Below are 138,594 nucleotides of genomic sequence, written 5' to 3' on the forward strand. Positions count from 1 at the left end.
CCCTGTCTGAACTTGGCAAACAGCCAGCTCCCTTGGTCTCAGTTTCCCCACTTTTTATTGTGATGATTCTCCAATTGTTATTAAGTTTCTGGAAGTGTTGGTGGGTCCACGGCTGCCAGAGGACAATTCCACACAAAGGCTGACCCAGGCTTGTGCCTTTTTCTTGAGAAAATGCAAAAAGTTTCTTCAGATTCTGCAGGCATCTTATTTATTTACTATTGATAAGACAGCAAGAGGGGTGTCAAATGCAGGGAGCGGGGTAACTGGGGCTCCTCTGAGGTGAGAACATTTGAGAACAGGTGTCTGGCATCGCCACAAAACCAAGAATCCTCCAAGCCAGGTTTGGGATCTGGTGTTTTCCCCAGTTGGCCCCCCAGAGGACAGGTGGCCTGGTGAGGTGGTGAGCACCTTGTCCTAGGAGGTAATCAACAAAGTCCCCCCAGACATGGGGCTTCATGGTGCTGTGTGGCATCAGGAGTTCACCAGACTGGATCCCTGTGGGTCTCGGGCTCCCCCAAGGCCACACCCCAGGAGGGTTCAGTGGGGACAGAGGGTCAGCAGGTCTTGCCGGGTGCAGCCACTGAGGCAGCAGTGACGGACAGGGTTGGTGGCAGCTGCCCGGCGGCGGCGGTGGCGGTGATGACGAGAGGCCTGGGGCAGGGGCTGTGAGGCGAGTACCAGCACGGGGTCCCCACTGGCCATCAGCCCATGGAAGAGATGTTGTCCTTCCAGCCACTGTAGCAGCTCATCTGGGGACAGGGAGGAATTCAGCATAGAGGGGGGACCCCAGAGGACCCCACTCACACTGCACAAACAGCCTCCACTCATCATGCACAGAAACAGAAAGTAAGCATTTATTGAGTGCCCAGTGTATACCAGGCACAGATTGAATCCCCCATCTGGACGTGTGCAGCCTCGACCCACACCACAGTCAAGTCCCCAGCTGTGCACACTCCCACGTGTCACCTATGGTAGGAAGGCACAGGCACTTCACAGAGCAGATGACAGAAGGGGTGATATACGACGTATACATGTACACACAGACGCAGGCGCACACCCTCATAGCCCCTCCCACTTCCCTGCACACCCATGTGTACCCGTGTCACACACACAGGACACACACGCATGTGACAGACGTGGTACACAAAGCTGTTTGGTACTCCCTGCACCAGGGCCGGGACTAGGGTGAAGAGAGCCAGGCGCGGGCCTGAGTGCACAATTTTAAGGGGGTGCCAAAAAACCTCAACAACCAAGATCAAACATATTGTAACGCAATATTTTAAAATTAAAATGAATGCAGAAATTCCTGAAGATCAAAATATTGAAACTGTAAATAAAGACAAGATCTGATACGGCTACGCACTTGTTCAGACTCGCTCGCCTAGCTCGCCGCGCACTGATTCCCGCGCCTGGCAGGGGGCGCATCCCCCGTGGACTTGCACACACCCGCGCAGCCGGCAGGTGGACCCCAGAACATGCATGCAAACTCGTCTGCATGCACCTGCCCCACGCCCGGCCCCAGAGACCCCACAGCACAGTCCTCGCCCGCCCCTACTCACGGTCGCCGCCAGCCACAGGTCGCCCATCCTCGGGGGACCAGCGCGGGCCCCCGCACAGCCGCACCAGCGCGCGCACGAAGTGGTGGCCGCACAGCTTCTCGGGTGCTTCCTGGGCGGGGGCCGGGCCTAGGGCGAGCGCCAAGGCCGGGCCCAGCAGCACCAGCGCCCAGGTGAGCCGACGGGGGTCCATGACGGCTGGAGGCACCGGGCCCCAGCGGGGATCCCCCTTATAGGCGCTGGCCCGCCCCAGCTGGGAGCCTTGGAGGGGGGACAGAGCATTCCTTCAGGACGGTCCAGGGAGAAGGTCAAGGGCAGGGTCAGGGCAAGCATACTGGAACCCCTGATAGTTGGGTTTCCTTTTTTTTTTATGATATGAGTGCCTGACAACCTTTGATTGCCGAGACATCGGCTTCACAGATGGCTCCCCAATAAATGTGACCCGGCCACCTCCGCCCACTGAGGCATCTTTGTTTTACACATCTCGGCTGATTTCAGTCACCACTTGGGCCACTTGGTTGCTTGTTTTGTTTTCTCTTCTTATGCTTTAAATTCCAACCTATGTTAAATTCACCAATAAAGAGTGAGCCCACAAACTCTTAGGCTCCCACCCTTGACCCCAATAAAAGCAGGACCCCAGACCCACACTGCTCTCTCTACCCAGGACCTTGCTCTGTGGCCCTGGGAGTGCTGTGTAATTTATAAGTAATAAAGCTTTATTTTCTCAAAGTTTCCTGATGGTTGTTGCTGAATGGCATCTTTCAATCATAATAAGAACTCAAGGGCCGGTCCAGCCACAACATTGATTTTTTTTAAATTAATTAATTTATTTATTTTTATTTTATTTTATTTTTTGGCTGCGTTGGGTCTCCGTTGCTGCACGTGGACTTTCTCTAGTTGCGGTGAGCGGCAGCTTTCTCTTCATTGCGGTGCATGGGCTTCTCATTGCAGTGGCTTCTCTTGTTGCAGAGCACGGGCTCTAGGCGCACAGGCTTCAGTAGTTGTGGCGCGTGGACTCAGTAGTTTTGGCTCACGGGCTGTAGAGCACAGGCTCAGTAGTTGTGGCGCTCGGGCTTAGTTGCTCCGCGGCACGTGGGATCTTCCCCCACCAGGGCTCGAACCCGTGTCCCCTGCATTGGCAGGCGGATTCTTAACCACTGTGCCACCAGGGAAGCCCAACATTGATTATTGATTATTGATAGGCCGAGATCCATACAAAACAGCCATGGCCTCTCTCCCTGGGCCAGGGCCTTGGGTGTATCTCTCCAAGGGGGACCACTGGTTGAGGAGTCTTTATTTTTTAACCATTTTAAAGAGGAGAACTAGATAAACTGAGAAATAATAATTCCATGGGATGGTGGCAGTGGGCATCCAGCCAACTGAGACCAGGGCCATTCAGAATCTTGTTGTCCTTATTACTGGACAAATAAGGAAACTAGGGCTCAGAGAAGGGACCCCCCACACTTGCCCAAGGTCACAAGAGGCTGGGCCCTGGGGCTGCGAGTCTTGATCGGTTCTGCCTCTCCCACATCAAGGTCTCCTTGGGTTGGGCAGGGGATGGACGGCCTCTACCCGGTTCCCGTCTGGGTTGGCACCCAGTTTTTTTTTTTTTTTTTTTTTTTTTTTTGTGGTAGGCGGGCCTCTCACTGTTGTGGTCTCTCCCCTTGCGGAGCACAGGCTCCGGACGCGCAGGCTCAGCAGCCATGGCTCACGGGCCCAGCCGCTCCACGGCATGTGGGATCTTCCCGGACCGGGGCACGAACCCGTGACCCCTGCATCGGCAGGCGGACTCTCAACCACTGCGCCACCAGGGAAGCCCGGCACCCAGTTTTAACAAGGAGGGAAACGAAGGCAGAGAGGGAGGTTACTCAACCCAGTGCAGGTGAGACCCTGAGCTGAAAACCCTGTCTTGCAGCCCCTCCTCCTTTTCACCAAAGCAGGCTACGACAGTAGGCACAGAGATCTCTGTCTCTGTCTCTCCCCTGCTCCCTCTGTCTCTTTCTGAGTCTCTCTTGGCCTTTCTCTCTCTGTCTCTGTCACTCTCCAAATCTTTCCAGCGGTCCTGAGGAGCAAACGAGGGACTGGTTTGGCCCCCGCTAATGTTGGACCCCCTCCCCATAGCCTAACCCTCCCGACTAGGCCTTGCCCTCTGGACCCCAATAGAGCAGCCTGTTCTCTCCACCCACCAAGAGCCTGTAATCAGCTCCCCAGGACAGTGCCAAGGCCAGCAGCTGGGGCTGGGGGGAGGGCTTCTGTCCTCGAAGGCCCCATCCTCCTATCCTTCCTCCCCCAGCCTGCCCTGAGGCTCCCATTGTGGCCCCCAGGGGTCTCTATCCCCCAGCCCTAAGCACATTCTTCCCCGGCTCACACACCCCCAAGGATCCCCATTGCCCAAGTCCAGCAACAAACCATCCTTTTCACTGAACTTCTTTATTCATTCAACAAACACTCCCAGAGTCCCCTCTGTGCCCAGCCCAGCCCCCAAGGAGATGCCACGTCAGAAGAGACAGAGCTGGATGCAGACACCAGCCCAGCCCTAGGGTCAGAAGTACAGGGCTGACTGGGAGTTGTGGGAGAACCCTAGGGAACACTGCAAAGAGGTGATAGCTGGGGTTCTGTGAGATGAATAAGAGTTTTCCAGGGAGGCAAAAAGTGGCAGAAAAACCTTGCAGGCTGGTGTGAAGGAGTGGTGGGGTAAGCTTAACCTGCACAAGATGCCTTCTCACAAGCCTCCAGAAGTTGATTCTGTCCCAGAGAGAGGAAGCAACTCTCCCACCATCACACAGCAAATAAGTGGCAGAACCATGGGCTCCAACACCTGTGCTCTTAACCTCTGTACTCTGAGCCTCCTCCTTTCACCATGCTGTTCCCTCTGCGAAGAATGCCTTTCCTTCCTTCACCCACTGAAAAGCTCCTGTTAGGCTCCATTGTCATCAGTTGTGTGATCCTCTGGTCCAGACAGAAAGGGACCCAGCGTACAGGGAGGAAAACTGAAGCCCTGGGACACTCAGGTTCAGTTAGGGTGGACTGGGACCTCAGCTTCTCCTGGTCTCTTACACGATTCTAAACAGTCACACAGGCTCCCCCAAAAAAGTGAATTTTCAGCCAGGGCAGCTCTCTTGTCCTTGGCTTCCTCCAGCTAAAGAGGAAGGGGGGAAAAGAAGCCTGAGATCACATATTTAAAGCTATATAATGTCTCCTCTGGAAATGAGACAGGAAGCTCCAGGCCAGGCCCTGAGAGGTTGGGAAGATGGGGGAGACTTAACTCTGGTCCCTCAGTTCTGGTGGGGGTGCTCAGTAGACCCCACAATTGCATCTGTCTTGGATCTTTACAAGTTCCCAATGCTACGAGGCTGCTGTTGCTCTACAAGCCAGGGGGTGCTCGCCCAAGTGCAATGTCATTTGCCCCATGAGGGGGTCTCTGAAGCGGGAGGCCCAGAGAGGGGTAGGTCCCTGATCAAGGTCACACAGCCAGTCCATGGAGACCAGAACCCAGAGGTCTGTGTGCAGGAGACATAAAAAAGACAGAGAATGGGGTCCTCTCTCTAGACAAGCAGGTGAGGGTCTCGTGCCTCTGGACACTACCCCTGGCTTCCACTCCACAGTGCATCCAGCTGGGGGCCCAGGGTGCTGAATGGTGGCCGGTCTTGTGGGCTAGGGGCCCAGCACAGCTTCATGAGCTCATGAACCTGAGGGGGTGGGAAGAGACAACAGGGTCGCATGTGAGTGGTAGGAAGGACATGACTCCTGTTCACAGTTTTAAAATATAAATGAGACTCCATCCCTCCCTTGCTCCAAAGCCTCCCATGGCTCCCTATGGATCTTAGAACAAAATTTCGTCTCCTCCCCTGCCTCCCTCCCTCTACCATCACCTCCATCACCTCCTCTCTTGTCCCATGCAGCCACATCTGCCCCCATCTCATTTTGTAAATACACCAAACTCATTCCCACCTCAGGGCCTTTGCACCTGCTGTGTGCTCCACTGAGAATGCCCTCTCTCAGCTTTACCCATGGGTGAGATCCTCTTCCTCCTTCACCCCCTCTAAGAGGCCATCCCTGAGCACACACCCCCATCTCTTTCCAGACATTGATCACCACCAGAATGTTCTTGTTAGCTTCTGCCGGTTACAGGGAGGAAGGGTAGTATCTCTTCTGTCCCCTGCTGGGTCCCCAGCACCCAGCACAGAGCCAGCACACAGTCAGCACTCAATAAATGTTTGTGGCCTGAACAGATTAATTTGTGAATAACCAGCCACATGTCAGACACTTCCACAAAAGCTGTGATGAGAAACTGTAAGAGTCACCGTCATTTATTGAGCACCGACTGTATGCCAGGCTCAGAGCTGAGCAACGGAGAAATGTTAGCTAATCTGATCCTCTCCCACCCTATAAGGCATTGTTATTCCCATTTTGGAGACAGGTAAACTGAGGCTCTGAAAGTGTTTGTGACTTGCCATACAGTGAGAGAGCAGCAAAGTAGAGGCCAGAAATCCCCTTCAGCCTCATGCTCTGATCCCTGCTCTCAATCAAGAGATGTCTGTGGTGGAGAGACCCAGAGGGACCAGCAGGCTTGCCCAGGCCCCCTGGTGAATCTACAAAGTGGGAAGCTGAGGCAGGCCCTCCAGTGCTCACCTCACCAGGACAGGCAGGAGGTGCAGGCAGCCTCTGGCCGTCGGCCAGCAGCTCCAGGAGGCGGCAGAGGGCTGGCACATCTCTCGCACATCCCATCATCCGCAGGAACTCCTGGAGCCAAGGGGGAGGGCCCGAGGTGGGGAAGGAGCTATCCATGATGGAAGGGGGAGTGGCCACCCGTGATGTGGGGGTCAGCCACAGTGAAGGGAGGAAGGGAATCACCCACCCGTGGTGGGGGAAGGGGCCCTCCTTAATGGAGGAGGAGGAATTGTCTGTGATGCATGGGGGAGGGGCTGCCTGTGGTGGTGTGGGAGGTGGGGGGTCAGCCACAGTGAAAAGGGATCCTACTGGAGCCTCTAATGCTGGGACCAGGGGACCCTGAGCAAGAGAGGGACGCGGGCATAAACAGGACGGGTGTTGGCCAGGAAGGGGTTGTGGGGGAGGAGGGTCTTGGGGATCCAGGGGTGCCGACTCACGGCTGAGGGGCTACAGCTCTTGTCACTGTAGGTGAAGAGCTCGTACAGGACGACCCCGAAGCTCCAGACATCTGACTGGCGCGAGAAGATATTGTCCGAGAGGGACTCTGGGGCGTACCTGGAGGGGAACAGGGAGGCCTTGTGGGGCGACAGTAAGGCAGAGGACGGGAAAGGACGCAGCCTTGGGCTGGGGTAGCTTGTCACGGTAGGTGGGAGTTATGAGAAAGTCTCCAACCCTGTGGTGCGCCAGGGCGGGGCCTGGGCGGGGTCAGGGAGGAGCCAGAACAAGAAAAGGAGCGTGGTCGGGAAGGGGCCCGGGCCGTGGGGGCGTGGCCAGGGAGGGCCCCCGACCCTGGGGAGGAGGGGCGGGGCCAGGAAGTGGGAGCAGGGGAGGGGCCTGGGTAGTGGGGAGGAAGGGTGGGGCAGGGGCGAGGCCTCTACCAGAAGATGGGGCTCTGGCCTGGCTCGCGGACCACGTAGTAGTCTTTGTCGAGCGGCAGCAGCTTGGCGAGGCCGAAGTCAGCGATTTTGACATGCGTCTCGCTCTCCACCAGGATGTTACGGGCTGCCAGGTCGCGGTGCACGCAGCGGCGGGAGCCCAGGTACTCCATGCCCTGCGGGAGGGCATGGAGTATGGACCCCAGGATGACTCCGCAGGGGCCCCAGTCTGACATGGAATCCAACACCAGCCCCAACCCAGACCCCAAGCCTAACCCTACCCCTGACCCATCCTGCACTCCAGCCCTGACCTTAGCCCTAACTCAACCCCACTTCCAACCTGACCTGGACCCGAAACTTCAACCCTCAGCCTTCCTGGCGAACCCACGCAGACCTTGCTCAGGTCGAGCCAGGTCAGTTCCCGCAGGTCTGACGGGCGCCCCGCCCTCTTCCGACCCGCACCTTGCAGATTTGCGAGGCGTAGAGGAGCAGGCGGCCAGCGTCAAGGCGCGCGCGGTGCCGCTGCAGGAAGTCGCGCAGGCAGCCGCTGGGCAGGTACTCCATGACCAGCCGCAGGCTCAGGCGGCCTAGGGGAGGCGGGGGAGGCAGGAAGGAGTCACCACAGGGCCTAACTTTGTCTACTCCCCCTCCCCATTCTCCTTCCCGGTTCAGAGTGGGACCTCGTGTCCCTCCCGGCCTCAATATTGCTTTCTGTAAAATGGGAACGGCAACAGTGACGCTTATCGCTAATGTCTTTTTGAGTACTTTCTACAATATTCATTGATTCTTTTAAACCTCATAATGACCCATTTTTTTTCCAGTGGGGAAATTGTCGATCCCAAGGCAGTCTAGATCAGTAAACAAGACCAGTCAGGGGGATATATGTATACGTATAGCTGATTCACTTTGCTGTACAGCAGAAACTAACACAACATTGTAAAGCAACTCTACTCCGATAAAAATTAATTAAAAGAAAAGAAAAGAAAAAAGATCAGTCAGCAGCACCCGCACTGGCTTTCTCAGACCACCCTAAAATGGTGCTGCAGAAGGATGAGGATGTGTGATTTGAAGAGCATCCACTTGGGAGGTGACTCACCTGGGCCATAGCTGACACCCCGGTACTTGACAATGAAGTCACTGTGGAGGGCTTTGAGGATCTGGATCTCCCGCTGGAAGTCCCTCTGCTGTTCTGGCCCGCTGTGCTGCAACTGCTTCACGGCCACCAGGGCACCTGTGTTGTCGCCCAGCGGGTCATAGCGGCACAGTTCCACGCTGCCAAAGTTGCCCTGGGGGACAGCGGGGCTGGTGTCCACGTGCACGGGTGCTACCCCACCCACCCCAGCCTAACCCTCCTCACCTTGCCCAGCTGTGAGATGTACTTGAGGTGTCTCTCCTCAAAGATGGTAGGGTCCTGGCAGGCATAGAGCTGGGCCCCATTCCAAAGCCCATCATGGGGCAACAGGGCACCAGGTGTTGGGTCTGAGAGGAGCTCATAATCTGGGGGGCACAGGTAGTGAGTGAGCAGTGCGTTGGGCCCTAAGCCCCCACCGCTAACTGACTTGCTGTGTGACCTCCATCTGAATGCTTAGCCTCTCTGTGCATTATGGCAGGGCCTCTGCAAGCCAAGAGGTACTTTGTGGGGCTGGAAAAAGGTGCTCCTGGGCAAAGGCAGCACTCTTATGCAGTGCACATGCTGTACACAGACAGAAGGGCATTTCCCAGACTCCACTGCCATGGGGTATGGTCAAATGACTGAGCTCAGGCTGATAGGGGACAGAGACATGCTGAATGCCCCCTTAAGCCCGGCCCATGGAAACCTCGGTGGGACCTTCTACACTTTCTCTCTTGTTTGCAGAGGATCCAGCAGGGGCCTGAGGCCATGGGATGGGGGGAACCACAAAGGGAGAGTTTCTTGTTGACCTGGACACCCTCATTGAATGAGAACTAAACATCCATCATGTTCAACCTTGAATTGAGGGGCCTGTTTGTTACAGCAGCTGTTGAAACTCGTGCTGTCACAGTCACCAACCATTCCAACCTTGCCAGGCACACAGGGCAGGTTCTACATGCAAACCTCGCTCTCCTACTGGGCCCAGTATGACATGCCGGCCCTGCCCACCCTGCCTGGCCCAGTGGGCACCTGAAGTAATGAGGCTGTTCAGGTCACGGATGACAGCGCGGAAAGAGGGCCTCTGGCCTGGCTCGTAGGCCATGCACTGTTGGATCAGCAGGGCCAGCTCCATCCACTTGGGTGCAGGCAGTTGCTGCCGTTCCTGGTAAAACTGGAGCTTCTGAGGGCAGGAGGAGGGGCTGGTCACCCCCAGTGCACCCTCAGAAGGCACCCCCAGACACCCCCATCCTCCCCAAACTGGACTTCAGTCTACCCTTCTGTCAAATGTGAGCTCTAGAGGCCAATACTCGTGCTCTTACCTTGGCAGGATCCAGGGTGCTGATGGGCATTGTGACACCGCTGAACACCTCCCAGACTGTGGCTCCAAAGCCCCACTTGTCAGCTTCCAAGCCAAGTGTTCGGGCCTCCTGGAGACACTCAGGGGCCACCCAGGGGATCCTGTCAGTGAGCACTGGTGGAGGGGCAAGGATGGGGTCAGGGATCTGCTTCGTTGCCTCACTAGGACCCTCCCTCCTCCACCCCTCAGCACTTACTCTCCAGGCTTAGCACAGTGGGGCTGACACCGGGGTCACTCAGCTTGATGAAAGGCAGGTTCCCGTCAGTCCCCTCCCGAGCCAGGAGCACCTTCCGGGCTGAGACATTGCCGTGAGGGAGACCTTTGTCTTCCTAAGTGGACCAAGCATAGGAAAATCCCAAGAATGATGAATGAATATTCTGGCTGGCGAACTCCTGCACATCCTTCAAAGCCCAACTGGTACTGCTCAGCCCATACTTCAGCATCTTCCCTACACTATTGGCAGTCCACCCCCTGTGTCCCACCCTCTTCTCAAACACTGCTCCCCCATCCCATGGCTCCCCACTCCCTTCAGGATAAAGTCAAAGGTCCTCAGCCCGGCACTCAAGGCCCTTTGAGATCCAGCTCTTGTTCACTCTTCCCATGAGCTTCTCTCTCCCACATCTCCACCCTGTTCTCCTGCTAGGCAACCTGCCTGGTGCACCCCAGGACAGGCAACACACCTTCTAAGCTGCAGCCTTTGCCCAGGCTGTTCCCTCAGCCTGACATGCCCTCCTTCCTTTCTCCTCTTAATGAACTTCTACTTAATCTTCAAGGTCCCAATTCTAATGCTCTTTCTTCTGGAAAGCCTCCCCCGCTGGCCAGCCTCATTGCTCACTACTCCCCTCAATTTCCATGAATTACAAGCTGTTCCCTTCTGCTCTTACACCTCTGAACCTGCTTATATGCTGTTCCCTCAGTCTAAAATGCCCTCCCCTTGCACCCTTGCCAAACTCCTGTCCACATGACAGAGCCCACTCTCAAAGCCCCGTACACTCTGTGAATGGAGGGTGAAGCAGCAGAGGAGCACTCACCAGATAGTTGAGGGCATAAGCCAGCTGTTTGATCACCTGTAGCTTCCAGCTGGCCGGCACCAGCTGGCCACACTTGCGCAGATATGTGTCCAGCGCTCCCAGGTATACAAATTCCTGCACCATTATGCCTGGTGGCAGTAGGGAGGGGCATGGTTGGGAGTTAGGACTGCACTTGTGTTCAACAGGCTCTGCCCCAGCTCCACCTTCAAGGGTCCCTTGACCTCTCAGCTCTGACTTTTCCTTCCCCTATTCCTCCATCCTTACCCTACTCACCTCTCTTCCTCCCCATTTCCCATCTCAGAACCATTTGTCTGAAATGCCTGGAAGGTGCCAAGCTCTCTCCATGACTCACTTCCAGCCCTTTGCATGTTCTGTGTTTCTGCCTGGAACATCCCTCTTCCTTCACTTCCCTAATGCCTATTTATCCTTGCCTTTCCAGCTTAGAACTTATCCTTGCCTACCCAGAATCATTGCTTGACCTCCAAGCTGGGTTAGCAGCCTCTGATCACCCACAATGCCCTGCGCTGCCTCCATCACACAAAATCATTTATCATCCTGCTCAGCTTATCGTGTTCTACGCTAGGCACCCGGCTCCTGGCACATACTGGGCTCCCAATAAATAGCTGATGAGCTGAACTGATGGAACCGAGGCTTGGAGAGGTAGCGTGGACCTTGCAAAGCTGCAACAGAGTGAGACTGGAACCCAGGTCTGCCTGACTTGAGATAATTTGGGGGGGCTGGTATTGGTGGGAGCCTGGAGTTGCTTGCCCGAGGAGTGATGATTCAGGGAGATGGGTACAGGCTTGGAGATTTGAGGGGGAGGGTGATAGACCCTGGTGGAACGGAGCCCCAGCCAGGGCAGACTCTGGATGTGTACGGCTATTGCTGCGGTAGATGGGCTCAATGAGGCGGGACGGGGGTGGGGGGGCGGGCGGGAAATGTCTCTCACTGTCTCCAGCCATGCACACGCCATGGAGCAACACGAGATGCTGGTACGATACTTGGCTCATCAAGGTCGCTGCTTCTAGGAATGACTGGGGAGGAAAGAAGGGAGAGAAGATGCGTGGGTTTCTTCCACTTCAGGGTCAGACCAAGGACCCCAAACTTGCTGCTCTCACACCTGCCTTAGGAGACCTGGCCGCCAGCCTCCTTTGGCCCTGGAGTCCACCATTAGTGCACACAGCACTCTATATCATGATTTTCTGATGGAGGCAGGAAGTCCCCACTGTATTCTACCTTGAATCTCTCACACAAGTGGGAGATTTGGGGTTTGAGAAGGCATCAAACCTTCCTCTGTGTTGCCCAGCCCCTGCTGATGCCTCCATCCACATCATTCCTCTCTTCTCCTTTGCTCGTTCCTCTCTGACCCACCGGCCTCCTTGCTGTTCCTTAAACATGCCAGGCTTGGCCCTGCCTCAGGACCTTTGCACTGGCTGTTCCCTCTGTCTGGTGTACTCTTTCTGTTTGCATGTAACTTCCCTGACCCTTCTGTATTTCATGGAGATGCTGTGGCTACATTTCTGTTGTCTTAAGACCCTGTATGTTTCAAATTTCTCTGAATCCATGACCCTCTCTCCACCCAGGCCCTAGCCCAGGAGGCCTGGTCCCACCCTGCTCACCTCCATGCAGTTCTTGTGCTTGGCATCCATCACTTTGAGCAGCACCTCTGTCTCTCGGGCCTCCCCATCCACAACCTCATGGCGACAGCCCCGGTAAATCTTGGTAAAGGACCCGTGACCCAGGTTCTCGTGCTGGAGAGTGAGGGGGCAACATGAGAGGCCAGTAAGGGGGCTCCCATGGATCCAGTCCCCTAGCCCTGGTCCAAGCAAGGTACAGGTAATGGACTCATTTTACAGATGATGAAACAGAGGCATAGGGAGGTTACATCACATGCCTGAGGCCACACAGAAGAGATGGATGTAGACCTGGTCTCTCTGGATCTCAACTGAGGTATCCCCCACATTTCCTGGGGCCCCTTACCCACTCCAGGCTGTCAGCAGGGATCTTGTGAAATGTCATCTGACTCAGCTGGCATTGAGATTGGGGCTGAACAGGGGATGATGTGGGTAGGTTGCAATCTCTCCGGACCACAATCAGATTGGACTTTTCTATGGGGAGTGGATGGAGGAAGAAAACCAGAGGTCAGAGTTGAAAGGTCCTCAAAGGTTTGCTCACTCCCTGTCTCAGTGTGGGGTCTTCTTCAGAAGCCAATACTAAGAGGAGGACTCCAGGGCACATGGTTTATTTGAAAGGAGACTCCAGGAAGTCCCAGTGAGGGGTGGGAGAGTGAGACAGAGGGAAGGAACCCTGCAGGGGGTGCAAATGAGCAGGTGGTGCTGTGGGCAGCCTGGTCTCAGTCCTGCTAGGGATTCTGGGAGACTCTGGAGAACTCACACCTCAAAGCTGTCCCATCAAAGGGGTTTGTCTGAGAGCAAAATTCACCCAGAGGAAGAGGCAAGAGATGGACAGAGGCTAAGTGCTAGTGACATCACTCAGATCCAGCTGTGCCCGGATCTAACCATGCCTGAAAGCAGCCTCTATCCCACGAGTCCCAAATCACCTTTTTTTTCCCTCTTAAACTACCTTGACCTGCAGTCTCTGCCACTTGCCATACAAGAGCTGGAACAGACACAGAAAGGCAGGGTGATCACTCAGCTCAGGGGAGAAGGCACGCTCACCTTTGGGTCTGGGGGTGCAGCAGAAGGTGAGGTTCAGCTCAACCCCATCCACGTGCAACCCACCATCCCAATAGGCTGCCAGGAGCTCTCGAAGACTGCTGTGGGGATGGCCAAGGCCAGCCAGGGAGAAGGTTCCTGTGGGGTCGCACCGGATGAGGCAGCCCTTGTAATCAGGGCCCAGGGGGGTCTGCAAAGAGGAGTGGTCCCTGAGTGGGAGTGGGCGGCACCCTCCCCCTCAAATCTCCAAGCTTTTGCCTATGCTGGGAATGCCTTTTCCCTCCCCTTCTTCAGGAAGTAATGCTGACTCATCTTTCAGTTCTCAGCTCAAATATCATCTCCTCCAGGAAGCCCTCCTTGCCCTCCTGGCCCCTATGGTAGACTGACCGCGACACAGACAGTTAGGAGGTAGCTGTCGAAATCCTGGGGACTGCGGCGGAGAACGTAGGAGCCGGGAAGTGAACCCCCAGTCTTGAGTTTGTTGATGGCAAAATCCAAGCTGTGGGGAAAGGTGGGAGGAAACTGAGATTCGAAGATGGAGAGAAACAGAGAGATAGAGGCAGAGAAACCAAACTAAACCTGAGTTCTAATTCTGGTTTCTCTGAAGCCCTGGGAAGGTCACCAGGTAACATTCCCTCACTCCTTCCCATTTATAAATTGAGCCAGAAGTTGGGCTTCTGCCTCAGGGATAAAAGAGGAGGCTGCAGGTGAAGCCGGGCACTGCAAGCATCCCCAGAAAATGGCTCTGGGGCCTCGAGGAGGGAAGCGGCTGCCCTGGCAGCAGAAAGCAGACCCCAGCCTCGTTGAGCGCCAGCTATGCACCTGGCGCTGTTCAAGCACTTGATCCCTTGTCCAGGGCTCCTGAAAGGCGAGGACACAGAGGCTCCAAGAAGGGGAGTGACCGAGATTCGGTCCCGGTGAGTCTGGCCACATGGGGACGGGTCCTTACGTGATGGGGCCATGGCACTGCTCAGCCACCTGCTCCAGCAGCCGCGGGGGCGCCACCTCCTTGCAGAAGTAGTGCCCGGAGTCAGTGGTCAGCCGGAAGTAGCCATCCACGAGCGCCACGAAGGACAACGCTGCGGGCAGCCCCGGGAACTCGGCCTCCTGTGAGGATCCGCGTCAGCGCACGCTGCGGCCCGAGGTGACAGTCCCGCATCCCTGCCCTCGGGTAAGGCAGGAGAGGAACGGGGTCCAGCACCCACCAGGATCTGGTTGTCTGTCCTGGTGATGGTGACCAGGCGATGCTCCCCGGCGGGGCCAGTGCGCGGGGCCTGCTTGATGCTGATATCCACGATTTCTGGAAAGTCGCAGAAGGGCTGGAGGACCTGGGAAGAAGGGGAAAGACTGAAGCTGGGAATCCCTCCCACTCCGAGCCCCCAGTCCCTTTTGGAAGCCTGACCCCACCAACCCATACAACCCATACTCATGAGACCCGCCCCTCTCAGCCTCACCCAGTCACATCCCTCTCCCACCCCACCACTGCCAAACCCCGCCTCCTTCTCTCGTTAGGTCCCCCAGCCCACCTCACCCCGAGCCCCTCCCTCACTTAGCTCCACTTTATCTCGCGGTGTCTCTTAGTACAGTCGGGAGCCCCACCCACCCTCAGTCCTGCCTCTTCCCTCAACCTGCAGTTAGCCCCACTCTGAGCCCCGCCCACCCAACTAGCCCCTCCCTCTACGCCCCACCCATTTCATTCCTGCCTCCTTGCTCAGCCCTACACCTCACTCAGCCGGGTGCCCTCCCCCACAAGCCCTCTCACAGTCCCTCCTCTCTTCGGTCCCGCCCCTCACAGCCCCTCCCACTTCATTGACCCTCCCCCTTGTCCCCGCCCACGCCGTTGGCCCTGCCCAGAGCCCCAACCCACCCGACCTCGCACCTCGTGTTCTCCCGGGCTCCAGGCGATGCCACTGCCGCCAGCCACGCGGAGCTGCCCCAGCGCATCCTGACCACCAGCAGCTCCGGGGAGGCCCACGCGGAAGGTCTCGGTGGCCCTGTCTGGGTCCAGCCGCTCGAGGTCCATGATGTACTTGGCCATGAGCGAGTGCTTATCAGTCTGGCAGGCGGCCAAGCGGCGCAAGGCCCGGCGCACTGTCCTTCGGATACGCCTCCGCGTCACGAAGCTCAGGCCCTGGATCAGGTCGCGCAGGCCGGGGGGCAGGCAGACCTTGTAGCTGCGAGCCGGGGGAGTGGGGCCCTCAATGTGGAGAGGGGCCTCCGCAGGGAGGGCAGGGACGTACATCAACCCAGGCTTTAGTTGAGGGGCTGGAGTGTCTGTCGCCTCAGTAGGGGGGCACACAGACACACTCAGGGACAGGCATGGGCGTAGGGCCTCTATAGGAAGGGCCATTGGGGCCCATAAGACAGACAGGGACACACATAGTCCTTTTAGCTGCCTGAAGCCCGACAATGGAGTCTCAGTGGGACTGTGTTGAAAGGAGGGGTGTGGGCTGGGTCACATGAACACACTGGCGGCTTGTAGGTGGGCAGCCCTAAGGTGGGCAGCCCCAGGGTGGGCCTGGATTCTGGCAGTGCTCTGGTGGAGCCATGCTGGCTCACTCCCAGGTAGCGGCTGGGCGCCACAGCCTGGAAGCCCTCACCTGATGGTCTTCAGCAGCTCCTCGGGCCGCTGACCCTGCTCGAGGGCCATCTGGGCCAGGTCCAGCACAGCCAAGCTGAGACACTCACCCTGCTCCTTGAGGCTGAGGCCAATCGGGAGGCGGCCGCTGACCAGGTCATTGCGGTGCTGTAGGCCAGTCACAGCCCACCCATGAGTCCTGATGTTGCTCTGTAGACCCCCACACCTGGGCTGACCTCCACCCCTGGACTGCCACAGGGAGGGTCAGCCGAGGCTGCCCCACCACGACCCCTGATATTGCCCCAGACACCCCACCCTTGAGACCCAGGCAGACCCCTACCTGGGCAAAGAGGTGCTCCAGGACTGGCAGGTCAAGGATGGCACTGGCTAAGTTCTTTCGTAGCCCAAAGCGGTGGCACTTCTCTAGCCCAAACCAGTTGGGGAAGTAAAAGCTGTGCGAGAGGGGATAACTCTGGAGTGGGGATACGATGGAGGGACTGTGCCAGGACCTCACAGAGCCCAGGTTATGCCACTGACTTGCTGTGTGACCTTGGACAAGTGACCCACCCTCTCTGGCATTAGCTTCCTCACCTGTGAAATGAGCAGTGATCACGCCCTCCCTGGGGCACCCACCAGGAGGTGCGTGGACATGATGATCGAAGGGTCACTGTTGTTTTAAACTCCCATTTCCAAAGCCCTCAGCCAAAGGCATGCCCTCTTGGTATCATTTAACCCACACCTGTGGTGGGGGAAGGTGCAGGGGATACTTCCTACCGGAGCCTGTAGACAAGGACCTGGGTGCCCGCGTCCTCCACGGAGAAGATGTGGCTCGGGGGGAACCAACAGGACAGGTCCTCCAAGGCCAGAGCAAAGAGGGAGTGGTACACGGGCAGGATGCCTGAGGGGACACCCCTATCAGTTCCCTCCCAAGTCTCCCCATCTGTCCCCTGCAGGGCTGCCATGTTATCCCCATGCAGCCCCACAGGCTTTTTCTCACCTTCAGCTCTGACACCATGTCCCACCCCTGCTCGCACCCATTCTAGGGCTCCCTATTGCCCTTAGGAGAGAAGCCATGTGCTCAGTCTGCTTCTCAGGGCTGCCTGCCCCTCTCCCCAGAGCACCTCTTTGCATGTACAGTTTACTTCGAGGGATGACCAGCTGTTTCCCCAAGTATACCATCACGCCTCTGAATCTTTGCACATGCCATTTACTGTGCACCCTCCTCCCTTACCACACCCCTACTCATCCCCCTAACCCCAGCTCCAATGCTGACTCCACTTGGCAGTTCTTCCAGCTCCCAATCTGTGTTCTGCACAGTCCTACCCCTCCCTCTGGCCAAGCCTTCTAGGGACCCACTCACCACAGGCCTTAGCAGCCCAAACACATAGCTCTTCAGCTGAGTGGTCCCCAAAGGAGAAGGATAGGCACTGCGGGGGTCCAGGGCCCCGAGGGGGCAGCAGCACATGCAGGGCACCAGCCTCTGAAGAGGAGAGGCTGCAGGAGCGCTGAGGGATCAGGGGCGTCTCCTCACTTGGAGGTGCCATGAGTGCAGCCTGCCTGGACACAGAAAGAGGCAGCCCCTCAGTTGTGATCAGGCGACAAGGCTACAAAGCTTCTGGGGTGGGGTTGGGGGCAGAGATGCTGATGGGCGAGGAAGGGATGAAGCCGGAGAAAGAGGGAGGAGACAGGGACAGAGAGAAACTCAGAGATGGAGAGAGACAGAGAGGGGGAGTTGAGTGTGCAAGGTGGGTGAGGAGCCATAACCGCCCATGTGAGGGCTGTGCTGGGAGGCTGGAAGACGTTCACACAACTTTGTGTGAACTCACACTCCAGACTCTTGGTGCCCAGGACAGACATCTCTAGTCGATCTCCAGCCTCCACACATACCACCTCTCCAACCCTTCTCCAGACAGGCATGACCAATCAATCACAGATATAGGGATTTGCTAACCAGAAAGAAGATAGATGCTGGCCTGTGCACATGGGTGGGGATAAAAGTGGCCATCCCTTCCTGTGAAGCTGGAGGATTCAAGCACTTCTGAGGCTAGAAGCTTTTGCAGCTGGGGTGATGCATGCCTTGGGGGCAGATCCAGACTGATGACTCAGTCAACAGAGATCTCTGTGTCTGTCTCCCCTGCTCCCTGCATCTCTGTTCCTTTCATCACTCCCACCATTAGGTCCCCATAGTAGGAAGCCCTCCCTGAGATAGGCCCAGGAGGAAACCACCCACCTTATTCCCAGGTGCTCTACACCAGCCAACTTCCAGATCTCTGTCGTCCTGGGGGACCCAGAGCTCAGGACCCCTGGCTGGGTAGAGGGAGGAATTGGGCTTCAAACCCAATGAGGAAAAGTGGGGAGACAGAGAAGATCCACGTAAATTGACCCAAATGAAGAATATACAAAAAGAGAATGTTGGATAAAAACTATGTTCCAAAATAATAGCGGGAGGGGGGCTGATAGCATTAATGAGATTTTAACACACCCAGAATATAAGCCTGGGACTGGGGATAGGTAAAAACCCCAGGCTCTGGGTTCAAATCCCAGCCCCACCGCATTCTGGTTTCATGACCCCAGCAGGGCTTCCACTGCTGGGACGCAGCTTTCTCGGCTGTGAAATGTGCTGATTCCCACCTGCTTCAGCGAGGTGGCTTGCTGAGCCCAGCCTGAGCTGTCAACGCGTTTAATCCACGCTAAGTGGCACAAATCCTTGGTGACATGCCCAGCAAGCCCTTGACAAATGCCAGATAAACCAGACAGGAAGGTCCCTTAGCACAGTGGTTTGCGGGTTACCATCAAGGAGGCAGGGCGTGGGGGAGAGAGAACTTTCCCCAAGGGACAGTCCGTTGTCACCAGCTCCCAGACCAGGAATTGGGACGTTCCCGTCCCGTGAGCTCTGACCCTCCCCGCCACCACCCCATCTTGTCACTCCCCACAGAGGTGCCCACAGTCTTATTTCTAACAGTCGTCCTGATCTTGCCCAAATTTGCACCTTTATGTAAATGGAATCACAAAGTGTGTCTTGTGTTTAAAATAAATCTTAAAGAAACATGGTTTTTAGGGCTTCCCTGGTGGTGCAGTGGTTAGGAATCCACCTGCCAATGCAGGGGACACGGGTTTGAGCCCTGGTCCAGGAGGATCGCACATGTCGTGGAGCAACCGGGCCCGCGAGCCGCAACTGCTGAGCCCATGAGCCACAACTGCTGAGCCCACATGCCACAACTACTGAAGCCCACGTGCCTAGAGCCTGTGCCCTGCAGCGAGAGAAGCCACCACAAGGAGAAGCCCACGAACCGCAATGAAGAGTAGCCCCTGCTCGCCGCAACCAGAGAAAAGCCTGCTCACAGCAATGAAGACCCAATGCAGCCAAAAATAAATAAATAAATTTATAAAAAAAAAAAAAAAAAAAACATGATTTTTAAAATACTGAAAGTAAAAAAAGAAAGTCTGTCTGGAGCCCAGAAAAATGCCCCTGTTTTAACACCAAAAGTCCCACATGCCGGGAAGGTTGGCTGGTCCCCCAGTGTTCCAGCCTGGGCCCTGGGATTGTAGGGGCTTCGAACTGTCCCCTTAGGGACCGGGAGGCCTGGGCGCATGCGCAATGATTCTTTCAGGTCCAGGAAGGTGGGAATTCGAGGCGTCCTATGCAGGACGAAACTGAGGCCCAGAGGGGGGAGCGCTTTGCCAGAGGCCACACACCCAGCTGTCCCAGCTCACATCTGACAGCTTTGTCCCCAGCTGCGACCATCCACACAGTCTCCTCCCACGCCCATCCCCGACCAGAGCCCTGTGGCACCACCAGCTCTTACCTGGAGGTGAGGACCTCTGGGCCAGCTACAGGAGGGCAGAGGCGAGCAACAGCAGGAGGAAAGTCCCACTTGCTCCTTCCTGTGTGGGCCCCTCAGCTTCCTGAGCTGCTGTCACTTACCGAAAGTCATGGCCACGTGGGCGACGGGGGGGGGGGGGTGTGCGGGGGCAGCGGGGGGGCGGAGAGGGGCAGGAAGTTCCAGAAGCCTCTGCAGCAGCAGTCCTGCTCAGACAGGCTGCCGGAGACCCCAGACCTAAGGGAAGGGGTGACAGCACAGAGAAGGGCCCAGGTCACACAGGGTGGGGCCCTGGCAACACCCTCGCTTCTCCAGCCTCAGTTTACCCATCTGTGGCATGTGTGGGTTGGGCACCTAGATGAACTAATTTCGCGCCTAAGGAAGGGAACTGGACTGGATCTGCCCAGGAAGGAGGCAGGGAAGTTGCCCCAGACAAAAGTCAAGTTCTCCTTCAAGGTATTTCTCCCATGAGACCCTGGGAGGGATAATAGCCCACTACTGTGCTCTGTGCCCTAAGCCCAGCCCTAGAAACTGTGAAAACCAGACAGACCCGGACCTGCCCTCAGGCTCACCTCACTATCTGGTCTGGCAGGGAGGCAATTAATCATTATGGATAACAAAGAAAACCAAGGTGACAGGACAGGCACAGGCTGGGACTCCGGTGCGGGGGCGGGGGTGGGTCAGGGGCTCTGTGTAGAGGCCAGGATGAATCAAGCAGGAATCTGAAGCGGGACAAAGGGGGCTCCTGGCAGAGAACACTACAAGTGCAAAGGCCCAGAGGTGGGAGTGAGTCCCTGTGTATGGCCCCAAGGGCGTGGCTGGGTGCAGTGAGGAGGGAGGGGGATGGCAGGCCACACAGCTGGGGGCCAGATCACAGTGGGGGTCTGATAGATGCTTTTTAACACCCTGAGGCTGTCATGAGTGGAGGAGTGGGGCAGTGTCCAGGTCAGACCAGGGCCAGTGTCTTTAGTAGGATACAAACCCCAGAAAGTAGAGCTTTGGGGATAGATTTTAGAGGACCCTTTCATCTCTGTAACCCCTCACAAGCCCTGGCACAAAAAAAAAATGGCTTGGTACGATTTTGTTGACTTTAATTCAGTCACCCACAGACACTTCTTGGGCACTTCCTGTGTGCAGGGCACTGGGGACACAGCAGGGGACAGAGCAGACCCAGTCTCTGCCTGGTGGAGCCGACAGTCTAGTGGGGGAGATGACAATAAATAAAATATTATCGAATCAGTGTTTCAATGGCCCTCAGTGCCAGGCTGCTAGGAGAAACGCTGAGTCTGGGAGGGACGCATGGAGGAAGTGACTTTGATACTGAAATCCAAGGACAACTAGAATTAACCAGAGAGTGATCTGGAGGCGTGGGGAGTTCTGGCAGAGGAACAGCCCAGGCAAAGGCTGAGAAGCTGGGCAAGGCCACAGTGTTCCTGAGAAGGACAGGGTGGCAGGGAAAAGGTATGCTGAGACGTTTGGAGGCATCAGTGGGGCCTTGTGGGTGGAGGGAAGAGGTATGAGTTGTGTCCTCAGTACAGTGGGAGCCAGAGCAGGCTTGTGGCAGGAAGTGCTGCATGGGAGCTTAGCCATAGTATTTTTCTTTCATTTCCTGGGTGGCTTCAGCAGAGAAGAATGCAAACGTGTACTCCCATCCCGGGCCCTGAGAGGGAGGTTCCTGCCCTCCAGGAAGGACAGTGAGTCTCTAGGCCCCTGACAACTCTATGGTCACTGTGGTATGTTGAGAAAGCAGAAGGGGAACAGAGGCAGGACAAAGGTGGCACCACCAGTCCCAGATAAGAGCATGTGACGTCTCCATGAGGAGATTCCAGGAAGCAGAGCCCAGGAATTTGCCCAAGAATAAATTGGAGGGCTTCCCTGGTGGCGCAGTGGTTGAGAATCTGCCTGCCAATGCAGGGGACATGGGTTCGAGCCCTGGTCTGGGAAGGTCCCACATGCCGCAGAGCAACTAGGCCAGTGCACCATAACTACTGAGCCTGCACGTCTGGAGCCCGTGAGCCACAACTGCTGAGCCTTCGCGTCTGGAGCCTGTGCTCCGCAACAAGAGAGGCCACAATAGTGAGAGGCCCACGCGCCACGATGAAGAGTGGCTCCCGCTTGCCGCTACTAGAGAAAGCCCTCGCACAGAAACGAAGACCCAACACAGCCAAAAATAAATAAATAAATAAATAAATAAATAAAATTTAAAAAAAAGAATAAATTGGAAACTTCAGTGATGCAAATATCCCAAATTTTCTCCAGGCAAAAAGCCATAAATACAAAGGATAAACAAATGGAACTGGAAACAAAGGTAAGCTCATGTCACGGATAAAATATCTTCATAATATAAGCAACTCCTAGAAGACAATAAGAAAATGCCAATGACTTAGCAGGATATGAATCCAGAAATCACAGAAAATGAAATACAAATGGCTGTTAAACCCAGAAAAAGATGCTAAGCCTCACTCATAATAAGAGAAATGCAAATTAAAAGCAGGATTGACCCTTGAATAACATGGGGTTGAACTGTGACGGTCCACCTATACACAAATTTTTTTCAATAAATATGTACTACAGTACTACACATTCTGCAGTTGGTTCAATCAGTGGGACCTCAGATATGGAGGGCTGAATATAAAGTTATCCATGGATTTTTGAATGCATGGGGGTCAGCACCCCTAACCCCCCAAGTTGTTCAAGGATCAACTGTATAGTGAAACCATATGATTATTTTAATGGATGCAGGAAATGATGAAATTCAACACCTATTCATGATCAAAAGTCTTAGCAAACCATGTGCAAATGGGAACTTCCTCAATCTGATAAGGAATACCTACCAAAAAAGTCTACAAGTAGGGCTTCCCTGGTGGCGCAGTGGTTGAGAGTCCGCCTGCCGATGCAGGGGACACGGGTTTGTGCCCCAATCCGGGAGGATCCCACATTCCGTGGAGCGGCTGGGCCCGTGAGCCATGGCCTGTGCATCCAGAGCCTGTGCTCCGCAACGGGAGAGGCCACGACAGTGAGAGGCCTGCGTACTGCAAAAAAAAAAAAAAAAACCACATGAAGATAACACCTCACACCCCCAAGAATGGGAAAAATTTAAAAAGACAGACAATAACAAGTGTTGACAATGCATTGCTGGTGGGAATGCAAAATGATGCAGCCACTGTGGAAAAGAGTTTGGCAGTTTCTTAAAGCTGAACATAGAATTACACTCTGACCCAGCCATTCCACTCCTAGGTATTTAGAGAAAATAAAATGGATGTCCATGCAAGGCCTTGTATTCCACCGTTCATCGAAGCTTTATTTGTAATAGTCTTAAACGGAAAGCAACCTAAAAGTTCATCAGCAGGTGAATGAATGAACAAGCTGTGGTCCAGCCATCCAGTGCAATACAACTCAGCAATGAAAGGGAATGAACTATTGATACAAACAACAACATGAAACAATCTCTGAATCATCATGCAGAGTGAAAGAAGACAAGCACGAAGTTTCCATATAAAATTCTGGACCGTGCAAACTCATCTTAGTGACAGAAAGCAGATTAGGGTTGCCTGGGGATGAAAGTGGAGAAAAAGCGCAGCAAAGGGGTGCAGGATACTGTGGGGGATGGCGTTCATGATTTTTTTAAAAAAATAAATTTATTTATTTATTTTTGGCTGCATTGGGTCTTCGTTGTTGCATCTTCGTTGCTGCACGCGGGCTTTCTCTAGCTGCAGCAAGCAGGGGCTACTCTTTGTTGCAGTGCGCGGGCTTCTCATTGAGGTGGCTTCTCTTGTGGAGCACGGGCTGTAGGCGCACGGGCTTCAGTAGTTGTGGAGCGCGGGTTCAGTAGTTGTGGCTTGCAGGCTCTAGAGCACCAGGGCTCAAACCCACGTCCCCTGCATTGGCAGGCCGATTCTCAACCACGGCACCACCTGGGAAGCCTGGTGTTCATGATCTTGACTGAAGTCATGATTTCATAGATTTACACACTTGTCAAAACTATTTAAAGTGTGCATTTTAAATAAGTGCAATTTTGTGGACTCCAATTATACTTCAGTCAAGCCAAAAAGATGGGTGGTAGGGAGGAAGGAATACCAAAGGGCTGTTTCCCACCTGTCAGACCATCACAGATGAAAAGTGTGAGAACTTGGTGTATTCTTGAGGGTCTGCAGGAACAAATTCTCATTTGCTGCTGTCAAGAGTGGAAATGAGGGAATTCCCTGGTGGTCCAGTGGTTAGGACTCCTCGCTTCCACTGCTGTGGGTTTGATCCCTGGTTGGGGAACTAAGATCCTACAAGCCATGCAGCACAGCCAAAAAAAAAAAAAAAACAAAGGTGAAATGACCCAGCCCAATGGAAGGGACCAGACGAAGCTGAAGAAATTGCCCCGAAACCCAGCAAGTTTCCTTCTAGCAAATGAGCCTTCCAGGAATGATACCTATGCACTGTTATTTATCCATTAAAGCACTCTTATAACAGCAATCAGTTGGAAACAACCTAGATGTCCAGCCACAGGGGATTCACTGAATAAACTATGGCCATTCTCAGCATGAAATATTATGCAGATATGCAAAAGAATAAGGTAGCCCAATGCTGACAGTGTGGGAAGACCTCGCAGATATTCTGTGAGGGAAAAAGCAAGGTGCAGGAAGTCTGGACAGGAAGCTTCAGTTTGTATAGAAAGAGAAGAGACAATGAAGATTTCCTCGTATTGGTGAAGACTCTTTTTGCAGGGAAACATAAACAGCGTGTTCCCATGGTGTCCGCTGGGGCAGAGAACCAGGGAGCCATGATAGGTGAAAGAGGGAGACAGCTTATGTTGTTTATTACCTTTTTGTGCCTGTTGAATTTTGTATCTGTTAATAGTGTTTAAAAGTTAAGTGTTTGATCAAAAAAACGAAACAGATTTAACTACACAGATTGCGAGGGGAAATGGGAATTCCTGGAGCTGCTGTTCGGAGCTTGACCATGAACCAAACCAATCACTGATAGTGAGAACAACAAACACGTATCAAGCGCTCACCAGTACACCAGGCACCCGTTGAGGTTTTTATTTTATTTTTTCTTTTTTTGTCTGCGTTGGGTCTTCGTTGCTGTGCATGGGTTTTCTCTAGTTGCGGTGAGCGGGGGCTACCCTTCGTTGCGGTGCGCGGGCTTCTCATTGCGGTGGCTTCTCTTGTTGCGGAGCACGGGCTCTAGGCGCGTGTGCTTCAGTAGTTGTGGCGTGCGGGCTTCAGTAGTTGTGGCACACAGGCTCACTTGTTCCAAGCATGTGGGATCTTCCCCGACCAGGGATTGAACCCACGTCCCCTGCATTGGCGGGCAGATTCTTAACCACTGTGCCACTAGGGAAGCCCCCCCACTGAGGCTTTTGACACATAGTAATTCATTTAATCCTCAAAGCAACCTCAGAGGTGTGAACTGTGATTCCCATTTACAGATGGGAAAATTGAAGCTGGGGGAAGTGGAGCCTCCAGCTTGCTTTGCTTCCCCACCTCACAACGCCCTAGGACTCCCCCACCCCGAATTAGGCTGAGAAAGGGAAATGGGGCTCTGGTCCCTGGGCGTGGGTTGGGGGGAGAAAGCTGCACAGAGCCCACAGAGAGCACCTTCCTCACTTAATTTTTCTCCCTAGCACACACCACGCTCTGCTGTGGCATGCATTTTTCTTATTTATCTTGTTTTTGTCCATTTCCCCCATTACTATGTCAGCTCCCCCAGGGCTGGAGTTTTTGGTTATCCTTGTCAGGGCTGTGTCCCAGTTCCCGATACACAGTAAGCACTGATGAATGAATGGATGGATGGATGAATGAATGAATAAATGAATTTGGCGGAGAGCCTTAGGAAGTTGGGAGCAGGGACAGTTGGGGCCAGGAGAGGAGGGGCCAGGAGGCTAGGGCCAGGATGGGGTGGTACCTGGGGTACAAGGGAGTGGATGTCTTGGGGACGTTTTGGGGACAAAAAGACAGGAGCAGAACTCCTGCCAGCCGGGCTCTGGAAGGATGGAGGTGCCAGTAGTCCAGATGGAGAAGGAGGTGGGCAAGATAGGGGAGCTCCGAAGGTGACAGTCAAGATAGGAGGGGCTACTTGGTGATGCAAGCCGAGGTGCACTCGAGAAGCCTGGATTAACAAACTGTTCCCGGGTGCTCAGGGGCCGCCTCTCGAACCAGGAACCTGGCTGCACCTAACTGAATGGTAATGACAGAAACGGAGGGACGCCTGGCTTGAGATGCCCGGTCCAGCATCAGCTTATCCGGCTCGGGTTCCTGCGTGGCGCGAGGTGGCGGAGCCGGGAGGGGTGCGCAGGCGCAAGAGGGTGGGTTAGGGGCGAGGCGGAGACCATGGCAAAACTTGCCAGGCAGGACCAAAATGCCAAAAAAAAATAAGCTTTTTAGGCAGAACACCCCCACACACACACACACGTTCGTTCCTCCTCCTAGCTTCAGGGGTCACCCTGACCCAGGCTTTGGAGATAGAAGCGCCAGGTCCCAAGGCCAGGGCTCTGCCTGTGACCCTCCCTCTCTACTTCATCCTCCTCTCCTTTCCCTTCTCCTCCCCTGTCCTTCTTACTTCCCCTCCTCTGGACTCTCTTCTGCCCTCCCAGGACTCGATTTGTGCCCCCAGGCTCCAGGACCTCTTTCCACCGCCTGTTCCCTCCCCGCAGCCTGGGGAAACCGAGGCCTAGAGTTCAGGCACAGTGGGAAGGGCACAGCCAGCAAAGGCAGAGCCCCTGCCACCCCAGTCCAAACAATTATACGCCATTTAAACCTCCCAACAATCCTAAGAGATGGGGACTATTATTAACCTCACCTTACGGATAGGGAAACTGAGGCCCAGAGCAGTGATGCGCCAGGAAACATTCGGTGGGATTGGAACCTGTGGCTCTCCCACACAGATGTCCCCGGCTATTGGCCTCGACCCGGCAAAGACGGGCAAGGGCTCTGCTGCCACCTAGTGGACACTTGCGGCAGCGCTGTTTGGGTGGAGTCGCCTCTCGCCTGTCGGAGGGCCCAGGCCAGGGGCCAGAACCAGGAGGGTGCAGGCCTGATGCCCTGACCGCCCTTCCTCCATCATGTTCTCTGGCCAAGTTTCCCAGTTTTCACAACCTAAGTGTCCACCTGGAAGACATGGACTAACTAATCTCCTTCCCATGTTGGGCTCACGACTTCTTCAGCACAGAAAGACCCCAAAATGCAGGGGGGGAAAAAAAAAGCATTAATTGGAATGCATACAAAAAAATTAAAGACCACAGATAAAGGTAATTCTGTAATTATAAAAAACAGCATACGTGCATATTTCTCCTTTTGTCTCATCTGATTTAAAAAAGCGGCTGTATAAAAATATATGTTAATTTTATTTGGGGGCCTATAACATATAGAAATTTAATATATTTGTCAATAATAGCGCAAAGGAGATGAGAGGAACAAAGCTGTATTGAAGTCAGGAAATGACACCAGGTAGTAATGTTACTGAAAGTGTGGTCTGGCTGCTCGCTGCTCAAAAGCCAATAAAGAGGCAAGGTAGAGCTTCCCTGGTGGCGCAGTGGTTAAGAATCTGCCTGCCAATGCAGGGAACACAGGTTCGAGCCCTGGTCCGGGAAGATCCCACATGCTACAGAGCAACTAAGCCCGTGTGCCACAACTACTGAGCCCACATGCCACAACTACTGAAGCCCATATTCCTAGAGCCCATGCTCGGCAACAAGAGAAGTCACCGCTGTGAGAAGCCCGCGCACTGCAACGAAGAGTAGGCCCCGCTCACCGCAGCTAGAGAAAGCCCGCGTGCAGCAATAAAGACCCAACGCAGCCAAAAATAAACAAACAAACAAACAAACAAATAAATAAATAATAGGCAAGCTGGTGGAAAGGAGTTTGCTTTACCTTGGATGCTGGCAACCGAGTGGTGGCGGGGGTGGGGGAGAGTGACTCCTTCCAAAAGCCAACTCCCCGCAGCTGACAATCAGTGGGCAAGAGGTTTTATAGACAGAGGGAGGGGGATACATGCAGAAATTGCACACTCAGCTCTAACGGTCCTCTTGAAATTGGTCACGCGGTGGTCTGACCAGCGTCATCTTGATTGTTTTAAGTACAGTTAATTTTCAGTTCTAGGGTCGGTTTGCTCCCATTTCCTTGAGGCCAATTCTCGGAATTGTGGCAGCTTATGTCATGGCTACGGTCTGGTCATCATGTAGTTAACTTCTTCCACCTGGTGGGGATTTTGGTACCTATAAGACAGCTCACAGGATATAGCTCAGAATATTATCTATAGCCCATGAAGAGGAACTAAAGGTCCTTGACTATGTTTAATGACTAAACTATTATTATTTAGTCTTGTTGGACTGTTTTCCTTTGTTTATGCATTTTTCTCACTTCTCTGATTAAACTTATGCTTTGGCTAAAGTTTCTGTCACAGACAAAAGGCAAGCAGAGGACATGGCGGGGAAGGACCATAGGGTCCTGCTCCATTTCAGTAACTCTAATCGACAAAAACAAAGGAAGAGAACCAGAAATTTGAAAGGAGAAAATTAATATAACAACTCTATAAATATATATTTGCCCTCCTTTATTTTCTTGGATTCTTTAACAGACATATAACTTGCATGGAGTAATCATTATAACAATGTATTGTTTGTTTTGTAACATATGTAGATGTAATATGTATAACAATAATAACAATAATAGGACAAAAAGGGGAAGAGGAAATGAGCTATGTAGGAGCAACATTTCTATATGTCCTTAAAATTAAGGCAGCATAAATCCAAGGAGATTCTAAGTTGAGATGTATATGGTAAGCCCTAAAGCAACCACTAAGGAAATAACTCAAAAAATACAGTGAAAAAATCATTAAAGGAAGTAAAATGTTACATTAGAAAATAGTCGCTTCATGCAACAGAAAGCAGTAAAGAAATAAACAAGTGGTACTATATCAAACTAAAAAGCTTCTGCACAGCAAAGGAAACCATCAACAAAATGAAAAGGCAGGGATTTCCCTGGTGGGCCACTGGGTAAGACTCCACGCTCCCAATGCAGGGGACCCAGGTTCAATCCCTCATCGGGGAACGAGATCCTGCATGCATGCTGCAACTAAGAGTCCACATGCAACAACTAAAGATCCTCCACACCGAAACGAAGGTCCTGCGTGCCACATCTAAGACCCAGCGCAGCCACAATAGATAAATAAATAAATATTTTTTTTTTCCAAAAAAGTACTTCCCTGGTGGTGCAGTGTTTAAGAATCCACCTGCCAATGCCGGGGACATGGGTTCGAGCCCTGGTCCGGGAAGATCCCACATGCTGCAGAGCAACTAAGCCCATTCGCCACAACTACTGAGCCTGCGCTCTAGAGCCCGTGAGCCACAACTATTGAGCCCACGCGCCACAACTACTGAAGCCTGCGCGCCTAGAACCCCTGCTCCATGACAAAGAGAAGCCACTGCAATGAGTAGCCCGTGCACTGCAACAAAGAGTAGCCCCCGCTTGCCGCAAACAGAGAAAGCCCACATGCAGCAATGAAGACACAAGGCAGCCAAGAATTAATTAATTAATTAATTAATTTTTTAAAATGAAAAGGCAAACTACAGAATGGGAGAAAATATTTGCAAACCATATATCTGATAAGGGGTTAATATCCAAAATACATAAAGAACTCATACAACTCTGTAGCAAAAAACAAATCTGATTTTAAAAATGGGCAGAGGAACCAAATAGACATTTTTTTTTCAAAGAAGACATCCAAATGGTCAGCAGGTACAGTACATGAAAAGATGTTCAACATCACGAATCATCAGACAAATGCAAATCAAAACCACAGTGAAGGACTTCCCTGGTGGCACACTGGTTAAGAATCTGCCTGCCAACGCAGGGGACACAGGTTCAAGCTCTGGTCCGGGAAGATCCCACATGCGCGGAGCAACTAAGCCCACGCGCCACAACTACTGAGTCTGCGCTCTAGAGCCCACAAGCCACAACTATTGAGCCTGTACTCCTAGAGGCCGTGCTCCGCAACAAGAGAAGCCACCACAATGAGAAGCCCACTCACTTCAACGAAGAGTAGCCCCCTCTCACCGCAACTAGAGAAAGCCCGCGTGCAGCAACGAAGACCCAACGCAGCCTAGTTAATTAATTAAATATTTTAAAAAACAGTGAAATACCACTTCACATCTGTTAAAATGGCTAGCATCAAAAAGACAAGAGTGGGACTTCCCTGACAGTCCAGCGGTTAAAACTCTGTGCTTCCACTGCAGGGGGTGTGGGCTCGATCCATGGTCAGAGAACTAAGATAGCACGTGCCTGCTGTGCGCCCTCCCCCCCAAAAAAATGACAAGAGATAACAATTGGAGGTGAGAATATGGAGAAAAAGGAACCCTCTTGCACTGTTGGTAGAAATGTTAATCGATGAAGCCACTATGGAAAACAGTATGGAGTTTCCGAAAAAAAATTAAAATTAGAACTACCATATGATCCAGCAATTCCACCTCTGTATATTTATCTGACAGAAAAGAATAACACTCACTCAAAAAGGCATTTGCACTCCCATTTCTTTGCAGCATTATTTACAATAGCTAGGACATGGAAGCAACCTATGTATTCATCAACAGATGACTGGATAAACAAAATGTGGAATATGTATACAAGGGACTATTAGCCATTGAAAAGAAGGAAATCCTGCTATTTCCAACAACATGGATGGACCTTGAGGGTATTATGCTTAGTGAAATAAGTCACACAGAGAAAAACAAATACTGTATGATCCCCACTTACATGTAGATACCACACATAGTTTCCATTTATATGTGGAATCAAAAAAAAAATGAACTCATAGAAACATAATAGATTGGTGGTTGCCAGAGGTGGGGGTGGGGTAGGGGAGATGGGTGAAGGGAGTCAAAAGGTACAAACTTCCAGTGACAAGATAAATAAGTTCTGGGGATGTAATGTACAGCATAATGACCATAGTTAACAATACTGTATTGTATATTTGAAATTTGCTGAGAGAATAGATCTTTAAAGTTTTCAACACAAGGGAAAAAAACTGTAACTATGTCAGGTAATGGATGTATTAACAAATCTTATTGTAATGATCATTTCACAATGTATATGTATATCAAATCCTTATATTGTACACCTGAAACTAATACAGTGTTATATGTCAACTATATCTCAATAAAACTGGGGGGGGGGAAGGAAAGCAGTAAAGGAAGAATAGAGGAAAGACAAAAATGACGTGGGACACATAGAAAAACAAAAAGTAAAATGGCAGATGTACTGTTGTTAAGGTGACAACACTCCCCCAATTGATCTACAGATTCAAAACAATCCCTGTCAAAATCCCAGCTGGCTTCTTTGCAGAAATTGATAAGTTAATCCTAAACTTCATATGAAAATCTAAGGGACCCCATATAGCCTTTTTGATCTTGAAAAACAAGATCAAAACTGTAGAATTCACATTTCCCAATTCAAAACTTACTACAAAGCTACAGCAATCAAAACAATGTGGTACCAGCATAATGGTAGATATATAGATCAATGGAATAAAATTAAGAATCCAGAAATAAACACATTTATCTTTGACAAGACAATTCAAAGGGGAAAGAATAATCTTTTCAACAAATGGTGCTGGAACAACTGAATATCCACACGTGAAAGAATGAAGTTGGATGGTTGTTTCATACCACACATAAAATTAACTCAAAATGGATCAAAAGCCTAAATATAAGAGATAAAATTATAAAAGTATTAGAAGAAAACATAGACATAAGCATCATAACTCTGGATCAGGCAGTAGTTTCTTAGACATGACACCACAAGCACAAGCAGCAAAAGAAAAATAGATAAGTTGGACTTCAAAATTAAAAACTTTTGTGCTTATTTTTGTGTATGGTGTTAGGAAGTGTTCTAATTTCATACTTTTACATCTAGCTGTCCAGTTTTCCCAGCACCACTTATTGAAGAGGCTCAAAATGGGTTAAAGACCTAAATGTAAGGCAAGACACTATCAAACTCTTAGAGGAAAACATAGGCAGAACACTCTATGACATAAATCATAGCAAGATCCTTTCTGACCCACCTCCTAGAGAAATGGAAATAAAAACAAAAATAAACAATGGGACCTAATGAAACTTAAAAGCTTTTGCACAGCAAAGGATACCATAAAGAAGACCAAAAGACAACCCTCAGAATGGGAGAAAATAGTTGCAAATGAAGCAACTGACAAAGGATTAATCTCCAAAATTTATAAGCAACTCATGCAGTTCAATAACAAAAAAACAAACAACCCAATCCAAAAATGGGCAGAAGACCTAAATAGACATTTCTCCAAAGAAGATATACAGATTGCCAACAAACACATGAAAGAATGCTCAATATCATTAATCATTAGAGAAATGCAAATCAAAACTACAATCAGATATCATCTCACACCGCTCAGAATGGCCATCATCAAACAATCTAGAAACAATAAATGCTGGAGAGGGTGTGGAGAAAAGGGAACACTCTTGCACTGCTGGTGAGAATGTAAATTGATACAGGCACTATGGAGAACAGTATGGAGGTTCCTTAAAAAACTACAAATAGAACTACCATACGACCCAGCAATCCCACTACTGGGCATATACCCTGAGAAAACCATAATTCAAAAAGAGCCATGTATCAAAATGTTCATTGCAGCTCTATTTACAATAGCCAGGACATGGAAGCAACCTAAATGTCCATCAACAGATGAATGGATAAAGATGTGGCACATATACACAATGGAATATTACTCAGCCATAAAAAGAAATGAAACTGAGTTATTTGTAGTGAGGTGGATGGACCTGGAGTCTGTCATACAGAGTGAAGTAAGTCAGAAGGAGAAAAACAAACACCGTATGCTAACACATATATATGGAATCTAAGAAAAAAAATGTCATGAAGAGACTAGGGGTAGGATGGGAATAAAACACAGACCTACTAGAGCATGGACTTGAGGATATGGGGAGGGGGAAGGGTAAGCTGTGATGAAGTGAGAAAGTGGCATGGACATATATACACTACCAAACGTAGGGTGGATAGCAAGTGGGAAGCAGCCGCATGGCACAGGGAAATCAGCTAGGTGGTTTGTGACCACCTAGAGGGGTGGGATAGGGAGGTTGGGAGGGAGGGAGACGCAAGAGGGAAGAGATATGGGAACATATGTATATGTATAACTGATTCACTTTGTTGTAAAGCAGAAACTAACACACCATTGTAAAGCAATTATACTCCAATAAAGATGTAAAAAAAAATCATTAGGGATTAAAAAAAACCAAAAAAACTTTTGTGCTTCAAAGGACTCCATCATGACAGTGAAACGTTAACCCACAGAATGAAAAAAAAAGCAAATCATATATCTAATAAGAAACTATGAATCTCTAGAATATATGAAGAACCCTTACAACTCAATTATTAAAAAAAAGAAACACCCAATTTTAAAATGCGCAAATAATTTGAATAGACATTTCTCCGAAGAAGATATACGTATGGCCAATAAGCACAGGAAAAGATGCCCAATATCATTAGTCATCAGGGAAAAGCAAATAAAAAATACAATGAGATAGCACTTCACACCCACTAGGATGGTTATAATAAAAGACAAATAATTAAAAGCGTCAGTGAGGAAGTGAATTTGGAGCCCTCACATATTACTGATGGGAATGTAAAATGATGCAGGAATTTTATAAAATACTCTGGCAGTTAAACATAGAATTACCACGTGACCCAGCAATTCCACCTCTAGCAATACCCAAGAGAAATGAAAACATACATTGACACAAAGATTTGCACGCAACTGTCATTATCTCATTTACAATAGCCAAGAAGTGGAAACCACGAAAATGTCTAACAACTGAAGAATGGATGAACAAAATATATCTACACAATAGAATATTATTCAGCCATAAAAAGAAATGAAATACTGATCCATGATATAATGTGAATGAACCTTGAAAACATATGCTAAGTGAAAGAAGCCAATCACAAAAGATCTCACTTTGTATGAATCCAATTATGTAAAATGTCTAGAATAGGAAAATCCATAGAGGTAGAAAGTAGATTCTTAGTATCCTTGGACTGGGGAAGGGGGAGGGAATGGAAAGTGACTGCTAAGGGTAAGGGGCTTCTTTGGGAGATTATGGAAATGTTCTAAATTTTACGGTGATGTTGCACAACTGTGTGTGTGTTTATATATATATATATATATATATATATATACACATATACACATATATATCTGTAAATGCAATTTTAAAAACCATTGAATTGTACAATTTATATGTGTGAATTGTATGGCATGTGAACCATATCTTAATAAAGCCGTTATTAACTTTTTACTTAATAAAAAAAATTCTAATTGGGCTCATTTGTCACCTCCTCCAAGAGCCCTTCCTCCTAAAATAAACCCTCCAATTTACCCTCTTTCCTCTTTGCTTTTCTTCACAACCTGACATCGTGAGTTCTTTCCTTTTCCATTCTCCGTCTCCCCTCCAGGAGAGCCTCTTTTTGCCCCAACAAATTGCTAAGCCCGGAGCCCCTCAAAGGTGGGGCTGCACCTTGATCGGTTCTAGCTCCTCCCCCCGCCCCGCCCCCCCGTCCCCCGCTGCCCCAGGATCTGTACTGGAAGCAAGCAGATGGGGTTTGAATATCTGCTACTATTAAACACAAATCAGACCCCCCCATAATAATAATAATAACTACCATTCCATCGCTTAATGAACGTTAGCGCTTGTTAATCGCTCTATGCCTGGCGTTTTACACAAGTTATTTTATCTAATTTTTCTTTTTTAAAAAATTTATTTTTGGCTGTGTTGGGGTCTGCATTGCTGTGCGCCGGCTTTCTCTAGTTGTGGCGAGCAGGGGCTACTCCTCATTGAGGTGCCCAGCCTTCTCATTGCGGTGGCTTCTCTTGTTGCGGAGCACAGGCTCTAGGTACATGGGCTTCAGTAGTTGTGGCACGCGGGTTCAGTAGTCGTGGCTCGCAGGCTCAGTAGTTGTGGTGCACGGGCTTAGATGCTCCGCGGCATGTGGGATCTTCCCGGACCAGGGCTTGAACCCGTATCTCCTGCATTGGCAGGTGGATTCTTAACCACTGCGCCACCAGGGAAGCCCTATTTTATCTAATTATTGTAACATTTCTAGGAGTAAAAACACCAGTATTATTCCCATTTAACAGAAGAGAACTCGAGAACTCCGTTAACACACCTCTGGGAGAAAAGAGACCCGGAGTGGGAAGAAGCGCCGCGATCTCATCATAGCCCCTGGACCACCGGAGGTCTGCTTCCATATACGTAAGCATCCCGGGGAAGTGGAACCCGGAACGGGTCACCGAGACCGCCCGGCGTATCTACAACTCCCGGCATGCGCGCGCGCGCCGACGCTCCCTTACGTAGCGTTTGAACAGGAGGCCTAATCTTCCCCAGTCTTGGGAGTTGTAGTCTCGCCGCAAACGGAGGCCGGGCTGTGAGAGTTTGGTGGATCTGGAGCCAATGAAGAAGCAGATTTTATTGAGCTCGGGGCCGACGAGCCAATGGGCTTGCGGCCTCGAATAGGAGGGACTTCCGGCCACGAAGTCGAGATGAGCGGCTGCGCAAGACGGTCATTTCCTTTTAGAGGGTGGCGGCGAGGGAGGATAGAGCGCTATGAAGGCCTCGGGGACGGTAAGACGAGTGCGGTGGGGCAGGGAGTCGGGGAACGCGAAGCGGAGCGAATGTGGGCCACGGGAGGAGGCATGGGACACGCGGGAAGTGCTTGTTCCGGCTAGGTCCCGCGCGCCGCCGTCCCCAGTTGCAGTCAACATGGCGGCCACTGCGGGAGCCGCGTGGGGAGGCCGGTGCATGGCCCGGGCCGGCTCGGGGTCGCGGAGGCCGGGGAGGCCGAGTCTCCTTTCCAGGGGAAGGGACAAGTTGCGCGGCGTGGAAGCACGCGCCGCGGGACCTCATCGAGCTTCCGAGCCTCAGTTTGCCCGTCAGCAAAGTGGACAAGGTGGCCGGAGGGCGGGGGGAGGTGGAGGGCAATAGAATCTGTTTCTCCTGGCCTGGCTGTGAGAGAAATAGAAGAAATTTATAAGTTTTAGCTGACATGGAGAGGGCGAGTCTTATCGCTGTGGAGAGTGCTGGGCAAAATCAGAGGGTGTTAATAGCACAGAGATGGAAGAGGAGGCCCTGGGAAGAAACAGTATGGGTGGGTCATTTTCAGCTTTCCAGTCCCACTTTCCACATTGGAAAAGGGACCGACCGCATCGGTATCCTTTCCTGAATGGGTGGTCCGGGAGGCTGATGAGTCAGGTTGAGAGATAGAAGTAGGAACCAAGTTTGTGAGGTTTGGGGTTATTTTCTATTGATATTAGTAAAATGGTGACGGGTCATCTCATGGAGATGGTTCCTTTCTAGTATACCACAGGATTTGGACCTGGCAGACATCTTCACCTTTTGTATCTGTGTAAACAGGGACAGCATCTGGGAAAACTGAGGCAGCTGCAAGTCATGACAGCAGTGCAGGGAGCCCAGAGCTGGGCAGGGAACTGGATTCTTGTCCTGGTTCTGCCTGGAGTTGGCTGTGAGATCCCAGGCTGGTCACTGTCTCTGGGGTCCCGAATGAAAGAGGATCTTGGCAAGTTACTGTGAGCTGCAGAGATGCTCTGGAGGAAGGAGACAGCTTGACTGTTCCAGGCCAGCCCACAGAAAGGGAGAAGAAGGGAGGGGTTGAGACCCTCACCCAGCTTTCCTGAGCCAGGGCAGAGGGCACACAGGCACCTTGGTTAATCCTCCCCACTCTCACTCCCTTTTATGTGGAAGGCTTGGACAGTGGCCTGACCCACAGACAGCCAGATTTCACATGGAGGTCCTGGGGTGGGACTTGCCCTTTTCCGTCCGTCCCCTGATCCGGTTGTCAACAGGCTTGGGAAGGGGAGCAGAGTGAGTCTCCACAGTTACCTTTGGGCTTTGGGTGCTGGCCCCGCCTCACCCCCATTTCTCTTTCAGCTTCGAGAATACAAGGTGGTTGGGCGCTGCCTGCCGACCCCCAAGTGCCGCACGCCGCCCCTCTATCGCATGCGGATCTTTGCGCCTAACCATGTTGTTGCCAAGTCCCGCTTCTGGTACTTTGTATCTCAGCTGAAGAAGATGAAGAAGTCTTCAGGGGAAATTGTGTACTGTGGACAGGTATGGGGTGTCTGAGGCTGGGTGGGATCCGGAGAGGATTTACACCCTCCCATGGGGCATCTGTCACCCCACAAAGTTAGCAGACTTTACAAACTCTGGCCTGTTCCCTTGTGCTCTTCAGGCCCTAGCTTGGGATGGAATAGGTGACTCGGTGACCTTTTCCTTATGAGAAAGCCCAAGGCCCAGGGAAGGCCTGCTGGGACCCCTTGGTTGAGGCTGGGTCTCATCTATAAAGTGAGGGGAGATGCTGGACTCTGCACTGTGAGGCTACATTGGGCAGCAGGTGGTTTTTGGCCCAGATAGTCCCAGGAGAGTTGTGTTGAGGGGTGGTCTGGAGCTGTGTCGGTACCCATGGGGGAAGCATCTCGGCCTGGACTGCTCTGCACCCCTGCTGTTGCCATGGGAATTTCCCTTGCACGGCAGATTTCCCCTCAGATGTCTGAAGGTGCGGGGACTGGGAAACAGGCAAGAGAGACCTGGGGGCTGGGCTGTCCTTTGGAGTGACGGAGCGGGACATGAGCAGAGGTTCAGGGATGGAGGGGGTCTGATTGAAGCCCACTTGCTGCTCTCGCCTCAGCTGGTCTCCTCTCCTTGGCAGGTGTTCGAAAAATCTCCCCTGCGGGTGAAGAACTTCGGCATCTGGCTGCGCTATGACTCCCGCAGTGGCACCCACAACATGTACCGGGAGTACCGGGACCTGACCACAGCCGGTGCTGTCACCCAGTGCTGTAAGCCGCCGGGTCCCCAAACCGGGTCCCTCCTTTAGGCTCACGGGGCAGGAACTTGCGGCTCAGTCTGACGTCCTTCCTGCCAGACTGAGGCAGGAAAAATGCAAGAGCTTTCTTGGGGGTAGGTGGGAGTCCCAGGGATGGTGACAGGGGAGGCACAGGAGGTGTTGCTTTGGGGGCAGAGGAGTGGAGGGGATGCCCCAAGCACACCTTTTTCTGGAACCTTGGCAGCAAGTGGACTTAGGAGATTGGAGGGAGGGTCCTCGAGTCATTCCCGAGCTGGTTGAGTCACCCACCACCAACTGCATCTGCAGCCTCCTTTTTGAGGTTTGAGGTCAGCCCCTTGTGTAGAGGCAGTGGTGCTCAGAACCTGGTACAGCCCCTGTCCAGTGTTGGGACCTGCCATTCGCAGCCCCAGGTGCTCCCAGGATGGGTCACCTACCAGGACCAGAGCCCAAGCACCTAAACCCAAGAACTGCTGTTTCTTGTAACAGCAGTTTAAACAGAGGTGCTCACAGCAAGTGGATCTTGTCGCCTTTGGGGGCCTGCAGCCATGCCCCTCAAAGTGAATTTGGAGGTTCTACATACTTGGTAGCCAGTACCTGCTGGGACCAGATGCTGTGGCCACTCGTTCCCCAAGTGCCCCCCTTCCTGATCCCTGTAGACCGAGACATGGGCGCCCGGCACCGTGCCCGGGCCCACTCGATCCAGATCATGAAGGTGGAGGAGATCGCAGCCAGCAAGTGCCGCCGACCAGCAGTCAAGCAGTTCCACGTGAGTGCCCTCAGGGCCCTGCTGGGCAGGCTGGGCTGAGGGGGCTGCCCTGGAACACCAGACTGGCCTGGCAGCTCCTCCAGACTTGGGAGATGCAGTAAAGCACCGGGTTTGACGCAGGAGCCCAGTGGGGGTGGCCACACCTCAGTGGTCCCTGGGAGACAAGGTTAAGAGCCTACGCCCAACCCCCTTGCCTGCCTTTTCTTATTACAGGACTCCAAGATCAAATTCCCGCTGCCCCACCGGGTCCTCCGTCGCCAGCACAAGCCACGCTTCACCACCAAGAGGCCCAACACCTTCTTTTAGATGCAGGGCCTCCCTGTCCCCAGGTCTGCCCAAATAAAACTCGTTGGGAAAACTGGGCGCTCAGATACAGTTGTTTTCTTTGCACACCCTGCAGAACTCAAAAGGGTGCAGCCAAGCTGTGAGTGCTCTGGGAGGAGCCCTCCTCTCCTCGAGTAGGGCCCTGACATTGGATTCTCCAGAAGGGGAGCTCTAGGAATGGCCAGCCCCTACTCCCTCAGCTCTCAGCGCCAGCAGGCAGCTCTGTGCTGTGAGCTTCGGGGTATGCTGTAGGCCACGGCTTTGGCCCCCAAATCTTTCTTACCTGCCTTGTTAGACACAGTTTTCAGCTCTGTGCCTCCCCCTGCCACCCTCCGTTTCTTTGGTGGTGAGATGACAGCTGCACCCGGGGGGAGATCAGGTTGATGGGCTTGGTTTCATTCTGTTGTGTGGCCTTCCCCCCACCCAGCCTACAACCCTGGTCAAGATCCTCACAGCAGACACAAGGGGGCATCCAAGAGGGTCGTGAGCCTGCTGTGCTAGCTTGTTTCCCCTTCACCAGCTGGGGGCCCCTTGAATGAAGCTGTCCTAATCCTGCCCAAGGAGGTCAAGGTTTCACAGTGGGCATCTGTCTTCTGGAATTCCAGGCATGAAGCTAATCCCACCCTGGCCTGAGCTCCTCAGCCAGGAGGCTGAGGCACAGCTAAGAGCGCAGATGTTGGGAACATCTGTCCTTGGTGTGTCACCCTGGGCAACCCTGGCCCTTTGAACCTTGGTATCCTCTTCAGAAGGTCTGGACACTGACCCGATTTGCTCAGTTGACAAGCCTTTGGGAGTCACTACTCTGCAGGCAGTGGGTACACAGGTCAATGAGGACCTGCCTTGTGTTCCAGAGAGCCGTCGGTTGGGAAGAAGCTGAGGCACAAAGAAGTAGTTGAGGGGGCGGGGAGAGCAACCAGTCCTGGAGGGTGGTCCTGGATAGGGGCACAGTCTCCCCTTCCCTACCTGTGGCCGTGGGGCTAGTTGGCGGGATGATCCTGGGTGGTTTCCAAAAAACCAGCTCACTGCAAACCCCACCTGTTCTTGGAGAGGTGCCCAAGGCAGGGCTCAGGCACAGTTAGCCATTTTCATGGGAAAGACAGGCCCTGGGTCCTTGCTGGCTGCTTTGCCTGTTGTTCCAACACTGGTGCTTCTTTCCCACCTCCCAGGCCTTTGCAGTTGCTGAGCGCTGTGCCTAGACTACTCCCCACAAATCATCACTGCCTCGCTGAAGACTGTAAACCATTGGGTTTCTGTCCCCCACCAGACTGAGTCTGAGAGGGCAGGGGCCACGTGTGTCACAAGGAGGAGTTAAGTAAGCCTGAGAGAGTAGTGATGGCCAGTGAATATCCCTCTACCTGTATCTGCACGACTTGGGGTAAAGTCCTGGGTCTGGCAATGCTGGGTCAGATTTTTTATGTTAATTGCCAGAATGTCTTCCACAGATGTACCAATTCATTCTCAACAGCACTTAATAAGAAGGGGTCATGTTTTCCTCCAGCCTTGCCCACAACTTGGGTTAGCAAGCTGGTGGCTGAAAAAAACCACATCTTAGGATTTGAATTTGCTTTTCCTTATGCGAAAGCGTTCTGCCCTGATAACAAAAATCGTTTATATGAAAGAAAAAAATCTTAACGAAGTTGAACCACTTTTTAAAAGCTCTGGTATCATTATTCCCTGGCAGTCCAATGGTTAGGACTCGGCGCTTTCACCTCGGGCCCGGGTTCAATCCCTGGTCGGGGAACTAAGATCCTGCAAGCCATGTGGTGTGCACCCACCCCACCCCCCGAAAAAAAAAGCTCAGGTATGTGGAGCAAAAGCCTGAAAAAAAATCTCTACATATGTTGCAAATACTTTCTTCCTCAGGGTACTTTCTGATGTTTAAGGTGTATTTTGGGGGGCCAGGCCAAGTCTTTATGTTTTCCTAGTTGATTTCATTAACCCTGTGCTTTCTGGCAGAAATTCCTGGTTGCCCTAAATATTCCTTCTCTTCTTCGGTAAGAGGAATCTCCATATCTAGATGCCACCCAGAAAAGTTTCCCATCCTCCTTTTAACCTAGGGATGGCATGTGATACTAGCAGTAGTGTTGTGTGCCATTTCCAGCAACTACCATCTGGCTAGAATATAGGCACAACGGCTGGTACTCCAGCAGCTGTTTTTACCCTGGGCCTGCATGACTAGAACATGAGAAGTAAACACCTTTGTAGGCTTTCCAAAGCTGGCTGGAGGTGAGGACCACTGAACTGAACCCTCAATCTCCGGTGGGAGTTGAGATGCCAGGACCAACCAGCGCGAAGGCCCGGAGCTAGGAGGAAATGGGCCCATCCATGTGTGGTCTGTGAGACAGGACTGGCCACTTGGATCACTGACTCCGCTCTGTGGTCAGCTGGGGCCCAGGAACAGGTCCTTGCCCGGGCTCACCCAGCCAGCCTAAGGATAGGCAGGAACCTGGAACCCAAGAGGCCTGGTGGACCCCTCCCTCCTCAGGTGCTGAGGCATTCCCAGGTCCCACCCCTGGGCTTGTCAAGGTGCTGGGTGTCACAGACTGGTCAGGGCTGGGATCCCTGGGGAAGAGCCGCCCATCCCTGACCCACCCTACACCTCACTCCTGTGTCAGGACCAAGGGCAGGTGCCAGGGCAAGACGAGGGGGGGGTGCCCCGGAGACCTGTAGTAGATCCTGACAGCCAGAGACTCTGAGAATCATAGGATCAGAATCCTTAGGACTTGGAATCTGAGAATCTCACAATGACAATGACCATGACAGCCACCAGTGGTAATAAAGGTTTGCTTTTACTGAGTGCAGGGTTAGATGTTCAAGGACAGATACCCATCAGGTCATGCTGGGGTTAGAGTAGCTCATGACCTCTCATCTCCGCCCCTTGCCGTGTCTCCAAAGAGACGTGGGAACGCTGGGAACCCAGGCAGCAAGCAGGAGTGAGGGCAGCAGACACCCACCCAGCACCCCAACATTCCTGCCCCTTTTGCTTAGACTGCTGCTGCTGGGCCTCAGGGATCGCCCTGCTCCTCTCCTCCCATCGACAGGGGGTCCTGGGGTCCTGCCTGCACTCCTCCCATTCCATGACGAACCACGCAGTCAAGGAAGGTGTGACTGCTTCCCCTCCCTGCTCCCTGCCCTCCTCCATACTTTCTCCACCACGCACGCTCCCTGCAGGGCTTCTAACTCTGGGCCTCCCGTGCAGGAAGTCCAGAACATGTACTGAATCCACCCGTTTCTCTCCACCCCTCAATCCCCGCCTTGGACATGGTGGGCTTTTCAGAACCCAGAACTCTCATTGCTCCAGACTCTCTAATGGTGGCCCACCCCCACTAACCAGCGCCCTCAGAATAAAACCCAGACCCCTCGCCAAGGCTCAAGGTCCACTGTGTCCCTCCCTGTCCTGCTCCTTTCCACCTCAGGGCCCTCCCCCCAGCTCTCTCGAAACCTGTCTCATTCTCTGTCTGCAGGGCCCCTCCCTGAGACCCCACATTAAATGGCCCCCCAGGCTACCCCCATCTTTGACTTTGCTTCACTTTTGTCATCTATTAGCTTCTGAAATGGGTATTCATCTGCTGGCTTGGTCAGAGCCATGAGGCCGTGAGCGGGGTGTGTCCACCTGGATCCTGTTGTGTCCCCAGTGTCCTGTTCCTAGAACCTCCGTGGGGAGATAGGACAGGTTTTCCCTGAGTTTGCAGCAATTTGCATATATTTGCATTCTCTTGCTTGGCTTTGTGGGAATCCTGGATTTCCCCTTTCCCACCAGGTTTTCCAGGAGGATGCAGCAGGGGAGTAGAAGGAGGAGGAATTCGGTGTCCTCCGCATCCTCCTGGCACAGGTGAAAGGTGCACACCAGCAGGCAGCAGATGCAGGGAAGAGCAGGCCGGCTCTGCACCCTTGCACGGAGAGAGAGTGAGAAGACGGTTCGGGGCAAAACATGAGGATGCCTGGGGGACGCTGGACCCAGCTTGGATGACGTGTATAGGCCAGAAGAGGCCACCAGGGGGCGGCAGAGGCTGGGGAGGGTTCCAGTGCCCTAGCATGAAACCAGGCAAATTCTTAGATCCCTCTCGCTTATGAAGGAGGGAACCCAGCTTTTGGAGGTCGAGCTAGGACTTGAACCCAGAGGTCAGAACCTCCAGATGACAGTGTCTGAGTTTCCTGATGGCATGACCCTAGACAAGGGACTTCCCCTTCCCCTGTACCTCTGGTCTCCTCAGTTGTGTGATAGGGACATGCCAGACACTACTTCCCCGGGTAGTCCTGTCTCCATTTATTCAGGTTCATGGCCACAGACAGTCCGTCCCCCCTGACCTCCATTATACACTTAACGTCTGGCACAGCGTAGACACTCAGTTCATGTTTGGTGAAGAAACCAACGAATGGATAAGGAAATGAATGAATGAGGTACTTACTCTGTGCCAGGCTTTTGTTATGCAGGTTCAATTTATTCTTCTGAGGCAAGGGCTATTTTACCCCCATTTACAGATGGGGAAACTGAGACCCAGAGAGAAGCAAAGACTTCCTCCAATATGTATGCATTCAGGACTTGAATGCCTCCCACTCAACATAGCCTGAGGGCGGGGTTTGGTGATACCCTCCCTCTAGGCTCTAGAGAAAGGGAGTGGGTCACGGTGCCAGTTGGGGGCGGTAGTTTAAGCAGAGCAAACTTTCCTTAGGTGCAACCTTGAAAGTAAACCCCACGCCTGTGGGTGAGTGAGCTCCCCGTAGCTCAAGGTACAAAAAGCACAGAGGGGATTTGAATGGTGCAGCCACTGCTCCAGGCTGTGTGGCCTTGGGTGAGTGACATGCCGTCTCAGGACCTCAGTTTCCCCACCTGTCAAAGGGAGGCATTAACAGCTTATGGTCAGCGGAACGTGCCACACGAAGCAAGGGGGGGCATTTGGGAGCCTCCCCAGCTCCGCCACCTCACCCCCCAGCAGCCAACTATGTGTCCCGTCCCGGCTTATCCGATCGAATCCAGGAAGGAAAGGGTGCGGGTCCTGCCCGCCCCCACGTCTGGGGGCGGAGTTTCGCTGACCCGGGAGCCCAATAAATCCACAGCCCGCCGCCGCGAGCTGCCCCTTTAAGCCCCACCGAGACCTCCTGCAGTCAGCGCTGAGCACAGCTCCCAGGGAGAGGGACAGACGTCTGGGTGGTGGACGCACAGCGGCACCGGGCAGTCGGACCGAGTGGGAGGCCAGGTGGACAGACAGACAGACGGTGGAGACAGACACGAAGACGAAGAGGAGGGACGGGGAGACAGGCGACCCCAGCAAGGAGCCACACATTCCTTGCCCAGGGAGCCCCGGCCCGCGGGGGACCAAAGGGGACAGGCTTGCCGTGTAGCTGCCGAGGCCGAGCATCCTCCCACCTCTGCGCAGTCCTGCCTCCTCTGCCACTGCCAACTTCCCTTACCCGAGACACGCGGGGTGGCTGGAAGGGCGGAGGACACGCCTGGTCCCCTCACCCACACTTCATGGCCGCCGTCGAGGCAGGGGCGCGGGCCACTTTCGGAGCCTGGGACTACGGGGTCTTCGCTCTCATGCTGCTGGTGTCCACCGGCATCGGGCTATGGGTCGGGCTAGCCCGGGGCGGGCAGCGCAGCGCCGATGATTTCTTCACTGGGGGCCGGCGCCTGACTGCCCTGCCCGTTGGCCTCTCGCTGGCCGCCAGCTTCATGTCGGCGGTACAGGTGCTGGGCGTGCCGGCCGAGGCCTACCGCTACGGCCTCAAGTTCCTCTGGATGTGCCTGGGACAGCTGCTCAACTCTCTGCTCACTGCCCTGCTCTTCCTGCCGGTCTTCTACCGCCTGGGCCTCACCAGCACCTACCAGGTACCAGGCAGAGGCCCGGCAGCGTCAGGACCTGCCTGGCTGGGAACGCAGGGTCGCGGCGGGGGAGATCCTGAGGCTTTGAACTGCTGTACAGGGGGCCGCAGGGGGCCGCAGGCGGGCTCCTTAGTGCTTTAATGTGGGGGCCCCCGGGCGGACAGGTGGCGAGGGTTCTGGGAAGAAGCCCCAGGCACTGGGGCCAGGGGCAGGAAGGAGGAAGAGGAGCCGGGCGTCCGGATTCTCTTTGGTGGAAACCCGGTCAGGGCGTGGCCAGGCTCGGCCAGGGGCGCACTCACGTGCGAACAGGCACACACTTGCAACCCACATGCCTGGGCTTGCGTACATCCGAATGCTCGCCGGGCGGCGGGCTCCGTTTTCGAAATCCGACATCCCCGCTTCCTCCTCCCTTTGGCAAGGGGTTGCCTCTCTGCTCGGGTTTCCCAAACGTCAAACTGGGCTAATTACAGGACCTCCCTCCAGGGCAGTGGGCAAAGTGATTAAAATCTTGACCAGTGTACGGTAGGCAGCCAGCTACAGGCACTGTCTGTATCTTGCCGAAGTTGACTCAGAGAGGCGGCAGCCCCGGGGGACGATCAGACATGAGTGGGAGTGGGTGGGGCTGATGCGTACACACTTGATGGCTCAGTCCTCCTGGGCACACGCCATGTGCACAGGCGCGAGCATGGCGCGTGTGCGCAAGTGTGTGCAGATAGGTCGGAGTGTGTGCTCCTGGCGGGAGCCCCCGTGGGCAAGAGTGCGGAGAGCGCAGTTGCCCTCCCGAGGGCGGGCAGAAGCCAAGAGGGCGAGTGAAGGACCCCAGACGCCTCGGGCCCCTGGGTAGGGCCTGTCCAAGTGACCATGAGCCCTCGGCTCCTCCTTGCAGTATCTGGAGCTGCGCTTCAGCCGCGCTGTGCGGCTCTGCGGGACCCTGCAGTACCTGGTGGCTACAGTGAGTGGCCTCGGCCCCGCCCTCGCCCCCAGGGTCCAGCTCGGGTCAAATCTTGGTCGGTCCCGCCCACAGCCCTCTCCCTTCCCTCACGACCCCACCCCGTGGGTCCCGCCCCCACCCCGCAAAGCCTTGCCTAGGCCCCGCCCACAATCCTTCTGGCCCCGCCCCCAAGAGGCTCCATCCATAATACAAGTTTGGCGCACAGGCCTCTCTCATACGCGCTACCCGAGCCCACCGCGACCCTACATGGCCCTGCCCATCTGCCCCCAGTCACGTACCCCAACCACCCTTCTCCCCCTATATCCTAATGCCTTCTTCACCCAGGAGCCCCCCAATCCCCCCGCCCCTACTCACCTGCCCCTGCCCTCTACCTGCAGATGCTGTACACCGGCATCGTGATCTACGCCCCCGCGCTCATCCTGAACCAAGGTTTGACTCGGGGGAGGGAGACGGGGAGGGGACAAAAGCTTAGAGACTGGACCAGGGGAAGGAAGGGGCAGCCCTAGGAGAGACTTGGGAGGGAAGCATCCTCCTGGAGAGAAGAGGGCCCAAGACAGTGGAGGCCAAGTTTACACCCTGCACAGAGACCTAATGGGAGGGTCTCCTTGCAGTGACAGGGCTGGACATCTGGGCATCGCTCCTGTCTACCGGAGTCATCTGCACCTTCTACACTACTGTGGTGAATGTCCCCCTACCCCCACCGGACGTGGGGCTTCATGTCCACTGAGTGGGAGACACTGTGGGCAGGCCCATCCACTCCCTACCTTCCCTTCCTCCGGAGGAAGCCTGTGTCCCAACTGGGCCTACTTCCTCATCTTTATTATGAAAGGTGATTTGAAAGGTTTATTGCTGAGAGTCCAAGGACCATCTAGCTTCAGGCATGGCTGGATCCAGGGGCTACAACAGAATCCTCTGGGTCCCTCTCCCATCTCTAGGGATCTCATTAGCTCCAGGCTTCCACCCCTTTTGGCTTCCTTCCAGCAGCGAATGAGTTCCAATTTCAGGATTGCCTGGCTGAAGTCCCGGAAAGGCTCTGTTTGGCTGGTTCTGGTATTCTGTGAAGGATGAGCCATTCACAGATGTTTGGGTAGCTAGGATATTCTGATTGGCTATTCCTGGAGCTGGGAGCAGGGTTAGCTTCACCCAGATGACCTGGGTCGGGGGAAGGGGCTTCTCCAAAGGAAAATCCAGGGGCTGCCAAGACAAAAACATGAAGAACATGCCAAAGACATGAAGGCTGGATGGGTAAAAACAACAGCTGATAATAACAGTAGTACTAATAATGTAATAATGGTGGCAGCCATCACTCACTGAACACTTGTATGTGCCAGATGTTCTTCCAAATATTTTTCTTGTAGTAACTAATTTAGTCCTCACAATGATACCCTGAGGAAGGTACTGTTATTACCCCCATTTTACAGATAAGGAAACTGAGGCAGAGAGGGGTATTGGTCCCAGCCACTGCTGGAGGCCAGGCCAGGTTGGCCCCAGCTAGGTCCGCCACCTGACTCCTTCTCCCTCCTACCTCTGCCCTGTCCTGTAGGCCCCAGACAGATTCCCGTCTGACACCCTGTCTCCCTCTCTGTCACATCTTGCAGGGCGGCATGAAGGCTGTGATCTGGACCGACGTGTTTCAGGTCTTAGTGATGCTGAGTGGTTTCTGGGTTGTCCTGGCTCGCGGAACTATACTCGTGGGTGGACCTGGGCAAGTACTTGAGCTTGCCAAGAACCACTCCAGGATCAACCTGATGGAGTAAGTGAAAACATAAAGGGGCATACTGCCAAACGATGGAGCTGACATCTGTCTGCCCTGGGAGAAGCCAGCCAATGCCTCCTGCTCCAAGAAGCCCTCCTTGCTCCCCTCACGAGACTCTCCACGGACAGAACCCTGGCTCCCCCTCTCTATACTCCCATAGCTCCCATCCCTCCACTGGCCCAGACTTCTGCACCACTCCACCCCCTAGCCTAGACTGGGGACTGCAGGCTCTCAGAGCTCCCAGCTGAACATAGAAAAAATGTTTTCTGAGTGCATACATGGATGATTCAAACTCCTATTCAGACTTCAGAACCTACCCCAAATATCCCTTTAAGGCCCATAAGGTGCAGAATGGCTATCTGGGGCACTTTGGGCTGGTGAAGTCAGTGTGGCATCCCCACATGGCTGACTTGCCCTGCCCTCATCCAGCTTTGACCTGGACCCAAGGAGCCGCTACACATTCTGGACTTTTGTTGTCGGTGGCACATTGGTGTGGCTCTCGATGTATGGTGTGAACCAAGCACAGGTGCAGCGCTACATGGCCTGTCGCACAGAGAAACAGGCCAAGCTGTGAGTATTTGGGAGGGGCAAGGTGGATACTTCAGGGACGTGCTTCTCCCCTCTCCTTCTGAGACCACCTCTCCCCCCAGGGCCGTGCTCATCAACCAACTGGGCCTGTTCATGATCGTGTTCAGTGCTGCTGCCTGTGGTATCATCATGTTCACGTTCTACCTTGACTGTGACCCTCTCCTGGCAGGGCGTATCTCTGCCCCAGACCAGGTGAGTCTGGTCCAGGCTCCTAGGCCACTTCTATCTACCCACCCCCACTGTGAACCTCTGGATGAGTCTCTGCGGGTGAGAGTGGAAAAGTAGAGACAGCCTGTGCAAAGGTCCAGAGGCAGGAAAGAACTCAGCTCACAGGAGGATCTGGGAGGTGATGGGAAGCCATGGGAGGGAGTAGGGGAGAGGCATTTCAGACTCCCTGAAGGCTATCAAGGAGGAGATGGGACCATGGTCCATCATGAAACGATGACATTAACCACAATGACCCTCTCTCATGTCCCAAGTGTCTACTCTGTGCCTCATGCTGTTCCCTTCACAAGCAGTTAATTTCCCATCAAATCTTTCAACATGTGATGAGGCCAAAGTTGCCATGGCCCTTGACTTACAGATGAGGAAACTGAGGCAGGAGGTCATGGGCAGAGCAATTGCCTGAGGTCCACAGGCAAGTCAGGGGCAGCACCAGGGCCAAGACCTAGACCTGCACACCCTGGCGGGATCTTTGACCCTGAGGTGAATTCAGAGCTGGCAGAGGCTGCAAAACCATCCCATCAGATCCTCCTCTGGGGTCAGATCCTGGACTGTCTGACTGTGTAACCTAAAGCAAGGTGTGTACCTCTCTGGTCTCACTGGCTCCATCAGTAAAGTGGGGATGACACAGGACCTTGCCTCACTCAGGTCCCAGGGCTCTTTGCATGGTATCACAAAGTCAATCAACAAACACACACACACGCTAAGTGCCCACTGTGAGCCTGGTCTGTACAGGGTGCTGGGGATGTGCAGTGTAAGGACAGACAGAAGCCCCTGCCCTTGGGGTGCTGCTGTCCTGGAGGTTGACCCCCGACTCCCCCCAGTACATGCCCCTGATGGTGCTGGACATCTTCGTGGACCTGCCTGGAGTCCCTGGGCTCTTTCTGGCCTGTGCCTACAGTGGCACCCTCAGGTGAGTGGCGCAGCTTGCTCACTTGGCCATGTCTGAGCCCGTGGGTCCTCCTTGTCTGTACCAGCCACTCCCCTGTGAGACGGAATGTTCTGGGCATGTCCATCATTTACTGCTCAGTCCCCATCAGGTGGGCTCTGGCAAAGGGCACACCCTGGGCATAAGGACCCCAGCTCCGGAGTCTTTACCTTCTTATTGCCCGGCAGGGCCACACGAGACTCCTTTCCCTTCTTTCTGTCCTCCATCCCCCAAACAAATGTTTGTTAAGCACCTATGTGGCAGGTCTTGCTGTTCTAAACACTGGGGCACAGCCATGGCCAAGCGGTCCCCCACTCTTGCCCTCAGGGGCCTCACACTCTGGTGGTTTCAACTCTTCTACAGCTTCTGGCCTGCTCCTGCTGTGACCAGAGTTCCATGTGACTGTCCTCTGCACCCCACTCTTGCTCTGTAATGAGAACTTGTGTCATTTGTGTCCTTGGTCATGGGTGTCCTTGCTCCTGCAAGGGTGTCTCGGGTCTATGGGGGAGTGTGGAGATGTGGACATCTCCACTCCTGAGGAATTCTGTCGCCCCTGCCTCTGCCCTTGGGCTGGCTGGGGGTCCTGGCAGGCCAGATAGTGTGGGCAGCTGGGGACCTCCCCTAGCAGGTAGGCCCCAGGGGGTGTGTGGCCAATCCCTTGATGTGGCCCGAGGACACCCCTCCCCCCTCCCTTGTACCCGCCAGCACTGCATCCACCAGCATCAATGCCATGGCCGCCGTCACTGTGGAGGACCTCATCAAACCTCGGCTGCCGAGTCTGAGCCCCCGGAGACTTATCATCATCTCCAAGGGGCTGTGTGAGTTGGGGGGACCCGGGTGGGGGCCCAGGGCGGCCTCTCCCCGCTGACAGTGCCATCCCCATTCACTACAGCGCTCATCTACGGCTCGGCGTGTCTCACTGTGGCAGCTCTGTCCTCCCTGCTGGGGGGCGGCGTTCTCGAGGTGAGCCCCGCTCCCCACACCCTGCCTTAATCTCCCCAAGAGGTGAGGCAACATCCACGTTGAAACGAGGCTCCGAGAAGGTTATACATATCAGCGGCAGAACTGAGTTCTCACTGATGCCACAGGCAGGGTACTTCCTGCAGCCACCTGGCCAGAAGAGGCGGGGGTGGGGGTGGGGCATCTAGGAGGGGGAGAGGTGGCCTGGGGGCAAGAAGGGCCTCCTCCTGGCCTGGAGGTGGAACCAAATTTGTAAGAGAGAGAACCGGCATCTTTGGGAGAGAGGCAGGCACAAGGAATCCTCCTCCCCTTTGGGGAGTCCCCTCCCCTTTAGGGCACAGAGGAGTCTCAAGGTCCACAGTAGAATTCCCCAGGTCTTCCTTTCCCAGCGGGGAAACTGAGGACCGGAAAGGTGGGAGAGCTCTGCTCTCAGTCTCAACCCCACCCGCTCTCCCAGGGCTCCTTCACCATCATGGGAGTCATCAGCGGCCCCCTCCTAGGAGCCTTCATCCTGGGAATGTTCCTCCCCGCCTGCAATACGCTGGTGAGTGGGGGTGAGCTGAGCGAGGTGAGGGGCTGGGAGCAACCCTCCACTGACACTGGGTCCCCCATCAGGGCGTCCTGTCCGGGCTGGCGGTGGGCTTGGCGCTGTCGCTGTGGGTGGCCGTGGGTGCCACTCTGTACCCGCCTAGCGCACAGTCCATGGGGGTCCTGCCTTCATCGGCCGCCGGCTGTGCTGTGCCCTCGGCCAACGCCTCTGGCCTCCTAGACCCGCTTCTCGCCGCCAACGCCTCCAGCAGGGCCTCCAGGTGAGCGAGCTGGTCTGAGCGGGAGGCGTGGCCAGGGAGGGATCCTGGCCCCACTGAGAGGAGGAGCGGGGAGCAGGAAGAAGTGAGGGAAAGGCATTCCCAGCAGAGGGGAAAGAAAGTGCAAAGGCTCTGAGACCAGAGTTCAGTTTGTTTGTTTGTTTGTTTGTTTATGGCTGCGTTGGGTCTTCGTTGCTGCGGGTTCAGTTTGTTTGTTTATTTACTTATGGCTGCGTTGGGTCTTCGTTGCTGCGTGTTCAGTTTGTTTGTTTGTTTATTTATGGCTGCGTTGGGTCTTCGTTGCTGCGGGCAGGCTTTCTCTAGTTGTGGCGAGCGAGGGCTACTCTTCGTTGCGGTGCGCGGGCTTCTCATGGCGGTGGCTTCTCTTGTTGCGGAGCACGGGCTCTAGACGCTCGGGTTTCCGTAGTGGTGGCGCGCGGGCTGAGTTGCTTTGCGGCACGTGGGATCTTCCCGGACTAGGGATCGAACCCGTGTCCCCTGCATTGGCAGGCGGATTCTTATCCACTGCGCCACCAGGGAAGCCGTCCAGTGTCCAGTTTCGTGCATTCCCACTATGGTGAGGTTGGGATGGATTTAATGGGAGGAGTAAGGATAGGAGATGAGGTCCAGCCAGAGGAATCTGATTCTTTTCTTTCTAAATTGAGATATCATTTACAGACCATAAAATTAACCGTTTGAAAGTGGCTTTTAGTATATTCCCCAGGTTATACAATCATCACCACTAACTGAAGAGTATTTTCATTACCTCAAAAGCAAAAGCAAACAAAACAAAATAGACCAAAAAATAAAACTCTGTACACTTTAGCAGTCCCCATTTCTACCTCCCTCTAACCCCTGGCAACCACGAATCCAGTTTCTGTCACTATGGATTTGCCTATTCTGGACATTTCATGTGAATGAAATGGTACAATATACGGCCTGTTGTCTCTGGCTTCCTTCACTCAGCATGGTGTTTTTAAGGTTCATCTACATTGTAGTGTGTGTCAGTGCTTTACTCCTTTTATATCTGAGTAATATTTCACTGTATGGATGGATCAATTTTATTTATCCTTCATCAGTTGATGGACATTTAGTGACTGTGAACCGTGCTGCTATGAACATTTCTGTGCAAGAATTGGTGTAGACATATGTTTTCATTTCTCTGGATATATACCTAGGAGTGGAATTGCTGGATCATGTGGTAATTCTATCTTTAACTTTTCGTGGAGCCACCAGACTGTTTTCCACAGTGACTGCATCATTTTACATTCCCTCCAGCAATGTACGAGTGTTCCAATTTCTCCACATCCTCTCCAATACTTGTTATTTTCCTCTTTTAAAAATTCTAGCCATCTTACTGGGTATGAAGTGATATCTCATTGTGGTTTTGATTTGTGTTTCCCTAATGACTAATGATGTTGACCATCTTTTCATGTGCTTACTGGCCATATTTATATCTTCTTTGGAGAAATGTCTACTCAGATCCCTTGCTCATTTTTAAACTGGGCCATTTGTCTTTTCATTGTTGAATTGTAATTTATATATTCTTTATATCTTTATAATTCTGGATATTAGATCCTTATCAGATGTATGATTTGTAAATATTTTCTCTCATTCTGTGTGCTGTCTTTCATTCTGTTGACAGTATCCTTTGATATACAAAAGTTTTCCATTTTGATGAAGTCCTGTTTACCTATGTTTTCTTTGTTTTGTTTTGTTTGGCTGTGCTACGTGGTTTTTAGGATCTTAGTTCCCTGCCCAGGGATTGAACCCACCCCCTCAGCAGTGAAAGCAAGGAGTCCTAACCACTGGACCACCAGGGAATTCCCTCTGTGTTTTCTTTGGTTGCTTGTGCTTTGGGTGTCATATCTAAGAAACTACTGCCAAATCCAAGGTCATAAAGATTCGCAGCTGTTTTCTTCTTAGAGCTTAATTTGGTTTGATTCTGAGGGCAACAGGGCTCCATGCAGGGTGATGAGCAGGGACAGGATGTGACCTGAGTTACAGTTTAGTACATTTAGTAACCCTCCCCCTCCCACCCCCACACCCCCGCTTGTGTGTACAGAATGCCTGAGGGTGTTGGTGGGACAGCAGCTGGGAAGGGGAACTAGCAATAATGGAGGACTGGGCTGGGTCGTGGGAGTGGAGACAGGAAGAAGCAAATGGACTGGGAGTGGATTGTAGACTCATGCTCAACTCTCCCTCCCCCAGCCTCGAAATGGACCCTGATCAACCCACCTTCGCTGACAGCTTCTACGCCATTTCCTATCTCTATTATGGTGCCCTGGGCACACTGGCCACCGTGCTATGTGGAGCTCTCGTCAGCTGCCTGACGGGTAAGGAGGGCGTGTGGCATCCTTAGAGGTCGTCCTGTCCACCCCTCTGCCTCTAGGACCCACCAGACAGGGAGGGAAGGAAGGATCCTCCTGCCAGCCAAGTGGCCACTGTGTGCTAGCTGCATCTACACCCTGTGTGCTGCATCACCTTCAGGGCAACCCTCCACCTCGTGGGACTTGTCCTAGTTTGCAAAGGCAGAAACAGAGGCATCCTCTAGCCACCTCTCTATTCCCTCTTCGCCCCCCCAAAATTAAGCCTTTGCTAGAGGAAGTCGGGTAGGGCCACGAGACGCTGTCCCTGGTGCTGATATATCTTCTCATCAAGGCCTTAGCAACTCTGCGCTCCTCCAGGAATTCTGAATCCCATGGAGAAGTGGAAAGAGATCAAAAGAAATCAATAGAGATAATAGTACCTGTTCTCGCTTCCTGAGTCTCAGACTTTACATTCACCAGGCCTTTATAGAGTCTTTGTCTGTTGGGCAATATTCTAGACGATAGGGACATAGGAGTGAACGGAACCATGTGCTGGACCCTCCTGACCATCCACTGTTGTTCTATTACAACGCCTCACTGTATAGATGAGACAGCTGAAACCCAGAGAGGGGCAGAGACTTGCCAGTGTCCCCAGTGGGTCACTATCGGATCTCGGATTGGAAACCATCAGAGCTCTCCCTTCCCCTCCCCAGGGCCTGATCTCCGGTCCCCACCCCCCACCCCTCGCTAAATGATTCCATTTTCTCTCTGCCCCCTCAGGCCCCACCAAGCGCAGTGCCCTGGGTCCTGGTCTGCTGTGGTGGGACCTCACACGGCAGACGGCATCTGTGGCCCCTAAGGAAGAAGTGGCCACCCTGGATGACAGCTTGATGAAGGTCAGTCTCAGGGCTGTGCTCCCGGAGTTGGGGGAGGGGCAGTGAAGTGGCTTCGGGTGCTCTGTGTGTGGCCATCACTCAGGGAAGTGACAGGGTGAGTCAGCATCTTTGTCTTTCTCAACTTCTCCTTACCTCCAGTGGAAAGGCTCAGTTGGGAGCTAATGTGTCTTCAACACTTTCTATTACCCCCTTTAACAAGCACTGAGCAGAATTCATTTTCATTGTATCTGTTTTTACAATTACTTCCAGTCTATGGCAAGTGAATCTGGTTTGTCTTTTGGTGTTGATATAAAGTGTCTCCTGAAAAGAAAATTGCTTAATTCAAGAGTGAGTCAACTTAGGAAAAATCTTACATAAGAAACACCACAGGGAGTAGACCAAACCTTGGCCAAAGCCATGTGGCTGCTATTGGAATGTCCTGAGTTTAAGAAACATTGTCCCTGGGGGGTCTGATCCAGGCCCGCTCTTGCTTTGGATTCCCTGTTTCATTCCCTTATTTATTAAACACTTGCTGTGTACCCAGACCTGCACTGGCAGAAGCAGAAGAAAGCTAAACCAAGAAAGGAATAGGATCTAAGCAGGTGGTGAATATTAGGAAGAAAATAAAGCAGAATACTATGATGGGGATGGCCTCTTGGAAGAGGTGACATTAATAGAGTCCAGAATGAGAAGGAGACAGCCATAGGGAAATCTGAGGGAAGGACATTCTTGGTGGCGGGCACAGCAGGTGCAAAGGGTCTGAAGCCAGAGCAGACTCAACGGTGAGCGCTGGGGAAGGAGGGGATTTGGCTTAAGTGTTTTAAAGCTCCCTCCAGCTGCTGTGGGAAAATATTTTCTTGAAGAACAATAGGCAGAGTCAGAGAGAGGAGGTGGGCAGGCATCCATGGAAGCTGTGATGGCCTGGACTGTAGGTGACACGGGCATGGGGGAGAGAAGTGGATGGAGGTTTTGGAGGCGGAAGGGACAGGACTGACCTATGCACTGGACAAGGGGAGAGTGTGCAACTCTGCCGAGGTTCTGTCCTCCCAGGCCCTCTGTCCCCAACTGGAGGATATCTGAGCTGACACAGCAGAAGTGGTCTTTATGACAGGGTCTTTCTTCTCTCCTCCCCCCAGGGTGCTGAAGAGTTGCCCTCAGGAGCCAAGAGGCCTCCTGACTTCCTGCCCACTGACAAGGACCATCTGCTCTTCCTGGGTCAGAAGGAGATGAATGGATCTGGCTCCAGGACCCCAGGCAGTGAACATGACAAAGGTCTTGACCTGCGAGAGACAAACCTCTGAGACCGTCAGGGACTGACCACCTGGCATGGAACCCCAGGGGAGCCAATCCCAGGCCATGAGCCGATGGCCTTGGGCTCCTATTGGCTAGGCCACATCATATGCAAATAAGCTTGGGACTGCACGTCCCTGCCCTATGGGAAGAGGTGAAGCTCCACCTCCAGAAAGTCATTTTATCCTGCCTCCCCCTTCCAGCTGGACCCAAGTCTTAGATGATGCACCCCTGCCCACTCCCCCAAAAAAAGGCCAGATATTTCTCTACCTACAAGAAAAAGATGTTGGAGTCCCCTCTGGACGACATGGGAAATCCCCAGGCCCAACACTGGGGTCTGAGAAAGACCCCAGTTCTTCCCCGGGAGTTATCTGAACCTTAGCAATGATTTTGGAGGTCCTCAGGCCCAACCCCTTGTGCCCACTTCACAGGTAGGGAAACCAAGGCCTGAAAAGGGGCATTGACTTGGTCAGGGTCACAGAACAAACCAGAGACTCATCGAGAGTTGAAAACCAGCTCTCCCTCCTTCATCCCTTCCCTATTTTCCTCCCTTTTGAGGGACAGACGTCACATGGCCTCTGATCTTGTGAGGAGGAGGGGAGGAGAAAGGAGGAATAATGTTTTCAGCCTTCCTTCTGTGCCTGGACACTTTACCCATCTCATCCATTAAGGACCATGAGCCCACTTTACAGAGGAAGAAACTGAGGCTCAGAGAGGTTGCCTGAGGTCACACAGTGAGTTGGGTCAGGGCAGGGACAGACCTGGGTGCTGCATGATGCTGAGGCTCCGTTGACGATGTGTTGCTGGTATACAGGTGAGCTCACTCCCACATGCCGCGGAGCACTACTACAAGCCTGTGTGCCACAACTGCTGAGCCTGTGCTCTAGTACCCGGGAGCCGCAACTGCTGAGCCCACGTGCCACAACTACTGAAGCCTGCCCGCCTAGAGCCTGTGCTCTGCAACAAAGAGAAGCCACCGCAATGAGAAGCCCGTGCACCACAACGAAGAGTGGCCCCCGCTCGCCACAACTAGAGAAACCCTGCGTGCAGCAATGAAGACCCAATGCAGCCAAAAATAAACAAATTAATTAAAAATAAAAATTAGGTCATACTGATAAGAATGGGCCCTGAATCTAATGACTGTGTCCTTATTAGAAGAGGAGAAAAGACACGGACACACAGGGAGAAAACCATGTGGACAAAGAGGCAGAGATGAGTAATGTACCTACAAGCTAGGGGATGCCAAGGATTGCTGGAGTCACCAGAAGCTGGGAGTGAGGCAGGGGAGGGATTCTATCCTAGGGCCTTCAGAGGAAACACAACCCTGCCAACATCTTGATTTCGAACTTCGGGCCTCCGGTACTGCGAGAAAATTAATTTCTATTGTGTTAAGCTGTGGCAGACACAGGAAATGAACATACCCCTCCTGATCTGGCCTCTCTTGACCACTCAGAGACCTGGCCCTCTGTGCAGTCTGTTTTATGGAGACCTTTAGATTTGGACTTTAAAATGACCATCACAAATTTTAAATCAATGACTGAGTAAAGTGGGAACCAGACTTCCGGCTGGTTGATGGTGCTTCCTCAAAGCACAGTTTGGGGTGGGGCAGGGAGCAGGGCTGAGGCTTCCCAGTGCAGGCAGAACAAGCTGGTCTGGCTGCTGTTTTAGAGATCCAGGCATGTTGTTGTGTGTATCGGTAGTTCACCACTTACTATTGCTGAGTAGTACTCCACTATATGGATGGACCACCGACTGTTCATCCATTCACTAACATTCATGTTATTTCCAGCTTTGGGCTATTACAAATAAAGTTGCTAAAAACATTAGTGTACATGCTTATGTGTGAACTTTCATTTCTCTTAGGTCAATTCTTAGGAATGAAATGGCTGGATCCAACGGTAGGTGTATGTTTATTTTAGAAATTGTCAAACTGTTTTCCAAAGTAGATGACTCATTTTACGTTGTCACAAACAATATATGGGTTCCAACTGCTCAACATCCTTGACAGAACTTACATAGTCCATCTTTTTAATTTTGGCCATTCTAGTGTGTGTGGAGTAGTATCTCAATGTGGTGTTGATTCATATTTCTCTGATGACTGCAGATTTTGAACACCTTTTCGCATGCTTGTTATCTATCCATATAGTTTTGACCAAGTGTCATTCAGACCTTTTGCCCAATTCTTAATTGAGCTCTTTAGTTTCTTATTGTTGCAAGAATTATTTTTGTATTCTGGATACAAGTTCTTCACTGGTTATAAGCATTGCCAATATTTTCTCCCAAATTGTGTCTTGCCTCTTTAGTTGCTTAATACTGCCTTTGAAAGATCAGAATTGTAGTTTTGACTTCCGAAAAATTATAAATTTTTCTTTTCCTCTTTGTGGCAAAAATTACATAAAATAAAAGTCATGATTTTAACCATTTTAAAGTGTATAGTTCAGTGGCATTAAGTACATTCACATTGTTGTACAATCACCACCATCCATCTCCAGAACTTTTTATTCATCTGAGACTGAAATTCTATACCCATAAATACTAATTCCCAATTCTCCTCTCCCACCAGCCCCTGGTAGCCATCATTCTATTTCATTTTTTGGCTGTGCCAGGAAGCTTGCAGGATCTTAGTTCCCCAACCAGGGATCAATCCCAGGCCCCCTGCAGTGGAAGCTTGGAGTTCTAACCACTGGACCACCAGGGAATTTCCTCACCATTCTATTTTCTTTGTCTATGAATTTGACTATTCTATGGAGCTCATATAAGTGACTCATACATTATTTGTCTTTTTGTGTCTGGCTTATTTCATTTAACATAATGTCTTCAAAGTTCATTCATGCTGAAGCAGCTGTCAGAATTTCCTTCCATTTAGAGGCTGACTAATATTCCCCTGTATATATATACCACATTTTGTTTATCCATTCATCCATCAATAGACTTTTCGATCGTTTCCACCTTTTGACTATTGTGAATGATACTGCTGTGTCTATTGATGTCAAATATCTGTTCTATATTTGCTTTCAATTCTTTTGGGATTATACCCAGAAGTGGAAAACTGGATCATATGGTAATTCAGTTTAATGTTTTAAATATTGTTTTACATTCCTGTTTTAAATACTATTTAATTTTTAAAATACTGTTTTACATTCCCACCAAATATTAACAGACATAAAGAGAGAAATTGGCAGTAACACAATAATAGTAGGGGATTTTAACACCCCACTTACATCACTGGACAGGTTATCCAGATAGAAAATTAATAAGGAAAGACTGGCCTTAAATGACACACTAGATCAAATGTGTATCACACACTAGGACTCTCTCTCTCTCTCTCTCTCTATATATATATATATATATATATATGGAACATGCCATCCAAAAGCAGAATACACATTTTTTCCAAGTGTGCATGGAAAATTCTCCAGGATAGATTACATGTTAGGCCACAAAACAAGTCCCAGTAAATTTAAGAAAACTGAAATCATGTCAAGCATTGTTTCTGACCACAACACTGTGAGACTACAAAGCACCTACAAGAAAAAAAAAAACTGTAAAACACCACAAACACATGGAGGTTAAACAATATGTTACTAAACAACCAATGGGTCACTGAAGAAATCAAAGAAGAAACTTAAAAATACCTGACAAATAAAAATGAAAACACAATAATCCAAATCTATGGGATGCAGGAAAAGCAGTTCTAAGAGGGGAGTTTATAGAGATAAAAGCCTATCTCAGGAAATAAGAAAAAGTCAAATAAACAACCTAACTTTACATGTAAAGGAACTAGAAAATGAAGAACCAACAAAACCCAAAGTTAGAAGAAGGAAAGAAATTGTAAAGATCAGAGCAGAAATAAATGAAATAGAGACCAAAAAAGCAATAGGAAAGATCAATGAAAGGCCCCTCGCGGCCGCTGGGCGTGGGCGGTGCCACCTTCCCCTCCCCCCCGGCAGCGGCCCCGCGCACAGCTCCCCAGCCCCCTCCCCTTCGGATGTGGCTGGAGCTTGAGGCGCGCAGGGCTGGAGACGTTGCAGACCCGGGACCGGAGCAGCTCGGAGGTGGTGAATAATAGCTCTTCCAGTCTGCAATAAAAAATGGCGTCCAATAAAACTACATTGCAAAAAATGGGAAAGAAACAGAATGGAAAGAGTAAAAAAGTCGAAGAGGCAGGACCTGAAGAATTTGTGGTAGAAAAAGTACTGGACCGACGTGTAGTGAATGGGAAGGTGGAGTATTTCCTGAAGTGGAAGGGATTTACAGATGCATACAATACTTGGGAACCCGAAGAAAATTTAGATTGTCCAGAGTTAATTGAAGCATTTCTTAATTCTCAAAAAGCTGGTAAAGAAAAAGATGGAACAGAAAGAAAATCTTTATCTGACAGTGAATCTGATGATAGCAAATCAAAGAAGAAAAGAGATGCTGCTGATAAACCAAGAGGTTTTGCCAGAGGTCTTGACCCAGAGCGAATAATTGGTGCCACAGACAGCAGTGGAGAATTAATGTTTCTCATGAAATGGAAAGATTCAGATGAGGCGGACTTGGTGCTCGCAAAAGAGGCAAATATGAAGTGTCCTCAAATTGTAATTGCTTTTTATGAGGAGAGACTAACTTGGCATTCTTGTCCAGAAGATGAAGCTCAATAATTGTTTGCATTGCTTTTTATATATATTTATATATATATATAAAATCTGGGTCTTGGTCTTTTGATTTATTAGTGTGAAGAAATAACTACATTCTAACAAAAATCAAGTTTGATATGTTCGTTTTGAAGTAGTATTGGGGAAGCTGTTGGGTTTTGGGGGGGGCTTGGGGGGGTTGTTTTTGTTTTTTTTGTATCTGTAGTACTGGTTACTTTGAACAAATAAAAGCTTTCTGTAGTTGCTTCCTTTAGCAGAAGAGAAAAAAAAAAGAAAAAAAAAAGAAAAGATCAATGAAATTAAGAGCTTGATTTTGAAAATATAAGCAAAATCAATAAAACTTTAGCCAGGCTCATGAAGAAAAGAAGAGAGAGGGCCCAAATCAATAAAATCAGAGATGAAAAAGAAGTTATAACTGACACCACAGAAATACAAAGGATCATAAGATTACTACAAACAATTATACCTCAATAAAATGGACAACCTAGAAGACATGGGTAAACTCCTAGAAATGTAAAATCTCCCAAGACTGAACAAGGAAGAAACAGAAAACAGATCAATTACCAGTAATGAAATTGAATCAGTAATAATAATAATAAAAACTCCAACAAACAAAAGTGTAGGACCAGATGCCTTCACAGGTGAATTCTACCAAACATTTAGAGAAGAGTTAACGCCTATCCTTCTCAAAATATTCTGAAAAATTGCAGAGGAAGGAATGCTTCCAAACTCATTCTATGAGGTTGGCGTCATCCTAATACCCAAACCAGATTAAGATATCACACAAAAAAGAAAATTACAGGCCAATATCACTGATGAACATCGATACAAAAATCCTCAACAAAAAAATAGTAAACCAAATTCAACGATATGTTAAAAGGATCATACACAATGATCAAGTGGGATTTATCCCAGGAATGCAAGTTTGGTTCAATATCCACAAATCAATCAATGTAATACACCATATTAACAAACTGAAGAATAAAAATCTTATGATCATCTCAATGGATGAAGAAAAAGCTTTTGACAAAATTCAACATCCATTTATAATAAAAATTCTCCATGAAGTGAGTATAGAGAGAATATACCTCAACATAATAAAAGCCATATATGATAAGCCCACAACTAACAACATACTCAATGGTAAAAAGCTGAACGCATTTCCTCTAAGATCAAGAACAAGACAAGGATGTCCATTCTCGCTACTTTTATTCTACATGGTATTGGAAGTCCTAGCCACAGCAATCAGACAAGAAAAAGAAATAAAAGAAATCCAAATTGGAAAGGAAGAAGCAAAAACTGTCACTGTTTGCAGATGACATAATACTCTACATAGAAAATCCTAAAGATGCAAACCACAAAATTGCTGGAGCTAATCAATGAATTAGGTAAAGTTGCAGGATACAAAATTAATATACAGAAATCTATTGCATTTCTATACACTAATAACAAAGTATCCAAAAGAGAAATTAAGAAAACAATCCTATTTACCCTCACATCAAAAAGAATAAAATAACTATGAATAAATCTAAGGCTATAAGAGACCTGTACTCAAAAAACTATGACACTGATGAAAGACATTGAAGATGACAAAAACAGATGGAAAGATACACCATGTTCATGGATTGGAAGAAATTATATTGTTAAAATGACCATACTACCCAAGGCTATCTACAGATTCAATACAATCCCTATCAAAATACCAATAGTATTTTTCATAGAGCTAGAACAAATAATTCTAAAATTTGTATAAAAACGCAAAAGACCCTGAATAACCAAAGCAATCTTGAGTTAGAAGAACAAAGCTGGAGGCATCACACTTCCTGACTTCAGGCAATACTACAAAGCTACAGTAATAAAAACTGTATGGTACTGGCCACAAAAACAGATACATAGATCAATGGAACAGAATAAAGAGCCCAGAAAAAACCCACACATTTATGATCAATTAATCTACAACAAAGGAAGCAAGAATATACAATGGGTAAAAGACAGTCTCTTCAATGAATGGTGCTGGGAAAATTGGACAGCTACATGTGAAAGAATGAAATTAGGGGCTTCTCTGGTGGTACAGTGATTAAGAATCTGCCTGCCAATGAAGGGGACACGGGTTCAATCCCTGGTCTGGGAAGATCCCACATGCCATGGAGCACCACAACAACTGAGCCTCTGCTCTAGAGCCTGCGAGCCACAACTGCTGAGCCTGCATGCCACAACTACTGGAGCCTGCGCTCCTAGAGCCCATGATCCACAACAACAGAAGCCACTGTAATGAGAAGCCCGCGCACCGCAATGAAGAGTAGCCCCCACTTGCTGTAACTAAAGAAAAGTCCATGTGCAGCTACCAAGACCCAACACAGCCAAAAATAATAATAATAATAAGAATTAATAAAGAATGAAATTAGAACATTTTCTTATGCTATATACAAAAGTAAACTCAAAATAGATTAAAGACCTAAATTTAAGACTGGAAGCCACAAAATTCCTAGAAGAAAACACAGACAGGACACTCTGACATAAATCATAGCAATACTTTTTTGGATCTGTCTCCTAAGGCAAAAGAAACAAAAGCAAAAATAGACAAATGGGACCTAATTAAACTTAAAAGCTTTTGCACAGCAAAAGAAACCATTGACAAAATGAAATGGCAACCTACTGCATGAGAGAAAATATTTACAAATGATATGACTGATAAGGGGTTATTATCCAAAATATACAAACAACTCATAAAACTCAATATAAAAAAAGACCCAATCAAAAAATGGGCAGCTGACCTGAATAGACATTTTTCCACAGAAGACATACAGATGGCCTCAACAGGCACAAAAAAGATGCTCAAGATGGCTAACCATCAGAGAAATGCAAAGCAAAGCCACAATGAGATATGACCTCATACCTGTCAGAATGGCTATCATCAAAAAGAACACAAATAACAAATGTTGGAGAGGATGTGAAGAAAAGGTAACCCTTGTACACCATTGGTAGAATGTAAATTGGTGCAGCCACTATGAAAAACAGTGTGGAGGTTTCTCAAAAAACTAAAAATATAACTACCATATGACCCAGCAATTCCACTGCTGGGTATATATCCAAAGAAGACACAAAAACTAATTCAAAAAGATATATGCACCCCAATATTCATAGTAGCACTATGTACAATAGCTAAGACATGGAAGCAACCTAAATGTCCATCAACAGATGAATGGATAAAGAAGATGTGGTGTATATATACAATGGAATATACTCAGCCATTAAAAAGAATGAAATTTTGCCATTTGCAATAACATGGATGGACCTGGAGGGTATTATGCTTAGTGAAGTAAGTTAGACAGAGATAGACAAATACTGTATGCTATCACTTATATGTAGAATCTAAAAAATAAAACAAGTGAATGAATATAATACCACTGGGGGGAGGGAAGGGGGAGGGGCAAGATAGGGGTAGAAAATTAAGAGGTACAAACTAATATGTATAAAATAAAATAGACTACAAGGATATATTGTATCACAGGGAATATAGCAATATTTTATAGTAATTTAAATGGATGATAAACTGTAAAAATTTTGAATCACTATGTTGTACACCTGAAACCAATATAATATCGTAAATCAACTATACCCCAATAAGAAAAAAAAGAAATGCAACTGATTTTTTTGGGTGTTGATTTGCGTCCTGCAAAGTTGTGTTCTGAAACTTTGATAAAATGGTTTATTAGTTCTAACAGTTTTTTACGGAATCTTCAGGGTTTTCTGCATATGAGATCATGTCATCTGCCAAAAGAGAGAATTTTATTTCTTCCTTTTCAATTTGGATACCTTTGATTTCTTTTGCATGCCTAATTGCTTTGGCTAGAACTTCCAATACTATGTTGATAAAAGTGGCAAAAGCAGACATCCTTGTGTTATTCCTGATAGTAGAGGAAAAGCTTTCAGTCTTTCACCGTTGAGTATGATGTGAGCTGTGGGTTTTTCATACATGGTCTTTATTATATTAAGGTAGTTTCCTTCTATTCTTGGTTTGTTGAGTGTTTTTATAACAAAAGTGTGTTGAATTTCATCAAATGCTTTTTTTTTCCTGCATCATATGAGGCAATCATGTTTTTTTTTCGTTCAGTTTGTTAATGTGGGGCTTCCCTGGTGGTGCAGTGGTTGAGAATCTGCCTGCCAGTGCAGGGGACACGGGTTCAAGCCCTGGTCCGGGAGGATCCCACATGCCACAGAGTAGCTGGGCCCATGCACCACACCTGCTGGGCCTGCGCTCTGGGACCCATGAGCCACAACTTCTGAAGCCCAGGCGCCTAGAGCCCGTGCTCTGCAGCAAGAGGGGCCACCGCGATGGGAGGCCCAGGCACCGCAATGAAGAGTGGTCCCCGCTCACTGCAGCTGGAGAGGGCCCGTGAGCAGCAACAAAGACCCAACGCAGCCAAAAATAAATAAATAAAATAAATAAATTTTAAAAGAAATTTGTTAATGTGATAACTTACATTGATATTTTTCTATGTTGAACTATCTTTGTATTCCAGGAGTAAATCCTGCTTGGTCATGGTGTTTAATCTTTTAATGTGCTGCTAAAATCAATTTGGTAGTATATTGTTGAGAATTTTTGCATCAATGTTCATAAGAGATATTGGTCTGTAGTGTTCTTTTTTTCTATACTGTCTTTGTCTGGCTTTGGTATCAGGGTAATGTAATTTTTTTTTTATGTTGATGCTTTTTATGTTCACTCTAAGAAATTTTTGCTCAATTTAAGATCACTAAGTCATTCTCCTTTGTTTCCTTCTAGAAACTACACTGTTTTAAGAGTTAAACGTTTTGTATGAAAGGTTTTCCCATTTCTAATCCCTAGTGAACTACCTTGGCATCTTTTTTTTTTTTTTTTTGGCCATGCCCTTCAGCATGTGGGATCTTAGTTCCCCCAGGGATCAAACCCGCACCCCCTGCAGTGGAAGCGCGGAGTCTTATACACTGGACCATCAGGGAAGTCCCATTGGCATCTTTTTTTAAAAAAAAAAAATCAAGGAGCCAAAACATGTGTGGGGTTATTTCTGGACTCTCTATTTTGGCCAACTGGTCTATTTCTCTATCCCACAGTTTTGCATCCTCAGCATTACAGGTATTTGGGACTGGATCATTCTTTGTGGCAAGGACTGTCCTGTGCATTGTCAGATATTTAACAGTATCCCTTCCCTTGACTCACCAGATGCCAGGAGGACATCCCCGCCCACCCCCACTCAGTCTTGACAACTAGAAATGTCTCCAGACATTGCCCAGTATCCCCTGAAGGTGCGAAACCGCCCCTGGGTGAGAACTTCTGGTGTATGCCTATACCAGTACTACCTGTCTTTTTCTTCTTTCTTTTTTTTTTTTTTTTTTTTGGCTGCACCACGCAGCATGCAAGATCTTAGTTCCCCGACCAGGGATCGAACCCGTGCCTCCTACAGTGGAAGCACTGAATCTTGACCACTTTACCACCAGGGAAGTCTCCCAGTCCCAGCTGTCTTGATTACCATAACTTTATAGTAAGTCTCAGCAAGGCTCAGGGACTCTGAGCCTTTGAATGATGCTACTCAGCCCTTGTCCAGGGAAATGGGCCAGTGTATGTGGGTTCAGAAAAGCCATTGAGATTAAAGGAAAAAAAAAAAAAAAGTAAGAAAATCCAGGTGGCCATCTTGAGAACCTGGAATCCAGGACATGGTGCTTTCAGGTGACAGAAAACTAGGCAGGTGATAAAAAGATCAGGGTGGGGCTGCCCAGCACTCCAGGCAACAGGAAGAAAAAGCAAGTTGCCCAGCGATATCAATAGTCAGGTCTCACTTAGATTAAAAAATTAAAAAAAGAGAGAGAGAGTTAGTCTGTGCCAGAATTTCTCAGCCTTGGCACTGTTGACATTTTGGGCTGAATACTCCTATAGATCGTAGGGTGTTGAGCAGCATCCCTGGCCTCCACTCACTAGAGATCAATAACACCTCCTCCCCACCCCCGCCCCCCGCCGCCCAGTTGTGACAACCAAAGATGTCTCCAGACATTGCCAGTGTCTGGGGGGAGCACAGAATCATCCCTGGTTAAGCATGACTATTCTATGCCCCCAAAGAGTCAAGATGATATATGTAAGATTTCCTTTCCCATATTGTACATTTGATTTTTAAAGTGATTAATTTTTATAATCAGAAGAATATTTTGAAACGGTTCACATTTCTTGAGCATACACTATGTGCCGTTTACTCATGTTAGAATATTGATGTTTATTTAGCAATGACTCAGTAATAAGCACATTTTTTGGTAATTATTTTATTGATTTTTTAAAAAATCAATAGACTATATTTTAGAGCAGTTTCAGGTTTACAGAAAAATTGAGCAGAAAGTTCAGAGAGCTTCCATACATCCCTCTCTCCCTCAGTTTCCCCTATATTTAATTTTTTTTTTTTTTTTTTTTTTTTGGCTGTGCCACACGGCTTGTGGGGTCTTACTTCCCCACCCAGGGATTGAACCTGGGCCCTTGGCAGTGACGGCGAGGAGTTCTAACCACTGGACCGCCAGGGAGTTCCCTATTTAACTTTCATTATAACAACTGATTGTGCCAATGTTACAATTGCTGAGTGAATATTGATACATTATCGTTAACTCTGAAGTCCACAGTTTACATTAGAGTTGACTCGTTGTGTTGTACATTTCATGGGTTTGATAAAAGCATCATGTCATCTCTCCATCATTACAGTATCAGACAGAATAGTTTTACTGCACTAAAAATCCTCTGTGTTCCAGCCTTTAGTCTCTTCATTAGGTTCTATCCATTATTGTTTGCTTATTCTTTTTGATTTTCTCTAGACGATTGTATCATCTGGTCTCAGTTCTTTTTCTTCTCTTATTGCATTAACCAGCACTTCTGCATCAGTATTAAATACTAACCATGACTGTTAGCAGCCATACCTTGTTCTGGAATATGTTACCTCTTCTGTTTCACCATCCAACACAATGCACATGTTTCCTTTCTAATGACGACCTTTGATCAGACTAATTTCTTCCTATTCCCCATTTACTAAAAACTTTTTAAAGGACTGGAAGAGGTTGCTGAATGTTACCCAATGTTTTTCCAGCACAGTGAGATGATAATTTGATATTTTTCTCCTTTCATCTCTTCATTGAGTAAAGGAGGTTTTCTGAGGCTGAATTTTTCTTGCCTCCTTGGAATAATACCATGCACGCCCCTGGCATGTTGGACTTTAAAAAGCAGCTGAACTCAATTGCTAATATTTTATTTCGCATTTTTGCATGCACCCAGGCTCCTGACCCCTTCCTGGCATCTCCACAGCCTGCTGCTGAGCTGAGTCCCACAGGGTACATGGGAGGAGGTACATTGTACATGCTCGGAACATCTGCATGAGTTCAACCCGGTGACTTCAAGCCAGCAGTTCCCTAGCCTTCCTCCCAGAACTGCTCCTTCCCCCAGCGACCCTGATGCACCCTGGCACCCTAGGAAGCAACGTAGCCTTTTGAACCTCCTCACCATCTACACCCCCACTCCTGTTGACTTGTTCTCCTAAATGAGGGAAGGGACAGGCCACACAGCTCTCTGCCCCCCTACACACACACCCCCCAGGGCTGAAGGTGTGTCTCAGTCTCCCCTGCTGATCTTGGCATCTGCAGCTGAGGCCAAGACAGAGGCCCCAAATTCTTGTTTGTTCTGGTGCGGTGGGAGAGATGTCAAGAAGCCAGACTGAGCAGAAGACAGGACCTGGGACAGGAAGCAGGTAAGTTTCCACTGGCGTGGTCACAACTACCTCTTCGCCAGGTCCACTACTTGTGTTACCTTCAGGTTCAGCTGGTTTCAGGTACACCTGGGGCACAACAGTGCAAAGATGGAGGACCCACCCTTAATTCTGTCCTCCCCAGGGCCAGGTCTCAGACTGGGACTGGGGCCTGGGATGCCCCCTAAACCAGAAACTCCTCAGGAGGCAGCTCACCTCACAGGTCACCACCCACCAGTATAGAATCCTCATGACATTTGCTGTGCAGTCTGCTGCCCCTCTCTGGGTCATCCACATCACTTCTCCCAAATCCTGACCTGACAATGAGTCACTCAAGGAACAGGTCAAACCCGCAGTAGCCCAGCAACACAGAGCCCCTACATAATGAAAAAAGAAAAAAGATCTAAAGAGGGAAAGATTTTCTTTTCCTTTTAAAAAAACTGAATACTGGATCACATTATTCACATTACCATGAAATCTACTTTTTTCCTTTAAGAGTAAATCACAGGGGCTTCCCTGGTGGCACAGTGGTTAAGAATCTGCCTGCCAATGCAGGGGACACAGGATTGAGCCCTGGACCGGGAAGATCCCACATGCTGCAGGGCAACTAAGTCTGTGCGCCACAACTACTGAGCCTGAGCTCTGTAGCCCGCAAGCCACAACTATTGAGCCCGCACGCCACAACTACTGAAGCCAGCATGCCCTAGAGCCTGTGCTCTGCAACAAGAGAAGCCACTGCAATGAGACGCCAACGCACCACAATGGAGAGTAGCCCCTGCTCGTCGCAACTAGAGAAAGTCCGTGTGCAGCAACGAAGACACAATGCAGAAAAAAAAATAAATAAATTTTAAAAATAATAATAAATTATTTTTTTTAAAAAAGAGTAAATCATAGAAATGTTTCCTGAGCAGTAATTGTAAATCTTATTCATCTTTTGATTTACAAAAACTTTGGCTTTTTTGGTTACCTTTTATCACACCATATTAGATTTAAAGAGCCAGATTGTTCTGGAAGCCTTGTTACAACAATTTATAGCCCCTCACAGTTACCATGTTTGATGAAATCAAGAAAAACACAATCAGGGGAGAAATATGAACTTCGCTCTCACCCACTCCCAGCATCCATTGGTCCCCTGATCCCTGTCATTCAGACTCTGAACCAGCCCCTCTGTCTCTCCTCCCAGCACTCTGTCCTCTACCCTGCTCTCCCCCAACTCCGGAGGGATCTCATGTGGCGAGCATTGCCCTCTGAGGAATGCGCCATTAAGACCCTCATAAGCCTCAGGGCCCGATTGTACTCTCCTTGGTATGCATCCTGGACTTTATGGTATGAACGTAAAAAAGGAGATGGTCTTTGGCCAGATGGCTCCAGAGACGTACTCAGTTACTGGGAGTCCCTGGTTGTTCCCTAAAGCTAGGAAAAGCAACCCTGGAGGAGAAGTTGGTACCTTTGTGGAACAAGCAATAAATCCGCTGATGCAGATATGATGGCGACTAGCCGAGAGGAAAGCCCAGTTCTATAGAAAAATGTCTATGCAAAGTCCCTGCTTTAGGGGTATATATATGGCTATGCTTTGCTGTTAAATTTGCCTTGCAACCATCAGTTGTCTGTGCCCTTCTGATCCCATACCTTGGTGCTTTCAGTTCCCTACCCCCTCTCGTCGATTGTTGCTGCACTTTGAGGACCCGCCACGGCTGGCGGCAATCTAACACCTACTTCTCTCCCCAGCTCACACACCCTCCATAGATCTTTATTGCCTTGGAACAAAATCTGTCTGACCCCCTGCTCTCCCTCCTTCCTCCCCTCTTCATCCCGGCCCACAGAGAGATGGTGAGGACACTGAATGTAAGGCCAGGGTAGGGTTCAAATCCTGACTTTGCTGTTTACTAGCTAGAGTGACTGGGCAGCTCAGATTTCCAGAAGCTTCAGTTTTCTGGTGCATAAAAATGGGTGCATGGGGCTTCCCTGGTGGCGCAGTGGTTGAGAATCCGCCTGCCGATGCAGGAGACACGGGTTCGTGCCCTGGTCCGGGAAGATCCCACATGCCGCGGAGCAACTAAGCCCGTGAGCCATGGCCGCTGGGCCTGCGCGTCCGGAGCCTGTGCTCCGCAGCGGGAGAGGCCACAACAGTGAGAGGCCCGCGTACCGCAAAAAAAAAAAAAAAAAAAAAAAAAAAAAAAAAAAAAATGGGTGCATGTTCGAAGGGCAGTGTAAAAGCACTGCCCTTGACCGGAGGCATTGCCAGGGTGACCACAGGGTCTGAGGGGACCCCAGCCCAGGGTTGTTGGTAAAGGCCCATGTTTGTTGTAGGGAAAGAGGCGCCAGATTGGCCATTATTGGGGCAAAGTGAAAACACACCCGAGGTGTGCAAGGACAGCAGGGAGGAGCCCACAGATTACATCTATCAGGGAGAAGGGTCAACCCCAGAAAGCAAACAGTGACTTTGTGTCCTCGAGGGGGCCGGTCACATGTTAACACCTGATCCCCACCCCAGCCCATTCGGTCACTGACATCCACACGAAGGTGCAGCATATTTGCTGAATTCAGCCCTTGTTCAAACATTTGTTTTCAAGACAAGACGCCTGCAGAGCCCTCATGCCCTTTAGCCAGGGTCGGAGCCCACAGCCGAGGTGGAGGAGGAGCGAGCCACAGGGCCGTGGCTTCACGAGGCTGCACGTGGCTGGACCCATGGGCTTCTCTCCAGGCCTGAGTCTTGGGGCCAGTAGTCCTGTGGTGGGTGAACACGCACCATTCAGAGCCACAGACTCAGGATCTAGAGCCCTTGCCATAAAAAGGAATGAAGTACTGATAGACACTTCAACATGGATGAACCTTTAAACGTCATGCTCCGTGAAAGAAGCCAATCACAAAAAACCACAGGGTGTGTGATTCCATTCATATGAAATGTCCAGAACAGGCAAATCTATACAAACAGAAAGCAAACTGGTGGTTGCCAGGAGCTGCAGAAGGGGGTACAGGGAGAGAGTGCTAATGGGGCCTGGGTTTCTTTTGGGGTTGTGAAAATATTCTGGAATTAGATAGAGGTGAGGGTTGCACAACATCATGAATGTATTAAATGTCACTGAATTTTATAGTGCAATTGGTGAATTTGGTGTCATGTGGATTTCACCTCAATAAACAAAAATAAACAAAATAATTTGATTTAAAAAAATGAATCACAGGGACTTCCCTGGTGGTCCAGTGGCTAAGGCTCCGTGCTTCCAATGCAAGGGGCCCAGGTTCAACCCCTGGTCAGGGAACTAGATCTCACATGCTGCAACTAAGACCCGCTGCAGCCAAATAAAAAGAATCACAGCCAGCATGGAGAACAGTCTGGGGGTTCCTCAAAAAATTAAACATAGAATTATCACATGATCCGGCAACACATTTCTGGGTACATACCCAGAAGAATTGAAAGCAAATATCAAACAGATTCTTGCACATTCATGTTCATAGCAACATTATTCAGAAGAGTCAAAAGGGGGAAGCAACCCAGGTGTCCACAGACAGATGAATGGATAAACAAAATGCAGTATATCATACAGTGGAATATTAGTCACCCTTAAAAAGGAAGGAAATTCTGCCACATGCTACAACATGGATGAACCTTGAGGACATTATGCTAAGTATAATGAGCCAATACCAAAGGGACAAATACTCCATGATTCCACTAATATGAGGCCCCTAGAGTAATCAAATTTATAGAGACAGAAAGTAGAATAGGGGTTGCCAGGGGCTATAGGGGAGGAAATGGGGAGCTAGTGTTTACCGGGGACAGAGTTGCAGTTTGGGATGATTCAAAATATTTGTGGATGGCGCTTCCCTGGTGGCGCAGTGGTTGAGAATCCGCCTGCCGATGCAGGTTACACGGGTTCGTGCCCCGGCCCGGGAAGATCCCACATGCCGTGGAGCGGCTGGGCCCGTGAGCCATGGACGCTGAGCCTGCGTGTCCGGAGCCTGCGCTCCGCAACGGGAGAGGCCACAACAGTGAGAGGCCCGCGTACCACACACACACACACACACAAAATCTGTGGATGGATAGTGGTGATGGTTTTGCACAACAGTGTGAATGTACTTAATGTGTCACTGAACTGTACACTTAAAAATGGTTTAAATGATACATTTTTATGTATATTTTAGCCCAATGTAAGAAAAAAAAGAATCTAGAGTTTTTAAGTGTCAGATTCTTAGAATTTGGGGACTTTGGGGGTAAAAACCTTTCCCTCTAACCACACTTTAGGCTCTGACCACGGCAGGCAGCACCAGCTGTCTGTTGCACCCTCTCCCAGTGGCCTGGGCAGACCTGTCAGGAACTCTGGTTGAAGGATGCTAGGTATGTTGGTTTACTGGCTCCTCGTAACCAGGGAGACACACACCATGGGGACCTGTGAGCATCTCAGCCAGAGTTCAAGAAGGACCTTGTTCTTATATTTGGATTCAAGGAGGTATAGTTTTGGGATTTCCCTGGTTGTCCAATGGTTAAGACTCCACACTTCCAGTGCAGGGGGCATGGGTTTGATCCCTGGTTGGGGAACTAAGATCCCACACTCCGTGTGGCACGACCGAAAAAAAAAAAAAAGTATAACAAGGAGGTGTAGTTTTGCTCTGGATTGGGCACAGACAGAAAGTGGAACAATTCTCTATTTGGGCCTCTTGATTTTTTTAAAAATAACTTTATTTATTTCATTTTATTTTTGGCTGCATTGGGTCTTCGTTGCTGCGCGGGCTTTTCTCTGGTTGCGGAGAGTGGGGCCACTCCTCGTTGCGGTGCGCGGGCTTCTCATTGCAGTGGCTTCTCTTGTTGTGGAGCACTGGCTCTAGGCACACGGGCTTCAGTAGTTGTGGCACTCAGGCTCAGTAGTTGTGGCTCGCAGGCTCTAGAGCATAGGCTCAGTAGCTGTGGCGCACGGGATTAGTTGCTCCGCAGCATGTGGGATCTTCCCGGACCAGGGCTCGAACCCGTGTCCCCTGCATTGGCAGGTGGATTCTTATCCACTGCGCCACCAGGGAAGCCCATGGGCCTCTTTTTTTTTTTTTTTTTTTTAGAAAATTATTATTATTATTTTTAACATCTTTATTGGAGTATAATCGCTCCACAATGGTGTGTTAGTTTCCGCTCCACAACAAAGTGAATCAGCCACACATATACACACGCTCCCACATCTCCTCCCTCTTGCGTCTCCCTGCCTCCCACCCTCCCTATCCCACCCCTCCAGGAGGTCACAAAGCACCAAGCCGATCTCCCTGTGCTATGCGGCTGCTTCCCACTAGCTATCTATTCTACGTTTGGTAGTGTATATATGTCCATGCCACTCTCACTTTGTCACAGCCTACCCTTCCCCCTCCTCACATCCTCAAGTCCATGATTTTTATCTAGGAGACAGGATGAAAGGCATGAGGCTACTGCTAGTAAGTGTGAGACATGATGGTTGCTCCTGGTAGCCAGGGTGTGTGACTTCTGGTCATAGTTTTGGTTTGCACAGTGTTCTTGTTTTTGTCTGTGCTCAGACATGATTATGAAGAGGTATTTTTTTAACAGCTCTTTATTGGAGTATAATTGCTTCACAATACTGTGTTAGTTTCTCTTGTACAACAATGTGAATCAGCTATATGCATACATATGTCCCCATATCCCCTCCCTCCCACCCTCCCTACCCCATCCCTCTAGGTGGTGACAAAGCACCGAACTGATCTCCCTGCGCTAGGCTGCTGCTTCCCACTAGCTATCTATTGCTGCTACTCTCGCTTTGTCCCAGCTTCCCCCTCCCCCCACCGTGTCCTCAAGTCCATTCTCTAAGTCTAGGTCTTTAATATGACTACAGGTCACAACAAATTGCAAAATAGTACAGAGTTGAGTACCCACCCCCCAGCTACCTCCAATAGTGACATCTTAGGTAACTTTAGTACATTATCCAAACCAGGAAACTGAGGTTGGCACAGCACAATTAACTAGACTTCAGGCGGTGGGACTCGATTTCAGGCCTCTTGTTTCTATCTTGCTGCTCACAGCTTGGCCTCACTTGAGGTTCTGTGAGATTGTTGAATAGCCAAGCTAGTAGAGCCAGATCAACTTCCAGCTAAAAGAAGTCAGTCCCTCCTTTTGACTAATACACATGAAGTCAGGGTGTGGGACAGTAATCCATGGTATCCAGCACCTCACCCTGCCGAGATCTTGCAGTTCATGAGGTTATCCAGAAAACGCTGTTGGATGGAGTTAACCCTTCCTGCTCTTTTGGTTGCAGTTGTTGGATCATCTGACAAGACAATTGGCTCTGCAGCAGAATTTAAGACTCTGGACGGGTGGGCTATGTTGGCTAATTGCACCATAGCAACACCCAGAAACAAACCCTTTATTAGTCCTTCTTTTTTTAAATTAATTTATTTTTGGCTGCATTGCGTCTTCATTGCTGCACGCGGGCTTTCTGTAGTTGTGGCGAGTGGGGGCTACTCTTCGTTGCAGTGTGCGAGCTTCTCATTGCAGTGGCTTCTCTTGTTGTGGAACACAGGCTCTAGCTGCGTGGGCTTCAGTAGTTGTGGCACACAGGCTTAGTTGCTCTGCGGCATGTGGGATCTTCCCGGACCAGGGCTCGAACCTGTGTCCCCTGCACTGGCAGGCGGATTCCCAACCACTGTGCCACCAGGGAAGTCCTCTTTAATAGTCTTTATATTAGCTCTATATTAGCTTATTAGGCCCTATATTAGCTATCTACTGATGTGTAACAAATGACCCTAAAACTTAGCAGCAGAAAACAACATTTATCTCACGGTTTCTGTGGGTCAGGAATCTGGGAGTGGCTTAGCTGACATTGGCCTTAAAAATAAAACAGCCAGTTATTTTACCAGCAAAATGGGTTTATGCAGGAATAGCAGAGAATTGCAATTCGGGGCAAGCATGCCATAGCAAAAACTGTAGGCAAGTCCAGCAAACAAAGGAGAGGAATGTTATGTTTAGAGAAAAGGGGGAGGTTGGGAGGGGTTGCTTTGAAGGAAAGTCCATTGGAGGGACAGTAAGAGTTCAGGGCAGAGATGGCTTCCGGTTGGCTAAGTTGTGACAGTTCCCACTGGCTGGGCTATTGCTGGGCAAGAAGAAAACTCCCTTCTTCCTGCTGGGGCAGTAAAGTAGAGACACTTTCCTGCTGGTAATGCAAGGTAGGTCTCTTCCTGTTGGGATGTGTAATGGACATCAAGTGATAGTGCAAGAGAGCTCCCCCTTCTGGCCTCCTGACTCCATTTTAAATGAAGTTTCCTTTATTCAGTTTCACACTGGGTACTTGTGGCTTAAGGTTTCTTATGAGGCTGCAGCCAGGGTTGAGGTCAGTTCAAGGCTCCACTGGGGTTAGAGGATCCAGTTCCATGCTCATTCGCTCCACAGGGCTGCCTCATGACACAGCAGCTGGCTTCCACTAGGATAAGTGTTCCAAGAGAGAACACCCAAGATGGAAGGCACGTTCTGGTCTTTTTTTTTTTTTTTTTTTTCTTAAACACATGGATGTATTTTTCGTATGTAACAAGAAGTCCAGAATCTAGAACTAGGCAGCTCCAGGTGCCCTTTCACCTACTCCATGATACCACAGACTTTTTCTTTTTTGGCTGCCCCATCTTCAGTGTGTCCTCTTTATCCCCAAGCTTGTTGCCTTCTGATTGCAAAATGGCTGCTGCATGTCCAGTTATCACATCTACATTCAAGACAAAAATGCATCTCCCCAGGACTTCCCTTGTGGTCCAGTGGTTAAGAATCCGCCTTCCAATGCAGGGGATGTGGGTTTGATCCCTGGTTGGGGAACTAAGATCCCACATGCCATGGGGTAACTAAGCCCACAAGCTGCAACTACTGAGCCCGTGCGCTCTGGAGCCCGTGGGCCACAACTAGAGAGAAGCCCAGGCGCCACAACGAAAGATCCCATGTGTCGCAGAGAAGATCCTACATGCCACAACTAAGACCTGATGCAGCCAAATATAAATAAACAAATATTGATAAATAAAATTTTTTTTTAAATGCATCTCCCTTTTATCAGGATAGAAAAAGCTTTCTTAGAAATCCCCACAGCATACTTCCATCCATGGCCACACTTACTGCAAAAGAGGCTAGGAATTTGAGGCATAGGAACCCATAGTCTAAGAAACCTAATCTTGGAAGTGACATCTCATCACTTTTGCTGTGTGATATTCATTAAATGTAAGGGAATTCCCTGGTGGTCCAGTGGTTAGGACTCTGCACTTCCACTGCAGAGGGTCTGGGTTCGATCCCTGGTGAGGGAACTAAGATCCTGCAAACCGTGCAGTATGGCCAAAAAAAAAAAAAAGCAAGTTAATAAGTCCGGCCTGCTCCAAAGGGAGGGATTTACACAAAGGCATAAAATACCGGATGGTGGGGGATCACTGGGGACAATCTTGAAAGCCTCCTCTTACGGGCCCCAAAGCCAGGAGCCTAGATGACCAAATCCAGGCAAAGGAAACATGCCCCCAATTCAACCTGGGGTCTGTTCTAGAGATCCAAGCCGCTTTGTCTTTTTTCTGGTCACAGACTGTTCTGCTTGACCTTAAGTATTATCTTGTGTAGCAGGAAATGTTTGCCAGTAGTGTAGACTGCCCTGGGCTGGCTACGACGAGGAAATCGACACTGGCGAAGGAATTTAAACGGGTTTGTGGGACTTCTAAAGCAGAAGCTGGACCTCCTAAGAAGCAGTAATACAGAAAAGGAGAGGTTGAATGGGAACACAGGTACTGTTTACCACAGCAGGCGTGAGTCAAACATCAGTCTCTTAAGGGGAGAGCTTTTCTGAGCAGAATGGGGTGCCCCTAAGAGGAACACATTATTGTAAGTGAGATAACCCAAATATTTGTCTCTACTCTTGATGGGCTGGGTTTGCTGATACAGTTGTAATGACCTCCTCCGAGTCTCCTGCAGTATTTAGTCACGTTAGCCTGTGATAGGGTAGACTTCAGGATTGGGAGTGGAACCATCAAATGCATGTCAGACTACTATTTACTCACAATGAGATAACTTGAGGGGTTTGATTTTTAGTGCCAACAAGGCTATCGGCAAGTTTAAACCTTCGAAAATGGGAGATTTCTGAGATCTTTGCTATGTCTTGTTTTAGAATTCCATTAGTTGTTGAAGTCACAATATCCTGGCTCCATTGGGCTAAGTGAAATTTATCAGGAAACGAATTCCACCTGTTTCTTTTCTTTTTTAATGTGGTGCCTAGGAAGTATTAAACCCAATCAGTGGCCCACCTTACCTTTACTTCTAATGGACAGCACAGCTCTATAAGATCACCCCTGAGTCAGGATAATTCTTTTTTTTTTTTTTTTTGCTGTACGCGGGCCTCTCAATGTTGTGGCCTCTCGCGTTACGGAACACAGGCTCCGGACGCGCAGGCTCCAGACGCGCAGCCTCAGGCGGCCATGGCTCACGGGCCCAGCCGCTCCACGACATGTGGGATCTTCCTGGACCGGGGCACGAACCCATGTCCCCTGCATTTACAGGCGGACTCTCAACCACTGCGCCACCAGAGAAGCTCCAGGATAATTCTTTTATTTTATTTTTTATTTTTTGGCTGTATCAGTTCTTCGTTGTGGCACGCGGGATCTTCGTTGTGGAGCATGGGCTTCTCTCTAGTTGCAGCACGCAGGCTTCTCTCTAGTTGTGGCGTGTGGGTTTTCTCTCTCTAGTTGAGGCGCTCAGGCTCAGTAGTTGTGGTGCACGGGCTTAGTTGCCCCGCAGCACGTGGGATCTTAGTTCCCTGACCAGGGATCGAACCCGCGTCCCCTGCCCTGAAAGGTGGATTCTGTACCACTGGATCACCAGGGGAGTCCTGAGTTGGGATAATTCTTTAACATGGGGAGGCAACTGTGGATTCTCCTTCTTTGAGGAGGGAAGGAGGGTGGCAGGGTTTAGTGTTACGGTGATGGAGAGTGACACATGAAGGGGAAAAGAGGAATATCTCACAGGAGCTGAGAATGCTGAGTGTTTTCTATCTGAAGCGCAGTCTGCAGGTATGGGGTCCAATTAGTTGAGCAGAGACCCTAGAACCCAGTCACTGAAGCTTCCACAAATTCTGCTGCTGCTGCCCTAGTTCTTACACAAGGTTACTGAATCCTGGCTACTGAATCCAATGAAAGATTGAAATAAACAATGGCGCTGGATGATTCCCATGTGACTGAGTCAAGATCCCTACTGCCTCTCCAGACCTTTCACTGAACAAAAAGAAAAGAATTTGTGGATCTAGAATCCAAGAAACAAATACTTTTGCAGCTGCTTTTCATAGCAATCTTTGTGCTTCTGCATGGCCATGCTTCTTGTAACCTGAAAAGTATACAATCATTGAAAGATACTTATCTTAGCAAATTTTACATCAGTACAACCAACAGAGGAATATGGCTCTCTTTTTATCACTTAAAAAAAAAAATCCTAAATTTGGTAAATGAAAAAGCTCTCCTAACAGTTTGGAATTAATTAAGATTTGGAGAATTCTAAAAAACTTTAAAAAAAAAATTTATTTATTTATTTATTTTTGGCTGCGTTGGGTCCTAGTTTCAGCATGTGGGATCTTTCGTTGCAGCGCACAGGCTTCTCTCTAATTGTGGGGGTCTTCTCTGTAGTTCTGGTGCACAGGCTCAGTAGTTGCAGCACAGGCTTAGTTGCCCTGCACGGGCTCCTCTCTAGTGGTGGTGCACAGGCTTAGTTGCCCTGCGGCCTGTGGGATCTTAGCTCCCCAACCAGGGATCGAACCTGCGTCCCCTGCATTGGAAGATGGATACTTAACAACTGGGCCACCAGGGAAGTCCCCAAGAATTCTAGACAAACTTGATGATAGTTTTGTCCTTGCTTCTATAGGTGAAGGAACAAATATCTGTGTTAACCAATGGCAATCTCAGGATGCCCAATGAGAGCTGAGGCATAAAAGACATCTTCAGAGTTGTCTTATTCTGAATTTGGAGCCTGAATTTGGGAAAGGTACAATCATTATGGTTGCTGGAGAAAAGATTTAAGTCATAAAGACAAGAAATATTTTCCCGGCAATAAACAATGGTTATGAGAGACTTAATTTTTTTCAAAAGTAAGGGATCTTTTCAAAAAGCAATTTAGGAACATTTCAAAAAGCATAAGAGTTAACAATATTTGGGGGACAAAAGGCAATGTCTGTGCATCTTAACATGAACAGCCACTTTACAGGGGAAAAAAGACCCAAATTTGAATTTTCCTCATTGTGTACATTATTCATGTAACATTTTGCAGTGCAGTATTTGTTAATATAGCTCTCTATGTGTGTATTTAGGCATATACGGGTATATGAATATACAAATATATAATAAAGAAATAAAATTTATCATTGTATCAGATAAAACCGTGTGTGTCGCATAAAATCTGCCTGCAGGCTTCTATAGCCCACTCTCAACACGGGGCACATCTTCCAGCCAAGGTTAGGATCATAATTTTTTTTTTTTTTTTTTGCGGTACGCGGGCCTCTCACTGTTGTGGCCTCTCCCGTTGCGGAGCACAGGCTCCGGACGCGCAGGCTCAGCGGCCATGGCTCACGGGCCCAGCCGCTCCGCGGCATGTGGGATCTTCCCGGACCGGGACACGAACCCGTGTCCCCTGCATCGGCAGGCGGACTCTCAACCACTGCGCCACCAGGGAAGCCCAGGATCATAATTTTTTGTATGACTTCCTGTGAGCCCCAGGAGACCAGGGACTGTGTCTGTCTCATTCCCTGCTGCGCTCCTAGCACAGGCACAGAGTAGACCCTCAATACTTACTTGAGAATGTGAGCATCTAAGAGCTATAGAATGTCAGAACAATAAAAGTCAAGAGTTCTCAGGAATGCGAGCCATGCCCTGTGGCCTGGGAGGTGGCAGAAATCTGTAGAAGACTTAACTTGTTCTGGAACGATTCACTTGACCTACACCCCTCAGATATGTCAACAGACATAAGAGGCTCCCGCCCTCAGGAAGATGTGACAAGCCTGGCTCTTTTTAAATTAAAAAAAAAAAAAAAAATTTTTTTTCTTTTTAAAGCCTGGTTCTTTACCAGTAGAAGCTTAACTAGGTGTTGCCTTTGGCACTTTCACCCCCCACCCCATACTGAACAACAATAAATATTTATGCTGAGCCCCTTCTTCTTGATGACAAATATCATTCCAGGTGAAGGGGTTCCATCCTCCAGACATCACAACCATAGGGGAGACTGAAAATAAACAGGTAAACCAACAAAGCAAGTTGATGCTATGAAGGAAATAAAGAGGGCTGGGGGCGGGGCACCAACTATTGATCCTTGGGGAGGTCAGGGAGGTCTTTCTCAAGAAGTGATATTTGAGCCAAGGCCTGAAAGGAGTGAAGGAGTCGTCCGTGCGAAAAGCTGGAAAAGCTTCGGGCAGAGGGAAAAGCACAGGCAAATTCCCTGAGGCAGGACTGTGTCTGGCAATTGGGAGAAAGGAGGCTGGTGTGGCTGGAGCTGAGAGTGGGGAAGAGGAGGGAGATGAGATGGGAAGGTAGGGTGAGTCCTGCAGGGCAGTGGGGACCCACTCGAGGCTTGAGAGCAGGGGGGTAAACAATCCGACTCAGGTGCCAGCAGTGTCACTGGGATTGCCTTTTGGAGTATGGACTATGTGGTCAACCCGTCCTGCCTAAACTGCCCCTAAAACCATGCCCTGCTTCTCTCCGTACAGCCAGGCCCAGTATAATCATTCTCAGCCCCCTTGTACTACCATTTTTACAGATGAGGACACTGAGGCTTAGTAAGTGCAGAAAACCTAAAGTATAGGTGCCTGGGACAAACTGGTCCCCAAAACCTAATTGTTGAATAAAATAAAAGGGCAAGGTGTGTGCGGGGTGGATAGCAATCCAGGAGGAGGGATTCTGAGTCCTTCGATTACACTTTGGTCAAATTCACTTCCTGGTCTCTCTGAGCCTGTTTCCCGACCTGGACAGCGCGGAGTGTTTTAACTTCTCTGTCCCTTTCTTCTGCCCCCTCCCACTTCAACTTCGCAGCAGGGAGGCACAGAATGTGAACTAGGAAAGCTTCTTCAAAGCACAAAGCGATGGCGAAGGGCCTGAGCCTTCCTCAGGCGAAGCGCGTCTACTCACCACGCGCGGACTGCGGATTCTGGCGCGCCCTGGCGGCCAAGCAACTCCTGACTGACGCCGCCAGACCCACATGTGAAACCGAGGACTCCATTTTTCATCTGGGCAACGGCCATGTTGGTAGAGACAATGGTCCAGATTGTAGTTTCTGCTCTCCTCTCCTGACTAGCTAACATATGAAGTGAGCGCAAGGGATGAGGGTTTATAAAATATTCTCTTCCTGAAGACAAAAAGAAACGGCTAACGCCCTTGGCTTGGAGACCAAAGCAGCATCTTCTCTACCAAGAGGGCGACGGAGCCGAGACGTAATCAGCACGCGCCCCCTAGGGCTCAGCGCGCAAGCCCTGCGGTGACGTCACGGAGGTGCGACCGGGCCGGCGCCGGGGGAAGGAGGTAGGAGCGGCAGTGGCGCGGGCGGAGCCGGGGGGCGGGATGCGGGTGGGCCCAGCGGGGCTGCTGGGCCTGGGACCACCTCCCCGGGAGGGCTGGAGATGGGGTGCTCGGAGACGGAGGCGCTTTGGACCACTGTCTCCAGGGCTCCCGCAGGGGCTATGCCCATTTCCCGGAGCGGACGATTGAGACCCACAGGGACAGCGTCGTGCTCGAGGCCACCTATCTCCGGTCCTGCTCCTGAGCAGCTTACAGGCCTGGGGGTGACAGAGCTGGGTACGGGCGTCCCTGGCCTCTTGCAGTGGGATCAGGGCTGGGGAGAGGGACGACGGGCTGGGGGAGCCTAGAAGGGGTAGCGGGAGGACTTCTTGGAGGAGGCAGCGTTGAGTTTCATCTTTTATTCTCTTTCTTACTTTCACATCCAATCAACCACGAAGGTCTTGATTCCCCCCTAAGTGTACCCACTGCTTAGCCAAAGCCACTCCTTAGACCCCCTGTTTGAGCTCCATGCTTCTGTCTCAATCCTCCAGTTCACCTCCTTACCAACCCCAGAAGGCTCTGACGCCCTCCGCACCTTCCCATCACCCTGGAATACAAATCCCCTCTTCCCAGCCTGCCTCCCCCACACCCCTGGGGGCTTGGATCTCCCCACTCCCTTAAGTCTTTCCTTTAATGCCTGCTCCAGGAAGCCCTTTGACACCCCCTCCCCATCCCTCCCCAGGCTGGGTCAGAAGCCCCCTCCCGACTTCCTCAGCGTCCATATGGCCCCGTCACAGCTCTGATCTGGAGTTACCACTCTTATTGTCTGTCTCCCAACCACCCTGGGAGTCCCATTCTGTCAGGAAGCCCATCAGCACTGCCTCTTTCCCCAGCATCCCACACATACTAGGTGCACAGTGCGTGTTTACTGAATGACAAAGTGTATGTGTGTGAGTGTGTATCAGACAGAGGAGAAAAGCTGTCTGTATTAGCTCTGGCTGCCATAACACGACTGGGTGGCTTAAACAACAGATTTATTTGCTCACAATTGTGGAGGCTAGGAAGTCTAAGATCAGGGTGCCAGCCAGTTTGGTTCCAGGTGCAGGCTTTCCTCCTGACTTGCAGATGCGCACCTTCTCACTGTGTCCTCACATGGTGGAGAGAGCAAGCTCTGGTGACTTTTTCTCTTATAGGGACACCAGCTATACTAGATTAGGGCCCCAGTCTTAAGACCTCGTTTAACCTTTATTACCTCCTCACCGGCCCTGTCTCTCTCTCTCTCTCTCTTTTTAAAGGATAAGGTACCATTTTTTTAAATTAGTTAATTTATATTTTGGCTGCATTGGGTCTTCGTTGCTGTGCACGAGTTTTCTCTAGTTGTGGCGAGCGGGGGCTACTGTTCATTGCGGTGTGTGGGCTTCTCATTGTGGTGGCCTCTCTTGTTGTGGAGCACAGGCTCTAGGTGCACAAGCTTCAGTAGTTGTGGCTCGCGGGCTTTAGAGCACAGGCTCAGTAGCTGTGGTACACAGGCTTAGTTGCTCTGTGGCATCTAAGAGGGATCTTCCCGGACCAGGGATCGAACCCGTGTCCGCTGCATTGGCAGGCGGATTCTTAACCACTGCGCCACCATATACATTTTGGAGGGACATAAATATTCAGTCTGGCCCAAAGAGCGGGTCAGAAAATCCCTGTCAGACTTTGGGATGGAATTGGGGGTCTTAAGCAACATGAGGAGGAGGAGATGCTGCGGCTGAGTCTCTGTGAATGGGCAGGTTTTCACAGGAGGAGGGGACAGAGGAGGGTGTATCAGGTGAAGGCATAGCAAGAGCAAAGGCTCAGAGGCTGGAGAGGGAAGTGAGTGGGAAGAGAAGTGAGAAGCTGAGTTTGGACACAACACAGGGTGTGAAGTAAATACCGAGGGAACCCTGGAAATAGATGCTTGTTCATTCATTTGTGCAAAACATTTTTTGAGCCCCTACTCTGCAGGGCACTGACTGAAGCAGTCCCAGCCCTGCCCTCATAGAGCTCCCAGCCTGGTGGGGAAGATGGACATTTATCGAATAATCCTGAAAATGAACATAGATAGCAACCTAAACAAGTACCTCAGAGAGAAGTTTATGGTCTGAGAGTCAGGGGGTGTGTCAGGGAAGGCTTCCTGGAGGTGGCAACACCTGAGCTGAGCCCTGAAGTTTAAATAGGAATTAACTGGGTAAAAAGAGGAGCAAAAGTGGTGGGCAGAGCAAGTGCAAAGTCCCTGAGGTGGGAACATGCTTTGTAGGCTTGAAAAAAGGCAAGGAGGTTGGTGTGGCTGTTGCTGAGAGAATGAGGGGGAGATGGAGGAGAGGTGGCATGTGGGGAGTTTCCTCATCTGACACTTAGACTGTGACCCCCACCCGCTTCTTAGTGCTCTCCTGGGGAATCCAGGTGAGGTTTTCTGTTGGGTACATTGTAGATGCTCAGTAATGAATGTTTGATTCAGGGGGCCCAGGAGCAGCTGGGAGAAGTACAGGATCAGGCTGGCATATCCAGCCCCGCTGTGGCAGCTCTTGCATCCTGTGCAGGGAGGGACTGGAATCAACCCCACTTCTCAGATGAGGAAACTGAGGCTTAGGGGAGCATTTCAGCCACGCTTGCAGAGCCAGGACTCAACCCTGAGTATCCTGGGTCCATTGATCTCCCTTACTTTGCCCTGCTCTGCCCCATGGGATTCGCTCCAGTCTCAGCCTGGAGGAACTGCCTCTCTGTGTCACGTGAGGGGCACCAGTGGCCTCAGAGACCTGATCTGCAATGATGTTCCCTGAGAGGCCAGCTGGGACCCTGTGGTGGGGCAATGGTTAGGAGGACGAAGTTGGGACTGAGGGTCTGGGCCTGGGTTGGAATCTGGGCCCCTCCACTAACCCACTCTGTGGCCCTGAGCATGTCACTTACCCTCTCAAAGCCTCAGATTCTTCATCGGTAAAATGGGGAGAAAAGTACCTGGCCTTGCTGCTGCCGGGGGTTGACATAGTTTAGACTACATTAGTCAGTCAGCATTCCGGTTATTATTGCCCAGCTCCATCGGACTCCAAACCTCTGGCTCTGCCCATTGCACCATCATAATTCCCTCAGCCCCTCACCCACCCACATGACAGTGTAAATCAGAATGTGTTCATGCCCTGCTCAGAGCCGTCTAACAGTTCCCTGGTGCCCAGAGAATAAAATCCTTGCTCTTTCTTATCCCTCCTTGTCAGCCTCACACCCTCCCACTCACTCTCTTCCCTCCCCTTCCCCCTCGCTCACCCACACCGGATTCAGTTGCCTCCATGCAGCCTGTAGCTCATGGCCTTGTTCCTGCCACAGGGTCTTTGCACATCCTGTGCCCTCTGACCAACAGTCTCAACCCTTCATCCCCACCAAGCTGCCTCCAACCTATCCTTCAGTTCTCAGGTTGGCTGTCACCTGCCAGGGTTGTGAGAACTCACAAGATGCTATATGTAAAGCATTTAGCCCAGCGTGCACGACCACTGCAAACAGGAGCTGATAGGGCTCAGAGGTGGGAGCCCCCTCCCCCATAAGCCACACAGCTAGGAGGTTGGTGGTGGGGGGTTGCCTGGTGGTCCTGAGCCAGGATGGCCCCCACATTCTTTCCCCTTCAGTCTCGATGCTGGGCCTACTTCTGCAAGGTTCAGCAAGGAACTGAGCTGGAGATTCTCAGTGGGGAGAGGACAACCAGGAGTGAGGGACATCAGCCCATTTCCCAGATGAGGAAAACTGAGGCCCGGAGAGCTGAAGGCTTGCCCTGACCGCACCCGCACAGTGCTTGTGTCCTCAGTCAGCACTCTGGAGGTGGGGTGATCTTAATTTCTTGGCTTCCCTTCCTCACCTGAAAGGCAGGCTTTGGAGGTGAGACTCCAGACTCAGCCCTGTGCAACTTAGCCAGGTACCTTGACTTCCCCACCTTCGAAAGGGAATAAGGACAGTCCCCGTGTTTAAGGCTTTAAGAGCATTCAATGTAGTTGGGCCATATAAAATGCTTAGTAGGGGACCGGGTGTGGGAAGTGTGGCACCTCCCATTTGGTGTCATCATTTCCCCAGCACCCAGTATGGGACTCACACAGACCAGGTGCCCACTGGACAGCAGCTTTACAATTGTTCTAAAATCTCCTGGCTGTGCGAGCCTGGGCTGGATCATTGGGAACAGTTCACGGCAGCTGCTTACCCAGGGGGAGGGGGATTTGGCCTCAGGGCTGTGGGGCCAGGACACTGAGGCCTCATAGCTGGCAGAGTGGGAGGGTCCTCGCACAGACTGGCCCGCAGGGATCTAGAGCAACATGACTTGTAACAGCTGAAAAGTAGAAACAACCCACGTGTCCATCATGGACAGATGGATAAACAAAATGTGGCCCATCCAAACAATGGAATATTATTCAGACATAAAAAGGAATGAAGCACTGACAGATGTTCAAACATGGATGAACCTCGAAAATATGATGCTGAGTGAAAGAAGTCCAGAATAGGCAAATCAATAGAGACAGAAATTAAGATTAGTGGTTGCTGGGGGAGGGAGGTGGGGAGGGACTGCTCATGGGGACGGGTCTCCTGTGGGGGTGATGGAAATGTTCTGGAACTAGATAGAGGTGATGGTTGCACAACATTGTGAATGTGCTAAATACCACTGAACTGTGCACTTTAAGATGGTTCATTTTGTATTATGCAAAATTCACCTCAGTAGATTTTTTTTTTAAGAGAGATTAATAAATCCAAAGCCCTTGTTTTATAGACAGAGCTATAGAGGCCCCAAGGGGGTCGTAGCTGCACAGGTGTGAGTCTGGGGCTGCCAAGGGTGGATGCCCCAGAGTCACTGGTCCCTGCCCTCCACTCACAGCGTTCTGAGGGATGCCCAAGAAGTTCCAGGGCGAGAACACTAAATCGGCAGCGGCCCGGGCACGGAGGGCTGAGGCCAAGGCAGCAGCTGATGCCAAGAAGCAGAAGGAGTTGGAGGATGCCTACTGGAAGGATGAGGACAAACACGTCATGAGGAAGGAGCAGCGCAAGGTGGGTGGGCCCTGGGCTCCCATGCCCCACCCATGGGCAAGGTGGCTGGTCAACACAGTAGAAGGTGGTGAGAGGCCCCTGGGTCTTTGGCCTGAAGGGTGAGGAGTCATTGGACATGGAGCAAGGGCAAGAAGGGAGACAGAAACAGAGGCAAAGTCTCGTGCAAAGGCCCTGGGGTGGCCAGGCCTTGGCACATTTAGGGAATGGCAAGCCCTCCACGAGCTTGTTTCTCTCCTTTGTGTGATGCCAGGGTTGGTCTAGACTGGCAGTACCTCACTCTGGAGCGATTCCGCACCCAGGGGACACTTGACAACATCTGGAGACATTTTTGGTCGTCACAACTGGCAGCTGGAGGGTGCTGCTGGCATCTGGTGGGCAGAGGCCCAGGATACTGCTCAACCCCTGGCAGTGCACAAGATGGCCCCACAGCAGAGTGAGCCAGAGGCTGACACATGCTGATAGATCCTGTTTCTGACCTGCTGACCTGGGGCCTGCAGGCATTTCCAGGTGTTTATAAAAACACAAAAGAGCGCAAGGATGGTTGGCTGTCTCCTGCGGGGGCCGCAGCACCACACACACAGTGGGTGCTTAATTGGTGTCTGGAAGTGGTTCAGGGCTGATGCTGACCCTCTTGGCCCAGTAGGTGGCACCAGAAACCATTCTTAGCCTCTTCTAGTGCCCTGGGCTGGTGAGAGGCTCCAACTGGGAATGTTAAAGGTTCTGGAATAGCAGTGGTGACACACCATGCCTGCGTGCCCAGTTCAGGGGGCACCTGGGCACTTTTCCGAGTTTTTCCCATTGTCTTTCTGTGCAGGGCTGGATCCTGCCTTGTTTTTAGTTGGAATTGAATATCACTGGTTCTCTCCCCTCAGCGCCCTCAATGTTGCACTGGGTCCATGGAGGTCTTTAAATTTTCCTTTTGACTGTCAACATTTTGACAATATAGGAAAGTTGAAAACCCAAAGGGAAAACTAATGTCTGCCAAGGACCCATTGTCTAGACAGAAAAGCCAGAGACCTTTCCACGGTCCCAGAGGCAGCAGCCCAGCCCAGGGTCCCAGGAGCCCTCCCCGGGCCTGCATCTTGGGCCTCGGTGTCATCCCCATCCTCTAAATGAGGAAACCGAGGCACAGACAAGGCAGGAAGTCCATGTCACAGGGCTGTGAGGAGGGGCTGGAACCAGGCTGGCGCCTGCTGAAGCCAGGGATCTGCCTTCTGGTTTGTGATGAGGTTTGAGTAGCCTTGCAAGCGTCCATGCCCCAGGGGTGTGGCCCAGGGAGCATTTGCCTGTCCACTCACCTGTGTAGTATACACCTGGAAGAACACACAGGGCAGAGGTCCGACAGGCAATAGGGGCCAGACAGGCTCTCCAAGCTACTCCACCCTGTCGCTGTAGCACAAAGCCACCGTATGCAAATAGGCTAGAACTTTTCCAAAACAGGTGGAGGGCCAGAGTTTGCCAACCCCGCTCTCTAGAACATTCCCAGCCCCCATGCCCCTCCCAGGCAGTGCCCCCTCCTGAGTGTTTTTCTTTTTTTTTTTTTGGCTGTGCTGCAGGGATTGAACCTGGGCCACAGCAGTGAAAGCGCCAAATCCTAACCACTAGACCACCAGGGAACCCCCGCTCCTGAGTGTTTTACCTGGAGCTATTGATGGTTCTCCTTCCCCATGGGGTGGTTTTCTGGGTTTTGTTTATCCCTCTTCCTGCTGGTGGGTGAGGGGGGCCCACAGTCTACACAGCACACCCGGTCCCTCTTTCTTTCCTTATGTGACAGCTGCTTTAAAAAGATACTGTTTTGGGGCTTCCCTGGTGGCACAGTGGTTGAGAGTCCACCTGCCGATGCAGGGGACACGGGTTTGTGCCCCGGTCCGGGAAGATCCCACATGCCGCGGAGCAGCTGGGCCCGTGAGCCATGGCCGCTGAGCCTGCACGTCCGGAGCCTGTGCTCCGCAACGGGAGAGGCCACAACAGTGAGAGGCCCGCGTACCGCAAAAAAAAAAAAAAAAAAAAAAGATACTGTCTTTATGAAAAAGAAACAAATCCACGTTTGTTCCAAAACACTAAAAAAAACCCAGCATCTACCACCCATGTGACACCAAAGGCTCTTCTCACCCAATGCCGTACCCTAAAGGCCATGTCCTCTGTTAAATGGGATCGCACAGCCAGATTTCTGCCAGCCGCCAGGCATCAGCCTTGGGCTGGGCTGTAATTCATCGCTCTGCCCAGAGGTTGGCATTTCGATTCCATTTGTTCCATATTAAGCAACTCGGCAATGAGCACCTGACTCTCTGGGCTCCATCTCAATTATTTTTGACGCTCATTTTTAATTTTTATTTATTTTATTTATTTATTTATTTTTGGCGTGTTGGGTCTTTGTTTCTGTATGAGGGCTTTCTCTAGTTGCAGGGAGGGGGCCACCGTTCATCGCGGTGCACAGGCCTTTCACTGTCACGCCTCTCTTGTTGCGGAGCACAGGCTCCAGATGTGCAGTCTCAGCAGTTGTGGCTCACAGGCCTAGTTGCTCCGCGGCATGTGGGATCCTCCCAGATCAGGGCTCAAACCCGTGTCCCCTGCACTGGCAGGCAGACTCTCAACCATTGCGCCACCAGGGAAGGCCTCATTTTGGATGGCTCCAGAATATTCCGCCCGCAGCTTCATCCTTCACCCATCACCAGATGCTGCCAATTGCTAATTGGCCTTTATAAAAAACTGGAAGTGTCTTTTTCAAAAAAGTCTGCCAAATGTCAAAGTATAAACGCTCATGTTCCCGGCTCAGTCCCATGTCCCTAGAGACTAATGGCCCCATTCTGCATGTCCTTCCTGAGATTGGAGCCTTCTGGAATTCATTCACTCATTCATCCAGCACACTTTTACTTAAGCACCTACTGTGTGCTGGGCCAGGGCCTGCCTCCTACCTCAGGGACTGACCAGATAATTGGCAGACTAGATAACAGGGGTTTGTGGAACACAGGAAAGAGCCGTGTGGTAGAGCAGAAGGACAGGGAGCCAGGACCTCAGGATGAGCCAGAGTTAATCAGGAAAGGAGGCTGGCAGTGGTGCCCCAGCAGGGTAGAACAGCTAGGGCAAAGGCCCTGAGGCAAGGCCGTGCTGTGGACAGGGTGAACATGGGCTGTACACGCACCACACAGTGGTCGGGGAGCCTCAGGAGGACATTACCTCTGACCGATGGGGAAACTGAGACTCAGAGCACGATGGCCCTACAGACATGGGATCCTAGCAGCTGCACCCAAACAGCCTTGATCTTTAACCGCCACCCTCCCCGTCCTCCCCACCCCCTCCCCCCCGGCTTCTTTCCTATCATGCAGGCAGGTTGGAGGTCAGAGGCCCAGTATGTGTCCTCAGGAATCCCTTTTCTGGGGCAGTTAGCCCTGTCACAAGGGGCACTGCAGGCATAGGGACCAGCCCTGAGGCCTGGCAGGCAGATGGCAGAGTTGCAGGCAGTGAGTGGGCGGGTGGGAATGCCTGCAGTGCAGTGCCCTTTGGGAGTGCTGGGCGGGAGGCGGCAGAATATTCCAAGCCTACGGCCACACAGCCACACTGCACTACAGAGGAACCAGAACCTCGCTCTGTCCCTGGAGCAATGGAGGGGCAGCGGCCACGGACAAGTCCTACAGGCCACATGTCCCCTCGACCAGCTGGCATCCAGGCCTCCCTGGGGTGCCAAGGTGGGATCAGTCCCAGCCCCTGTGACGCTCAGCTGGGAACACTTCGATGGTGCCTCCCAAGGTCTCCTGGCTCATAAAGCCAGAAGCACTGTCCCAGCTGGCAAATGGGTCCAGACCCCAGTGGCTTCTGTCGCCTTTGGAATCCAGTACAAACCCCTCCCCATGCCCTTGAGGCTCCCCATGGTACCACCTCTGCCCTCCCCACGTCTTCGTCCTCCACACTTCCCCTCCTCCCTCCAGCCACACCAGCCTCTGTTCCTCTGTCATGCTAGGTGGTTCCTGCCTCAGGACCTTTGCACCCACCATTCCCACCACTAAGGACTCTCCTCTTCCCCAGCTCTTTTCCTGGCTGGCTCCTCCTCCAGCCCAGTTATCACTTTTTCTTCAAGAGCCACCCACCCACTGCCTTGGCCAAGGTTCCCTGTTGTTCCCTAGTCATATAGGATGGGAGCCCCCAGGTAGGCTCCCATCCGTGTCCCCTACGCCCATCACGGTGTCTAGCACACAGCAAGGCCTCCATCCACGCTGGTTGAGATGGAAACTGGACCCCATGCCTGTGGGACGGGGTCCACTCCTGACTCCCAATCCCCCAGGAGGAGAAGGAGAAGCGGCGCCTGGAGCAGCTGGAGCGCAAGAAGGAGACACAGCGGCTGCTAGAGGAGGAGGACTCAAGGCTTAAGGGCAGCAAGGCCCCGCGAGTGGCCACCTCCAGCAAGGTCACCCGCGCCCAGATTGAGGAGACGCTCCGCCGAGACCATCAGCACAAGGAAGCCCCGGACCCAGGTGGGGGCCTCGGCGCACTCTGGAGCTGCCCTTTTTACCTGATAAACAATAGGCAGTGGGCCTACCCCCTGGACTGAGTCCAGACCCCCCTCCTCACCTCCAGAGAAGCTGCCTGGGCTCTGCAAGGTGAAGGGTGGGTAGGTGGTGTCATGGCAGACCTGGCTCTGAGCACGGACGCCATATAGGCACACACGTGTGTAATTACTCCACACCAGACCCTGGCTTGTGCTCCCCGGGGTCCCCACAGCTGATGTGGTGCCCCGAGGTGAGGAGACAGCAGCCACATATGAGGTGCCTCCTGAGTGGTGGGCTGTAGGGAAGTTAGTTTGGGGACTGCGCGGGCAGGACTGGCCCATCCCGAAGGTAGGACTGGGCGTGGAGCTCAAGTTGCGTTTCCATCCTCCTGCATCCTTCTCTGCCTGCCTGCCTGCCTGCCTCCCTCACTTTCTCCCCTGCTTCTTTCTCTATGGTGTCTCTCATCTCCATGGAACTCTGCGTCTCTGCTTATTTCTCTCTGTTTCTGGTATGTCTCTGTCCCCCGGCCGCTCCCGCCCCCCAGCCGAGAAAGCCAAGAGCCACTTGGAAGTGCCATTGGAGGAGAATGTGAACCGCCGCTTGCTGGAGGAGGGCAGCGTGGAGGCACGCACCATCGAGGATGCCATCGCAGTGCTCAGGTACGGGGCAGGGCCTAGGTCTTTGGGTGGGGCTTGGGGCCCGGAGGGGAGCTTGAGCCTCTGGGGGCGGAGCGGGCCACGCCCCAGCCCCCCTTGACGCCTGCGTCTTTATCAGCGTGGCGGAGGAGGCGGCAGACAGACACCCTGAGCGCAGAATGCGGGCGGCATTCACTGCCTTCGAGGAGGCACAGCTGCCGCGGCTCAAGCAAGAAAACCCCAACATGCGGCTGTCACAGCTGAAGCAGATGCTCAAGAAGGAGTGGCTGCGTTCTCCGGACAACCCCATGAATCAGCGCGCCGTGCCCTTCAACACCCCCAAGTGAGCCTGGAACTGGGGGAGATGTCCTGTGGGTGGTCAGGGTCACGACCCCACACGCCCTTCCGCTGGGTCAGCTCCGAGGGTTACAGAGATGTCTGGGGGCCACGGCACGTGTCCTGGGGGCTAGGAGGCATCATTGGCCACACCTCCCGCCCGAGGGTCCCTGCTCCAGTGACACCCCTCGCCCTTCCTGCACGCGCCAGTGTCCTGGGGCTGAGTGTCCAATAAAGGCAGTCGGTGAGGCAGAGTGTGCACTTGAAGTTTACGTGACTGGGTGGGTGGTGGGAAAGAAGGGCTGGAATGAGGTGGAACGCACAGGCCACAGCCAGAGAAGACAGGGTCCCCCAACCGCACTCCTGTCCTAGCAGGCTAGCTGAGAGCTGTTCTCGGCTCCCGGCTGGGCCAGTTATACAGTGAGAGACCTGTACCATCATCCCCTGGAAGCCTTGCTAGGGGTAGCTCAGAGAGGTTGAGGCACTGGCTCCAGGTCACACAGCACTTCAGAGGCAGAACCAGAGGAGAGCTGGAGGCAAGTTGTTGGCACCCTGAGATTTTGGTTCAGAGTCAGCAGCCAGGTCACATACTGTGCTTGGGGTCAGGAGATGCAGGCTGCTCTGCTGTTATTCCGACACAGGAGGCATCTGGAAGAGCAGGGCAGGCTTCCTGGTGGAGGATTTCTTTAGATCAGGCCTTAGTGGAAGATGAGTCAGTTTCCATCGCAGAGGCAGGGCACTGGGCAGGCAAGGGCCTGGAGGCTGAAGTGGGCAGGTGGATCCGGGTAGAAAGGAGTATCCCATCGGAGGCTGAATATCTGGGAAGGGCTGGGTGAGAGCTCAACTTAGTTCTGGCTTCCTAGAGCTTAGTTAGTCTCAGGGAGTCAGTAGAGAGGAAGGGTAGCTGGGAGATGGGCCCAAGTGTCTGGGGTGGGGTCCACGCATTTACCAGGTCACTGCTTTGGGCTTCCATCCAAGTGACACCCTTCCTGCACTCACAAGCCTGCCCCTGCACCTCTGGCCCCTATCCCCCTCACTCTCCACCAGCCCCCCAGCTCTGGCCCCACTATCTCCTTGTTCCCAACTTCTCCAACACAGCAGACTTGTTCCCTCTCAGGCCTATGCCAAGAACTCTATTCTCCCAGGTGTCAAGTCTCGGATGCAGATCCTCACAGATGTCCCCAACTCTGTGGAGTCACAGCTGAGCCTAAGGGAGCCAAGCTCTGCCCAAAAGTAGGGAGGTCTTCATGGAGGGAGGGCCTTGTAGGATGGGAGTTCTCCACACAGACAAGGGACAGAAAAGGTTGAAGGAACTACACATGCGAAGGCCTAGAGGTCACAACTCCTGTTCAAGGGTGTGTGTGTGTGTGTGGGGGGGTGCCATTAATAATTGGGTACAGCTGAAGTGCAGTATGGCAGGTACCTGAAACAATGGTAGCTGACATAAAAACTAACCAACATATATTGAGCACTGGCTTAGTTTGGGGATTTCCCCAGGAACCAACTGTGAGACAAGGACTAGGGGGCATGAGAGGGATCTAGGATGGACCCCAGGAAGACTCCGTGGGGGTTGAGGGAAGTGAGACAGACGGAAGGAGCCCTACAGGGGGTGCCAATGAGCTGAATCCTCACCAGGGAGGATTGTGAGAAGAATCCGCTGTGAGAAGCATTCACTGGATGCTGGGCCCTGGCCTAGCACGTGGTAATGTCATTTCACTGAGCCCCGGGGACAGCCCTGTGTTATACTGATCTTCTTTCTAGATGGGAAAACTAAGTCATCTGCCTGTGTCACATAGCCAGGAAGCACCCAGACTGTTGGTGAGCCCGCGGGGTGGAGGTGGGGCCCGGAATTGGGGCTTGAGGTGTCAGCCGAATAACAACGGGTGGAGGAGCCCAGATGGCTCCGTACAAGTGGAGCCATTTGAGCTCCCCCTCTTACCTCTGGGGGCCTGAGGCCAGGGCCTTAATGGGTCTGAGCCTGTTTCCGCCTATATAAAACAGGACTGAAACAGTATCTAACCCTAGGCCATCTCGAGAATCAACAAGATGGTGCCTAGGAAGGGCAGATGCTGAAGAAGAGCTTGGCAAAGGAACCTCTTGCATGGCCACCTTGGGGTATTTGTGGTCGGTGATTAGGATAGGTCGGGGACAAATGGTGATTAACTGGAGTGAAGAAGCCAGCGGAGCGTGCAGGGCCTTGGACGCCACGCTGAAGAATGGGACGATGAATGGGACTTCGCCCCAGGGCGACGGGGAGCCATGGCAGGTGTGTGAGCCATTGAGTAGGAAGAGCACCCGGAGCTGCGCGTGGCAAGCTCTGCTGGGGGCTTGTAGGGGGACGGCTGGTAGGCCAGAGAATGAAGGTAAAACTCAGGACAGGTGCTGAGAGGGCCGCCTTCATTCCTCACACATAAAGACGACGGTAATAACGATTGTTCTGTTTCAAAGAAAATCCTCTTCTGTCGCTTTCGGGCCTCATCCCCGCGGAATCCCAGGCTCGCGCATGCGTGCAAGCAGCAGGGAATCCCCGGCTTCGCCGCAGTGCGCGGGAGGGGGCGTGAGACGGGAGTTCCGTGCGCTCCCAGCCCTCCCCGCGCGCGTTGCCTTGACGACCAGGCGGTGCCGTGGGGACGCCGGACACTCACTGCGCCTGCGCGGGGGTTGTCTCAAAGGCGCCAGGGCTTTCCCGTCGTGCGCGAGTCGGGGAGGGAAAGCCGCGCCCGGCACGCATGCGTGGACCCTCTCCCGACCCCCCGCCCTGTGGGCCAGGGAATCCTCACCTGCCGCAGTGCGCACTGGGGGCGGGGCGGGGAAACCGGCTCAAACTGGAGTGGAGTTTGCTGAGGGTTGGACTAGGGAGGGAGCCTGCGCGGGGTCTTCCCCGGGTTCCCGCTCCGGCCCTCGCCGTCGCCTTGGCAACCGGTCGCGCCCGCCGCAGTGCGGGGGCGGCGGCAGCCTCGGGGAAGCCGGGCGGCTCTGCGCCTGCGTGGGACTCCGCGCCTGCGGCTGGGGTTTCCCTTCGTGCGCCTGAGGGATCGATGCGGGGGGCGGTGTGTGGGGAGGACTGGAGAAGGTGGGCGCCAGGGGAGGGGGTGAGCGCGGAGAGAGAGGCTGTGGGATAGGGGAGGATTGTGGTGGAAAGAGGAGGCGGAGTGGGTGCCGAAGAAGGTAGGGGGAAACGGGAAAGGGTGGGGGTGGTGGGGAGAGGGGTACTGGAGGAGATCGGAGGAGGGGGTAATGAGGGAGAGAGTAGCGGGAGGGGGACAATAGAGGAAAAGGAAGGAACGGAGGAGGAAGTTGGGGAGCAGTTAAAGGACACGGACAATTTGAGGGAAACAAAGAGAAGCTTATTGAAGGGAACACGGTGGGGTGTAGAGGTGACTGGGGGAGAGGACGGATACCTTCAGGACAAAGCAAACCCCAGGTTTGCTGAGCCAGGAAATCCAAGTCTAAGATTTCCAGATTTAGGGGGATTAAAAAAAAGGTACAGGACACACCAGTTAAACTTGACTTTCAGTTAAGCAATGAATAATTTTTAACTATGTCTCATTCCGTGCACTGTTTTTACTGGCAGCCCTAATCTTGGTCGGACCACTTCCCTCTCCTCCCTGCCTTCCCCCGCCGCCCCCGCCCTGCCTGTCCCTTGAGCCTTTCTGAAAGCCACTGGGACCTCTCAGATGATGATGCCTTTGTCTCTCACCTCCCTGGTGCCCCACAGCCCTGCATACTGGTGCCCTCCCATGCCATCTCCCATCCTCCTGGCTTCGAACACCACCTGGAGGTGGAGTCCTGGCCAGGCAGTGAAATGCTCAAAGGCACGGCTCCCACAGCACCTTCAGGTTCTCCTGCGGACGCTCGCGCTCTCTCTCTCTCTCTTCCCCCTCCCCGCCCCCCATAGCCCCTCCAAACCCTCTACCTTGGGGCCTGGCCCTGCTGAGGTGACATAATGTCCCCACCCATGCCAGCTGCCATCACCTCCTTCTCCCTGAACTTCCTAGGCTCCTTACTCTCAGCCTGCGACCCAGGAAGCTCCTACTACAGACTCCCCCTCAATCTCTGGGCACATAAGCATATAGTAGATACTCGGAAAAACATTGGAGGGTAGTTTTATGGAGGCATGTACTGGGGGGAGTACTTGATTTTTCAACACAAACAGCTGCATTTTCCATCCCTTAGGGGCACACACCCTCTCCGAGCTTTTGTACCCTCCAGCTAAGCAATTTTCCTTTTATCCTCCCCTTTGGTTTCAAAAAGTATAAGATAATAAAACATTATGGGAAAGCTAATAATGGGAAAGGTAAGCCCCTGAGAGCCCCTGGAGCTGGGCTGACCCTCACTGCCTCCCCCTCTCCCCACTTCTCATCTTTGCTCTTCATATTTATTTCCCCCTGGAACAAGTCGCACCTCCCGCCTGGCTTCTGCTTAACAGGCCAGAAACTCGGCCCCATGGATCATTTTTCCCGGGGTCATGTTATTCTGGTAACGGGCTAAGCAGTCCTCAGATGGGGAACATTTGAGCCCCTGATTGTGCTTTTCGTTTCAATGTCCTAGGTGATGCCACTGCAGAATCAGGCCCTGCATCTTTTGTGCCATGTCCTAGGGGTGCTTTCTGGGGCAGCTCACTGGGCAGAGGGTGATGCCATCCCTTTATTTGGAGCTGGGTAGCTCCTGGGGTGGTGCTGGATCAGAGTTGGCCCCCTCCTCTCATCAGCCAGGCCCAAGTTGCACCGGGGGCCCCCATTCCCCTGGGGGAAACAGAAGGTGAATAAGTGAACAGACCGCTCCCACCAGGAATGAGGACAGTAACCTAGGGTGAAGTTGCCAGATAAGGAACGGCTCTAGGCAGGAGGTGACATTGGACCGGGCTTCTGAAAGACAATAAGAGGTGAGGAGAGCCAGGAAAGGGTGATTCCGGAAGAAGGAACAGCAGATGCAAACGCCCCGAGGCTGGACAGGGTGACAGCTGAAAGGCTGGGGTAAAGGGCCCCCACATGGGGGCCGGACCACGTGGCCCTTTCAGGAGCAGGCGAGTCAGGATCCTCCTCTTGGTTCAAGCAGGAGATTGCCTGTAATGTGGGGCAGGACATGACCAGTCAGTCACATGGGTGAGGATGGAATTCTGTGGCTGCATCACAGAGAAGGGACTGTGGGGAGACACTGGGGACACATGAGCTGCGGGACTGGGAGGGGACGTTCTGGGGGACCCACAGGGCAATTGTGGGTGTTCAAGGGCGAGGGACACCCCAAATGATGCGTGCCCTGCCACCACTGGCTCGCGACTCTCCCTCACACGGGCCTCAGCCTCCCACCAAGGGCTGGAAGCCACCCCAAGGAGGTGTTGGGTGAGGCCCCTCCTCTCTCTCGAGTCCCCGCTGTTCCCGCAGCCCTCCCCCTCTCTGCCTCCACAATGCAGACCCCAGAGGCCCCCTGCCGCTTTGTTCTCTTTCCCTCCACACATGGTCACGGTCACGCTGGCGGCTCCCTCTGAGCGCGGCTTACACACATAATGGGAGGGGGGAGAAAGCGTTCCCAGTCGCCCCCCCCATCCGCACCGCGGTCCGCCTCCCCCAGCCCCGCCCGCACCGCGGAATCCCCGCCTCAGGACCCCGCCCGAGAGAGCATTACCTTTCGCGAGATGCTCGGGGTGGGGAAGGGGGAGGGCTATTTTTAGAATGAATGGAAGAAAAGGGGAAAACAACAACAACAACAAAAGGATGGAGGCTTGTAGAAGCCTTCTGGCTCCCAAGAGGAAAGCCCCCTCACTCCAGGCCAAGGCAGAAGAGGGTGGGGGCTGTTTCAGAGACGGGGCGGGCGGAGCAGCGGGGGCAGAAGGCGAAGAGGGAGAAGACAGTGGTCTGAGAGGGCGCCGCGCTTCCTGGAGGTAAGGGGGAGAGCTGGAGGAGTCCAGGAAGACGTAGCCGGCAGCCCTACAGACTCCCGAGATCTGAAGGGATCCCAGAGGTGGGAGCTGTCCAATCCAGACACTCCGAGAAACAGACTCGGAGAGGGGCCTGGGCAGAGCCAAGGTCATTGGAGGGCTGAGCACTAGACTCAGTCTCCCATCCCCTAGTGACCCAGACCTCGGGAGCCGCATTGTTCTAATTTGGCAGAGTGACCTTCACAAACCCTGCCATCCAGGCCTCTGCGGTTCATGTTCGGCGGGGTCCCGGAATCGTGCGGGAAGAGGGCGGATATCAGGATATCACTATGCAACAATAACACGGAGAAGTTTTCTGTGGTTTGTTTTCTGACCACCCCGGGTCCCTCCTCCCTCACTGGGACCTTCCAGCCCGGGCAATATCACCAGCTGCTCGAAACCCCCGGGTCCCCCCTGTAACTCCAGGCCCACTCAGGGTATGTGTGTGGGGGGAGGTTCATTGCCTTCTTCTGTCTCCCTGGCCTCTGCTCCTTCCCCGGACGCCGGGAGCGGCCCCCAGAATGAGGGGGCAGCCGTATTCTGTGCTGCTGGGTCTCTGGGCCTTGGCCAGAGGCTCCCCCTGTCTGGGTCTCAGTTTCCCCATCTATGAAATGAGCGCCGCGGGGTAGCGGCAGCAGAGGGTCCTCCCGGCTCTTTGAGCATCCTAGGAGATTTGCTGGCACGCCCCTGCGAGGAGGGGGCTTGCGCGAGAACAGAACGGGGATTCCCGCCCCCCCCCCTTCTAGAGCAGCGTGGCGGGGGAGGGGGTCGCGCGGTGGCAGCCTCCGGCTGCCTCTCCCTCTGCGCGGTCGGCGCCCCCTCCCCGGGCGGCAGGGCGGGGCCCAGAACGGCGGGGAGGGGGTCAGCTCTGCGGCGGCGCGCGCATACCCTCCCGGCTCACACGCCCTTGCCCGGCGGTGCACTTGTCTTCGCGCTCGGGCCAGGCGCGGGGGCTCCAGCCGCTGCGGCCGACTCCGGCCGGTGAGTAGGCAGTAGGGGGGTGGGTTACAGGGTGGAGGTCTCAGCGGCGCTCCCCTTCTCGGTGGGAGTATAGGTCTGGGTTTGCCCGACTCGGGGAATTCAAAGGGGGAGCTGCGGGAGGGAAGGAAACCCCTTCCATTCTCCCCCAACACCAAGCCCCGAGTCAGCTCCAGGGCCCCCAACCCCTGGAGAAGGGGGCTCCCGCTCCCGGAATTTGGGATGCGGAGACATCCTCCCACGGAGGAGAGGGTGGAGACATGGGCATCCTCCCGCGCCGCCCTCAGTGTGTGTGTTGGGGGGAGGACTGGGCCCACTGCCCCTCCCCATTACCTCCCCCTCCCCCCAGGCCTTTCTCTCCCAGTGTGTGGCAGGGATTCCCCCGGCCGGCCTTGCTGCAGAGTGGAAGGGAACCCCCTTCTGCCAGCCTACTGTGCGTTTGAGCGCCTGCCCTTTGGAGCTCACGCTCTTCTCTCTTCCCTAAGCTTCTTCTCCTACCCCCACCCCCATTGACAGAGAGAGAGGCCCAGAGAGGGTTAGCACTTAGCCAAGGTCATGCAGCTGGGCAGCAGCAGAGCCGGGTTTGTGGCTCACTAACCTCGGAACCCAGCGGATGGTGTCTGCTCTAGGGTCCTCCGCTCCCTGCATTTAACCACAGGTGTGAGGGCCCTGTCTGGGGACCCTGGAACTGGAGGAGGGTTTCTCTCACTCTCCCCAAGTCTCTCCCCCGTGCTAGAGGCCCAGACAGGAGTGAATGGAGAAGCCCCACCACCACCACCTGGCTCCCTCCTTTTGGCTCCGAGGTCCCTCATGCCCCCTAACCCCCCTCCCCCAGCCTGCCCAAGACCTTGAAGGAAATCCCTGGGGCGTGGGGGTTATTCCAGATTCCGAGCATCGTGAGCCCGTAGAATAATGTCCAGTCTGATTCACTCACCTGCCGGTTGACCTTCTACCATCCCCCTGCCCTACCAGGGCCAGAGTCAACTCCAAAGTCCCCCTGGCTAGAACAGGCAGCCCCTGAGCCATGCAGGCGGCCACTGTCTCCCACTCCAGACGCTGGCAAAAGAAAGGACAGCTGTGATGTTCACAGCCAGCTGAGTTTTCCCTTCAGTCCCATTCTGGGGTCACCCCCACCCCTCTGCACCATGGGGCTCATGGGGCTGCCCTGTGTCCCCTTCTGCCCTCTCCGCCAGGGCAAGACCTGGGCACTGTGGTCATATGGGGATTCTGGAGACAGCCCTGTATAGACAGCGAGTACTGTGAGGGAGCTACAGTTCCCAGGGCAGCAGCAAAACGGGGAGGATTTAGGGGCGGCCAAGAATAGAGCCAGTCAAGCCAGAGGTTCCTGACTCCTTTATCCTCACACCAGCCCATCCTAGCCTCACCCACCCAGCTCTCCCTGTGGTGAAGGAATTGGTGGGGGCGAGGGAGGAAGAGGAAGACGGAGCAGCATGAGGAAAGGCAGATAGAGCCTTCAGTGTCAGGGGAAGGAGGGGGGCCTCCAGGGAGGGGGCCTGGTATGGGGAGAATGTATCAGCCGGGGTTCACCAAGGGGCATGGGGGAGGAAACAGGGCTCCCCTGGACTGACAACGCCACTGATCGTGAGTTTCCCTAAAAGTTACAAGGTAACCCAGCTTGTCAGAGTGTAGATCTGTTCTAAAGACCATTGCCGTCTGGGAGCTGTTCGCCCCCTGCCCTCCTGGGGCCCTGCTCCACCCCACAACCCATGTCTGGTCCTTACAGGTCAAGGGGGAAAGAAAAGCGGCCACAAACCCTTGCCAGCAAAGTGGTAGCCCAGCGGGACTGAAAGGCACAGGCCGTTTGGTGGTGCCTCATCAGGAAGACCCCTGCACCCGAGGGAGGGTGAGTGAATCACAAACGCAGGCCACATTTGGGGGTCGGGGGCAGGGGGTCAGGAGTTGGATAGAAAAACTGGTGATTTAAGATAAAAGTGCCAACCTTTGAAACAATACTAATAATTTAATAATACTTATTATTATTATGACTATGCGTTCTAGAGCCCCCCGGAGAGTCACTGTCCACTTTCTTTGATCACTGGTGGTGGGGAACCTGCTCAGAGAGGCTCGGGGATCCACCCAGAGTCACACAGCGAGAAGGAGGGAGTTGAACTGGGTTGGAGGGACCCTAACCCCCACAGTCTCCACCACCCAGATCCCGTGGCCTCATTCCCTGAGGACAACCCTTGGGGAGCAGCTCCTTTGCTTCTTCTTTCTCCTGCAAATGTTGATGGACATTCTGGCGTCGGCAGTGAGCTGCCTATGTGAAGAGGACAGAAGTGCCAGTCCCAGATGTGTGGGATCATTTAGTCAAGCAACAAAGACTAAGCAGTTATGGTATGCCAGGCCCGGGACTGGGCACTGGGAACACAGCAAGGACTGAGGCAGGGCCAAATGTGCCCTTGTGATATGTGCTGGGAGGAAAATAAAGCATGGAGATGTATTAGAGAATGACTGGGGCATAGGGGAGGCTCCTGCAGCTGGGCAGAGGGACCTCTCCAGGGAGCTGACCATGAGCTGAGACCTGAAGGAGGAGGAGTAGCCAGCCAGGCAAGAGCTGGGAGAGCGGCATACCAGGCAGCGGGAACAGCATGTGCAAAGGTCCTGAGGCGGAAAGAAGCTTGGCATGTCTGAGGAACAGTGAGGAGGCTGATGTGGCTGGAACAGAATGAGCAAGGGGGAAAATGAGGGCAGGGGTGCCTGCAGGCAGGGACTGAGGTGAAGGAGTGGACTGCAAAACACTGGGGAGCCATGGAGGGTGTGTGAGCAGGGGAGAGACATAGTCTGATTTATGATTCCCAAAAGCCCCCGTGGCTTCTGTGGAGAACAGGGACTATTGGGGCAGGAGTGGAAGTGACAGAAGGCCAGAGGGGAGGCCAAAGGGGCATCTGAGTAGTTAGCTGGGCCAGGACCAGGGTGGGGTCTCAGGGATAGAGAAGAGTGGGCAGATTCTGGGACTGAGCTGGCCATGGAGGATGAACTGTTCATGGCCAGGTTTCTGCCTCATGCTGAGGGACCATGGGGAGGGAAGGAGGGATTCACTGTGCCTGGGGAAATCTAGGAAGGCATCCTGGAGGAGGTGTTCTTGCTCTTTGGGCTGGGTCTTGAAGGGTGAATAGGAGTTTGCCAGTGGCCAATTGGAGCCATGCCCAGGATCTATTCATACAGACGTCGTGCAGGCCACGGGGAGCCACTGAGCACTAGGAATTAGGAGCAACATGATCATATTTTAGCAAGGAAAGATCCCTCTGGGGCCTAGCAGAGACTGGACTGGAGCCTGAGAGGTCAGGAAGGAGCTTTTGCAATGGTCCAGGTCATGATCAGGCCAGTAGCAACTGGGAACATCCAGTCAGCCATCACAGTATGCCTGGCACGTTTAATGGGGATTAGCTCCCTAGCCCCTCCCCCTGCCCTTGGAGGGTCCTTGTTGCCCTGCTGAGGAAACTGAGGCTCAGAGAGGGACAGTCCATTGTCCATGACTACTGTATGAGTTTCCAGGGGCTGCTGTAATAAATGACTACAACCTGGGTGGCTTAAAACAGCAGGAATATATTCTCTCACATTTTGGAGGCCAGCAGTCTGAAATCCAGGTGTTGGTGGGGCCGCACTCCCTCTGGAGGCTCTGGGAGAAGTCTCTTCCAGCCTCTGGTGGCATCAGATGTTCCTTGGATTGTGGCTGCATCACTCCAGTCTCTGCCTCTGTCTTCATGTGGTCTTCTGCTGCGCGCGTGTGTGTGTGTGTGTGTGTGTGTGTGTGTGTGTGTGTGTGTGTGTGTGTCTTCTCGTGTGGTCTTCTTATAAAGACACCAGTCATCGGATTAGCACCCACCCTAATCCAGTATGACCTCACCTTAATTTAACTACATCTTCAAAGACCAATAACGTGGCCAAATAAGGTCACATTCTGAGGTCCTGGATGAACTGGAATCTGGGAGAGATACTGTTCAAACCAGAACAGCCATGCAGCAGGGCGCTGTGCCTGACGATCGAGCCTTTGCCTCAGGGCTTATGCCAAGGCAGGGGCTGTAGGGATGGGGACAGAGAGGTGGCCTGCAGCGAATTTAGGTGGACAGGCTTGGGGTCCCATTGGATGTGGGGGACTCTGGGGAGGAAGAGTCAGTCTGGAGCCTTCCAGATCGAGAGTGAGGAGGGAGGGAGGAGAAGTTAAGTGTCTGGAGCAGGGATGCCGCTGCCAGCTGAATGAACAAGACAGCCCCAGGGCAGGTCCCCTGGTGGATGTGGCAGGGTCTCCCAGACCTCGGCTGCTTGTGGGAACTCCGTGCTAATGACAAAGCCGATTCCCTGCCTGCGTGTCACCCCCAGGCTCCCACCTCCTCCTTCAGAGTAGGAACTGAGGGCTCCTCACTGAGCTGCCCGTGGCGAGGACCAGGGGATGCCAGGCACAGTCCCTTTCCACCCCTCCTTGGCCTCATTTCCACTGTGAGCCGTCTGCAAGGGCCAGTTGTATATATTTATTGATTCAAGGTCTTATCTTGCCCACTGGCCTGAAACCGTGAGTTTGGGGGATTTTGTGTGACTTTGTCCACAAGTATCCCCCGCCTGGGGTGCAAAGCCTGCCTACAGGAGGTGCTCAATAAATGCCGATAGAATAAATGAAGCTTCTCCAGGTCCCTGAATACTGGAGAGCCCAGGAACAAGCCCTCTGTGACGCCTGCCCCAGCTCCCCCCGCCCTCCCCACCTTCCCGTCCCCTTCCTGCCCTCATAGTTCACAGGACACTAGGGGGCTTAACCCTCCATGAGTTCCGCGCTGTTCAGAGTCCTCCCACGCACAGCCCTGTGAGTGGGACCCCTGCCCGCCTCTGTGACTCACCCCACCCTGTTTACTCCTTCTCTCCAGCCGCACTGGTCTCCCCTCTCTTCCTCCAACACACCCTCCTCTGTCTCACCTCAGTACCTTTGCCCTTGCAGTGCCCTCTGCCAGGTGTACCCTTCTCCAGCTCTTCTGGGGTGGCCCCTTGGCCCCTTTCAAATGTTCTCCTTTCCGAGAGGCCTCCCCTGACCATTGTAGTTAAAGGCTCCCCATCCCCATTCCTATTTTTCTCGACTTCGTGGGATCCTTTTCCAATGCTTTTGTGTGGAAGCCTTAGTAGTCCTTTACGTGGAGAGGTTTGTTCCCTTTCCCTAGAAGATCAGCTCCAAGAGGAGCAGGTTTGTATCTGCCTCAGACTCTGCATCCCCAGCACCAGACTTAGACAAGGAGCTCAGTGGGTATGTGAATGAATGAATGAATGAATGGGTGGATGAATGAATGAATGAATGAGAGAGTGAGTGAATACCTTCCCCACCCTGCCATCCCCACACTCATAGGGAACTCAGCGTCCCGCTTCCTTCCAGGCAGTCCTTGGTTAGACCCAGGATGGGTCTGAGATTTCTGTGAATGTGCAGCTTGTGGGGGGAAGGGGGAAGGTGGCCAGTCTGCCCCTCCTCAGGCCACTGCCTCTGGGTCCTTCAGTTCCTGGGAGGTTCTCCCAGGTCTCCTGCACCCAGACCCATGGCAACTGCCCTGAACTTGTGGCCCAGCCCTCAGGTCCCCGGAGGAGGGGCTTTGTGTTTAGCCTCCACCCCGTCACCAGACTGTAGGTCATTTTCCGGGGCTGAGTCCTGAGGGCCTCCCAGCTGAAGTTCATTTGCATGTTCCTCAGGTCCCTTCCAGACGACTGTGGGCTGTTGAGAGGCTGTCTGGAATGGAGACTCAGGTATATCCCACCCAGAGCTTCACTTTCATCCACCCCCTACCTTTGTCCACCAATGCCAGCCTTGTCTCAGAGGGGTGAGACTTGGGCAGGAGGTGATCGGTCACCAGATTGACTGTCAGCTCCTTGCAGAAGGTCCCTGATCCCTCAGGGCAGGTGAGCCCAAAAGGGAAATAGGGATGTTTCCAGACAGAGAAGGTAGATGCAGAGCCTACAGGCCCTGGGTTGGGTGGGAGGGCTGGAGAAGCCTCTGGGGGCTGTGGCTGATGCTTTTGTGACTTTCTGGATGTTTACCTGTTGGACTTGAATTCAGAAAGCATCCGATACTGCAGGGACCCCCACAGCAGTCTGTGCAGGCCAGGGTCAACCCGTAGGCACGGTGAGAATGCTTCTCGTGGGACAGGGACCCATACGGGGGCAGGCTCAGGCTGTCAGGGGACAGGGCATTGAATGCGGCACAAGGATGTGTGCCAGACCCCAAGAGAGACGTGGGTGGCTCCATCACTGTTGTGCTTTAGAAAGAGCCCCCAGTGGCCCAGGCAAGGGAACAGCAAGTGCAAAGGCCTGGAATGAGCTGAGGGGAGTCTGAGGAGACCTGGGATGGGGGGCTGGTGAGTGGATGAGTGGGATGCGGGATGGAGCATGATTGAAAATGCATCCCTTTAGGATTCCCACAACCCCACTCCTGGAGCCCCTGTGGATACAGCAGGGTATGGGTGGTCCCCAGGCCTCTACTTCCCACCTATCACAGACCTGTGCACTGTCACCATGGCTAGGCCTTCTTCAGGGTGTCCCCGACAGCCCGGGCTAAAGAACAGGCTCTCGAGAGGAGGGAACAGGAGTCCCATCTGCTGACCCCTGGCCATCACCTGGCTGTGCTCAGCCTCACCACCATCACTGCCCCATGACACTACCCCCTGCCTAAGCAGCTGTCCGCTCATTTATTCATTCAGGCCAGCTATTTTCTGGGTGCCGCAGAAGAAACAAAACAGATCAGCTGCCCTCAGGCAGTGATGAGCAATCAGATGTTCCTGACCTGGTCCAAAGCTCAAGGCCAGGAATAAAACAGATGGGGGGCTGGGAGAGAGATGAGGGGAAGCTGCTGCCCCCAGGAGCCCCTGGGCTGGGGAGGACAGAGCCAGACTCAGTCACCCAGGTGACAGGGTGACAGGGTGGGGACAGGGTAAGGCTGAGGTAGTGAGGCTGCCTGGAAAAGGAGGAGGTAAGGGCTCCCCACCTTCCAGTCCCCTCGGCTCCTCTGAGCTGCCATTAACATTAAATGAATGTTGCCCAAGGCCATCCTCAGTGCCAGGGGAAAGGGGCACCATTTGCGGGACCCCCAAAATAGTCTCCTGCTGTTCTGCCATCCTGGCATTGGTTTGGGGAGTTAGGACTGGGGGAGGGGGCTAAGTCTGAGTGGGCTCTCTCCTTCCAAAGAAGATTACCTTTGCCCCAGCAGGCACCCCCTCCACCCCTGGAAGCCCCCATACCCAACTCCGAGGCATCTTCTACTTGCCAACATCCTGCTTCCCACCCCAAGACTCCCCCACACGGAGAGGACTTTGATGAGGTCATTTCAGGAGGGAGATGTCCAGTCACTTTGCAAAGTTGTCCCCTCAGCAAGTGCGTGGTGCGATCAGCCCCCAGGCGCGCAAATGTTGAGGTGGCTGGAGTTTGGGGACCTGATTTTGGAAAAGGGGTGGTTAGTTCTCAAAGGCTGTCTAGGTCGGGAGTTTTCGCTTCGCTAAGGTCCTCTCCACGGCGCGGGGCAAGGGTGAGTTTGAGGAGCAGCAGCTCGCTGGGGAGCGAAGGGGGAAGCGGGGAAATGAGGGATCTTTAAATAGAGGCGGGGCTTGCGGGGTCGCCGGGGGCGGTGCCAACCCGGGCTCGGCCAATCGGCTGCGTCGCCGGCGTCGCACCGCCCCCTCCTCTCCCTGCCCGGGCGGGCGCTAGACCCCCGGCCGGGCCCGTGGGCAGGGCGGCGGGGGATGCGTACGCTGCCACCGCCCCCGGCCCCACCGCCCCGGGGCCTCGCGCCCACCCGCTGCTGCCCGACCCGTCCGCGACCCCTGCCCCGGCTCCTGCCTGGGGGTGCGCGGCCGCGCGGGACCCTTTCCCCTCCAGCCTCGTCCGCCTGCCCAAGACGAGTCCCGCAGGTACTGAGTGGGATGGGCTGGGGCACCCAGGGCGGCATGTCCCGGAGTGAGATGCGGTTTGGGGCAGGGGCTAGGAGGGTTTCCGTGGGGTCCGCAGCCCAGGGGATACGGCGACGGGGCTAATGTGTGTATGTGCACTGCCCTGGTGAGTAAAGATTCACGGACCCCCATCCTGGAGGGGGAGGGTACTGGGTTCACTTTGGCGGGGGCAGAGCGGTGAGTCTCCAAACTCCATAGATACGGTGGGGGAGCTCTCGGGGTGGAGGCAGTGACCCAGGACTGACATGGTAATGGGAGGAAGGAGACCCTCACCACTGGCCCCTGTATCCAGCCATTAGGGGCAGCACGGCAGGGGTCGGAAAGCCGGGTCCCCCAGCTCTCCCTGGACAGAGGTCGGGTATCCAGCACAGTGCACTGCTTGGGCTGTCCTGGAGGGTGGGGCCACAAATGTGAGTGCTGAAGGCTGGGGGTGAGCCAGAGATGCTGATGGAGATGCATCCGAGTGGAGGGCACTGGGGACAGCAGGCTAGGGCAGGCTAATTGCACCCTATGGGCTGCTGGCAGGTTCCTGACGGGTGGTGATGGGGGGAATGCCTAAGGGATGGGGCAGTCAGCCAACGACTTGCTGCACCCACTGTCGGGCAGCCCATGTGGTGGAAGGACGAGCAGATCCTGCCCACCCTGCAGAGCTAGGGCCCCAGGAGTGCTGGTGGAATGTGTCCTAGGGTCCTACCCCACCCTCTGCAGGGACACACAACCCACAATTCACCCACATATCCTGGAAGGTTCTACCGTGTGCTGCTCTGGCCATGGTTCCTGGGAGCAATGGGGTGGGCATTTGCCCCAAGGAGGCTCTGCCTTGGAGACTGATGGGCAGGGGTCACGTTCTCCTGGTCCAGCTCTGAAAGACAGATCACGGTGTTTGGTAGTGTCACCACAACAGGCGTCCCCATGGCTGAGTGCTAAGCATTTTCTGCATGAGATCTCACTCCACTGTGGCCACCGACCCTGCTGGGATGGCACCGAGACGCCCCTTTACTAAAGAGGTAAATGAGGAAGTGGCAGTGACTTTGTCCTGGCTGGGACACCCAAAGGTCCCTCTGCAGTCAACCCATCATTTGCAAAAGAGTTCACTCGAGGGCCTTTTGGGTCTGGCCATTTTCCTTCTCTTCCTGCTGGGTGGGACAGTCCGGAGGAGTCGGCCTCCTTGCTCCCTGCTCTCTGCACACCTTCCCCCCACTCCTCAAGAGCCCTCCTGGGTCCTCCCGGCCCTGCTCGGCCTACAGGTTTCCCACAGCATCTCGTGGGATGGTACACGAAGGTGGGGTTTTGCTCATCCCCTCACCCCAGCATTCAAGGAACCGAGGTCTTGTGCCCCAGACATGTTAGACAATTTGGGGAATTCCAGGAAACCTCAAAAACAAATGCAGTCCATAGGATGTTTGTTGCTTTTTAGAGGAACTCCTTGGAGAACCCAGGGCCTTCACCCAGAAAAACACACCCTTTCATGGACATCCAAACCATGGCTGGGGTTTCACAGGGACTTCTGGTTCTTTGGGAAATCTCTAAGGGTCCCGGGGACCCCAGCTTTAGGCCCAGGTTGCATTGAGTGAGGGGAAGGTGAATCTGGGGAGGGGTGGGGTCTCTTGTCCCCAGGGCCCTATGGTCCCACCCAGTCTTTAGAAACGGGCTGCCCCCTTCTCCTGCGGGATCGCAGGCAGGCCACTCTGTCCTTCCATTTCCTATGAGGTCGTGGGAGGGGTGGAACAGTCACCATGCGTGTGTTCTGAGCTCTGTGGCCCCTCAAAGACAGGGCCAGGCTGGCTCCCTTTCCAAACAGCCACTCATCAAGAGGGACCCAGGCAGATCCTGCCATCCACTGCCCCCAGATTGCACTAACTTAGTCCCTGCCTTTCCTGGCTGTGTGACCTTGGGCAAAGTGCTGAACCTCTCTGAGCCTTGTCTCCCCTCTGTAGAATGGGAGTAAGAATGTCACCTGCCTTGCTGAGTGGCAATAGGAATTAAATGTGGTAATTCTCATCAAGGTCTTGGCCCGCAATAAGCAATAGGTCCGCATTAACAACATGGGCACTAAGAAGGCCCTCCCAGAAGCCACCTGCCGCCTGTTCACATGCCCTACCCCACCCCCTCCCTGCCCAGGACACGTTAGGACACGGCTGCCGGGCAAGGAGGAGCATGGCGGAAACACGGCCGAATTTGGCCTGTGTGTTGGGCGGCTGAGTCACATCCCCAAATTGCATCTTCATCGGTGCATTTTGGAAGGTCGTTTGCACTGCTCCCACCCGCTTCCAGTCCTGACTGCCAGGCCACCACCTCTCCTGCCTTTGCTCCCCAAGCCCTGGGCAGGGACCTTCTGCACCTTCAGGAGGGAAGATGGGAGGGGTGCCTGAGGTTTCCTTGTGTCTTGGGCGAGGGCAGGGTCTGAGGCCACTGTGTGTGTCCTGGTGGCAAGCTCTTAGCCCTGCTTAGCAGCTGACAGCCCTTCAGGTGGCAAGCAGGGGCTCTAGCCCAGAGGAGAGTGGCACCTGAGTGCTTGTGAGGGCGAAGAGAGAGATCAGGGCCAAGGTCAGCCTTATAAACTGTGAAGTGCTGGGCCTGCAGGAGATCAGCCCATATAATCTGTGATGTCCTGGGACCACATGGGGCCAACTCTTATAAACCGTGAAGCGTCAGGTCACAGGTGAGATGGATGGAAGTGGGACACGTTCTAAGACTCATGTTTCTTGTGTTCCTACTGTGTGCTGGCACCCTCGTCTGGGGACATGTAGTGAGTGGGACAGATACTGCCTGGGGCGGGATGCAGACACAGGCACAGGTGGTTCTGCAATGCATGCGGTGGTGCCCTGGCCAAGGTCGGTCACCCCTGGCCCGCCTGGCAACATGGCTCATCTTGGCGTGTCCTGATATGACACTTTCTGAGCCTGTCACCCCCAGGAACATGGCTTCAGGGCCAGGGAGGTGTCGTGTCTGTGCACGCAGCCCCCTCTCCCTGGCCCCCTGCACATGCCAGCTTGGCCTTTTCCAAGGGGACAACACTTGGCCCACAGCCCACCACAGCGTGGCTTCTTGGGAGAATCCCACAGGGCAGCCCAGTCCAGAATCTGCCTTGTAAGGAGACGGTCCCTTCGCCACATGGTACCTCAGTTTCCCCATCTGTACAACTGGCCAAATCCCAGGACCCTCTTCTTGGAGGTGTTGTGAGGATGAAGGAGAAAAATCTGTGCGAAGGACAGAGCCTGGCGTGTAGTAGGTGTTCAGTAAACGCAGGCTGTGGTGGCAGCAGGGGGTACCTGCAGGGGTGGGGAGTGAGAGAGTGGGCTGGGGGGCAGGTGACAGGGGAGGATCTGGCAAGTTGGGACCCAGGAGATCAGACTCCAGGCAGCCTCATCATGTGCGTGTCATCGTCTTCAAGATCCTTGCTCTTTCATGTGATGCCACGGGACACTGCCCTGTGCAGGAGCAGGGGGCAGATCAGACAGTCTCCTCCTTGGTAGTCAGTTTCCTTGGTGGGGAAACTGAGTCTGGCCCGAGGTCACAGGAACGGGCCAAGCACGTCTCCCAAGACCCTGTAGAATCAATTCTGGGATCTTAGAGTTAAATCCTGGATTGCTGCTTTGGTCCTGGAATGTGTTTGGAGATCACGGACCTCCCTCGAACTAAGCAGGAGGGAGCTGAGGGTCTCATAGCCATGGCCACGGTCCCCAGTTTCCCCCTGGCCATATCCCGTGACTATGTAAGTGTGTTCAGGCCTTTGGACAGCTCTATGGGAGGAACTGGAGTAGAGTGAGATTAACTTGTCCAAGAGCCTGAAGGTCAGGAGGAGACAAGCCTGGACTGGAACCACCTCCCAGCTGCTCATTTACATGGCCTCTAGTCCTCCCAGGCAAACCAGCCAGCAGATTCCATCTTGAGGCATTCAGAAGTGTTTATTGAATGCCATCTGTGTGCTAGGCATTGTTCTAGGTACCTGGAGACACAGAAAAGTCAGTGGGCAAAGGTCTGGTAGGAGGGTATTCCAGGCAGAGGGCACAGCAGGTGCAAAGGCCCTGAGGCAGGACCAAGCTTGCCGGGATCTGGTAATGGGGAGGCCACCGTGGCTGGACGGGAGTGACTCTGGGGAAAGTGAGAAGGATAAGGTGGGTGGGAGCCAGACCACAGAGGCCTCCTAGACACAGTGAGAAATTGAGTTTTTATGTAATGGCACTGGAGAGCCATGGGGAGGTTTGGAGCAGAGGAGGGACATAGGCTGACTTGCAGGTTTCTGGAGTGGCCAATCCACGTGTCAGCCACAATCGGTTCCTGGCCCCTCCAGCCTCAGAATGTGCTGGGGTGGGGTCCGTAGCCCTCTGGTCCGTTACTGAGGCCCTGACATGACCGTGTCCCCCATGCCCTGCAGGTCAGTGCGGGAGCCCAGTTGCTGAGCCATGCCGGGCCCCGGGCGGCCGGCAGCAAGCCCAACCCCAGCACCCACATAGTCATGAACAGCCACAGACACAATGGCTTCGGGGGACGGCCACTGGGTTGCGGGCTGGGTGCCCTGGGCCGAGACCCTCCGGACCCCGAGGCCGGCCACCCGCCACAGCCTCCGAATGGCCCAGGCATCCAGGTGGTGGTAGCCAAGAGTGAGCCGGCCCAGCCCTCGCCCGGCAGCCCCCGGGGGCAGCCCCAGGACCAGGAAGAAGAGGAAGATGAGGAGGAAGATGAGGCGGGTAGGCAGAGGGGCTCAGGGAAGCCCCCCAGCGTTGGCCACCGTCTGGGCCACCGGCGGGCGCTCTTTGAGAAGCGGAAGCGTCTCAGTGACTACGCTCTCATCTTCGGCATGTTCGGCATTGTTGTCATGGTGACGGAGACGGAGCTGTCCTGGGGGGTCTACAGCAAGGTAGGTGTGGCCCTTCCCCCTGGCACCCCAGGGAGGCCCTGCTGGTCCCACTGGGCTCCCTGAGACCCCTTGGGCACGGGGTGGGTGGCTACATCAGCCCTAGGAGAGGGGGTTGGGGGATGCTGAGGGGTCCCTGGAGGTGGGAAGGTGGGGGCCCCTGGGCCTCCTGTTGTGTCTACCCCAGGGGGGCAGCAGAAAGGCTGCAGGTGGGCCCAGAAGGCTCCAGTCCAGTCCCTCTGGCATGCAACAAGGGGCTGCACCTTGGCTGAAGGCAGGGATGGGGCTGCCTCCCAGGGTCAAGCTGGAGGGGGGCGGGGGGATGGGGGAGCCCCAGAGAAGGGCTGCGCCGAGGAGCAGGGAAAGAGCTTTCCCTTTTTCAAGAGCGGTCAGGACCAGGTTACATGGGTCCCCAAGTGGATGTGAGGACAGAGGGAGATGAGAGCCATGTCAGCCTGTAAACTGGGAAGTGCTACGTCTGCTTGAGGTCAGTTTTTGTAAACTGTAGAGTGCTGTACCCATGTGAAGCCAGGACTTATAAGCTGAAGTGCTGGGCCCACCTTGCTCTCAGCCCAGGCCTGAGGAGTAAGGACCAGAGCTTCACTTTCTGAGTGAAGCGACCAGGTGAGGGGTCAGGAGGGCTGCCTGCCCCGACAGTGTCTGTCCCGCCCTCTCTCTTTGTCCAGGAGTCCCTGTACTCATTTGCACTCAAATGCCTCATCAGCCTCTCCACGGTCATCCTGCTGGGCCTGGTCGTCCTCTACCACGCCCGGGAGATCCAGGTCAGTGCCCAGCGGGGTTGGGGCAGCTCCCCTCCCCCCAGCCACCTGGGACCCCAGCCCTCTAAGACATAAAAGTATCAGTAGCCTCTTTACAGTAAAAAAAAAAAAAAAAAAAAAAAAAGGACTTCTGTGGAGACACACTGTTTAGATCACTCTAAATTTCCTTGGAATGCATATCTTCATTTTAATTTTCATTGATTCTTTGGTAAGAGCAGGAGGTGGGCTGGGGTTCTGGTGCACGTGGGTTGTTTTCACAGCCCTGGGTCTTCTGAAGTTTTGCAGCCATGGGGTCCAGTGTTTGTAGCACCAGGCTCCTTTTCCTAGTCCCTCGGACCCTGTGTTTGAAAGATTTATCTTGTGCCCGAGAGTTTATTCTCCTGTTTCAGGGTTTGACCAAAATCTGGTCAGGCTCCTGGAGAGCCCAGTTCAGGGCTTGTCAGGCAGGCGTTACCACAGCAGGCTGGCACCAAGGCCTGGGGACACAAAAAGGTGTCAGATGTGGCTCTTGAGTCTGGCCTTTGACCCCTGACCTGAAGGAGCCACAATATGGCAGGAGATGGGTGTAGGAAAATCCTACCTGGGTTGCACTGTATGCAGACCTGTCAGGGGACACCCAGGGTCTGGCACACAGGAGGGGTCCCTGATCTGGCTGGGGGTTGGGGGGAGGGGGACAGTGACCCCTGAACTAAAGGAAGCAGTTCTGAAGATACAGCTGTGGACAACAGTTTGGCAGTTCCTTAAACAGATAAACATGGAGTTACCATATGACCCAGCAATTCCCTTCCTAGTTACACACCCAAGAGACACAACAACCTACATCCACACAAAAACTTGTACACGTATGTTCATAGCAGCATTATTCACAATGGCCAAAAAGTGGAAACAACTCAAATGTCCACTGACTGATGTATGGATAAACAGAATGTGGTCCATCCATACAATGAAATACTGTTCAGCCAAATGAAAAGAGAATGAAGCACTGTGTGTTTGTAGCACCACAACTGAGTGGCTTAAACAACAGAAATGTATTCTCTCACAGTTCTGGAGGCTGGAAGTCCAATATCAGGTGCTGGCAGGGTTGGTTTCTCCTGAGGCTCTCTCCTTGGCTTGCAGACGGCCACCTTCTCATTGTGTCCTCACATGGCCTTTGCTCTGTGCTCACACATCCCTGGTATCTCTTCCTCTTCTTATAAAATGACACCAATCCTGTAGGATTGGGACCCCACTCCGATGACCTCATTTAATCTTAGTTATGTCTTTAAAGGCCCTATTTCCAAATACAGTCATACTGTGGGCTAGGGCTTCAACGGATGAATTTTGAGGGGAGAAAGTTCAGTCCATAACACTCCACCCTCTGGCCCATCTTGCACATCTTTGTCCTTCTCCCATGCAAAATGCACTCATCCCATCCCAACAGCCCCCAAAGTCTTAACTCATTCCAGCGTCAACTCTAAGTCCAAAGTCTCATTTAAATATCATCTAAATCAGACATGGGTGAGATTCGAGGTACTGTTCCTCCTGAGACAAAATTTTCCTCCACCTGTGACCAGACAAGTTGTGTGCTTCCAAAATACAGTGGTGGAATAAGCATAGGATAGACATTCCTGTTCCAGAGGGAGAAATACGAAAGAAGAAAGGGGTGACAGGTCGTACACTTCTCTCAGACCTAGCCAGGCAAACTCCGTTAGATTTGAAGGCTGGAGAATGATCTTCCTTGGCTCAACGCCCCACCTTCGAGGCCCACTGTGGTGGCAGCGTTGCCTCGTTGGCCCTGAGTGGTGGCCTTTTGTGACTGCCTTCTTTCACTCAGCTTAACATTTTCAAGGTTCATCTACATTGTAGCCTGTGTCAATGCTTCATTCCTCTTTATGGCTGAGTAATGTTGCCTTGTGTGGAAGGACCACATTTTGTTTATCCATTCATCCACCGATGGACACTTGGGTTGTTTCCACTTTGGGTGCCTGTGAACAGCGCTGCTGTGATTGCGTGCACACAAGGACGTGTTTGAACGACTGTTTTCATCTCTCTGGCCTAGGTGAGATGGCTGGGTCATTGGTAACTCTGTGTTTGACTTTTGGGGAAACACCTGTGCCACGTTTAGCTTGAATTGTGGCCGACCCTGAGAACTGGGGAGTTTTGCCTGTGAGGCCATGTTTCTTGTAAAAGCCGACGGGGTTTTCGGCTGGGATCTTGCTCCGGGGCCTGGCCTCGTGTCCGAGGCCCACCTCATCCCGCCCGCCTGACCTCCACAGCTGTTCATGGTGGACAACGGGGCAGACGACTGGCGCATCGCCATGACGTGCGAGCGCGTCTTCCTCATCTCCCTGGAGCTGGCCGTGTGCGCCATCCACCCGGTGCCCGGCCACTACCGCTTCACGTGGACAGCGCGGCTAGCCTTCACGTACGCGCCGGCAGCGGCCGAGGCCGACGTGGACGTGCTGCTGTCTGTGCCCATGTTCCTGCGTCTCTACCTGCTGGGCCGTGTCATGCTGCTGCACAGCAGGATCTTCACGGATGCCTCCAGCCGCAGCATCGGCGCCCTCAACAAGATCACCTTCAACACGCGCTTCGTCATGAAGACACTCATGACCATCTGCCCGGGCACCGTGCTCCTTGTCTTCAGCATCTCCTCCTGGATCATCGCCGCCTGGACCGTGCGGGTCTGTGAGAGGTGCGCCCCTGACCCCTGACCCCTGACCCCTGATCCCAGTGACCCTCATGCCCCCCCACGACTTTAGTGACCCCAGGGCTCTCCCAGCCATCACTCTGTCCCCATGACTTCTGACCCTGGTGAACCCCATGCCTACCCATGACTTCAGACATCCAAGGCCTCCCCCCCAGCCATCACTCCATCCCCATGATTCTGACCCTGGTGACCCCCGCCCCCATACCCAGTCCCTGGCCTCAAGTGCAGCTCCCTCATCCCTGGGACTCCAGCCCTGTGTCCCCACTCCCCTCCAGCCCCTACCCCGTACCCCTCTAGGACCCGATCCCTCTTCCTCCTCCCCCTCCCCCAGGGGCCCCTCCACTGGCCCAACCTCTGGCCCAGGGTGGCAGAAGCAACAGGAACAGGGACCCCCCGCCCCATCCACCTATCCCCCGCACAATTTAACCTGCTCTCCTTCTCCCCTCTGCCCACCCCACCGGACGGTAGGGAAAACATGTGAGTCCTACCCTCAGCTGAGCTATGTGTGCAGAGCTGCCAGCTGCCCTGCCCGCCAGGAATTTAAGATCAGCTGCCACCAGGGGAGGGAGTGGGGAGGTGAGACGAGTGCCTGGGACCTGCCCCGAGCCCACAGGGCCCTGCGGAGAGCCTGTCCCAGTGCAGCCAGGCAGGTGGGTCTGGGGTCAAGCCCAGGATAGCGGGAGGCAGGCCACTCTTGGGCTATGTGCACTTGGCATCCCTGGGGTCCTTGTCACCAAGGCTGGGGCAGTGGTGGGGAGAAGGGGAGAAGAGCTTACTTAGCTCCGGTGCCTTGTCGGGGCAGCTGGCCCCAGGGGGCTCAGACAGCTCCCTCGGAGAGTTCAGTGGGTCTGGGATGAACGAGAAGACCATCCAAGCTTTTAAGACCCCCGTAAGGGGTCTGTTCTGAACAGCCTCGGAAGGTGCAGGGCCATCAACCCGACTTATATATGAGGACACTGAGGCTCTGAGGGGCAAAGGGACATCCCTGAGGGCGTCATTCCTGATTGTCTCCAGAAACTCCCCAGGGGTTCCAGGAGAAGGAGGGGCCCCACTGGACCTCTCAGGGCCTGGGGGTGCCTTGTCTGGGAAGGGGTCTCTCTTGCCTTGTGCCTAGCTGGGGCTGGGACTGGGCTTCCTGGGAGGTTTCTGGGCTGGACCTGCCCCCAGATCCCCAGTCCTCACCCCTTCAAGCGCCTCTCCATGACCCCTGCCTCAGCCTGATGTCGGGCTGATTGGGGTGAGGGCCTAGCCCTTTCTGTCATCAAGGTTTACTGTCTCAGGATCACACCGGGGCTCCTTGGACCCGTAATGTGCCCCTGTGCCAGTTCCCACAGACCTCAGGACTGAGATCTGGGGAGTGGGAGAGGGTGCCTTGTATCAGGCATCCCTGGGGTCCTGGCTGGGTCACTTCAGGGGTGCCTGGTAAGGGTGGGGAATAGGGCAGGGCCCGGGGGGGCAGCCAATCCTAAATTCTGAGCCCTCTGACACTGCTTGACGCCCTCTCGCCTGCCTCGCTCCACCCCTGTGGCTCTGTCCCACCCCGCCTCCTGCATGCCCCCCACTCCCTGGTCCTGAATGGTCCTGTAGCACCCACCATAGCTGCAGCTGGGCCTGGAGCCTCCCCCGATGGCTGATGGGTTCCCCGCTCCTCCTGCCTCCTGGGTGTGGAGCCCTGGTCTCCTGAGAGGTGGGAGCTGGTGCAGCTTGGGGCTCACATGCCTCAGTGAAAGATGGGGTTCAATCCCTGGTCCCCCTCGTCCAGCAAGCAGCCTGAAAGTCCAGGCTGAAGGGGCCTGGAATGGCACCCGACCCTCCAGTGGGCCAGGGACTCTCAAAGCCCAGACCTGCTGGGAAGGCCTCCAACCCTCCTTCCCACCTTTTGGGTTTCCATCTCCTCCTTAACTTGAGCCCCTGACCCCAGCCCCATCTGCCTGGAACAGCCCTACCCGCCAGCTCCCCCTGCCCTGCCCCTGCAGCCTAGGAAGGAGGGGGTCAGCTGGAAAGGGCTTCCTGACCTCCCAGAGCTGGAGGGGCTTTGCAGGTAGGGGGCTGAGCTAGAGCAGAACCTTGAGCCATCCACAGACCCCGAGAACCAATCCCTTAGCCCCCCAGCCTGGGCTAACCACAGGTAGAACCAGTTCCTAGCCTGTGTGGCCAGGGGCCCAGGCCCGGCTTTGACTGAGACAAAATCATGTCCTTGCAAAGTCTTGGGGTCTGTTGCCCTGAATAACAAAAGTTGAGTGTCAGGCCTCTCCCCAGTGCCAAGCCAGCTGCCCCTTCCCTCCTGACTGCCAGGAGAACCCCAGGCCCGAGGTTGGGGCAACTGCCCTCCACATATTGACTTCCCTAGTACTCCCAAGCCTCGGGGTGTGGTCCTCCAGGCTCCTGTCTCCCCGTAGAGTCCTCCTCCCTCCTTGGGACCTTGCTGGCTGGGGAAGTTCTTCCTGGTGTCTGACCTGAATCCTCACCTCTACTTCCTGCCGCTTCTGGTGCCCGTGGCCACCCGTGTTCGCATCTGTCTGTGTGTCTGTCTTTGGGAGGGGGATCGTGTGCACATGCGTGAACACGTGTGCATGCCCCCTCGTGGGTACACGCTCATGTGTGTCACCCACATGTGGACCCCTCTCTGCCCAGTAACCAGCAGCTTGGGGGTCAGGTGAAAGGAGAAGGTTGGAAGGGACGCTGGGGAGGAGTGGTTGCCCTCTGCCCTGTGGTACCCTCAGGAGGACCACAGGGCTGCCCCCGGCACTAACCACCCCCCCACCCTGCCCTATAGTGGTGCCCTGGACACTTTGAGCCTCCAGAGTGATCAGCTCCCTGCAGTCAAGGCCCCCACGCAGCCAGGTGGACCCAGGGCCCTGCCTTCCTGGGGGTGTGATGAAGGCAGAGAGACCAGTGTGGATTGACTGGGCCCTCCCTGGCTCCCCCCAACCCCCAGGTATCACGACAAGCAAGAAGTGACCAGCAACTTCCTGGGGGCCATGTGGCTCATCTCCATCACCTTCCTCTCCATCGGCTACGGCGACATGGTGCCCCACACCTACTGCGGGAAGGGCGTGTGCCTGCTCACTGGCATCATGGTAAGGGCCAGGGCCCTTGCACATCCCCACGGATGGGGAGCTCACGCCATCTCAAGGTGGACCTGCTCAGAGTTCCTCCCTGTGTCAGCCCACCCCTCCGCCACCCTGCTCCTTCCCTCTGACGTGACACAGAAGACACCCTCAGGCTTCCCGGGGACATCTCCTCTCGGGTTCTTCCAGCCCTAGATATGTAGCTTCCACCGTATTCTCCAGTCCAGGTGCTGTGGTCCACTCTGAACCAAGAGTCATTTTTGCCCCTTTATGCTCCGCAGCCTGCTTGATTCACAGCCCTTGGATCCAGGGCAACGGGCTCGATGCTTCTGTGCCTCGGTTGCTGCCCCTCCCTCTGACTGTTGCAAGGACTGAGTCCGTTCATTTATATGAAATGCCTAGAGCCATGAATGCCTCGGATACCCAGTCACTACCCTCTGAGCCCTGCCAATCACAACCCAGTTCTCCATCCTTCCCTGCCTACCGGGGTGTCCTGAGAACCCCACTGAGCCCCTGGGTGTAAGGTTTATCTCTTGTGACTCCTGTGGGCCCAGGCAGCACCCCTTCTTCCCTCAAGACTTCTCAAGTCCGCCTACTTGTATGGGCAAACTTTGGCGTCTGGTGCCTTCTCTTTACCCTGATTTGATCATTAGGTTCCCTGCCCGTCCCCTCCTTCTGGAACCTTCTTTCTCTCCAAGTTTCTTTCATCTCCACAAGGGCTTCTCCATGTTTTGAATTATGAATTGTTCGACGTACAGTAGGGAACTCCTCTCCCCAGCCCCCAATTAGCATGTTCATTTTGATGCCGAAAACTTGGCCTCTGTGCGCTGGTGCTGAATCAAATCTTGGAGTCAGAGTTTGGGGTGAAGTAGGAAAAAATAGCTGTATTGCTTTGCCAGGCAAAGGGGGACACAGCAGGCTCATGCCCCTCAAAACTGTGTGTCCCAATCCGGGAGGATTTGGTGAGGAGTTTTATACAGTGGTTCATGGACGGAGCTGCTGATAAGGCTCAGAGTGTGTGCAGGGCCTGCATTCCTTTAATCTGGCCTCAGGCGATCTCCTGATGAGCTTCTGTGGTTCTTGAGGTTATCAAACTTATGACCTTCTCTCTGGAATGAAGACTGCTTCATCAAATAGTTCATCTTCCATTTGCTGGGGGCCTTAGTTCTGCAGAAGAGCTCAAAGATACTCTTATGTGTATCTTTTAAGGTGGAACCAGGGCCCTGCCCCAAGGCTGCACTATGGTTTCTTGGCTGCTCCTCCCTTGTCGCTGGATCCCTTCCCCTCCCTTCCCTGATTAGCAACTGTTCCAAAGGCTTCTGTTGCCCAGGAGCCCCACAGGGCCCTGCTCGGTTTCAATTTGTGAAAAAAATCAATGAACACCCACAAGCCAGAGGAAGTCAACCAACCCAATTCCCCCCCAGGGTCCGCCCCAGGCCACTTCCTTTTCTCCGTAGAGAGATGCTTTTGTTCTTGCAAAAGTACTATGCCATCCCCACCATTGTTTCCTTTCCTCCTGCAGAGGGGAAGGGCTGTCTTTCCATTGGCTCCTCCCAGCCCTCTGCACTGCATGTAGACTGACCCTGTTGTCACCATCTCCTGAGGCCCATGGCTCTCTCCCCTCTTCACCTCTTGTCCCCTCCTCTTTGGACACAAGCTGGGGGTCCACGTCCTGCTCCGGCCCCCACCAGGGTCTCGCTTCTGGCCAAGCTGACCTAGACCCTCTCTCAGTTAAAAGGCATTATGCCTGTTTGCTTACGTTATTTTGTGAGATTGAAAGGGAAAAAAACTAAAGATTGGCCACAATCCATTCCCCTACCCCCATCCCTGGCAAATGAACTTTACAAACAAAAAAAGAAGAGCTCTCAGATAAGATGATGGCTTTAAACCCAGAAAATGCGCAGCGAAACAGAAAAGCCATGTTCTCTTCTCTGGGATGAACCTCCTTCCAGAAAATTAGTTCTGTGTTTACCCTGTGGCTCATTCCAGGCCCTCGCCCCCGGCACGGTGCAGGAATGTTTACACCCAGGGATGTTTTTTGCTTTTCTCTGTCACCACACAGCCAGGTATCACACGAAGCCACATGTTGGTCTTTACTCTCTCTTTCTTTTTTTTTTTGGCCGCACCACATGGCTTGTGGGATCGTAGTTCCCTGACCAAGGATCGAACCCGGGCCCTCGGCAGTGACAGCTCAGAGTCCTAACCACTGGACCACCAGGGAATTCCCCACACAGTGGTCTTTTTTTTTTTTTTTTTTTTTGCGGTATGCGGGCCTCTCACTGTTGTGGCCTCTCCCGTTGCGGAGCACAGGCTCCAGACGCACAGGCCTAGCGGCCATGGCTCACGGGCCCAGCCGCTCTGCGGCATGTGGGATCTTCCCAGTCCAGGACACGAACCCGTGTCCCTTGCATCGGCAGGCAGATTCTCAACCACTGCACCACCAGGGAAGCCCTCACACATTGGTCTTTTAAGCCACTTTCAAATTCTTCCGTTAGACCTCTCCTCTTCTACCCTTGCCCAAGTGTGTCCCCTCCCAGTTACTGCCCCACGGACTCGCCTGCTTCCAATAGCTTATAAAGCACACATTTGCTCATTCTTGAACTTCAAGGCATCCCAGCATGGCCTCCTCTGAACTCAGTGTCTTTTGCTGGATGTGGCATCCATGCTATTGCATGGAGTCATTGGCCGATCCTTTTCCTGGGGGCATAGTATTCCACATGGAGGTTTCCAGTATGTTTCTTTGCCCCAGCTGACAGGGCTTTTCTTGAACACAGATTCCTGAGTCTTCCCAAGACCTTTGTCCTGGCCAGGAACGCATGATGGGGTCTCCTCAGGGGGCGACTTTGTGCCCACCCTTCCCCATAAATGTTTCCTTCCATCCGGAAGAAAAACTAGCCACTCCCCTGGCCCTCAGAGGCTGAGCCCAGGTCTCTTCCTTCCTTCCATCCCGTATGCAGTAGCTGCAGGAGGAAGCAACAGGTGGATGAGGTGCCAAACAGAGCCTCCAGCACAAGTGGGGAGCCACCTTCTGGCCCCCTCATTGGCCCCTGCCACCTGTTCCACACCACTCCTGGGGCTGATGACACCTGGACGTCCTGGACTCCCCGTCTCCTGATTCTCAGTGGCAGAAGGTCCCTCCTTCCCTCCCTCCTTCTGCATCACTTTTCACTGCCCCCCACCCCTACCTCTCAGCCTTGCCCTCCCCCTCGGGTCCTCACTCCTGCCCTTCTGTCTCTCAAGTGGCCCCCAAGTGGACAAGCAAGTCCTCTCTGGCCTCCTTCCCTAGCTGGGGGACTGGCTGCCATTCAGAACATACTGGGGAGGGTGGTAGCTAGAGCAGGGAACCCATCACAGGGGAGATGTTCCCTCCCTTTACTTCCCTGCATCCTGGGACCAATACTTTGCCTCTTTCCTCCTGCAAATGCCCCACTGCAGGCAGCTGGCCTGACCCTTCTTTCTTGCCACCCTTCTGACCCTACCAGCTGAGTCCCCATTACTGGTCAGCAACATGTCAGCCGGGTCTCAGTCCCCATCTTCCAGACCCCAAAGCCAGGATGGAAATGCTTCCAAATCCTCCCACCTCCGTGGGCCTCAGCCCCAAATGTCCATGCAGATCCTGCCTGTTTCTTGTCCTTTTTCTTATCTCCGAGCCTCACCTTCCCCCTCTGCCCAATGGGGATAAGAGTGGTCCTACCTCCCACGGTTGTTGGGGATCAAATGAACTAATCTATGGCGCAGGCTCCCTGGACCTTTGATGGATATTAAGCAAGTAGGGTTGGGAGTCAGTGAACTCAGAAGATGGGATTTGCCAACCCTGCGGGTTTGGAGGGCAAATGTGAGGGGGAGGAGCCAGGAGGGCTTCCTGGAGGAAGGAGGGTATACTACTTGCAACCCATACGAGGTGGACCCCGACATTCCCCCTCGCCCTCTTCATGCAGGGGGCTGGTTGCACGGCGCTCGTGGTGGCTGTGGTGGCCCGGAAGCTGGAGCTCACCAAGGCAGAGAAACACGTGCACAACTTCATGATGGACACTCAGCTCACCAAGCGGGTAAGGACGCCAGCCCCATCACAGCCACCTCGCCTCCTGGTCCCCAAGGACAGACCCTCCTCACCTTACTTCTGCACACGTGCCCACAGGTCATGCCGCGCTGCCTGTGTGTGCCCAGACTGCCCTGGGCTGTGCCACCATGTGAACACCCTTAAGCTGTGCACAGGTGTCCACTTCTGTGCCCACTCACAGGCCCCTCAGCAAGAGACAGGGATTCGTGGTGAGGCAACCAGATGCAATTTATAAGCCGGATGAACTCAGGAGGTCGGCTTCTCTGTGCCTCTGTTTCCTCACATATAAAATAAGAGAGATACCGGCGTGTGCAGATTCACTGAGTTAACGTTTGCAAGTTGTATAGAAAGGGTCTGGCCCATGGTGAGTGATGTGTGTTAGGCAGACACACGCCTGCACACACACAGCACAGATGTGGATGTGTAAACATGGTCCTGACCTACAGTCCCAGGACCCCAGAGGGGCATTTCCAGGAGTTTCTGGAGGTTTCCAGAGCCTTCCATAGTTTTGTGCTACTCTAAGGAACTGTTCTTTCTCTGGCCTCAGGTAAAAAACGCCGCTGCTAACGTTCTCAGGGAGACGTGGCTCATCTACAAACACACCAGGCTGGTGAAAAAACCAGACCACGCCCGGGTTCGGAAACACCAGCGTAAGTTCCTCCAAGCCATCCATCAGTAAGTCCAACACCTTTCCCACTTGCATTTCTGTGTCCACCTGGCACGGAGGCAGCCCTGGCCCCCGGGGAGGAGGCTGCAGACTAGGCCAGACAGCTCGTCATGGCCACATCATGGCCATTCCCATGCCAGGTGGTCAGTTGGTTGGGGCCTCCAGCTTCTGTGCTGGGTGGGATAGTGGGTTGGTCGGAGGGAGGCAGGTGATGGACCCAGCACTTGTCCAGAACAGTCACCTCTGGTAAATCATGCAAACCACCCAACATAGTGGCAGGTAGCATATTTTATTCTCTGGAACAGCCAAAATGACTCTCCCCTTGGACACTGAAGCAATTTTCCCTTTTTGCTTTGGCTTCCAGGAAGCTCAGAATTAAACCTGTGGCCTGATTCATGTGATCATGTGCGATAATTAGAGATTACTTAATTTTCTCTGTTGTCCCTTTTTCCTGAGAATTATTTAATCAAGTGGTTCTCATCTTGGCTGCTCATTGGAGTCATGTGGGGGTGCTTTTTTAAAATCCCACAGGCTGGGAATTCCCTGGTGGTCCAGTGGTTAGGACTCCACCACGCTTTCACTGCTGAGGGTGCTGCTTTGATCCCTGGTTGGGGAACTAAGATCTTGGAAGCCGCACAGCGTGGCTGAAAATGTTTAAAAAGTAAAATAAAATCCCATGGGTCATACCCAATACCAGTTACAGTAGAGTCTGGGATACAGCCTGAGCTCAAGTTTAAGTTCCTCAGGTGAGTCCAGTGTGCAGCCAGAGTTGGCAGACTTTTTCTGTAAAGGGCCAGATATTAATTATTTCAGTCTTTGTGGGCCAAAATGTCTCTGTCACAGCTACTCAACTCTGCTATTGTAGCAGGAAGACAGCAAGGATAAATGGGTGTAATTATGCTCTGATAAAGCTTTATTTTCCAAAGCAAACAGCTGTCCAGATTTGGCCTATAGAACATAGTATGCCAATCACTGTCCACAAGAAATATGTGAACTGCATACATAATTTAAAAGTTTCTAGTAGCCACATTTTAAAAAGGTGAAAAGTGAAATTAATTTTAATATACTTATTCAATCTAATATATCCAAAATATTATCATTTTAATATGTGATCAATATAAAAATCATTAATTAGATATTTTAGAAAGTGTTTTATACTAAATCTTTGCAGTCTGGTATGTATTTTACACTTGTTTTTATTGTATTTTGTTTTTATTGTATTTTACACTTGTTGTATTTTACACCTGTTTTTATTCAGACCAGCCACATTTCAATGCTCAGTAGCTACATATAGGATGTATGGGACAGCACACAGTCTAGAATTTAAACAGTTCCAAATCTTGTGGGATCGGGCACTCACATATAAATTACAGTTGAGACATGTAGTAGCTGATTTAAAATAGAAAAAAATGTGTTTTTAGGCACTTTTCAGAATGAGCTCATGCATTCCCAGCTCTTACAACCTGGAAAACCTCATTCACAATTGGGCTTCCCTAGGAAAATCAGATGGATCCCTGCCCCAAGAACTCTCGGGCCAGACTCAGGGGCTGATGAATCAGAAAGCGAGGCAAACAATGTTAGGGTCTGAACTAGTACAACAGGAAGGCAACCAAGTCACCCATAGGGAACAGAGATGAGAGGCAGCACAGAGAACCCCAGTGTGAGTGGTAGAGCCAGGAAGCTTGTTGTGGGGAGACCCCAGGGTGTGGCTAGAGCGGTCAGCTCCTGGGGCACAAGAGGGTAACGGAGTGTGACCATAGCCGAGATCAAGCCATGGGAGAGGAAGCTCAGTCAGCTTGACTTTAATTTTTTAATCCTATTTAATAATTTTGCCTCTTTTAAAAGAACAGCTTTATTAAGGTATAATCGACATACGGTCAACTGCAGCTATTTAGAGTGTACAGTTTGATCAGTGTTAACATACTTATACATCTATGAAACTAGCCCCACAGTCAAGATAATGAACAGATTAATCACCCTAAAAGTCTCCTTGAGCCCCTATCATCCTTGTCTTTTTTTTTTTTTTTTTGTGGTACGCGGGCCTCTCACTGCTGTGGCCTCTCCCGTTGCGGGGCACAGGCTCCGGACGCGCAGGCTCAGCGGCCATGGCTCGCGGGCCCAGCCGCTCCGCGGCATGTGGGATCTTCCCGGACCGGGGCACGAACTCATATCCCCTGCATCGGCAGGCGGATTTTCAACCACTGCGCCACCAGGGAAGCCCTCATCCTTGTCTTTTAACTAGAGAGTTTAGTCCATTTACATTTATTGTGTTTACTGTTATGATTGTATTAATTTCTCATGATAACAGTCCCTATTTCATGGGACTGTGGGGAGGTCTAAATGGAGTGATGTGCAGAAATGCCTGGCATAGTTCCTGGCATAGAGCAAGCACTCAGTAACACATGGTACCCCCAACCTCTGCTTCAATTATCACCTATGAGTGAGAGGAGTTGGTACCCCACCTGCTTGACTTCACTGTGCCCAGGTGTTAGTCCTATTTCCTCATAAGACCCCAAGGCCCTCCTTGTTGACCCTTCAACAGTTGTTTACTGACCACTGGGTCCCAATCTAGTCTCTGCCACCTAACTGTGGGGCCTAAGCAAGTGACTACAGTAGTCCAAGCTTCATTTTCTTATCTGTAAAGTGGAGACAATGCCTATTCTCCAGGAATGGAGTGTGGATCAAACAATTGGGGTGACCAGATGATTTGTCTGCACCTGCCTGTCACACAGTATTTTCTGAAAATGGAAACTGTTATTGTTGTTGTTATTACCACCCTCGATATGTTCATTTGGTCACTCCACAAGCATTTCCTGCACCAGCTGGTATGCCAGGCATGGGGGACACAGACGTGGCTCCGCTCTGGACCTTGCCCCAAGGGATGTCCCAGAAGGTTCTTTGGGAGAAGTCGGAGGGTAGGAATTGAGGAGAGTTAGGTCTGTGGAGAAGGCACCTGCTCTGTGAGTTACCTGTGTCCCTTTGTTCTGGGGAAGGTCTATCTCGCTCACCCTTAGGTCCCCCTGAACACCTCCAAAAAAAAAAATAGTGGCCTTATGAGAACAGCTGATGAAATCAAGCAAGTTTGAACTAGGGCCTGAAGGGTGGATGGGATTTGGGTAGGAAACCGAGAGGTGGGCAGGCATACCAGGGAGTGTGCACAGTTTGGGCAAAGGCAGGGAGGAGGGAATGAGCAGAATGCCAGGGAGACCAGAGGTACCACCTGCAGGTATGAGGGAGCCACGGCATCTTCCTGAGCTGGAGGGTCCCCATGATGGGAATGCAGTATGAGCAGCCAGTGAAAAGGAAACAGTGGTCTTGGAGAGGACAAACCGAGGAACACAGCATAGGTTTGGGAAGTGTACACATTTCCTAGGGCTACTTTAACAAAAGTACCACAAACTGGGTGGTTTAAAACAGAATTTATGATCTCACTGCTCTGGAGGCCAGAAGTCCAAAATCAAGGTGTCGGCAGGGCTGTTCTCCCTCTGAAGGCGTTAGGGGAAGATCTGTTCCAGGCCTCTCTCCTAGCTTTTGGTAGCCTCAGATGCTCCTTGGCTTATAGAAGCATTGCTCCAGTCCTCCATCTTCATATGATGTTCTCCCTGTGTCTTCACATTGTCCTTCCTCTGTATGTGTCTGTCCAAATTTCCCCCTTTTTATAAGGACAACAGTTATCTTAACCTAGTTAAATTTGGAAAGACCCTATTTCCAAAGAAGGTCACGTTCTGAGGTTCTGGGGGTTAGGACTTCAATGTATCTTCTTGGGGGGACAACATTCAACCTGTAACAGGAAGGTTCCAGAGGTGCCAAGAATGACTTGCCCAGGGCAGGCATGTCAGTGGCTCCTTAGCAAGCCTCCGCCAGCTTCCAGGGCTAGGGGTGTCTGTATCCACCTCCACTTCTCCAGACCGAGGGCTGGGTCCTCTCAGGGGTCCTGGCAACACCCAGCATGGGTGGGCCCCGAGGGGCCTCTCCGAGCATCTGTCACATGTGGGTGTGCAGGGGTTGAGTTTGGACCAGTGAGGAGGAAAGGAGAGTCCTACCGGGAAAGGTCTCCCTGGGCTGGGTTAGCTACAGAAGGGGTGGAGAGAAGGGGTGAGGACAACCCCCCACCCCCACCCCATAGGCAGCTGTCCAGGGGGCCAAGGTCTCGGAGGCTGAGTGGCAGACGCAGGTGCAAATCCTGCTAGGATGCCAATGGGCCCTGGCTTTGCCCCTCTGAGCCTTGACTTCCACTTCAGGAAATGGTATGAGCATAGTTTTCTGGACTAAATGCCACCTCCAGGGCCAGGAGCTTGGCACAGGCAGGCATACAGCCCTGCAGGGCTGGAGGCAGCTGCATTTGCTGTGAGGCACTGCTGGAGGGAGGGGACAGAGGGAGGACACATCCCTGAGGGCTGGTACCACCCCCTCAGAGGCTGGACCTCTCCCTAGAGCAAGGGCAGCAGCCCCTCCACCGTCCAGGGCCCCCAGCCTGGCCCTGGGGTGGCGCACGTGGGAGGGTTGGGCACGGGCTGCCCAGGTGTGCTGAGATTAAAATTGCCTTGTGGTTTCTCCTTGCTCCGCCGGGTCCTGCCAGAGCTCAGAAGTAAGTCTCTTCCTGGGGGTTAGTGCATGTGGGCACTGTGGGTGGTGGCTGAACCGCCCTCCAGGCCCTGCTGCCCCCTGCATGCCAGGAGGGAACGGACTGCAAGGGGGCTAACCTCCCACTTGCCCCTCACCCCCCACTGCATATCCCACAAGGTGGCTCTGGGTGGGGTGGGTGCATGGAGGACCCCTGACCCCACTGCAGCCTCTGCACAACCCCACCTTCCCACCTGTCCCACAGGCTCCGGAGTGTGAAGATCGAGCAAGGGAAGCTGAATGACCAGACCAACACGCTCGCAGACCTGGCCAAGGTGAGCAGGGCAGGGTGAGGTGGGGCAGCCCCCTGGGCCAGAAGGAGTTGGTTAGGCCCTCAGAGGAGGATGAGGGATGTTCAGTAAAGGACAAGGCCCAGCTCCTGCCAGGGAGGGAGGGACAGGGCTGGTGCCCATAGTATAGACAGATGACCCAGGCAAGTGAGGCAGGGCAGGCAGGGACCAGCCACCAGGGAATAAGAGCCCTGCCTGCAGGGGTCCGCTGTGATCAGAGGCTCCAGTTGTTAGAATGATGCCAGAAATCTACATCTGTGTGTAAAATCTTTACTTTTTAACATTGGCAGCTGTTTTATCATCCTTTTTTTTTTTTTTTTTTTAATTTCTTGGCCACACCATGCAGCATGTGGGATCTTAGTTCCCTGACCAGGGTTCGAACACACATCCCCTGCAGTGGAAGTGTGGAGTCTTAACCCCTGGACCACCAGGGAAGTCCCAATTTTTGTCGGCCTTTAAAAAAAAATTTTTGGCAGCTATTTTACATTTTTAATTAATAGCTAATAAAAAGTTTTAATAAGAATATGTAATTAGTGGGCTAAATTTGTGAAGTGGTCCTTTCTTATTTAGAAATGTCATCTACATACAAGCTCTAAAATCTAAGAGAAAAACAAATTTCTTTTGTTAGGGTTATAAGTTCAAATTACAGCATCAGGAGAAAGCTTATTTGTATAGCAATTAAACATCTTTCAGGAAATTAAAGTTGATTGCAAGAGCTCTGTAAGATAGGTGTGTGTTATAAATGGATCTATTTGTTGGTTCTAATGTCAGGTCCCATCCCATTTCCTGCTTTTTATTCATCCATTAGAAGATATGTCAACTGACTCAACTTCAGTTGGGCAAGCTCTTAGAATATTTGTCACACTCTTCTGAACGCCCTTTTGCCCTTTCATAAATAGTTCATGTGTGAACTTTGCTAATTGGCTCCATCTCCTAATCAATTAATCAATCTGAGCCTAATTTAATATTATCTTTAGAAAATGTTAAGTCCTCTTCTATTTTACTACTTATACTCATCACATTTTGGACTTGCTCTCTTCACCATTAGCAAGAGAATGCAATTTAATTAAATACTAATGGGGGACTTCACTGGAGGTACAGTGGTTAGGACTCTGTGCTTCCACTGCAGGGGGCAGGGGTTCAATCCCTGGTTGGGGAACTAAGATCCCTCATGATGCACAGAGTGGCCAAAAAAAAAAAAATTTAATCCTAACCTACATAAACTTAATTTGAAAGGGAACATTACAGAGGGAAAAACATATTCTAGAACCCTGAAGAAATAATTCAATCGGTAGTAGAAAGAACATAATCCTAAGAGCATGTAGAAATCCTTGGCCAACTAATTTGATGTCATATGAGATTACAGCTCCAAATACATATCGAATGTCTTTGAAAAATTCAGGTACTAGATATTATAGTTTGGATTATCCATATCACACTTCCTTCATTAGTACAGATGATTAAAATGTGAATTTATAAAAGTTATTTAAACCTTATAATTAGAGCAGCACACTCTCAAAATACATTTAATGAAGGCTTCGAAGTAAGTCTTTCACTGGATTGGATTATAGGGTTTCTAATTTTTTTTAATTTAACGAGGTTAAAATGTTTTCCAATATTAAATTTTAATGCCTTCCAATCTTGCTGATTTAATTTGTATCTCTCCAACAAAAACAAAACGTATATTCTAATAAAAATTTAAACCTCAGAGAGGGCCAAAAAAGAACCATCCAAGGGCTGGATGCCTCCAGATGTAACTCTCTGGCCCCGGGGGACAGTGTGACCCCTTGAGGCGGGCTGGGGTGTGGGTCTGCGGCCCTACGGTGGGGGGCGGGGGGCGGGCACAGGCATTTGTTCATCCTCGGATGGGGTTGGCCTACAGGTAACAGGAAAGGGTGGAAGGCACGGCTCAGGTAAAGGCTTGCGAACGGGAAGGGAGAGGCTGCAAGTACAGTGCGGAAAAGAAGGAGCTGTGGGGCGGATGACCTGTCTCCCTCCCACAGATCGAGAGGTTGGGGTGGGGTAGGGTGTGGCACAGCCCCTTCAGCCCTCGCATCTGAGGCCCAGGACGGGCGGTGAGCTGCGGTCCGTCTGGGGGTCTGGCCTGCGCAGAGCTGGGCTGAGACTCGGAACTGTGGTCTAGCGCCACCTGGTGGCTAGAGCTGCACTTGCACCTAGGGCTGTTCTGCGTGTCCCGCCTACCCGCTGCAACTCCTGGGCCCATCTGGACTGTGGCAGAACCAGCCCCTGCTTGGTGGGTTGTGGGGAGCAGTCGAGGTGGCAGGGATGCCCCACCACCTGCTGTAATGTAATTGTTGTGGCTGTCATGTTGTCCGGTCTGTGATAGAGTCAGATTCTTGGGGTGGTCACCTCTCCCCCACCCCAGACTTCTATCCCCTCCCCAGTCGAATGTGGAAAGCAGGGGATAGTTCACAACCGAGCCTCCTCCCCCTCGACCGTGTCCCCAGCCTGGAGCAACACCAGTCCAGAATCACCCAAGACCACCCTCTGGCTTTACAGGCCATGCGGCTAGTTCATCCCCTCCTGGCAACTCTGGTCACATCTGCTGGGCCCCAAGACCTCCCTTGACCTTCCGCTGGACTGCTGGCCCCAAGCCTGGCACTCAAGACCTGTGTCTCCGCTCCCCTCGCCTATTCTCCCACCGCTCCCTGGGGCCCAGCAAGATACCTTTGGCTGGGTTGCGGGTGTGCTCACAGTTGCTCCTCACTTGGGTCCAATTAGTGGGCCCCCACCCAACAGGGGCTGGTCTGCCATCTCTCTGCAACCACCCCTCCCTCTCTCTCACCTGGCCTCTCCTCCCTCCCACCCTCCCTGTCTCTTGACAGACCCAGAATGTCATGTACAACCTCATGTCCGAGCTGCACGCCCAGCACGAGGAGCTTGAGGCCCGCCTGGTTGCCCTTGAAAGCCGCCTGGATGCATTGGGCGCCTCCCTGCAGGCCTTGCCGGGCCTCATCGCCCAAGCCATACGCCTGCCTCCACCACCCCTGCCTCCCCGGCCTGGCTCCGGCCCACTGGACCAGGTGGCTCGGAGTCCCCCACACCGGCGGCCACCCACGGCCCCTTCAGACTGCGGGTGACGGCTCTGCCTGCCACCAGACTCCTCAATCTTGGCCATCGTGTGGCCGCCACCTCCACGCCACCCAAGAAGCCCTGTACAGCGGCGCCTCTTGGAGTTCAAGGAGCTGAAACCGAGTTGGGCTGATTGGACTGGGGCCCGCCAGACTGTCCGGGCAGAGGGCAGGGCCGTACAGCAGGCAAGGGCAGGGGCGGGCCACCACTGGCTTCCCCCCTGATTGGAGCTGGGAGAGCCCAGGGCTTCCTCTGGTCCTCTGCCACCCCCAACCCCTGGCTCTCCCCAGGCTCCCGGTGGGTGCGGAGCAGCCAGGAGAGGGGTCCTTGCCAGTTCCAAATAAAGCAGGACCCACCCACTTGCTGCCTGTTGTGCGTGGCTGGGGGACACTCATAATCACAACATGGGAAGTAGATACCCAGCCCTGGGGTTCCAGGCTGGACGTGGGGTCAAGGTGAGCCTATCCCCATCCCCATCCTAGACAGGTTGTCTCCCGGGCCTGAACTCAATCAGAGACACCTCCCTGAGGACATCTGCACCCGTCCCACCGGACACCGATTGAGGGACCCTGCAGAGAGCATGGCCCCGCCCTGGCCTACAGGAGGCAGCAGAGAGTCAAGACTTCCTTCCAGCTGGCTTTGCTGGAGCACCCACTAGGGGCCAGCGGAGCTGTGGGTCATGGTCCAGTGAGGGAAGTGACATGAGTAAGGAGGGCCATTCAGTCTTTGGCGGACGTGGATTGAGCACCTGCTGTATACAGGCAATGTAATGTAAATGATCACACTGACTCTTCACCAGAACCTGACCAGGGTAGAATGGGGAGACTCAGAGAAGTCAAGCCACCTGCCTGGGGCTATAGAGTGAGGAGGGAGGGGTGAGCCAGGATTTAAACTCAGGGGTCCATAGGCCAAAGAGAAGAATGGACTTGGTGGAGGGCACTCCATGGGGAGGGAGTGGTGTGATCCTGGGGTTTGAGGGGCCCCTCTGGGGCAGGATGGAGGGGAAGGTTCTAGACATAAGTAGAATCAAAAGGTTCCTCCAGGCCTTGGGCTCGGAGTGCTGGAGTCAGGTGGGGGAGGCAGGCAGATGCTGGGCCCTGGGTGGAGAGGGAGGCTAACCTGGGTCCGGCTGAGAGCCCAGGCTCTGGCAGCCTCCAATAAGGCCATGGGCCACCTGGCTGGAAGTGATAGGTGGGGCACAAGAGCAAGAAGGGTCTGGGGAGGTGTCAGTGGGCTGTGGTCAGATGTGAGTTCGAGTCCTGACTCTGACACCGGTGGATGCCCCTAGGCAGTGGCTGCCCCTCTGGGGGCCTCAGTTTCCTCTTCTGTAAGATTGGATGCCGAAAATAGGGCACAGTTCTCACCCTTGGGAGCACCCAGTCTGACGGAGGAGACATAGTAAACACACAGCTGTCACAAACACAGCGACCAGAGTCGTAAAGAAATAAGTCCAGAGCATGACTCTGGTGACATTTGGGCATGGGTGGGTGGGAGAGCAGATCTGGGGAAGGGCGTTCCTAGCAGCGACAGCCAGTGCAAAGGCCAAGAAGCAAGACTCGAGCTTGGTGTGTTTGCGGAACAACCAGATGGAGGCTGGGGCGGCGCCTGGTCCAAAGGTGCCGTGTAGGGGACGAATGAGTCCACAAGACAGATCCCGGTGGCTGCCTCCGCTCCGCACCAGTCACAGCCGCCCCCGCCTGCCTCTGACTCAAAAAAACAGGGCCCGCCCTGCCCTGGGGGTAGCAAAGTCAGCCGCACGGACACGCGGGCGGCACGTCCCCGGAGGCCCGAGCGCGTCACGGGGGCTGACGCGGAGGACCAGGAAGTCCGCCAACTACGCGCCGGCCGGGCCCGGCGGCGCCCGCACAAAGTTCGCAGAAGCAAGAGAACGATCGGGGGGCGCCCGGCGCGGCGAAGACCAACGCCGAGACCAGGGAGGTCTGCAGACGTGCTCCAGCTGTGCTCCTGGTCGCCGGGTGCCCGGCGGGCCCACGCCGGTTGCGGCAGCCCCGCCGTGCGCCCCGGTCCGAGCCATGCGCCCGGGGGGCGTGCGCAGCTTCGCGCTGGAGCTGGCTCGGGACCCGGGCGGCGCGTACCGCGGCGGGGAGCGCCTGTGCGGCCGAGTGCTGCTGGAGGCAGCGTCGCCGCTGCGGGTGACAGCTCTTGAGGTGGCGGCGCGCGGCGGGGCGGTCACCCACTGGCTCGAGGGCCGAAGCGTGGGTGTAAATGCGGTGTCCAGCGACTACGCGGCCGCCGAGACATACCTGCGGCGGCGGCAGCTGCTGCTCCGAGGTGAGCCGCTCAACCCCCCCACCCCGAGCCAGGATCCCCCGGGACCCTCTACCCAGGTCTGGGCGCCCCTCTCCAAAGCCAGCCTTTCGACTTAGAGGCTTTGTGGTCGGGTGACCCTTCTCAAGATGTGGAGACCTCCTCCTCAGGGTGTGGGCCCTCCTACAGGGTGGGACACCCACCCACCTACCCCCCTCCAAAACCCTCTTTTCCAGGAACTCCTCCTAGGGTCTGGTCGCGCCCCCCACCTCCAGAGCCGGGACGCCCTCGACCTAGAGGCTATGCTGTGGGGACCGCCCCCCCATATGGAGTCTGGGGGAATCCCTTGGTGGAACTGGGCGTTCCTCCTCTCTGGACCCTAGGATGCCACGTTAGCCCTAGGCCTGGTGTCTCTGATTCCCAGAGAAGGCCCCTGTCTCACACCCTGCCAGTGCCCCTTACCAGTTTTTACAGGAAATGTTGTTCACTGGGTTGGGGGTTCTGGTGGTGTTTGCAGGTGAGCGGGTGGGACTGCATCCCAGGCAGGGAGAAGACTTGGGGTGGGGTCAGATAAGGCTGGGAGTCTTAGGTGTTGGGCACGTCCCTACCTTGCTCTGAACCTCAGTCCCCCACCCTCAGGCCATACAGCCAGTCCGGAGCACAACAGGGCCAACAGAAAGAGTAAGTCTGTGCCCCAGCACCGTGCTATGTGGCTGAGGAGGGTGTTGGCCTCTCTGGGCTGCCCTGGCCACCTCCTCTTGGGGAAGGCAGACCTCCCCATACCCATCTGCAAGATGGGCGGAAGTAGGAAGCAGCTCCAACCTGGCTCCCCGCCCGCAGCCCCCTTTTTTCCAGCAGTACACATGCTAGGTGCTTTGCCTACAGGCTTGCAAACTTGTCCCAACGGCCCCCGTGTGTGGGGACTCTTGCCTGAGCAGCTGTGGAAACCGAGGCATAGCCGGCAAGGGGTGAGGCAGGAAGGGGCCCTGTAGTCACTTCCCTTTCCCTATGACTCGAGGGAAATTGGGGCTGGTCTCACCCTACAGTCCTCCTGGTCCCACTCACTGGTACCTTCCTTAAGACACTGGAGGGGTGAAGCTTGTGGAGTTGCTGTGTGACCTCTGGTGAGGCCCTGCCCCTCTCTGGGCCTCTGGGGACCCATCTGTGAAACGGACTGAGGGCACTGGCTCAGAATGAGCTTTCCTGGGACTACCCTGGCGGTCCAGTGGTTAAGACTCTGGGCTTTCACTGCAGGGGGTGCCGGTTCCATCCCTGGTTGGGGAACTAAGATCCCTCAAGCCAAGTGCGGTGTGGCCAAAACAAAACCAAACAAAAAACCCAAAAGAAAGAGCCTTCCCATCCCCCCAGGGTCACTCCATTCCCCACCTCCTCCTGGGCTTATAGCCTCCTGTCCTCTTTCTAGGCTCTATTTGGCCCTGGGAGAAGGTCCCAGCCCCTTATTTCAGCCCCAGAGCCCCCTCCTCCGGGTCCCCCCCCCCACCCCCGCCAGGGTGATCACTGAGTGGACAGACTCTACCCCTCTCTTCCGGCCTGCCCTTACCCCTATCACTGATTGGTTGTGTCCGTTTATGGCCGCCACCCGCTGAGTGTGCGTTGGCCTCAGGGGGTCCCGGTGTGGCCTGAGCCAGGCTCAAAGGGGATGGCCAAACTAGGGGGTGGGTTCAAGCAGCAGTACATCCCTCTGTCACCAGAGGGCGCAGGCGCTCCGCAAATCGCGATCAATCCCGACTAGGAAACCGTGCATGTGGCTCTTCTCCGAGGAGACTGAGGTCCAGAGACGGGTTACCGCCCCAAAGGCACACCGCAGCCTTGAATCCGGGGATTCCGTGAGCTTCCCCGGTGCTCGGTTCTGTCTGTGAGGGGAAGAGGTAGGCCTAGAGGACAAGTAGGAGTTTGCGGAGGCGGGGGAGGGAGGGCAGGTGCTGAAAGTTTGGAAAGGAACGTCGGGGCAAAGGCGCTGAGGCGCAGCCGAGTGGCAGTGTGTCAGGAGCGGGCTGATGACTCGGGAGAGAGGCTCTGGGAAGGGTCGAGTAGTGTCTACACCGTGACTTACGCACAACCCTCTGAGGCCGGGAATGATTTTTCTTCTGGCTCTACAAACGTGGAAACTCAGGCTCCAAGTGGTTGTCACTAGCCCGGGTCAGCCAGCTGAGCGGGTTTCAAATCAGAGGAGGGGGCAGCAGGAGCCCGAGTGGAGGGAGGCCCCATCCACTTCTTCCTCCCTCCCCCAATGCACAGAGCGGGGGAGACTGAGGCCCGAGGTAGTTAGTCCTAGGCTCTCAGGGCCTCGATTGGGGCCTGGCTGTTAACACACCCCTCCAGCTCGGGCTGGACGTGCATCGAGTCACGTCTGCAAGTGGCGGCCGGTTGATGATTAAACCGACGGCAGAATGCTCTTGCTGGGTGACCTCAGGCCCGAGTCCTCCAGGCCTCAGTTTTTCCTCTTGACCCCCGAAGTCTGAGAGATACTTGCTCTGTCCCTCAGTGCTTCAGCCTCACCCCAGGGTCCACTAGGGTAGAGGGCAGGGGGTCGCGAGACGGGGCATTTGTTATTTAGCTCCACGCGTGGGCGGAGCCACGCCTCTCGCCGCCGCGCCATTGGCCTATTCCTCTCCGGGGGCGGGACCTGCATCTCGCCCCGCCCCTCCCTGCCGTATAAATGCGGCGCCGGCGCAGGCAGTGAGGAGTTTCTGGCCCGATCAGCGAGTGCGCCTGCGCGCGCCTGGTGAGTTCACGATCTCAGGCTGCAGCGTCCGCACCTCGCGCCTCCGCGTCGCGGGTTCGAAGCCAGGGGCCTCGCGCCGCGAGTTCGTATCCCAGCCGCGATGCTGTTCGACAAGGTGAAGGCGTTCGTGGTGCAACTGGATGGTGCGAACGCGGGCTCCGAGCCCGTGTTCAGCGGCGGCCAGGCGGTGGCCGGCCGGGTGCTGCTGGAGCTGACGGGCCCGGCGCGCGTGGGCGCCCTGAAGCTGCGCGCGCGGGGTCGCGCCCACGTACACTGGACCGAGTCGCGCAGCGCGGGCTCTAGCACCGCATACACGCAGAGCTACAGCGAGCGCGTGGAGGTTGTGAGCCATCGTGCCACACTACTCGCGCCAGGTACCACCTAGGGACCCCTGCACGGCTCGTGCTGCGCGCTCCAGGAGCCCCTCACAGCCACTGAGCCTCCTCTTCTTGCTCCTACCCGCAGACACCGGAGAGATCACAACGCTGCCTCCTGGACGCCATGAGTTTCCATTCAGCTTCCAGCTGCCACCGTAAGTCAAATGGGGTGGAGGATTGCAGGCGAGTCCCTAAGTCTGCAGCCCATTCCAGGTTTGGGACTCCACTGCTCGGTATCTGGGGACCCCCGAGCCGCAAGATTGTCTCCCGGGGGGGGGCCCCCCAGGAGTGCCTCGTGTCTCTCATCCCCGTAAGTCTTTGGGAATCTCCCACCCGGGTGGCTGTGGATCTCACCCACTGAAGCCCCTTCCCTCCACCCCCAGGACGCTAGTGACTTCATTTGAAGGCAAACATGGCAGTGTCCGATACTGCATCAAAGCCACCCTGCACCGGCCCTGGGTCCCTGCCCGCCGGGCAAGGAAGGTGTTTACTGTTATTGAGCCTGTGGACATCAACACACCGGCTCTGCTGGTGAGTTGCTGGCCTTGGGGAGGTGGGATGGGAGCACCACAGGCAGGGTCCTGGCTATTTGGTGACTGGCTCCTCACTCCCTTCTCAAAGTGGGGGTCACAGCTGAGCCCTGGCAGGGAGGGAGGCAGTGGGGGAGGTAGGCATGGGAATGCCTGTGGAGCCCAGTGGAGCCAGGTGTGCAAGTCCCAGGGGCACCAGTTGGCTGTGTGTTTCTGGATGATTGTCTTGCCTTCTTTGAGCCTCCTGTGCCTCCTCCATGAAATGGGACTCAGTCAGAGCTTGCAATAATAATGGCTTACTAAGCGCTCATTACGCACTAAATGCTTGGCTTGGTCACTTCGTTTTCAGTTTAATGAGATGGATCATATTCCTGGATCCGTTTTACAGATAGTTTCTAGATTGTTAAAAAGAAACCAGGATACTAGGCCCTGCCCCAAATCCTCCTTCGGCTGAGGGTGGTTTAGAGGCTTCAGGGGGTCTGTGGTTGACACAATGGGATGCATTTCATGTCCTTTCCCTCCACCCCACCAGGCCCCTCAAGCGGGAGCTCGGGAGAAGATCGCCCGATCCTGGTACAGTAACCGTGGCCTTGTCTCCCTCTCAGCCAAGATCGACCGCAAGGGCTATACACCAGGTAGCAGGTGGGAGGGGCTGGATTGGGAAGAAGGCCCGTGTCAGGGTTGCAGGTAGGGAAACTGAGGCCCTGCGGTCCCACCCTACAGGTGAGGTGATCCCCGTCTTCGCCGAGATCGACAACGGCTCCACGCGCCCGGTGCTGCCACGGGCGGCCGTGGTCCAGACACAGACCTTCATGGCGCGAGGTGCCCGGAAACAGAAACGAGCAGTGGTGGCTAGTCTCTCAGGGGAGCCTGTGGGCCCCGGGCGGCGGGCACTGTGGCAGGGCCGGGCGCTGCGGATCCCTCCTGTGGGTCCTTCTATTCTGCACTGCCGCGTGCTACATGTGGACTACACTCTCAAGGTAGAGTATCCTCGGGGGCTGGGGTGGCTGCATCTGCTCTGTCCTCCAGGCTGGGGTTCCCCCCGCCTCCCACCAAGACCTCCTGCTGTAGAAGGAGGGTGTGGCCAAGGCTGCCTGGGCACCCTCTGTCATGGCTCCTTCCTCCAGGTCTGCGTGGACATCCCGGGCTCATCCAAGCTGCTCTTGGAGCTGCCGCTGGTCATCGGCACCATCCCTCTGCATCCTTTTGGCAGCCGCTCGTCCAGCGTGGGCAGCCACGCCAGCTTCCTGCTGGACTGGGGACTGGGGGTCCTGCCAGAGCGACCTGAAGGTGAGCTCTCCATCCTGCTGTGGGGGGCATGGGTGGGCAGAGAGGCAGGTGCCTGGCTGACTCTCCCTGCCCCAGCCTTGATGCCCCCCTCTGCAGCAGTGCTCAGTAACAGTCATGTTGGGAGTATGAATTCCCCCAGAATCCCAATCCAAGGGCACACAGCCCAGCAGCCCCAGAACTGGCACAAGCCAGCTCCCAGCCATTGTCCCCGATTCTGGGGCTGCCTGCCTCCTCGACCATCCTCGCCCACGCTGTCTCTCCACTTCAGCACCCCCCGAGTACTCGGATGTGGTGGCCGATGAGGAGGTGGCGGCCGTGGAGCAGAGCCCCTTCCGACTGCTTCAGGACTCTGACTTGGGTGCTGAAGGCCCCTTCTTTGCCTACATCCAGGAGTTCCGCTACCGCCCGCCACCCCTGTACTCCGAGGTGAGCTTGGGGGGGGGGGTTCAAGAAGCCCCTGTGGCTCTCCAGGCCCGGGTGGAGAGCCACAGATGAGTTTTAAGTAATGATGGAACTCCTATACATGCCCATACAGGTGCAAGGGCCTGAACCCGCCTTGCATTTTCATCTGTTCCTAGGTGTCACCCTCAGCCAAGTGTGGGAGTGGAGATGAGGAGGGTGGGGAGGGGTGTTTCTGAGCCTCCAGGGCCTCCTGAGACTTGTTGGGATCATTTCCCCCCCGCAGGAGGATCCAAACCCACCCTCAGAGGCCGTGAGGCCCCGCTGCATGACCTGCTGAGTGGCAAGTGGAAACTTCAAGGGATGAGGTTGTACACGTGCTTCCAGCCAGCCTGGGCATGAGTGAGGAGTGGCTGGATCAAGAACAGACCAGCCTGACTGCACTGAAGTTGGGGAAACCGAGTCTCAGGATGGGGCACGGCCATTCCAACATCACACAGAGCAGAGGAAGAACCAGTCTGGAGTCTAACATATCTTGAACT

General features: G+C 52.9%; 7 protein-coding genes, 1 non-coding gene and 1 pseudogene across 31 annotated transcripts in view; 7 read left to right on the plus strand and 2 right to left on the minus strand.

Annotated features, from left to right (window-relative positions):
* Positions 1-537: 537 nt before the first annotated feature.
* INSL3 (insulin like 3) lies at positions 538-1,749 on the minus strand. The gene is made up of 2 exons (XM_059062536.2): positions 1,560-1,749; positions 538-749 (listed from the first exon to the last, which is right to left on the minus strand). Exons 1-2 carry the CDS (start codon positions 1,747-1,749, stop codon positions 538-540), a joined length of 402 nt encoding a protein of 133 aa, XP_058918519.1.
* Positions 1,750-3,970: 2,221 nt separating this feature from the next.
* On the minus strand, positions 3,971-35,010 carry JAK3 (Janus kinase 3). Of its 16 annotated transcripts, none has more exons than XM_067032457.1 (25): positions 34,870-34,947; positions 22,510-22,707; positions 17,215-17,411; positions 16,629-16,752; positions 16,195-16,306; positions 15,877-16,022; positions 15,156-15,450; positions 14,482-14,604; positions 14,226-14,383; positions 13,664-13,775; positions 13,280-13,466; positions 12,582-12,709; positions 12,221-12,352; positions 11,551-11,635; positions 10,602-10,729; positions 9,767-9,899; positions 9,533-9,684; positions 9,243-9,393; positions 8,460-8,599; positions 8,199-8,388; positions 7,565-7,689; positions 7,106-7,278; positions 6,665-6,782; positions 6,189-6,299; positions 3,971-5,245 (listed from the first exon to the last, which is right to left on the minus strand). In XM_067032457.1, exons 2-25 carry the CDS (start codon positions 22,641-22,643, stop codon positions 5,138-5,140), a joined length of 3,462 nt encoding a protein of 1,153 aa, XP_066888558.1. In that variant the 5' UTR covers positions 22,644-22,707; positions 34,870-34,947; the 3' UTR covers positions 3,971-5,137. The 16 variants fall into 16 exon arrangements, with proteins under 16 accessions (XP_066888558.1, XP_066888557.1, XP_066888555.1 ...); XM_067032456.1 differs by having other exon boundaries at positions 15,156-15,610; positions 15,965-16,022; positions 34,870-34,943; XM_067032454.1 differs by lacking the exon at positions 34,870-34,947 and adding an exon at positions 27,538-27,662 and having other exon boundaries at positions 6,189-6,336; positions 15,156-15,610; positions 15,965-16,022.
* A 220-nt stretch (positions 35,011-35,230) lies between these two features.
* RPL18A (ribosomal protein L18a) lies at positions 35,231-38,698 on the plus strand. The gene is made up of 5 exons (XM_059062533.2): positions 35,231-35,324; positions 36,648-36,827; positions 37,426-37,555; positions 38,220-38,329; positions 38,543-38,698. The coding sequence occupies exons 1-5, from the start codon at positions 35,307-35,309 to the stop codon at positions 38,633-38,635; spliced, it is 531 nt and encodes a 176-aa protein (XP_058918516.1). The 5' UTR covers positions 35,231-35,306; the 3' UTR covers positions 38,636-38,698.
* On the plus strand, positions 38,011-38,143 carry LOC131756498 (small nucleolar RNA SNORA68). Its single transcript, XR_009335672.1, has one exon. It is a non-coding gene; the product is annotated as a small nucleolar RNA SNORA68 (small nucleolar RNA).
* A 5,092-nt stretch (positions 38,699-43,790) lies between the features above and the next one.
* On the plus strand, positions 43,791-56,979 carry SLC5A5 (solute carrier family 5 member 5). The gene is made up of 15 exons (XM_059062512.2): positions 43,791-44,483; positions 45,364-45,429; positions 45,807-45,858; positions 46,041-46,108; positions 47,028-47,182; positions 47,615-47,755; positions 47,836-47,965; positions 48,820-48,908; positions 49,629-49,741; positions 49,816-49,886; positions 50,341-50,427; positions 50,499-50,692; positions 52,901-53,025; positions 53,779-53,894; positions 55,010-56,979. The coding sequence occupies exons 1-15, from the start codon at positions 44,127-44,129 to the stop codon at positions 55,172-55,174; spliced, it is 1,929 nt and encodes a 642-aa protein (XP_058918495.1). The 5' UTR covers positions 43,791-44,126; the 3' UTR covers positions 55,175-56,979.
* Positions 56,980-59,146: 2,167 nt separating this feature from the next.
* Positions 59,147-59,900, plus strand: LOC131755916 (chromobox protein homolog 3 pseudogene; annotated as a pseudogene).
* A 21,170-nt stretch (positions 59,901-81,070) lies between these two features.
* CCDC124 (coiled-coil domain containing 124) lies at positions 81,071-91,743 on the plus strand. The gene is given in 5 exon segments (XM_067032467.1): positions 81,071-81,297; positions 85,865-86,034; positions 90,314-90,503; positions 91,063-91,177; positions 91,293-91,743. Coding segments are annotated over 5 exon segments (858 nt in total). The 5' UTR covers positions 81,071-81,122; the 3' UTR covers positions 91,501-91,743.
* A 6,417-nt stretch (positions 91,744-98,160) lies between these two features.
* Positions 98,161-130,804, plus strand: KCNN1 (potassium calcium-activated channel subfamily N member 1). 5 transcript variants are annotated; one of them, XM_067032469.1, is made up of 10 exons: positions 98,161-98,387; positions 100,129-100,248; positions 110,691-111,173; positions 111,857-111,952; positions 114,205-114,623; positions 117,577-117,718; positions 121,648-121,758; positions 122,317-122,444; positions 127,265-127,334; positions 130,196-130,804. In XM_067032469.1, exons 3-10 carry the CDS (start codon positions 110,772-110,774, stop codon positions 130,448-130,450), a joined length of 1,623 nt encoding a protein of 540 aa, XP_066888570.1. In that variant the 5' UTR covers positions 98,161-98,387; positions 100,129-100,248; positions 110,691-110,771; the 3' UTR covers positions 130,451-130,804. The 5 variants fall into 5 exon arrangements, 3 of the variants coding, with proteins under 3 accessions (XP_066888570.1, XP_066888569.1, XP_058918492.1); XR_010840414.1 differs by lacking the exons at positions 98,161-98,387; positions 100,129-100,248 and adding exons at positions 106,098-106,273; positions 127,005-127,024; XM_067032468.1 differs by lacking the exons at positions 98,161-98,387; positions 100,129-100,248 and adding an exon at positions 104,078-104,120.
* A 1,380-nt stretch (positions 130,805-132,184) lies between these two features.
* Positions 132,185-138,594, plus strand: part of ARRDC2 (arrestin domain containing 2) — a 7,343-nt gene continuing 933 nt past the window's right edge. Inside the window, exons 1-8 of one of the 5 annotated variants that reach the window (XM_059062515.2) lie at positions 132,192-132,734; positions 135,922-135,988; positions 136,217-136,364; positions 136,896-136,998; positions 137,087-137,343; positions 137,491-137,653; positions 137,922-138,079; positions 138,339-138,594. The exon at positions 138,339-138,594 is cut by the window's right edge and continues 933 nt beyond it. In XM_059062515.2, coding sequence (XP_058918498.1) covers positions 132,476-132,734; positions 135,922-135,988; positions 136,217-136,364; positions 136,896-136,998; positions 137,087-137,343; positions 137,491-137,653; positions 137,922-138,079; positions 138,339-138,392 — 1,209 coding nt within the window. In that variant the 5' untranslated portion in view covers positions 132,192-132,475 and the 3' untranslated portion in view covers positions 138,393-138,594. Of the gene's footprint in view, positions 132,735-133,112; positions 135,831-135,921; positions 135,989-136,216; positions 136,365-136,895; positions 136,999-137,086; positions 137,654-137,921; positions 138,080-138,338 lie in introns of those variants that run through there. The other 4 variants (XM_059062514.2, XM_067032470.1, XM_059062513.2 and 1 more) reach the window with 4 other exon arrangements.

The sequence above is a fragment of the Kogia breviceps genome, chromosome 4, assembly GCF_026419965.1.
Source record: "Kogia breviceps isolate mKogBre1 chromosome 4, mKogBre1 haplotype 1, whole genome shotgun sequence".
NCBI lineage: Eukaryota > Metazoa > Chordata > Mammalia > Artiodactyla > Physeteridae > Kogia > Kogia breviceps.

Bases quoted from the DNA above. Each gene is read 5' to 3' on its own strand.
- JAK3 (XM_067032452.1), bottom strand. From the start codon at position 27,659: ATGTATCCCCCTCCCTCTGTCTATAAAACCTCTTGCCCACTGATTGTC. The intron at 16,307-16,628 runs GTAGGAAGTATC...CCTCTCGCACAG, and splicing joins GTCCTTGTCTACAGGCTCCG to CTTTTACTTCCCCAACTGGT. The intron at 12,710-13,279 runs GTGAGCGTGCCT...CACTCCCCATAG, and splicing joins CTGCACCCCCAGACCCAAAG to AAAAGTCCAATCTGATTGTG.
- INSL3 (XM_059062536.2), bottom strand. From the start codon at position 1,749: ATGGACCCCCGTCGGCTCACCTGGGCGCTGGTGCTGCTGGGCCCGGCC. The intron at 750-1,559 runs GTGAGTAGGGGC...CCCTGTCCCCAG, and splicing joins ACCTGTGGCTGGCGGCGACC to ATGAGCTGCTACAGTGGCTG.
- SLC5A5 (XM_059062512.2), top strand. From the start codon at position 44,127: ATGGCCGCCGTCGAGGCAGGGGCGCGGGCCACTTTCGGAGCCTGGGAC. The intron at 49,742-49,815 runs GTGAGTTGGGGG...CATTCACTACAG, and splicing joins CATCATCTCCAAGGGGCTGT to CGCTCATCTACGGCTCGGCG. The intron at 53,895-55,009 runs GTCAGTCTCAGG...TCCTCCCCCCAG, and splicing joins TGGATGACAGCTTGATGAAG to GGTGCTGAAGAGTTGCCCTC.
- KCNN1 (XM_059062509.2), top strand. From the start codon at position 106,106: ATGCGTACGCTGCCACCGCCCCCGGCCCCACCGCCCCGGGGCCTCGCG. The intron at 121,759-122,316 runs GTAAGGACGCCA...CTCTGGCCTCAG, and splicing joins ACACTCAGCTCACCAAGCGG to GTAAAAAACGCCGCTGCTAA. The intron at 127,335-130,195 runs GTGAGCAGGGCA...GTCTCTTGACAG, and splicing joins CGCTCGCAGACCTGGCCAAG to ACCCAGAATGTCATGTACAA.
- RPL18A (XM_059062533.2), top strand. The intron at 36,828-37,425 runs GTATGGGGTGTC...TCTCCTTGGCAG, and splicing joins AAATTGTGTACTGTGGACAG to GTGTTCGAAAAATCTCCCCT. The intron at 38,330-38,542 runs GTGAGTGCCCTC...TTCTTATTACAG, and splicing joins CAGCAGTCAAGCAGTTCCAC to GACTCCAAGATCAAATTCCC.